General features: G+C 42.3%; 4 protein-coding genes across 5 annotated transcripts; 3 read left to right on the top strand and 1 right to left on the bottom strand.

Annotated features, from left to right (window-relative positions):
- Positions 1-29,361: 29,361 nt before the first annotated feature.
- On the top strand, positions 29,362-59,475 carry LOC142042160 (protein mono-ADP-ribosyltransferase PARP12-like). Of its 2 annotated transcripts, XM_075051783.1 has the most exons (14): positions 29,362-29,662; positions 33,929-34,061; positions 40,220-40,472; positions 40,582-40,698; positions 41,079-41,147; positions 42,951-43,049; positions 45,372-45,495; positions 46,734-46,899; positions 49,334-49,454; positions 50,015-50,111; positions 50,550-50,628; positions 55,250-55,380; positions 57,205-57,356; positions 57,985-59,475. In XM_075051783.1, the coding sequence occupies exons 1-14, from the start codon at positions 29,376-29,378 to the stop codon at positions 58,266-58,268; spliced, it is 2,112 nt and encodes a 703-aa protein (XP_074907884.1). In that variant the 5' UTR covers positions 29,362-29,375; the 3' UTR covers positions 58,269-59,475. The 2 variants fall into 2 exon arrangements, with proteins under 2 accessions (XP_074907884.1, XP_074907885.1); XM_075051784.1 differs by lacking the exons at positions 29,362-29,662; positions 33,929-34,061 and adding an exon at positions 37,970-39,623.
- A 3,857-nt stretch (positions 59,476-63,332) lies between these two features.
- Positions 63,333-84,618, bottom strand: TTC38 (tetratricopeptide repeat domain 38). Its single transcript, XM_075051785.1, has 14 exons — positions 84,543-84,618; positions 81,256-81,333; positions 80,709-80,790; positions 80,186-80,357; positions 79,010-79,183; positions 76,979-77,054; positions 75,701-75,820; positions 72,663-72,722; positions 71,514-71,552; positions 70,576-70,657; positions 69,471-69,636; positions 66,486-66,645; positions 66,120-66,193; positions 63,333-65,304 (listed from the first exon to the last, which is right to left on the bottom strand). The coding sequence occupies exons 1-14, from the start codon at positions 84,564-84,566 to the stop codon at positions 65,211-65,213; spliced, it is 1,401 nt and encodes a 466-aa protein (XP_074907886.1). The 5' UTR covers positions 84,567-84,618; the 3' UTR covers positions 63,333-65,210.
- A 394-nt stretch (positions 84,619-85,012) lies between these two features.
- On the top strand, positions 85,013-92,968 carry PKDREJ (polycystin family receptor for egg jelly). Its single transcript, XM_075051431.1, has one exon. It carries the CDS (start codon positions 85,013-85,015, stop codon positions 92,966-92,968), a length of 7,956 nt encoding a protein of 2,651 aa, XP_074907532.1.
- Positions 92,969-93,946: 978 nt separating this feature from the next.
- On the top strand, positions 93,947-117,497 carry CDPF1 (cysteine rich DPF motif domain containing 1). The gene is made up of 5 exons (XM_075051793.1): positions 93,947-94,083; positions 94,371-94,607; positions 104,843-104,966; positions 107,116-107,227; positions 113,211-117,497. The coding sequence occupies exons 3-5, from the start codon at positions 104,854-104,856 to the stop codon at positions 113,358-113,360; spliced, it is 375 nt and encodes a 124-aa protein (XP_074907894.1). The 5' UTR covers positions 93,947-94,083; positions 94,371-94,607; positions 104,843-104,853; the 3' UTR covers positions 113,361-117,497.
- Positions 117,498-120,072: the final 2,575 nt, after the last annotated feature.

Raw genomic sequence — 120,072 nt, forward strand, 5'->3', positions numbered from 1 at the left:
TGCTAGTACTAAAAGTTCTCACTGATCAAGAATCTCTTTGTTTAGAGAGCATCTGTGTAGTCCTGTGGGCCTGGCATTAGAAAGCAATGGAAATGGGGACTGGTTTGTTACATTCCCCTTCTAGGCCTGGGAAAGTCTCAGAAAGCAAAAGTTCCTAAGCAGCCAATTTCCATGTGTGGTCACATTCAGACACCCCACTTGCAGGTGGTGTGGCACTCCAGGTCTTCCTCAAGAGGAATCTAAAAACACAGGAAGCACTATACTAGCTCAGACCAAGGATCCATCTAGTACAGCATCTTATTTCCAACAGGGTGCATGAGTGCACACCTAAGGAAGAGTAATAACAGGTGAAGCACATGTGATATTTCCCCCAAGTTACTTCCCAGGCTTTGACTATTTTTAGCTCAGAGCATCTTCCAAACCTCATGTCATTTGTCAGTAACCCTCAATAGATTTTTCTTCTAAGTATTTGGCTAATTGCTTCTTGAGCTCCTGTAAGTCTTTTGCATGCACCACATGCTTTTGCAAGGAGTGCCACAGGTTTACCAACACCTGCATGACTGCCATTGATTTGTTCCCAGCCTGGCTTCTAAAAGCATCATCTGATGGCCCCTGGCTCTTGTAATGGAAAAGGTAATGAAGAGTAGCTTTATTCACTCTGTCAACAGCATTCATGGTTAATACAGATCTCTGTTATATCCCCCCACCCTTTCCAGGGACACCAGAGATACTCCAGCATCCCAGTTTGCCAGGAGCGGGTCTCATGACCAAAGCTTGCTGAGCTAAAGAGACACAAACACAAACACCAGCTCATCAGGTATCGTCGCTTCCACACTGGGCAGCCACTTGCACTGTGGGAAGGAAACCTATCCAAATGCAATGCTAGTTTTATGCACAGTTGCTATTCACTGTACCAAGGCCACTGTACCATATATATGTTATCTCATATATAACAGTGTATATCCGAGTCAGTCCATAGTTTCCAACAGGTGGATGTGGATATACTGGGGATCGACACCAGGCTCGCTTTTTACAAATGTGGATCACTCCACAAGTTGCACAGAGATTCTGGCCACCTGTGGCACAAATAGACATAAATTATTTCTTTAAAAATCCATTTCTCTTTCCTTCTCTTCTAGAGGAGTGCCCCTGTATAGATGTGTAAATTTTGTATGCTATGCTGACATTAAAAAAATGCTGGACACAAATGTCTGTAAATGAATCTCTATTTGTATCTGAATGGTAAACAGCTCACAAATTTTTCCCCCTTGACGAAAAGGGAAAAGTCCAGTAGCACCTCTAACACTTCTCAAAAATAAACTACCCCTTCTTTTCCTCTCATCTACCCTCCTATCCATAACCAAGTGCTCATTTATTTAAAGGACAAAAACAAACAGAAAAAAGCACATATCTACTATGCTTTTGCTATGGAAATGTGCTTCACAAAATTAAAACCAAACAACTTTCAAAGCAGCAGCTCTTGACACATCAGAACTCGTCTTTCCCTTTTTCACCTCCACCCACAAGAGAGATCCTGGCTACCTGCCCAGATGAAGAGGGAGCCATGGCAAACTGAGGCATCTTGCATCATGCTTTTCAATGGCCAAAACTGGCATGTCACAGGCTGTGAAAATGAATGAATTTCAGAGTTGAAGGAACTTTCTACTAAGACTTTACTTTACCCTTGGTTCTTCCCTGGGGACCAACAGCATATGCCTGTCTTCAGCTGACAATATTTATGGCAAGTAAATCTATTGGCTCTCTATGCCATGGTTTGACTTTGGGGGCACTGCTGCTTAAGCCATTCTCTAACATTGATGACATGATGCCTTAAATTACAAAATAACCCCCAAAATTCCACAACTTAATTGTGCAGTAAAGATTAAGTTCATCAGTAAAAGATTTCCCATGCTTCAGCTTATTTTCTCAGATGATGTGTGTTCCTTTTGGGACACAAATGCCCTACTTCATTTGTTATATTTGATGGAAATTACAACACCTATTTGTAACCAAGGTAAGGGATTGAATTCTCTTGCTCTATGACTCTAAATCTCTCACTAGCTGAGTGGATAAAAACATGCGTGAGGCTGAATGACACATCCTCATCCTTCACAGGTTGATATGTCTTCCATCAAAACCTGCCCAGACAGCAGAGGTGAGGAGGGCATGTCCTAGATGCCCCTCCTTGATACACCTTCCTACAGATTAATCTCCCAAGACATAGAGAGTCCTTTCTCAAACTTCCTTACAAGCTGGAAAACTTCAGAATATCTTTGCAACAGAAATAACATGGTTGGGTTTCTTTTTTTTTTTTCTTCTTCCCCCAGCAGCTTGTGTAATTTCTATAATACCTTTGTCTCCGAAGATCCCAAATCAACAGGCTGGCTCCTGTTGTTTATTGAGCCCCAAATCCTTCTAGCTGCCCACCAGCCAGCAAGTCTGACCAACACAGCATAGAGGAGAGGATGGGGAAAATCAGTAAGTGTTACAGTTTAAAGATACCAAACCTGCAATGGGAAAAGTGAGGAAAATCACAAGTCCAGGCTTACTCCCTGAAAACACTTGTTACCAGCTGGCTCTGTTTAAAATGCCTTGGTTGATGCCAAGTGGCACATTATTATACAAAAAAGAAGCCGATTGAAAGGTTGCTTCCTAGTTTGTGTGAGACAGAACTCAAATCATCTAAAACTCTAGAGCTCAGTGCCATGAGGGCTTGATGAGTGACAAGACTTTCTGCAGTTTACTTAAGAAAGTTTATTTTTATGGATATGCATGTGTGCTCAAGCAAGAAAAAAAAAGTTTCACTCCAAATGAAAATAAAAATCAGAAGCTTACTTTTATGAGATTTTTTGCCTCTTTTCCCAATCAAAAAAGATGAAAGGAAAAAAAGCGGGTGGGAAAAGCCCAAACTTAAGAATATTTATTGATTTAATTTAAGTAAAAACATCAAGTGATCTAAATCAGTGGTGAAAAATTTGCCGATATTTTCAAAAAAGTAAGAATACCAGAATAAAGTTTAGCTGCTCTTTTATGAAATAACACTTCAACTTCTTCCAGAGGTTAAATGGCTGGCACCAAGACTAGCAGAGTCCTATTGGACTCCCAGGGAGAAATAACATTTAACTGTACATACAGGCTGCTGCAACGCGTGGATCTCTATGGCAATATAGAGCCAGCTTGTTTCATAATTTGGCATTTTAAAATACAGATTGTCTATAAATCCTCAGTTTATAGATGGTTCAGTGACAGCAAATGGAAAAGAAGTTACGTCAAGCTGTTTATAAAAAAAGTTACATTGATCCATGAAGACTCTCTTAAGGTGTACAAGAAGCGATTTCTCTGCACACCAAGACTACTACAAATTAAATTTGTCTTTGGGAATCAGAGATAGCTTATGAAGGAAAATGCTGTAATCTTATGTCATTTTCTAGAGAAGGAAAATTGAAACAGCTGAACTTGTCAAAGTATTTTAATCTATTTTGCATATGAGTGAGTCTAATTCAATGGACCTCCTTTAATAAATTTAGTATTATTATTCACTCATTTAAATCACGCTCCTTGCCTGCCTACACTCTGCTCTCCCTCCCCCTCCCCCATGGATGCGATATTAGCTTTCCTGAGGCAAAGGCACAGGGACAAACGGGAATAAACGCGCAGGCAAGAGCCACAGGCATAAAGGCCCCGGAGGTGATGCCCTTCCACAACCATTTCTTCTGATCCCTTGAGCCCACAGCCACCAAAGTCACGTTCCTCTCCGGTGACGGGAGAGGAGCCGAGCCCCTCCGCGGCGGGTCGCTTCGGACCCGAGGGAGGTTTCTCATCATCCCGTCCCCCCCGCGTGGGTCTGCGACTGCCCCGCGCAGCTTCAGAGCCCACGGGCCACGCGTGGTGGGTCGGCGGCCACCGGCAGCCCGCAAAAAGCAGAGAAGCAGCAGCAAAAGCTGCAAGAGGGGCTGGCAAAACAAGGGCGTGAATTCCACGCTTGCCTTGCGGGACTTGGCGAGCCTCTGTCCTTGAACCAGGACAGAGCCTTGAATTAATCGCTATGGCTCTCCCGACACCAACTTCGGTATTTGCCGAGGCCCTAACTGGATTGCAACATGAGGGATGTTCACATACCCTGATTCTATAGATAAGATAATTAGGATATAGATCAGGCATATGCATGTTTCATGTTCCAGCAGTGTTTATGCCGAAACATGCCTATCTGTGGGAGGACCTCCTTGGCCTCTTTGCACAAGGCAGAAAGCACAAATCTTTGATCTGAGCTCCAGGAGACGATGCAGTTTGAGATGCCTGTGCAGAACGCGTGCTGATGCGGCGTGATGAGGATAGACAGATCCACGCGTCTGACAATTCTATAAAAAAAATATCACTATTACCTGGATGCAGTGAGCCACAGTGGGCAAAGTGCCTGGCCGGGCAATCATCCTCCAAATGGCGATAGACAGCTGATAAAAAAAGATGGGAACAGGTCCCCAGTCCTTTCAAACAGGCACATGAGTTCAAATCAAAGCTGCCGCTTTGCCTGCTGCTGATCATAAATTTGTCCAATGAGGCACTGGTCAGCCCCAGAGTGCCAGACCGCACAACTGTCACGGTGTCATCAGCAGATCCGTCCTCACCTCCAGGGTCCCAGAGAACACAAAAGCTTGGGGTTTAGTACCTCGCTGGGGGAATCTGTGCCCGTGAGTTCACCTTTCTGTTACAGCTTTCTCACAAAACATAGATGAGAATAGTGGTAAAGCAGCTAAGCACGTACAGAGGAAAAAGACAACACGGGAGCTAGATACTATCATTGCGTAGGAGAAAAGGTTTATTTTGTCGCTTAATTTACCACCCTCAGAGACACAAATTCAGAACGCACATAAGCTATAATACAACCAGGTCACATGATTTGAAAGGTGAACGTGTTTATATGGATCTGACAGGTGTTAATGATGGCTTTCAATTGAAAAAGGAATCCTGGAAGAGAAATTGCTCGTTAAACAAGTCTAACAGCATTAATGTTTTCTAACAGCATTACTTTCTGGAGCCAGGTGTTGTAAAATATAAACTGTCTTGCTACCTTTATTTAGAAGATCCTTATGAATGTGATAATCTTTTAAGGTCCAATTTTATTGTATAATGTGCTTCAACCCATGTTTCCTATGCATGGTTCATAATGAGATTAGTGAAGTGTAAATCTTCATGCAATTTAAATAAACAGTCTCTCGAGTGTCTGGCATTAGAAATATATTGTTCTGTATTTCCCTATGGGCACTGATGTTGCATCCTGTAATTGTAAAGTATTTATCTGTGTCGTATTACAAGGCATTTGATTTAATTTTAAATGGGAGAGTTTCATCTTTTCTTTGTTTTGACCATCATGTAATTTGGTTAGTTACAAGTTGTTGGATATTTTTTCAATTTGCCGTAAGAAGGCCAAAGTCTTTCAAAAGTAGCCCATATGGAGTGGCCATTGGCACTGTGCACGGAGCAGCGACAGGCCCAGTACGGACGTCACTGTTGTAATGTCAAATTTACCCCATTCATCTTGTCTTTCTGGATTTCAATTTATATAATTTCCCATTCACACAATCTGAATGGTTAATTCCACTGTTAATAGTCTTACCTGTTTGTTCTGATACCTGGATATTTCCTAAGTTTTCTAACTCCATTGACTTATTCAGTACTGGTCAGTTCTTAATACGGCCAAGCAGAATTCAAAGTAGAAAAAACCCATACCAAATTCAGATGCCCTTTCCTTCCTCAAATGGGGTTTAATTCTGCTGTCATCTTTACAGATGGACACGAAGAAAACAACACATTCATTGCGATCAACAGAGCTGGGGGTCCAAATCAGTTGTTCCCCTATCACTCTGGGGCATTGAGAGGGAAAGATCTTGCTTTAGTGACTGGAAGTTCATCTCCTCCTACCACAGGTGTCTGAAATGGGTCAGAGGAACAGGGCAATTATCTCTTTGTCTCCACTGACTATAGCAGGAGTTTAGGCAATTAGCCAATGTCATGCAAACATACATTCGGGGCTGTCCCATTTGTGCTTGCAGTGTATTTGCCTTTGCTACACATTACTCTCGCATGTCCATCACAGCTTCAAGGCTAAAAATATATCCGGCAGAGGAAGCAGCGCTGTCTGGCTCCCTCTGAGGTGCAGTTACAGGATCACGGCATCTCTTGTAATAGGCCAGTGGCTTAGCATAGGACAATTTATACCAGCATAAAACTGGAGTAAACTCCGATAACTTCATCAGCCCCCATCTTTGTTGTGATTATCTTGTCCACCCCAATGCATTTCACAGGACGTATAGATTTCCCTTGATAACTCCTGCACCAAGCTCCAACAGCTTGAGGCTCAGTAGGACCAACTTCTTCAGAAAATTAATATCCCTTCTTGTTTCAAAGCTCGCCCAATGCGAGTTAACTCTTCCGCATCCTAGGTAAGAGTCTCCTATAGCTTGTTGCCCCACTATTAGACACTGTAATAGTATCATCTTGATTCCCAGTAACATTCTGCTGGTGAAAGAAACAGGCGTAAAGTTTTTTCTAGACTTCATTGTTAATATTGAAGTTACTACAAGTAAACAAGAACTGCAAAGGCATTGTCTCACATTACAGAACGTTTTTTTTGCTAAGGCACCGCCACGATGGATTTAACAATCTTAACAGTCCCCATGATTATCAATCATGATAATGGTTGATCAATGATGAAGGGTTTGGTCCCCGTGTAGACACTTACTTAAAACCAGCAAGCTCTAAAACATCACCAGCAAAATTTACTTCATGACGTTGCTTTGCCAAATGAGGGATCTGTGACTAAGCTGCCCTCCCCTGCCTCCTGCTGCCTGCTCTAAGTGCTCATAACTCTCAGGTTCAAAGCCCAACGTGACAGCCTGGCTCTGCCGGCGCTGGAGCCCGACGAGGGGATGCACCGGGGGAGAGGAGGAGGAACAGACCTTCCTCTTTGCGTAACTGGATGGCCTGGCAGAAGGGACAGTGTTTCCCTTCCTTGTCATACGACTGGGTCTGGCGTGGGCCCTTGTCGCATGAATTGACACCGAGGTTGCTCCTCATCAGATGATCTGGCGTGGGGACATGCCACCCAGGATGTGGCCCAGTCGGCCATCATCCTCCCCCCTTCACATCCGTGTATCTGCCCCTGCTGTTTTGTTGTTGTTGTTTTGGTTTTTATCTTTCCTGTTTTGCCTGTTAGAATGAGTATTTCCATGCCTTTATCCACAGCTGTTATTATAATTTCTTTTAAAGCAAGAACCAAGTTTCTCAGGTAATTACTGGGCTGTAGGACCTGAGGCTTTAAGAAAAATAAATAACCATGGCAACCGATTGACAACAGATCCATGGCTTCTTTTACCACCTTTAAAGAAATATAACTAAAGCCTTAGAGGGTTTTTTCAGTTTTCTGACTCCTGATCTAAACCAATTGCAAATTCTCTGGAGCAACGCCACGAAGGCGCTGACCTCTTGAAGCACAGCAAGTTCATTTCCCCTGTGAAAGAAAAGGTACGCGCAGCCGGGAGGACCAGCTGGGGCTGGCACAAGCGGCAAAGGAGGGGGACGGTTCGGGCGGCGAACTTACAGGGATCTGTGCCCAAATAAGATCAGATAGCCGGGGCTGAGGAGCTTGTCTGCCTGTGACTGCTCCTCGGCTGGAAAAGGCAGATGCTAAGGAGACTTTGCTAATTTCCCCTGCCTGGAAACCTGTAATGAGCTCAGAGCAGAACAGCAAAAGGGCACATCTGTTAGTTTCTCCTAAGCTAGAAAGGGCTGAAAGCCAAGAGAGATGTCTAGGGACCAATTTGCTGGCCTGTCTACAGCACAGGAGAAAGTCTGAGCCCTGAAGAAGGCTTGGTGCGCTCTGTCTGAGAGCGGAGAAAGCTGGCGAGGGTCACAGGGAGCTTAAGGGTGATACAGCTTATGGGACAGGAGAAAGGTTTGTTTCCTTCAATCATGCAAACGTCCACAAAGCACTCCAGTCGATCGTATCATACACATTCAGTGCTGCAAAAGTCTACGTTTGCCCACAGATGGGATGCTAAAAAATATGCTACCTTGGCACATAGCGCCAGCCGGGAGGGAAACTGCTGGATGCAAAACCTTCCTGCCCACTGACAGGCAGAAACCATCTGCATCTGGACAGTGCCTGTCACGATGGGACAGCGAGAGATGCCCAGGGCACTGCAGGCGATGGAGGTACTGCGACCTTTTTAGTGTAGTGATTTAACTGGGATAATATCTTCCCTTGCCTGGCAAGGTTAATTAGCCAGCGCACCCAGACTGTATCTGGTACTCTCAGGTAACATGTATGCTAGTAAATGTAGCGTCCCCAAGACAGCTCTTTGGCCCTGCTGGCCAACAACCTCACTGTTAAACTCACCCCTCCAAATCAGCCTGATTGCACCCAAACCTCCTTTGAGGAATGGTCCCTGGCCCACATCAACTCCTGAACCATGGCCGGGCTTTGCTCAGGAGTTGGTACAAACCAAAAGGTGCCACCGAGGACCTGAACGGGGTGGGTGACTGTGTTCCATAGCTGGGGATGTTCTCTGACACCATTTAAATTGCTGGTATACGTGCAGCCGTGGTGGCTGGTGGTCTTTGTAGTGCTAATAGGTGCTGACCCGACTTAACCGCTGAGCCTCTGATCCTGAACAACCCTGCTGCTTAGGCGCTACAAACAACAAGCAAGGACACCTTTCTGCTTAGCCATGGGTGCTCACAGCTGCGCAGAAGTGCTCTTTAAGATTGGCAAAAAATCTAAAAGCCCTTGAAAACAACTCTAAGTATGTCTTTAGGTATTTAGGTATATAAGTATATGTAAAAACCTGTCCAAGTGATGATCAGATCTAAAGAAAAGCTGCAGAAAAACTGAAAACTTCAAATGCTGACTCCAATTTTGTGCCGCAACCTTAATCTGTCCTACACTACGCTGGCTTGGTGATTTCCTATATGCCTGAAAAACACCACTGTCTTTTAATCCAGAGCGCATGCTGCCATCATCTTGATGTTGTCCTCTTCTCTTTCAGCTTTTTGTCCATTCTAACATATGTTCCTACATTAATTTTCCACATCTATATTTCCTATCATTTCAGCCTCCCAAGAAGAGACTGTCAGTAATATTTTTCAGGTAAAATGGTGATTACTGCTACATCATCCTCAGATCAAGTTTCTGTATCTCATAACAGTCAAGAAGTTTCCAGCACTGGTTTGCAAACAATTACTACGCGCTTGTTTCTCAGTCACCACAGCATAGTAAAACTTATGTGCCACCTTTTATTTTTTGATGATCTGTGATTTAGACCAAAGCTTCCAGCTTTGCCTTTGTTGGTCAAGTGTACTTGAAATTTTATGAGAGAAAGATTTGGAGCTTTAAGGGTGTTTTGGTCTTGAGTCAGTGATCTAAGGTAGTTCTTTCTATTCGTCTTTCTGTTCACTCAATCTTTAAGGAAGCACTGAGCTTTTCTGTGGCCTTGCTGCACACCAACTGTGCAATGCTTTTGACCTGAAGTGTCACTGCTCTACACGCAAAGATTGGAATTTCAAGATGTTGTTGGCCTCAACATGAACACAAAAGAGGGTGGAAATTTGCCTCCGGAAAAGAATACCCGCTTCTGAGCGTCTGTCAGTCTGTATGTGTGACTGTATGTATGTCAGTCTGTATGTATGGATACTGAAGACATCTGCCCAGGACTGGTGGATATAGTGCAAGGTCTATAGGAGGCTCAGCGACCTTCTGTAGCGTTGGCTGGAAAGCTGGCAGATACGGCATGACATCTCATATGGCCCTGGGTGCCTGGGACTGAGAAACTGGACTGCACTCCTAGACAATACGGTCAAGGGAGCCTAGAGAGCAGTTCAGCTCACCCTAACGCAGACGCTTCGTGGCTGATGAGCTGGGCCACCCTCTGGGATCCTTCGGTTGTATCACCTAGAACTATATTGGCTACGGAGACCAAGGGAGCACAAGCATCATGCACGATTCCTTGAACTAGTTCCCACCTACCGAGCCTTGTCACTGGTCCTGCTCTAGTCAGATGGAGCTGCAGGATGTGTAAAAGGTCTGTGTCAACTAGTGGTGTGAATTCTGGCTTATAATCACCACTGATAGTTAAATAGAAAAAAGCTTGACAAAATCCACACCTTTTTGTTGTTGTTGTTGTTGGAATCACCAAAACTAACTCATGTCCCTCCCCTTTTGTTCCTGATCCCAGCACTCACCATCTTTGCACTTTGGTTCTGCAGGCATTCAGAGCTGGAACTGAAAGCATCCTGGAGCTGGTTAAGTATGTAACCCCCATGCAATTTCCAGTTTCTTCCCAAGCGTGAAAGTCCAGTCTGCTTGGAGAAACACGTGATCCTATATTTAATTTTTAAACCTGTTGTTGTTTGTTAAACTACTATTTGGAAAACCAAAGCCAGTTAGGTCCCCTTTCCTGGAGGCAGAAGTATTCCAGAATAGATGGAACAGGATTAAACTAAATATAAAGCCTTAATCATTTGTGAATGTTGCACATCAGTAACAGGCTTTCTTAATACAGACTTATGCCCTCCAATAAACAGATGCCTGCATATCACAGAAGATAATCAAGCCCAAAGTCTAGGAAAACTGTCTCCAGCCAAGACCACAAGGATTGCATAATTAAGCACAAGTTGTGGATGCATGTCAGTAGTCTCAACCTGGAAGACAATATTTCTGTGGTCAATGTAAAACAGTTTTATGAAAGCAAAGAAAGAGCTGAATGCGTATTTATTATTGACTCTCTTAGGAGGATCAGCAATGAGTCGTTAAAATGTTAGTTACTGTTTTAAAGTTTTGCCACTTTACATAAGATTAATAAAATATATCATTACAAGCACAGTCTCTTATATGCTGAGACTGCTACAACCACCCTACTACTCCCTTTTCACAAGTCATTTGCTTTCTTCATTTCATTTATGTCCTTATTTCCAAGAATACTGCAGAAAGTCTCTGAGGCAAACTGCTTTTTTCCAGGAGCTGGAGGATGAAGTTGTTCAGTTGTTAGCATTTGTGAAACAGAAGGAGAAGAGCACTGACTAAAGCCAGGAAATTCAGAATTCACGTGCAGAGCAAGCCTTCAATAAAAAAAAAAAAAAAAAAAGCAAACTTGTTCAACCTATTCTCAATCCCAGTACCTCGTTTGACTGATCTTCCTCTAGTTGCTAGCATTGCAAAGCGAACGTTTTGCATCTTGCTTTAATAACCCCACACACACAGGAAAAAATGCCAAAAGTAGAAAATGCAATGTTCTTGGCTTGGTCTGTGAATAAGGAGGACTGGCTTCCCACGTGTATGGCACTCATCCTCTTTCTTTTTCTAGATCTTTTCTGTGTGAGTGGTACTAACTCTGCTCCATAATCTTTTCTCCGGAGTTTTACCCTGCCAGTTGAACCCCTCCAAAGGAAACTTCAGTGGCTTCAAATTAGGTTCTGTAAACTGTTTCTGTTAAACGCACAAGCTGAATTTGGAAGTCTAAAAGCCTAAACACTCTACAAAATTTTAAGTTGCAGTTTTGGACTGTTCCGCTATCAATTCATATAATTCATATAAGCTATCAATTAATTGACGAGTTAGATTAGGAACCAACTTCCCTACCACTTTCCCTGCATGCTTTTGGCAGTCGGCAAAATGTACCTGTGGGACATCTGGCTTTTCTTTCTTTAAAGAACAGTACACCTGAGGGGCCATTAGCCTCCCACTAACCGAGCAGGCTTTCCTGCTCAATTTTCAATATTCTGGTGACTTTCGTTGGTTTCTTGGTGTGCCTTTTATTTATATATACAAGTTGACAAAAATGTTTTGTTTGGTTGGTTTTTTTTAATCTTCAGCTGGATACCTTGTAAACATTTCTCAGAATAGTTACCAGTTATCCCTGGGTCAGGGCGGGAGTGGGGTGGGGTGTATTTGAAAGGTAAAGTAACTGTTGAGCAATATTTTTGGAGTCATCTGCCTCCCATGTGTCTTGAGAAATCAAGTATCTCCATGTTGCTCTGTACTGTATGGCTGCTATTAATATAGTCACAATATCACCCCAATGCAGGTAAGGAAAAATAATCTTTAATGGCTTTTGCAGGCTGCTAATTCATCTGGAGCAATATATTCTATTACTACACAACTCAATTATCTGATAAAAGGTTAGACAGCAATATATCACACTGTGTTCAATGAGAAAAGACAACATTTAATCATCAAGCATAGCTTAGAATATGAATTATTTTTTAAATTTGCTTGGTAATAGCAAGAATTCTACTTTCCTTCCACCTGACCCTCCTTTAAAACAATGAATTAGAATTTTTCAGTCTTTTTCAGATCTGAAGCAGTCTTTTACCACAATACTGTGTGCCCAACTAAAACACCAGCTAGGTTCCTACAAGCTGTGTGCAATGATGTTTCAGCTGAGTCCTTGAGGACCCCAATCTGAGACAAGGAAGCCACTCTTCCAGGAGCTGGCCGGTGGGAAAGCAAGCGCATGAAAAAGAAAGCCTTGAGATTAGGGTTCTGAAGATCTGGTTCAACTCCAGGCTAGGCTTTGAATATGACATTAAGAAAGACACTTCGCCTACCTTAGGCATATCCTCAGCTGGTACAAATTGCTGTAAACTCACAGCATCGGTGGTGCTATGTCAGCTTTACACCAGCTGCTGAGCTACTCTTTTCCCTCTGAATTCCCTTATGTAAAGTGATGGCTTGTTTGCATTTAGTAGGGCACTGCTTGCTTTCTTTGTCCCCAGGTACATTTTTTTCTATGAAGACTGTAACCTGCTTAAGGGAAGGAATTCCTCTTACTCTGTGTTAGTACAAGACACAGTACAACAGAGACCTGATCTTGCCCAGGGCCTCTAGGCTTTGTAATACTGGTTATTCTTTATAACAGTTAAACATTATAAGCTTTTTAGAAATCAGTAGCAACTCTCCTTTAGTTTGTTTTATTTAGTGGGCTGTAAGAAAGTAAGTCTGGATTCTCCTCTTCCTGCTGCCCAGAAACCTGGAAGACAGCAGAGTGCAGGGTTTGTGGCAGAGCAGCAGTTTCTAGACAACCACATTTTTGCCTGCCACTGTCTATTGGCACGATGTACCCCACCCAAGAGCATTGAATCATTTCAGAAATAACATACTGGACGCTCAGCACACTTCAGTGCAGATAGCTTCAAAACTCACTTTAGTGATGGGAGAACGAAGCTGCAGTCAGGTTAAATGACTTACCTAAAATCACATGCTGGTGTTCTGTCTAATGCAGGATGTATCCCAGCGCTCTTCATCAAATCATCAGAGGGTTTTGTGCCATGCAGCAGGAACCAGTAACATTTCCAGGGCTTGAATGTAAAATATTCAGTGTCCCTGCTCACTGGAGTAAAAGAATTACTCACCCACATCTGGGGAGCACTCACTGTATTTCCATACAAGCCTTGTGCTACTGAGCACAGGTGTTGACACTCAGCTACCAGACCCACAGCCTTACCTAAAATCAGGATTAACTCCCTCCAGCTGATGAGTGAATTAATGCAAAGTCATTGGGTTCCATCTAGTGGTTACAAACTCACCAGCAGCTGTGTCTCCCGAAAGGGCTGCTTTTATCCCTGCCTCTCTCCCAGGACACAGAAGCAGCAGGGCAGCTGTGACGTAACACATTTTTTACTACGTCATCACCACATATTTGGTTCCTTACTTAAGTTCTGACCAGTCTTTTTACTCTTTGCCTTTCTGAGTCATTGACACCCACTGGTCTTCTGCCTACCAGCTACTCTTTGAGTTTTGTTCCTGCTCTCTGCACTCCTGGGTCGGGAAGCACCACACGAGGAGAAAAGCTCCAGGCTGGCACCGCAGCTGTGTGAGGTGTTGGCCCTGCACGTGGGAAAGGAGATGAGGAAGACCCAAATGACAATTTCTTATGCTTTGCACAGGCAGCATGAGATTTGGTGGGTCTGATATTACGTGGAGAACAATCCAGCCTGCAAATTGTCCTATTGTTCCTGATGGGTTTTTTTCTGCATTCAGTTTCCATCCTTCATGACTGGAAATTTTGTGTTGGGTTTTTTTTGGTGTTTGTTTTTTTTTTTTTTAACAATCTAAACATTTGGTTTGGGTTGGAGCTTAGCTTCATTTGTCCTTCTTTTTAAATTCTTACCATTTTCCTCTACTATTAGCTTACTCCACAGGCTCTAAATCACAGTAATCTTTCATCTAGCCCAAAGATGTGCAACCAACTCCTGCAGATTTTCAGCATTCCACTATCTCACAGCAAGGGGGATTACTGAAGAGAGATTGAGGTGCTCAAGAGACTCACCATGCTGTCTTCACTGTACGATTAGCTCTTGTGGATTCAGGCTTATGCTAACAACTGGTAAATATTAGCTAATGCTGGTAAAGACTGCTAATAGAGCAAATGCGTGACTGGTTAAAATGACTGTAGCAGAGCATGCTGGGCGCTGTAACAAGTACCTTTAGCTGATGGCTGGAAGGTTTTGGCCAGTGCAGGACTAGAGTGCTAGGAGGAAATTGTAATCTTGGCCAGTGCAGACAAAAAGGACCAGGCTAATGCGAATACTGGAATACAAAGGACAGTCTGTCTGTCCTTCAGAAGTTCAACGATAGATAGATAGTTAGATAGAAAGAAAGAAGGAAAGAAAGAAAAAAGAAAGAAGGAAAGAAAGAAAAAAGAAAGAAGGAAAGAAAGAAAAAAGAAAGAAGGAAAGAAAGAAAGAAAAAGTAGGAGACAAGGTCAGCTAGCCTCAAAAAAGGGCCTTTTTCAAACAAGCAAGAGAACCTGAAATCCCAGAAAATGGGGTATCTGCAACTAGGCAGGTCATAAAAAGCTACAAGGAGGCCTGAGGCAACGCAGCACAGCAGGGCTCAGCCGTGGATGTGGTGTTGGAGGAGGCAATAGGCAGTGCTAGCAGGATTAGCCCCTGTAACAAAATGCAGAACATGCTGGACCAGATGAGGCTGATAAGAATAACACGTCCTTTCCACACTGTCCTGTTCTCTATGCACCTGTGTTCATATGACTGCAGGATTGCAGTCCTTATCTGAGGTTTCAAGCTGAAATCTTTAATGGAGGGGGGAAGCTGGTATCACTCCTCCTCCCTTTCTTATAGAATCACAGAATAATTCAGGTTGGAGGGGACCTCCTGAGGTCTGCTCATCGACCCTCCTGTTCACAGCAGAGCCATCTTCAAGGTTAGATGGATTTTGCTCAGGATATTGCTTAGTCAAGCTTTGAATAACTCCAAGGATGGAGATCCAACAGCCTCTTTGGGCACCTGTCCCAGTGTTTGACCATCCTCACTGGGAAGAGTTTTTTCCTCACATCTAAGCGGAAGGTCTCTTGTTGCTATCTGTTGCCTCTCACCCTTTCCCTGTGCACCTTGAGAGTCTGGATCCTTCTTCTGTGTAACCATCTTCCACCATGCTGTTCATAGTAGAATACACAATAAGGTCTCATCTTCACCTCCTCTGTTCCAGGCTGGACAGACTGAGTTCTTTCAGCCTTTCCTCACGTGTCACATACTAGAACCTCGAACAACTTGGTGGTCTCCCATTACTCTTGTGCCAGTATGTCATTATCCTTCTTGTACTGGGGAACACAAAACTGGGCACAGAACTCCAAACGTGGTCCCACGTGTGCCAAGCAGAGGGGAAAGATCACTTCCCTGGGTTTGCTAGCTACACTTTTACTAACGCAGCCCAGGATGCTGATGGGCTTCTTTGCTGCAAGGTCACATTGCTGGCTCATGGTCAACTGGTTGTCTGCTAGGACGCCCAGGTTCTTTTCTGCAGATCTCCTTCCTAGACAGTCACCCCCAGCTTGTACGGTTGCATGGGGTTACTCCCTTCCAGGTGCAGGACTTGGCATTTGGTCTTGTTGAACTTCACGAGGTTCCTGTCAGCCCATTTCTCCAGCCTGTCAAGATCCCTCTAAGTGACAGGCCTACTTCACAGTGTAGAAACTGCTTCTCCCAGTTTCACATGATCTGTGAGCTTGATAAGGGTGTGCTCATCATTTAACCAAATGTTAAACATGATGTTAAACAAGTTTCCAGGAGGGTTTGTTCCATCATCTTCTAGGAGACTGCAGTCATAACTGAGGTTATTTCCACATGCGGGGTCTTTCAACATTGCTTCATTTAAAGGTTTGCATTATTAAGTTTTCCCTAGTACCTCTTTGCTTGGAAGGGTTGAGAAAAATGTGATCCAGAGCTGAAAATTTTCCCCCTCTTTTCCTACTACCATCAACCATGAGAATGCCACTTGTATTGGAAAAATTGCTTTTTGGTTTAACTCTACTGGCACAAAGTCTCCTTTGGCTGACATAAACTTACCTAGAGGATTTGCAGTCATAACTATGACTGCAAGAACCTTTTTGGGTGATCATGTCCCAGCCTTGGCAAATACCCTGAAGAAGCTCACCAGTTAGAACAAAAATATGAGTGTACTCAGGGAGCGAATGGATCAAATATATAAATTATCTAGAAGACAAAAAAACCAATTATTATTTTGGTGCCCAAAACTGATTGTGTTAAAGGGGAATGTGACCATCACCCTAATCAAACAGAAATCAGGGAATTTCAAGGAGGTTTCTGAAACAAAGCAGCAGGATGCAAAGAAGTAAAAGAGAAGCATGAAAATTTCTAACAAGAAGGGAGAGACCTTGGACTGGAAACAGCAGGAGCCAAAACCTGGTTTGGCACTGCCAGAAGTCACCCTGCCAGCACCCCAACCCCTGCTTAGGCCGGACAGAGCAGCCTCCCCGTCGGATGCCGTCAGGAGCCTGCACCCAGGTAGCAGACCCACAGCACGGTGCACCAGCACGGACCGGCACCTGGGGCTGTGTACGTGAGCCTGTGGGTGATTTCTCACTGGTGTGTGGACCAGAGGGTGGTAGGGGTTGACACGGGTACCCATAAGGCTGGAGAAACATAAGTGCAAGTAGGGGAACCCTTACTTCCAGAAGGATGGCGGGGGGGGTGTTGCTTGTCCTGTGAAAGGAGAGGTTTGTGCACGTACCCCTGTGACTGTGTGTATGTGCGTGCGTGTGTTCAATTAGAATTTCTTGAAATTAGTAATAGAGGGCTCTTTAGAAATGCGTAGGTAGTTACTGAGATTTCATAAGTGCCTAGCATTGTGATTTATCTGTTGTATCAGCAATATTGATCCTGAATGTATAGATCACTGATTGCCAGTTAAATATGTGTGGTTAATTACTTTATAAACCCCTTTGATGCTGTTTTTTATTTAAATTATTTGAACTGAGCACTTCTTCCCCGAGACAATTTTCACAGCAAGGATTAGCCCAGTTGCATCAACCTTCTAAAATGACCTCTGCCTTCGGTGGTAGAAGGCATCCCGAGCAGCAGTCAGGCCATGACTATTAGTATGCGGTTAGTAAATGTGGCAATGTACATTGCTGCTGGGCCTCTGCAGCTCTATCTTTGGCTGAAAGAGGGAAGTGAACACCCCAAAGCAATAACACTAGAATCCAAATATAGCGAAACAGTGATGGCAGAGACTGCAGAAATGAGGAGGGAACTTCATCCAACAACTCATTTCAGGGCAATACTAATCAAACTATTTTGTCTGCCTAACTACACAGAACAGGGTGCTTCAGTCAGCTCTCCCAGGCTCCTTGTGTAGTCCGCTGAGTGTCCTGCTGAAACACTGTCTAAGAAAGATGCTTTACCTTAGATGGTGTGAATATCTTCTTAAATGTCTGCTTGTTTGATGTATCGATGGTTGATAGCTCTGCCCATAACTGGCTCACCTATAACAAAGATTGGATAGCACACAGCTGACAAGAAGAAAACGACTCATGTTCATAAACTGTGGCATTGTCTGTAATCCCTTGTCAAACCTATGGGCAGAACATCAGTTGAAGCTGTATAAAATCCATTGTCTGTGTAATTAATACATCCCCAGGACAACATGAGTTCCTCCAGAAAAGCTCCTCCAATGCAAGTACTCCCTGTAGCAGGCAGCAACAGAAAAAAAAGCTTTCATCATTAACGATTGCAAAGGAATTCAGGTTTTCCAAATGGCAAAAACCAGAAGAAAATAACTTTCTGAACTAGGAAAACTTGTAGAGTTTTCTCTGGAACTTTCTCTCTGCTAGTTCAGAGAGAAGTGAACAGATGAATGAAAAGACCAGTTGGTATGCAATGCACAAAATAAAAGTCTCTAAAGACAGCTATTAAAATTCTCTTTCACCACGAAGCTAACAAAAACAGTGACTGGAAATAGTTCAAAAGCAAGCCAGAGACTTCTGAACACACTCACTTCCCCACGAATCGTAGGCTTAAATTTGCGCAGTCTTTGCTGATGAAGCAGAGTTTTAGCTACAGTGACTAGATTCTGCAGAGGTTGTAGGAATGATTCCCATGGCAAAGGGATGGGATTTTATAAGCAACTCTGGGTAAGGGTAATCCCTCACCTACTAGAGAAGGCTGAATCAATTTAGTGCCAGACTTGGCTGGTCTGCAAAAGAAGTTTCTAATCTGGGACTTCCTGCTACTACAACCAGGGGGGTGGCTGAAAACTATGTCAAAATTGGTTTTGGTGGTTGCTGACTCTGCTAACTTTTTAAAAAAGTGTATGCTTTGTGTGACAGTAGGCTTACTTTTATGGAAAGCTGAGATTGCTGAAAAGAAGACTGTCTTCCATTAAAAAAAATAAATACTGAAAACTAAAGAACAGGTATGACTGCCACAGCATCTGATCAGCCTGATACTTTGGGGCCAGATGGTTAAATCTTCCTCTTTCGGTGGATTTTTCATTCGGACTTTATTTTGCAATGCAGTGCAGCAGCTGGAGATGGAAAGAAGCCGTAGCCCCGTGAGTAGCCACCACTGTGTGCCAGTTGCCAGTGGACAGGTACAGGCAGAGTTGCAGCCCAGCGGCGGTAGGGCTGAGGGACGAGGCTCTCGGCTTAAACACGGTTCCCAAGAGAAGCCGGGGCAGCCCCCATGGAAAGGCCTGCAGCTTTGTCTCTGGGAGCTCTGTTCAAGGCCAGGCAGCTGCCTAGCAGCATTGGCCAAGAGTCCAGGCAGCCCAGTTCCCCAGGATGGGGAGTGAATGCTGCTGGGACACTGATGGTCACTTTAAACTCTGCGGTCATGGCTGCAGGGAGCGTACTGCATAATGCAGGGCACGGTTACATCACCTAGTCCAGGGAACACATTAAGATACTCTTGCTTATACCACTGACTAATGGCTATGCAAACAGAAACCAGTTTTGTTTGAGAGAGGTTGAGCTGAAGGATCTGCAGAGGTCAACCGTTTTTAAGTTGTTCAGCTGGGTGTTGAACTGAGAGCAAAGTAAGCATATAATGATTTAAGGTAAGAAAGGTTATACGGTCCCTTTTAATGGAGCAGTGAGAGCAGTCAGCCTCATAGAGATTGTACAATAGGTTCTGAAGATGTTTTAACATTAATTGATCTTCAAAGGCAATAGCACAATAGGGTGCGTTTTCTAAAGGTTTGGACTTTGACAACACCATGCCTCATAGTGATATAATAACCAAAGTGCAACGCTCCTATGGTACTATATTCCCACAGAAAAAGATTTACAAGTCTACTGTGAAGGAACTGGCTGCTGGATTTGATTTACAAATGCAAATGCATAAAGCATGCTTAAAGAGAGAATCTCCTTTCCTTAGGAGAAAGCTCCAACATACATCCTGTCACTTAGATTTGCCAACTCTGACAGAGCGGTTAGAAGATATGCTAAGGGTTTGGTTTTTCATGAAAGCTTTCACGATGATTAGAAACTGTGTTAAGCTTGTGTCTCATTATTTTATTCTGCAAGTATAAATACAATGGTCCTTACAAAAATGACTACTGTGCGTGTGGATATTAGTTACTAAAACAAACAACTAACTACCCTCTCTTTACCTTCATCTCCCACTGTGTAAGTCTCACCTTTTGTTGTGCTGAGATTGTTAACTTTCACCCAAATATTCAAGGCTGAAAGGTCTCCCCTTTGCCTTTTCTTCTCCAGACTGGACGGACCCAGCTCTCTCAGCCTCTCCTCATACGTCATGTGCCAGAGCCTCAGCCAGCTTGGTGGTCTCACGTTACTCTCATGCCAGGACACTGATGGGCTTCTTTGCCACAAGAGCACATTGTAAGCTCATGGTCAACTGGTTGTCCACTAGGACCCCCAGATTTTTTCTGCAGAGCTCCCTTCTAGACAGTCTGTCACAGCCTGTATTGTTGCATGGGATTATTCCATTCCAGGTGCAGGGCTTTGCATTTGCTTTTATTGAACTTCATGAGGTTCCTGTCAGCCCACTTCTCCAGCTTGTCTGAGTCCCTCTGAATAGCAGCCATGCCCTTCAACATGCTGACCACTACTTCCAATTCAGTGCCATCTTCAGTCTTGCTGAGAGTGCACTCTGTTCTATCATCAAGGTTTTTAATGAAGAGTTTAAACACTATGATCCCAGTACTGATCCCTGTCAGAGTCTAATTCTCTCTGATCAGGTTCTTTTAGACATTCCATGTGTGGAGGGTGTAATGTTTAATAACAAATTTGCTTCTGAAGATAGTTGATGTTACATGGGATTTCTGATTTAGCAGGGAGAAACAAAATATACTGAAAACACAATACATTACAAATGAAAGTTACATTTAGCAAAATATAGCAATTGCAATACACAGTTCAATCACAATACCAATGTGATTCCCATTACAGGTCTGTATAATATGCTCACCATAACGATGCTGGGTGTCCCCAGTTCCCGGAAAAGAATACATGGGTTGAAGCCAGCTCAAGCCCATTGCTCTCTTCGAAATTCTTTTGTTAGTTGTTTAGTTTTTATGTTGGGCTGAGCTCCATATTCACTCCCCCCATGCCAGTCTGGCTAACTCAGGGAGACACTTGTGCTCTTTTAATGAACTCAGAAAGAAACATTTACACCAGCAGCTGATCCATTCAACTGACATAGCCAGTTATCAACAACAAAAGCCATCCTCTGGTCCCCTTTGTGTTGAGACCGAGTCAGCTTCTTTGCAACAGCCATGGTCGGTCACATCCCGCGTTACTCTCTGAGCTTCATGGGCACATTGCCCGTGGCCATCTCCACTGAGCCTCCTTCCATTGTAGGGGTTTACTGGTCAATCAGAGTCCCCGAGGGACCCCACTAATATGCTGGTTGCCAGCTGGATTTTGCACCACTGATCACACCTCTGACATGAGTAGGCCGGCCACCAAGTTTCCACCCATCTTTGTCATCCACTTATCCAGCCCATATTTGCTTACGCAGAAACTATGGGAGACTGTGTCAAAGGCCTTGCTGAAGCCAAGGTATACAATATCCTTTGGCTTCCCCTTGTCCATGGGGTCAATCAACTTGTCAGAGAAAGCAATGGGGTTGGTCACCGTCCTTTGCCCTTGGTAAATCTGTGCTGACTGCTCCCAGTCACCTTCTTGCCCTTCTTACGCGTGGAAATGGCTTCTGTGAGGATTTGCTCCACAACATTCGCAGGGACCGAGGTGAGGCTGATTGACCTGGACCATCCTCCTTGCTACCTTCTTGCAGAGGGGTGAGGTGTTTGCCTTTTCCCACTGATCAGGAATCTCCCCCAACTACCAAGACCTTTTGAAGAAGACGGAGAGCAGCCTCGCAGTGATGTTGGGCTGGTCCTTCAGCACCCTCGGACCCATCCACTCCGGTCCATGGAGTCCTGCATGTCCAAGTGGGTTAAGTGATCCCTAACTTCTTCTTCCTCTGCTGTGGGTACTGCTTAATGCCCGTGGACTCTGATGAGAGTCTCAGGAACCTGGGACACCTGAGGGCAAACCCTACCAGTGCAAACTTGAGGCAAAAAAAAAGGCATTGCGAACCTCCGCCTTTTCCCTATTACTTTTCACTAGGTCTCCTTCCCCATTGACCAGTGTGTGCATACTCTTCTTGGCCTTCCTTTTGCTACCAGTGTCTTTATAGAAACCCCTTCCTGCTGCCCTTCACCTCCCTCGCTAGTTCCAGCTCCAGCTGACCTTTGGCATTCATAACCCCATTTCTACATGCTTGTATTACTCCCAGATAACCTGTCCCTGCTTCCAACTTCCGTGTGCTTCCTCTTTGTCTTTTGGCTCAGTCTGGAGCTCCACATTCACCCACACTTGCCTTCTGCCATGCCTGCTCGACTGTCCACACACTGTCATGGACCATTCTTGGGCTTTGAGGAAATTGTCCTTGATGATCAACCAGTTCTCCTGGGCTCCTTTGCCCTCCAGGGCAGTTTCACATGGGATTCTGCCAAGCAGATCCCTGAAAAGGCCAAAATCTGCTCTTGGGAAGTTCAGGGTTGTAATTCTGCTGTTTGTATCACTCACTCCTCCGAGGGTCTTAAACTCCACAGTCTCATGTTTGGTGCAGAAAAGGCTGCTCTCAACCTTCACATCTCCAACTAGTTCTTCTGTGTTGGTGTACAGCAGGTGTATAGCCTCCTCTTTGGCTTCATACCTTGTCTTTTCCAAAAAGCTTCAATCCACCAGTTGCAGTGCTCCAGTCAGGCAGCTATCCCACCGTGTCTCTGTAATCCTAAAGAGGTCAACTCTACAACTACACATGGACTTCTGACTCCTCCTGTTTGTTCCCCACGCTGCGTGCACTTGTGTACAGGCACTACAGCTGAGCCTCAAACCCCGCTGCTTCTACCAGGGAAGCGTGCTGTCCCCCAACTATGCTCACTCTGACCCTCGTCCCCTCACTTCTCTTTGGGTTGTGGTAACCTTGAGGTACAGTTGCTGCCATACGCTGATGCTTCCAAAGAAGACGGAAAATGCCACATAACAGAATGCATTTAGCTAGCTGAGCTGAGGAAAACAATAAACTTCCCTGACACCTGCAGGTGACTGCATGAAGCTCACAAGTGACACATTTATTTATTGATATCCTTATAGATATGTAACTGCAGGAAAACCAGCAATTGCCTACAAATTCACAACCACCATTACCACTTTAAGCATATTTGGAAGAGAGCTTCCATGTCAGCCAGGATGAGCGGGATTAAGGTTTGCCTTCTATTTTCTTTCCAGCTACTGTCCTAAATCACTTCCTAATCTGTCTTGGTAGCCATTGATCCCTTTCCTATGGTTAAGGGAAGACAGCTGGGGAGCTACAGAACAGCTACAGGGCGAAAGAGCATTTGGGCTTCAGGCAAGACCCTTTCGCTAACAAAGAAAATCAATAGCAGAGGCTTGCTATAGGAGCCTATGCTCTTTGGAGTTAAACTGGACAGGATTGTCTGTGCCAGGACAGTCACGGGAGCTGTGTCCTGCAAACACTGGTCTTCGCTGCCAATACAGCTGTTTCTTCTGGTGCTTTCACCTACACATATTTCCATTCATGCTGCACTCATATAAATCTGTGTATTTCTGTTTAAAATCCTTATGCTGGTACAGGTTTAACACAGAGTCACAGCCAGCCTTCTGAAAAGAGCTTATTTTTCCTCTGTAGAGAAGTAACTTCTCAGAAAAAAAAATCTGCCAGGAGTACTTTCACATTATGAAGTAAAACGTCAGAGTGCCATTCTGGTTTTAAGGAAAGTAATTTCCCCAGCACAGATTTAAAACCCACATAAACAAAAGCCTCTGCAGTAATCTCTGGAAGCTAAAACCAGTGCAATTGTTTCTGGTAGAGGAAAACATCTCATGCCGGAGGCAACAGCCCGAGAGAGGCGAGGCTGCTGCAGCTCCCTGTCCCCAGGTCCAACCAGCAGCGAGGCTGAAAATGTATTCCCAGCGGGGACACCCAAACAGAGGGGACACCCACACAGAGGGGACACGCACACACCACATATGTACACATATATGTGGCTGGCCACACAAATCACAGACACTCAGAGCGCTCACATGAACATAATCGGCACCAACAGCCTCATCCTGCTCCCTTCTCTGGCTGAGCAGGATGGACGTCTGCTAGTGGGAAGATACATATATATATATATATGTACACACACACATATGTACAAGGTGCCCAGTAGCTGCCCCTGGATCCCAGTCTCCCCAGTTGCTGGCACCTGGACATACAAGCCCCAAGGCACAGCCCTACTCCAGTAGTTGCCAGTACAGACCATCACGCACACAGGGAACTGGCCAGGACTTCCCAGGTCCCATCGCTGACGCCCCTGTGCTCTCGCCCCTAGAGACAAACAGACCCTCTCGCGCCCAGAGCTGGTCCCCAGAGATCCACTCGCCCCCAGCTCCCAGGCCACTTCACATGTGCACCGGCTGGTCCGTCACATACTCACTCGCACCACCGCGCTCACTCCAGTCACTGGCTACCCCTTTATTTTGCCACACTTGTTCCTCCCCTAAATTTCTCACGATAATTTCATAATCTCTTGTGTGATCCCAAACTGTTTTTCCCCTGCATCCCTTCCCTTTTCCACTCTGCTCCTTTTCCTCCCCTCTGGACAGGTCCCTGCCCACCCAGCCCTACACCCCAACCCACTCCAGCGAGGGACCTGCGCAGAGTCACGGTCATGATTTATGGTGCAGGCAGTGTCAGCCCCAGACCGGTCCCTGTGCTGGGGACGAGACCAGTCGGAACTGATTGCAGTTACTGGGGGTGTGTGGGGCAGGAATGTCAGGTGAGAAGAGACCTCTCACCTCCCACCAGATGAGTTTTTATCACATAACCTAACAGTTTCCAGAGAACAAAAAAATCAAAATTATTTTGAAATCCTCAGGCAAACGTATATGCAGCTGTTAGCTAATTCAGCAGACAGTACAGAACTGGGGGAGGGTGGGGTAAGAAATGGAGGAGGGACAAGAAAACAAAGGTCCCAGCATGTTCTGCAAAATGGTGTTTGAAACAGTCTGGGGAAACCAGAACAAGAATAGTAGTTGGTTGCATGGGACAGAGAATAACTGTAAAGTGAGCCAAAGCTGAGACCTGAAAGAGGGGTCTCAAGAAGTAGAACGGGGCTGACAATGACAGGAACTGAACTGGCCGCATGCCTGAAAAGAGAGGAATTCAGTTTGGCAGCATCTTTCCCAGGGTGTTTCCGCATACTTTAGCCGTCTCCAGAGGGACAGAACTGCTGATATGGTCAGAGCTAACAGGCAAGCCGGGCTGCGCAGGCTATTTAGAGCAGGAATAGCCTCTTCTTCACGTACAGCAGAGCAGTTCCACAGGATTGGGCATAACAACGTACTGCGCGTTCGGACGGCAGATACATCAGGCAAGGCAAAATTTTTTTTCAAAATCCATCTGCCTCCAGTTAAGCTGCAGAAGCCACATTTTGGTATGCATCCATTTCACTCAATTCCCCCACTTCCATTCACGTGCGTTCAATTTTTTCAACTTCGTTCACACTGTCAAACCCTACGCTCACAAGCACCGAGGTGCGTGTGCTCAGCGGGTCTGGCTGGGACCCATGCCTGCGTGCAATGTAAGGGAAGATGGGCACCAACTATCACACCCTTATGGCATCTCTTGGGTTATTCTTCACTGGCAGTGGCAAACTGCCTTGGATGGGTTGTCATGACCTGGGCTGGACAGACCAGGGAGTGGTGTTGAGTTCGGAATTCCCTCAGGCTAAATTAACGTGAAACTACACCGAATGATCAGTTTAAACATTTTATTCATGGCAGAAGCAGCCTGAACTTGGGAGGCATTAACAGAAGGTGGCAGGGTTTCTTACAACAGGAATTGCCCTGAAACTACCTCAGTAAACCATGTAACCCGTGGTAACCATATAGATTAACTCAGGGAAGGAGAGCCCTCCCGTTGGGTCACCAGCTTCAGAGCAGACCCCTTGCTTTCTAGACTCCTTCTCAGAGAAGAGCCCAGGGGTGACTGGAGCCGCTCCTAGTGCCAGACTTGGTCAACAGTTTTGTGTCTTAAAGGGATGAGGTGTAGGGATTATGAAAAAGGGAAGAGGAAGAGAGCAAGACAGAGAGAGAAAAAGGAAGAGAAAAGAGAAGGATTTCACTGGTCCTGGGTCCAGCATTGGTCCAGTCAGCCAAGGGGTCCAGTCAGCCGAGGTGTCCAGTTCTGGAGGGCGAAGGCACATGGAGCTTCAGTTTGTGTCCTTTTGTTGCCTCAAGCCTTCAAAGGACTGATTAACAAATAAGAAGGCAATGATAGTTTAAAGAAAAAAAAAACCTAAAACATAAGAAGTGTGGTATGTTTGCTAATCAAGGACTGTTTAGATTATATTTACTCAAGGTAAAGCTTATCTAGTTTAAGATTCTACTTACAATAGAGGATGCTTAAAGAGTCACAGACTTGCTAATTAAGGACATACATCCTCCTCTGAGGGGTTGGCAAGAGAAACAAAGACCCTGGTGTCCTGAGATGACCCATGACCATAAAAGGACAAAAGGAGTAGGGGTATTCTTCCCCAAACAACCACCGAAGACCACTGACAACCACCAGAGACGCCGTGCAGATGTAGAAGACTCTGGGATGATTGCTCAAGAGAACAACACGTCATTCCTGCTCAACATAATGAATATGCAATAGTTAGGCGGAACATATGTATTTGATAGGCGTGGTGTTTTAACTGTGGCGTATAAGTATGGACTGAAAATCTCAGTACGTGTGCTCGCTTTGTGGAAATCTTCCACTTTGCACCCTGCACTGAATAAAGCAATGTCTCCTCTCTAAACACTTTGTGTGTTTCGGGAATTACTTTCTGATCAGGTAACACTTTTATCATCTCCTTGCCCCTCCTTCAGGTGGGCACTCGAACTCACTAGGCTAATTAGGTGTCCTGCACCATTTGTGCTTTCAGAACCTTCGGGAAATGGGTCCGTGGTGATGCTGTGAAAAGCCGAAATCAGGACTGGATGCTTGCGGGTCATTTGGAGAGTAACTTCTTGCCCGCAGACATGACCATGGTTTGATCTTTGGCCATGCACGGTGAGCTGCCCTGCTCAGCATATCAGAACATGGAACTGTGCACCCTTGGGCACACCTATCCTGTTGCTGATGTCCTGTGCTGAGCTGTGCTGATCAGCTTCTTTTCACCTGTGGTTCCTCGCTATGTAGAGTTGGTCATTATGCAGAACTTGCCCCACCACAATGTTTGAGACATTAACTCCTTCAGTCTTTCCCACAGGTCTTTTATGCCCAATAGTGGGTATGAAAGCTAGTGAGACCCAGCAGTTACTCTGGTGGCATCCTTGTGCTTTGGTCTGGCTACTTCTGCCTTCACTCACTTCAGGCAACCTATTTGCTCATTTTCTGTGTTTCTTCATTTTGAGTTTCTGAGGCTATGGTCTCCTTCCATTTGAACTAAAAGGAAAAGAAACGGCATCTGTGATGTGTCGTACCTTCCCGCTATGTCCAGCTGTCAGACAGTAGGGTCTTCTGCAGACAAGTTGTCTATGCTACAGAGTGCAGGTCTTCCTGGTTTGAGAGAAACCATGTTATTTCTCAATTTTACTGCCTTAAACTGTGTCTTTGGTTATCAAGATAGGCCATTTTTTTAACCTTTGTTCTGCTGTTTCTTCTGGTGCTTACACACACCCATTTCCATTCATACTTCGCTTATACCAATCGTTATTTCAGTTTCAATTCTCTGAAAGCTGATTCGGCTTGCTAAGGAGTCAGGTGAATACCAGAACCAGGGTAAACAAGGAGATATTACAGCTGGAAGTAGAGGACAGCAGAGAGAAAGATGTACAGGGATTAAATTTTTAGCAGCAGCAGGAAGTTACATCAACCCAGCCACTTTTTCAGTGGTTTCTAACTTTAAGCAAATGGCTTAATATTTAAGGCTGGAATCACTCACCGCCCTGTGAAAATAATACCAATTTGGAACTGTTCGATACAGTGATCCCTTCTGCCTCACCCAGTTGTGCTGTTTCACATAAACCCCTCCCGTTTGTAGTTGATAAGGAAGTCAAGTATTTGGGGCATTCATATTTGCAAAACATTATACCAACAAACAGAATAAATCCAGTAACACTTCTTTCTTTGCTCTCACTCAGGACTGATCCAAAACCCTTCTGAAGTGTATTTAAGTGTAGAATAGAACACGCTTGCCAAGACTGTATTTGCAGCTTCTTTCCATCTTCAGTCCTTCGCTTCACTTTCCTGCTCCCTGCTGTTAACACTGTTCCAACAAAGTATCCAGTAAAGCTCCTCTGCCCGCATAGCTCCGATTTCTGAGTGGGTTAATGCATAAATGCATGTTTTCACTTGAACTGGCTGAAAAACAGGAGACAAATAAATGTAAGAAAATGACTGAAAGGTTTGCCTGATTCATGATTATTATCTACCATTTGGAGTTGGCAATACATTGTTGAGTCACTGTTTGAATCATTTTCTATCTTAGCAGTCAGTCTTGAAACTACAAGGTATGAATCTGAGTTTTACCAACCTCGGCAACCTGTTGACCACCTGAGAATGCATGTGCGCGTGCCTAGAATATAAACCAGCCCAGAACTATCAATTTTCTTTTCTAAAGCTGGAAGTGATGCAGGAAACTCCTCCTTCTACCTCTCCTTTTCTATTGCATTTTTAAAATTACTTCATTTGTTATGTATCATAGCAAGAGGGCAAATATGGGGCAATATACCCAATGAAAAGATCCTTCCATAACCTTCCCTTCCACAACGAAAGAGCAAAACCACAGACTGCACCACCTCGGTCCCAGTCCTTGAGGCAGTTCTCTTTGTATGACCTGATCAGCGATCGCGACTGTGACCGCGCAGTTTCAGGTGCCTTTCAAACCAGGCATTAGCGCCAGGCGACGCGGGCTGGCATTCACTTTATTTTCGAGATTAACTTCCTGATCCAGAGGGAGCAGCTGATACTTAACTGCCCCTTAAGCTTGCATCGCCGAAGAGTTTGAGCGCGAAAGCTCGTCTCGAATGGATTTAGCGCTCAGCCCTCTCTCCCTGTCTTCCCGCTCCAGTATTTGCCGCGCTTCTCCCCAGTCCCGCAGACCCTCCCAAGCCCCGCTTCACCATCAGCGTGAACAGGCCATTTCCCCGCTTCGCACCCCCTGACATGGCGCCCGCTGCCTCAGCCGGCGTTGACCGGCGGCCGGCTGCCAACCTGGAAGAAAGACAAGCCGCCGCATTTCGACGCGGGTGGTAGAATCACTCGGTTGCGCCGAGTTTTTCTCCTCCTTAACGCTCCGTACTACTACTTTTGTGCTCCCTCCAGGCAGAAGTCGACGGCGAGGTGAGGAAACCCTTCGGCGGGCGCCGGCGCCGCCGTTTTCCCGCCTCACCCCTCACAGCGCTCCCTCAGCCGCAGCCCCGCCCACCGCCTTCGGTTTCGATTCCTCCCGAGCCCGCCCGGGCGGCGGCCGCCCAGTCCCGCCCCGCCCCGCCCCGTCCCGTCGCTTCGCGTCCGGCTGAGGCGAAGGGAGGACGATGAGCGACCCGGCGGTGTGCTGCTTCCTCACCAAGACCCTCTGCGCCCACGGCGGGCGGCTGGGGCTGCCGGAGCTGCGGGAGCGCGTCGGTCTCTCGGCGCAGCAGCTGGAGGAGACGCTGTCGGCGGTGGGGCCTCAGCGGTTCCTGGTGCTGCGGGGCGGCGGGGGCGCGGAGGTCCTGGCCGTGTCGGCCGTGAGGACCTGCGTCCGCAAGGAGTGCGGGGGCTGCGAGCGGCTGCACCTCTGCAAGCTCCACCTCATGGGAAGGTGCAACCTGGGCCCCAGGTGAGAGCGCCGGGGGGGGCGGCCGGGGTACCCCCACACCCGAACCCCGCCGGGTCTCTCCCCGCAACCGGGCGCCGTCGGTTCTCCCGCTCACCGGGAAGCCCCTTCTGCCCCGGCTCCCCTCGGGAGGGGAGAGGCCCGGTGTCCACCCCCCCTCCGCCCCCGGGCACAGCCCCGTACCGGCGAAGGACTCGTTCGCTCTCCTCGGTGCGTTTGGTGGGAGCCCCGAACGAGCGCGGTCGGTTTCCGTTTTCGGCAGCCCGGTTTTCTTTGTGCCCTGGGTTCGGCTGGGATAAAGTTTGTTTTCGTGAGAGGGGACGCAAGCAGGATGGCGATATTCGATACCGTGTGACGTCATGCTCGGTATAAACTGCGGGGGGGGGAGGAAGTGTGGGGGATCGCAGCTGGGGAGCGGGCTGAGCATCGGGTGCCGAGCGGTGAGCAACAGCGCTGTGCATCACTCGCTTCGTATATTCTTTTATAGGTAGTATCGGTATCGTTTCTTCCCTCCGCGTTGCCTTATCGTACAGTCCTTATCTCAACCCAGTAGGTTTTTACCTTTTTCTTCCTGTCCTCCTCCCTGTCCCACTGTGGCCGGGGGGGGAAGGAGCGAGTGAGCAGCCACATGGTGCTTAGTTGCTGGCTGGGCCTAAACCATGATGCTTTGTCAATATGTTTTGGGGGTGGTTTTTTTTTTGGTGTTAAAGCCTCTTGCCTATCAATATTTCTCTACTAAGAAAAAAGCAAAGTGCTAGTGTTGTCCCAAAATGGGGTTCCTCACCCGGTGCGCAAAGAGCCTATTACACACAGAGCTGAGATATTTATGTCATGTCTGTGCAGAGACAGGTGCCAGGTGGTGACTCCACAGATCTAGCACACCTTGCTGAACAGGCAGCAGACGTTTAAACGTTCGAGCAACAGTTACCAGTACTTTTACAGTTTCACTTTGTCACCCTTGCTCCTGGTTGTGGAGAGCTTGATCTCCACTTAAAAGCCACGGCATCCTCCTTTTTTACTGCTCGTGTTCCGTGAGTGTCCTGGTTTCAGCTGGGATAGAGTTAATGGTCTTCCTAGTAGCTGGTACAGTGCTATGTTTTGAGTTTGGTATGAGAAGAGTGTTGATAACACTGATGTTTTCAGTTGTTGCTAAGTAATGTTTTGTCCGAAGTCAAGGATTTTTCAGCTTCTGATGCCCAGCCAGCAAGAAGGCTGGAGGGGCACAAGAAGTTGGGAGGGGACACAGCCAGGGGAGCTGACCCCAACTGGCCAACTGTGTATTCCAGACCATGGGATGTCATGCCCAGTATATAAACTGGGGGAAGTGGGGGTGGGGGGATTGCTGCTCAGGGACTAACTGGGTATCAGTTGGAGGGTGGTGAGCAATTGCATTGTGCATCACTTGTATATTCCAATCCTTTTATTATTACTATTGTCATTTTATTAGTGTTACCATTATCATTATTAGTTTCCTTTTTTTTCTGTTCTGTTAAACTGTTCCTATCTCAACCCACGAGTTTTACTCTTTTTTTTTTTTTCCCAGATTCCCTCCCCCATCCTGCTGGGTGGGGGGGAAGTGAGCGAGCTGCTCTGTGGTGCTTAGTTGCTGGCTGGAGTTAAACCACAACAGTGAGGAAGGGGCTTCTGTTGGTAGGGGGCTTTCCCTACCCAAGGACGGGGGTTTTACTGTTAATTAGGGTAGTTCACTCAATGTTCAAGTAGCTGAACTTGATTTTATCAGTCAGTAGTAGAGTACCCCTTGTGCTTATCTGGATGCTCCTGTATCTCAGGGCTCCTTTACTCCTTACAGAGGTGAAGTAGCATTCTTTTTTTATTTCTTGCATATCTCCAACACTATCATGCTGTCTGGTTTCGTTCTAGAAAGTTATGAGCATTTAATTTTGCTGCAAGTCACTGCTCCACGTACAGCCGTTTCTCTGAGAAGCAGTGTTTAATTTCCCACGTACATCAGTCCCGTTCTCTGGACATACAGAGAACTTGTAGGAAGGGTAGGCCCGGCAGCTTCTCTAGGCACGGACTGGCCAAAGGTGGTACCTAGTTTAAAAAAATAACGATAAAGGAGGCAAAAAAAACAAACGCAGAAGTGAAAACCAGAAGCTTTTCAGTGACAATCAACGGCAGCAGTGAGCTCTGTTGTAAGAATTCACAGTTTAAGCCCCGAGGCCCCAGGTCTTGTGCAGTTGCAGTGTTAGTAAAATGCTGATACCCCACCAGATTCTTCCTCTTCTGTCCCAGCAAAATAGCTCGCTCTGCGCTTGGGTCTGAAAAACATGGAGGGGAAAGGCCACATCTATCTCAGAATGGTCCTAGCAAAGTATTAGGATGCTAAGATTTTCTCACTGTTTCTCTCTTTACTGATGGTATGATAAGCTTCCATGTTATTCACTGTTAGAAATACCTTAAAATGCATGTAGGCACTTGTGCTGGATGACTCCATGTGAACTAAAATGTGCAATGAGGTGATTCCCTTTGTAACGATAAACACTTAGTGCTATTGAGAGGATAGAATTGTTTAAAATCACCTTTGTATAGGCTAATAATTATTTAATAATAATTTTATAATGATATAATTGCTGTATATTATATTATTGTTGTATTATAATATATTATATAATTATTATATAATTATTATGTACTCAATGAGTATGCCTTTTCTGGGAGGGAGGTTGATTAAAATGAGGGGGCAGAAATACTGCTAGGTGGACCACATGGATCAAGACAATATTTTTTTAACTGATAAGATAAAATCTAGCCTTGCTTCCAGATCTTGCATCCTTTTTGTTTTAGAATCTGTGGAAAGATAAAGTGTCTGTGCAAGTTACTGGGGTCTTCCTATTTAGTGGAATCAGGATTTTAGTCCAGTTAAACCTGTTTTTAACTTGTGTCTGGCAAGTAACTTTTCACTGCTTTTTTTCTAAATGTGTTATTAAACTCAGCTGATTAGTTATCATTGTATTTGTGGACTGTTTCAACCTTTGACTTAGAAATACATGCTCAAGTGATGTAGATCACTGTGTGCCTGTTGGTGGAATCTGAAGTTAACTCTGGAGGAATGCTGGTGGTGGCTCCTACCTCAAATACTCTGTAGCTCACCTACCTTCACAGCCATTAATCAAGTGCATACAGAATCTAATATCCTTAGGATACTGTTTCTCAGGAGCAAAGATGGCACACTTCTGCCCTTTAGACTTTGCATTCTTGTTTATTTGCTTACAAAGCACTGTGTCCAACAGGTAGCAGGGGGTTGGGGCGAAATGACTACACAAGGGCCTGTAGAGAAGGATTGGATCAGACACAGCATGAGGTAAAAAAGCTTTCACAAGGGGAGTTTCAGGAGTTAACTAGAGGTGAAAGGGATAAGGGAAGCAGAGACCTGAGTCTGATAGATTAACAGGTACTTTTATTGGTTGAGTACGTCTAGTCTTAAGGCTGTATCAAATCATGCTTTTGAAGAGCAAGACGTAAGGAAACTGTATTTTACTGCGTTGATTAATGCACAGGTTGACTATGTTTCTCCTCATATTATTTATTTGCAGTATCTTTTAAAATAGATGCAAAAAAAATTGCAATCTCTCTAGTTCATACTCGCTTCGGACATTTTTCTTGGGTTAGTGGCACCAGTGTCTTCGCTATTGTCGTTTAATTGCTTCTTTATCCAAAACTCAGAAGTTAATGAACTTGGGTTTTTAGGTCTGGTTTGTTTTGTTTTGTTTAAACTTCCCTGCCAGTAAAGATAACAAATTGTGTTGTTTTCAGCTTCATTATCTCTTTGTTTAGTGCTCTCAGATTCTTGCATCTTTCTTTACATTCCATCTCCGGGACAAAAACCTTTCACTTTCACAAAATCAAGGGTGTTGCAACTTTCACCATTATTGATGTATTCCTCTAAAATTAGCTTTCCCTCTAGCTGTTCTGGTCATGTGACTTGACTTGCCTCTTACTGGAGGGGAAGGAAGTGTGAGGTAGTCAGACGTGGCTTCAAATCTGTGCTGCTAGCTTTCTTAAAAGTGGTCTGGCCACATCAATGTTTAAAATGGGGATAATAATGCTACTGTATTTCACAGAGTTATTATGCTGTTTGGTCCATTTTCTAGCTAATTACAGAGACCATCTAAGTGTTCACCGCGACTTTTGCCGAACTACCTTTCTCCTCATGGCTTTTCTCAAGTTGCGTGTTATCTGAGGTACTTCTTTAAATCAACTTGAGAGAAGAAGTAAACATTGATATTTCTGTGTATTTTCTTGCAGATCTTGTAAGTACTTGCATGACATCATCAATGCCGAGAACAAAAAAGTTCTAAAGACCCATGAGTTGTCTGGCCTTAATGAGGATGAGCTGCGAGTCCTGCTTCTCCAGAATGACCCTTTCCTCCTCCCTGATGTGAGTTGTACTGATTTCTTAAGAGAAGCTTTTGTTAATTAGGAATGGGAGAGGGCAAGTGAGAATATGGAGTTCTGATCCCAACTTCAAGCTGTTAAGATATGTAACAGTAGTCTGAAGTTTAGTCTGAATGAAGTATGAATGGGAATGGCTGTGTGTGAAAGCACCAGAAGAAACAATATAGAGCCAGAGTTGTGCAAGTGCTGTGTACTTATAACAAAAAAAATAACAGCAATAAAACTGTTAAACACTGAGGATTGAGTTGCTTACATAAATACCAGAAGGCTTGCACCTGGATAAGGCCATGTCATCTCTGACTTGTCAGCAGAAGACCTACAGCCTGTTTTGCGTGCCACTCCTGTTATCCCAACAGGATAGCCATAAAGTTAGTCAAAACAAGCAAATAAAAAAAAGTCAGCAACTTCACCAGAGATTTACAGACGTTGAGGTAAGCAAGGCAGAGGTGAAAGATCACAATAGTTGTACATGCTTACAGGATAAAAGGCCTGACCAAAAACCAGTTTGTTGGCTCTTCTCCAAGACATGATGGAGACTTGGAAGCAGGGCCCCTTTCCTTTTCCAGCCTATGTAGGTGTCGTGGTTTAACCCCAGCCAGCAAGTAAGCACCACGCAGCTGCTTGCTCACTCCTCCCTCCCCCTGGTTGTGTGGGGAAGAGAATCAGAAAAAAAAAAAAGTAAAACTCATAGATTGAGATAAGAACAGTTTAATAATTGAAATAAAATAAAATATAATAATAATAGTAATGAAAAGGAAGATAACAATAGGAGGGAGAAATAGAACCCAAGAAAGACAAGTGATACACAATGCAATTGTTCGCCACCCTCTGACCGATGCCCAGCTAGCCCTCGAGCAGCGATGGGATCCCCCCAGCCAACTCTCTCCAGTTTATATGCTGAGCATGATATTCTCTGGTATGGAATATCCCTTTGGCTAGTTCGAGTCAGCTGTCCAGGCTATGCTCCCTCCCAGCTTCTTGTCCGCCTCCTCCTTGGTTTGTGTCCTTGGCTTAGGATAAGCACTACATAGCAACAACTAAAACATCAGTGTGTTATCAACATTATTCTGGTGCTAATGCCAAAACACAGCACTGTACCAGCTACTAGGAAGAAAATTAACTCTATCCCTCTGAAATCAGGACAGTAGGCCTGCACATTTTGGTTCTTGAGGGTAAGAAAAATCTGTAAGAAAATGACCAAGTGACTGCAGTTAGTTTTGTGTAAAATCTGCCCCTTCCAAAGTGCACTGAGTTTTTGCACACTAATTTTCTATGAGGCAGCCTTTGTCCTGTTTGAATGCAAGTCACTGATTTTGTTAAATTAGGCTGAACAATCCATTCTGGTTCTGCATGTGTGTATAAGGGCAATACTATCTTCAAGATTCGGCTGTTTCAAAGCCAAGAATATCCTGTTCTGGCTACAGCTGGTTAAGGAATTATCGGAGTACTGCCTGTTACCCTTGTCTTTTGGAGTTTATAATCGCCACAGATCTGTTAGCATAACAACTCTATTGTTTTCTTATTCCCTGCTGCGATAGTGCTGGTCTTCGACAAAATAGATATTTTTTTTTTTAAGTGTTTTAACATATGTTATGCTAGCAGATTCAAGTAGTATGGTGGTGATGAGTGATGAGGGTTAATAATATCTTTGTCCTGCTCAGCTGTATCTAAAACTTATGTGTTTCTTGTTTAATTACTCCCAATAATGAGCAGATAGCAACCGCCATTGACTGGTATTACTCTTAAGCTCTTATCTATAGATCTGTTCAGCCCTCACTGCTGGCAGGCATCATTAATTAGCTCTAATCAAGTACCTTAACTCCTATTATGGAGTAACATAGCAGAAACAACAGAAAACAGTGATTTATGCAGACCATTTATAAACCTGATTGCTGGGGAGAGGGGTGTGAAAGCCGACTTTGCTGTTTCTTGCTTAGAAATGCCGACTGGCTGCGTACTGACAAATAGCATGTATGAAGTTCTCAAGCAAGAGGAAACTTTGGTCTTTTGTGACCTGAACTGGGGTGCAGGGTAAGAAAAACACAACAGCATTCCCAAATCAGGAGTTTTTACGCTTTCCCTCACCTTCTTTCTGGCTCTCCTTTTTTTTGTTTCTTGGCAAATGCAAGGGGCAGTGTGCTTTCCTGATGTAGCTAAACAGTGGATTCCCTGTTTAGCTGAGGCAGCACTTTGTTCTGGTTTGGTAGTTTATTCTGATGCTCCTGTGTAAAAATTTCATCATGCATACTAATAATATCTTTTAATGCGTCTTCCTCTAGATGCCCTACAAAATTGCTCTCAACCAGATTCAGTGTCTAAATCTCTGGGAGTTTCACTTTGTAAATTAAGTGGCTGGTATCTCCACTACCCTAAAGTGACATTTTGTGTAATGGGTGTCCCAGACAAAATGTTTGTATTTTTAGTACCCTCTCAGCTTTTACCCGGTTCTGTATTTTAGTTGCTTTTTTTTTTTTTTTTTTGGTACTCTCTTGAGCAGGAAAATGGAAGCACAAAAGCAATTCCTGTGCTCTGGCCCCCCAAACCAGTGTCTGACATAAGACTTATGCTTTTTTTTGGTATTTCTTAAACCAGCTTCAGGCTGTGTGACAAACTATGCTCTCTGCTTCTGGTTTTGATTAGCTGTGTTCCTGGAGGAGAAAGTTTCTAGAAAGGAGAGGATATTGAAGTTAAGGGGGAACGTCTGGGTTGGGGAAAGACCTATTAAGGAAGCAGTGATTTTAAGTTTTTCTAGAAACACCCAGAGAACTATATTATTCCTTCGAACCAAGGGACTACTGTACAAGTTTGTATCACAGCCCTTAGTTTGTGCTTGATTGTCTGTCTCTGATGGATGTTGGACTGTTTGTTTCCAGCTCAGTAACTTGAACAGTTATCTCCGCTTGGAGGGGTGGAAAAACAAATTGCATGTTTAAAGCCTTAACTCACTTTTCTTGTTAGGTAGGCACTTAGATGAGCCATGTACATTTTAGATGAAGGTAGCACTTTGAGTGGTATCAGGCCCCCAAGACAGAGCAACATTCTTCAACTGAGGAAGACCCTCCATTGGCAGTGGTGTAAGATTTGAGTTCTTTAGTGACTGAAGTTGCAAAACATCTCCCACAAGACTGTTTGTTATTACCTAGCACTTGCATATGGTCTTGATACATAGATCTTAGAGGGCTCTGTAGACGATAAGCCTTTCTGCATTCTCCTTGGGCAAAGTTGGGACAATGAGGGAGCGAAAAATGAAGTGACTTACCCAAAATTCTGGAGTAGGTGAATAATTGCTTTGTGTTGGCAGGTACTTTTGAATCTCACTAAGAAAGGCACATGATGCTTAAGATAAATAGCTTGTTATTACTAAAGGTTATAATGAGAATAAATCTTAGGTGTCCCTTCTGATGTCATGGGAACTCACGACAATACAGCATCAGACAGACCTCTCCGGTAGGACCGTGGCTTGCTCTGCAGAATTCCCATCCATGTTGAGGTTCGGCACCCTTGCTGGTCTTCACATCTTTATAATATTTTGGGGGGTGGGGGAAGAGGGGAGGAACAACCCCCCCCCCCCCCCCCGAAACTCCCCCAAAGAACCCCAAAGCTATTGGTCGTCTATCCGTATAAAACTGAGTGTTCTAGATGGTACACTGAGGTTCACTGAGAGCATTATGCTCTTATGAATCTCTATAGGAACAAGCTCTTACAAACAGTATGTGCGGGTTGTATTGTTAAAGGCAGTTCATGCTAATGGCATGGTATGTGCTCTCATTATGTGGCTGTCACTAATGATAATGTATGGGCCCCTGCAACCAAGGCCTACAGGTAAACTGGAAGTTGCTGTCTTCTCATTATGTTTCCCACAGCGGCCTGCTACATGAGCTGAAAATAGGTCCAAAATTAATTTTCCAAAATTTATTTTCCTAATACAAGAGAGTGATGAAGCTACTGGAAGAGGAGTTCAGCAAAGTGCCACTCAGATGATGAAGGGACTGGAGCATCTGTCACATGAGAACAGGCTGAGAGAGCTGGCTCTGTTTAGCCTGGAGTAGTGAAGGCTCGGGCATCTCATCAATGTTGACAAACACCTGAACGGGAACGTGTAAAGAGGACAGAGCCAGGCTCTTCTCAATGATGCCCGGGACTAGAGGTGATGGGCACAAACTGAAACACAGGACGTTCCCTCTGAACATCAGGAAATGCTTTTTTACTGTGAGGATGACTGAGCAGTGGCACAGGTTGCCCAGAGAGGTTGTGGAGTCTCCGTCACTTGGGAATATTCAGAAGCCGCCTGGACACGGTCCTGGGCAACCAGCTGTAGGTGGGCCTGCAGGGGAATCTGCTCGGGCACCTGGAGCACCTCTTCCCCTTCCTTCTGGTCACCTTGGTGTCTGCAGGGCTCTTTCTCACACTTTCCCCAGCCCTCCCCTCACTACTGTGTAGCGTTTTTCCCTTTCCTAAATGTGTTTTCCCAGAGGTGCCACCAGCTTGGCCGATGGGCTCAGCCGTGTCCTGCAGTGGGTCTGTTGGAGCCGGCCGTGTCCGGCATGAGGCAGCACCTGACTTCTTAACACAGAGGCCACCCCTGTCTGCCAGCACCTTCCATGGGTACCCAACAGATTGTAACACCACTGATAGCGTTTTGTGATGCAGTTAAGCTTAAATATATAAATAATAGTCATAATTGCAAGGGGAAAATAGAAAGTTGTGATACAGTTGCACAAACAGGGTGCAGGAAAACATGTAGAAGTAAAACCTGCAAGATACCCAATAGAACTAAAATCCTGCAGAGCACACAGGAAGGCTATGTGACGGAAGCAGAATAATCCAGTAGAATAAGCAAAACTAGAACAAGTCCAGATCCCAAAAATAAGACGTCAAAAGCAAATGAGAGCATGCTTTGGGGTCTTAAGGGCAGAAAAGCAAGAAGCATCCACAATGAGAGAGGGAAGATGGGGAAGAAAGAAGACAACGCCCTTTGGTTTCTGCTTCCCTCAGAGGCTAAGAACCATCAAGGATAGTAGCCATCAGTGCTCACTGAAATTACATCAGTTCCATGTCTTTGTATGCTCCCACCTAATTTAGAGTAAGTTTGTGAAGGCTGATTGTTCTGTACATGATACTGACAGATAGCGATGATGAACTCACCTTTGGCAATGGGTATTGTTAGTGAATATGAATCCAGTAAAGAGTTGTTTTGCAATTGAAACTGGCCTTATGTTTCAGTCTTTTTAACACTGACATCCCAGCAATCTTTAATTCCCTAGTTGACACATAAATCTCTATATGTTCAATAGCAACACAGCATAAAACCTGTTCCTGTTGCTTGGAACAGGATTTGGGAGAGGATCTGTGACAGTTCTGGTGCGATGTTGAGGCTGTCTGCCAGGCAGCTGTGTGTCCTCCTCAAAGCAGGTTCCTTGTTATGGGCTGCTGCTCTGTGCTGCAGGAGCAGAAGTGTTGCTGTGGTGCTTGGTGGGCAATATGAAGGAGTTTTTGGTGTGTGATTTGTTCCCTGGGTCCAATGCACTACGTATCTCTTTTTTTGGTGAGTAGAGGAATAAAGAAGTGTGTTGCTTTTTCCATATGTACTCTAATCGCAAAGTGTTGTTCTTACCATTTTTAGATGCCCAAATCTTCAATGCAGAATAAGCTTTACAAATAGGAAGTGCAAATGCAGTTTCAGCTCCATGAAATAATACCTTATTTGACACAATATACATGTTTTTATGGAGACGCTTGTTCTTTGCTCTTTGTTATAGTTTTGGTTTGGGTTGTTGTTGGGTTTGTTTCTGTTTTTCTCTTTTTTTAATAGAATAACTGTAAAACATTCGGTTGTTATGCAACTGTCTTGCTTAGGAATGCCAAAAATGAATGCTTGTTAGACTGGCTTTTCTTTTTCTTGGAAAAAAAACTCTGCACAACTTCAAAATTGAAAATGCGCAAGTCAGCTGAAAATGCTGGCTCTTTTGTGCAAAAAATTGGAATTAAAGAAGTCCAGATTAAAGAAGTCCCAATGAGCACATGCCTTTTAGTCATGGTTTTGCTGCTGTTAAAGCTGCATGCCTATAGAACAAAGAAAAAAATTACTGATTTTAATGTGCTTTTCCATTTCGTGTTGTATCTGTCCCTCCCCACTTCTAGGTCTGCCAGTTTTACAACAGAAAGGATAGCACTTGCAGCCAGCAAAACAACTGCAACAGGCTTCATATTTGTCGACACTTTCTCCAAGGAGAATGTAGATTTGTTCCATGCAAGAGGTCCCATAACCTCTTGGATACTCATGCATTGAGAGTGTTGGAAACTGGAGGTGTCGATAGGAGTATAGCTTCAAACATCCAAGCTATATGTGATCACAAGCATGTGGAATTCAACAAGGAACTCAAGAAGGGGAAGAGTAAGTTGGAAGAAACACTGTTTAAATAGGATTCTGAGTTTGATAAGAGGTAGAAGCTGTTCTTGGCTTACCTCACAGCTAAACCCCATCATCCTTTCTGTGCTTTCAGTACGCAACTACAAACCAAGAGAAAATGCATTGAAAAAAACGGCAGTTAGAAATGTTAAAGATTCGATGATGCATTTGCAGACAGCGGACTCCACACTGCATGTGCCACCTTCAGAAGGTAAATATCTAGATAAGTACCAACTGCTTCCATGTGGAATCAGCTTTCCTATTTCCTCTCTTACAACATGTACATATTTTTTTCCCTTCTGCCATTGATCTGCTTTCAGGGATGGAGTAACTCATGGCTGAGTCATGTGGGAGGGAGAGCTGCATTACTGTTGTCTAAAATGCTGCATGCAGAATTGCTATTGAGTGTCTGCCGGTAACTGTGACTAGCTGGGATTTGTAACTGTTACTGCTGATCTTTTGTATCAGCAGTGGAGTACCAGTGGAAAATTAGATGTGTGATGGACATAATCCTTAACACGCAAATTGGGATGTTGCCAACTAGCTGAAGTTTTGGTCTAGCAGTGCTGTTCATTCAGTCTTCTCATACAGGTCGCAGTAGCAATGTACTTGGTCAGAGCCAACACCAGTTGCCAACAGGAGCTGGAAGTAAAGACAAAGGTATGGATTGTTTCTAACCCTCCAGTCTTGAGATCAGTGGTTGTCACTGGGATTTGGTTTCACACAGCCCTACAGCTCCCTGTGGTAGTTGGAGTGCAGCTTATGTGCTTACCCTACCATATGCTGAAAGCCATAGTACCAGACGGTCTGCAGAGGAATGTTGAGATTTCTGCCCAAGCATTGTGCAGCACAATGGGGAGTAGTCTGGGATTGATCTCTGTACTGTTCTGGACACATTGCTTCCTTCCTGGGAAGGAGACAGAGTTGTATCCATGCATGTAATACCTCTCCTTGCCTTCTGTCCCCGGGGAATGGATATAGCTTTGTCAGTAGAGCAGTTGTCTTTATATACCTTCCAGTGAGTGAATAGCAACTTGTAAATCTCCTGTCCTCCTGGGCAGAAGGGCCTTAGCTTTAAAGCCTGTCAGAGTCCAATACTCTCTGAACAGGTTCTTTTAGATATTCCACACATGGAGGGTATAATGTTTAATATCAAATTTACTTATTTGAAGATAGTTGATGTTACATGAGTATTGTGGGTTAACCATGGTGGGCAGCTAGGCACAACACAGCCACTTGGTCACTTCCCCTGACCCCCAGTGGGACAGGGGAAGAGGAGAGAAAGAATAAAAGCAAGAAAACTTGAGGCCCAAGATGGATTGGGGACAGGGGTGGGAAGCAAAGGGTAAGTGGAAGAAGAAAGAAGAAAACAAAGCAAAACAAGTGATGCAAAGGGAGTCATTCACCATCTCTCACAAACAGGCTGCCCAGCCAGTTCCCGAGCAAAAGGTAGCTAACCCTCCTAAACTTTTATTGCTGAGCATAATGTTATGTGGTATGGACTGTATCTTTGGTTAGTTTGGGTCCTCTGCCCAATTGTGTCCCCTCCCAACCTATTGTGCACCCCCAGTATATTCACTGGAGGGGCAGAGAGAGAAACAGAGAAGGCCTTGAAGCTGTGCAAACACTGTTCAGCCAAAGCTAGGGCATCACTGTGTTATCAGCATTGTTTTGGTCAAAAATGTAAAACACAGCATCATATGAGCAGCTATGAAGAAAATTAACTCTATCGTAGCCAGGCCCAGTACAATGAGATTTCTGATGTAGCAGAGTGATGCAAAATACACTGGAAACAAAATAAAAATATTAAGTTACACTTACCAAAATATAGCAATTGCAATACACCGTTCAATCAGAATACCAATGTGATTCCCATTATAGGTCTGTGTAATATGCTCACCGCCACCATGCCGCATGTCCCCAGTCCCCAGGAAGGAATATGTGTGTTGAAGCCAGCTCAAACCCGTTGCTCTCTTTGAAATTCTTTTGTTAGCTGTTTAGTTCTTATACCTCTGTGTTGAGCTGAGCCCTGTATTTGCTGCCCCCATACTGGTCTGGCTAACTGTGGAGAAATGTTTATACCACCGGTTGATCCACTCAGCTGACATAGCCAGTTGTCTACAGCAAAGGCCACCCTCTGGTCCCCTTTGTGTTGAGACCAAGTCAGCTTCTTTACAACAGCCATGGCTGGTCACACCCCACGTTACTCTCTGAGCTTCATGGGCACATTGCCCATGGCCATCTCCACTGAGCCTTCTTCCATTGTAGGGGTTTATTGGTCAGTCACAAAGCCCTAACTCATGCAGTGTGCTGTACAGGGGATAGTCAGATCCTGAAAGTGCTTGACTTGGCTACTGCAGTCAACTGCTTGTTACTTCTGGGATGAAATACCAAATGCCATGTCTTTCTTTTAAAGTTGTATTTTGGTAGGGCCAATAAGGACTCATGTGTTCCTTCCCATAGATAAGAAAGACTATTCCTCTGCTAAAGCTTCAAATAACAAACAAGATAAGTGTGATGAGATATGTGTCTTCTACGTCTGGAAGTACTGCAAACATAAAGGTAAGCTTTACAAAAAGTAATGTGATCTTCAAAGAGCAGTGCCTGCAGAGGCTCAGGCTAGTGGTGGCATATGGAGTGGCAGTGGCGATTGTGCCTTTTCGCTCATTTGCTTTGTTTCCAAGTTACTAATAAACACTGTCAGAATTACAAACATAATCAAAGGAAAGTCAAATGGATACACTTTAACCCTTTCTCCTCTAGATGATCCATCTATGGCCTATTTCAACCCTGTTGATGGGACCAAGCTTTGGGTATATTTCTGTGGCAAAAACCCTTCAAGTGTTAAATGTTACACTTTCTGTAACTATTAGATCAATTTAGGAGCTGGCCTTCTGCTGTCGTCATTGACAACTGGTAACAATATGTCACCCTTTGTTCTTGCTGTATGCCATGTACATCAGACAATTGCCATATTCTTGCCCATTAAGTCCGTCAAAAAGTGATCTGAGGTGTTAAAATGTCTTAAGAAAACAAGCAGTTGTACCAGCTAAGCTAAAGATAAATCTAGTCCATCGTCTGTCTGGCAGTGGCCAATAACAGAGGTCTGGGGAAAAAATCTAAGTATAAACAATTGTATTTGGGGGCTGTCCCTGAAAGGTTGCTTAACCCCCAGGTTAGGCTTTTCCTTGGTTATGAGGAGGTACCATGAAATTTTTCGTTCAGTGAACTTGTCCAGTCACTTTCTAAAGGACTACTCCTTTTCTGACCACCTGGTCTTTGTAAAAGAACCACTTAAATTAGACCAGACTGTGTTTGCTTTTGCTTAGGATGTAGATAGTAAGTTGCCTGATAACTGTTTGGTCTGATATGTTTGTGTATATTTAGCATTTCTATAGTGGGTTTGTGTTCTGGTAGAGATGCAGTTCTCCAGTCAGAAGCTCCTTTTCTGAGAGGCAGATGAGTAAGCTACTTTAGGGCTTGATAATACCTCTCCTTAACCATTACTTTGAAGGGAGACAGTACTTTAAAAAAATAAATTGTTTCTTTTATGGCTATTTTATGGATCACAGAAATGAAATCTGGCCAAGAGAGACCAAGTGTGGTTTTGTCTACAGCTTTTCAAGTTAATTTAAGCACAGCCCTTTCAAGACAGGGTGCACTCCAGCCCTGTTAACAAAAAGAATGAAGAAAGGAGTGAATAATACTGTCTTCATAACTGGGGTTAGTTTGCATATGTTCTGTGGTCAGATACATTGGGGGCAGGAATGGTGAAACTCCTTTTGGCTCTGTCTGTGCAGCAGCTATTCCAGCTTCGTGTCGTATTTCTCAGACTCTGCTTCTTTAGGGCCAGGCTTGAGGCTTAAATTTACGAACTCTTGGACCTGCATAACATGAATGTTGTACCTGGGTGCTAATTGTGGAGGTCAGGCTCAAAGCAGCTCTCCTATGACCACCAAATAGCGAAACTCAAATAATGGTTGGAGAGTTAGTGTGCTTTGCCATACCACGTTTGGCTCAAAAGTTGTAAATAAGAGGTTTGGTCCATACTCGGGTGTGGAGTGTACATCAGCTTCCCCCAGCAGGGAGGCCTGGAGGTCAGCTTCTGTATCCAGCAGGATGCACACATGCAGGGGTGTTAAGCAGGTCTGGGCTCAAACATACAGACCTACATGCATTGAAAACATAGATGATGTAAAAAAAAAAACCCCACGAGTCTTCCTCTTCCTGTGTGAAGCGTATATAGCACTGCTGCAGGTCTTGAACGCAAGGCAGTTAAAAGTTGCTCCTTCCCGTTTTCTGAGAAGTGAAGCAACAATTCCAACAGTGCCTAGCAGTCTTGTTAGTAGGGCACTGTGCTACCTGTTCAGGGGTCAGTGTAGGGTCCCTCTTGGGGCATGTTCTGTGGAGTCTTGCAGTTCGTGCCTCATTCGTTGGGCTGGACCTGAAAAAAAATGTTCAGGCCTTGGTAACCACCCCATAAAGACTAAAGGAGAGAACCAAATCTATCGGAGTGCTTATGTGATGTGTAGACTAGAGTTTTTACAGCTGAGAAACATGGTGGTGTGACACATAGGCACACACTTTTCTGTGGCACGGCTCTCACAGCTGCCAATGTTGTGTATCAGCAAAGGGAAGGTTGTGGTTTCTTTGAAATGTGTTTGGCAGTATAAGAGCTTATGCTGCTTTTCTAGGTAAGGCTAGAGAAACGCACATCCCTATTGTTCAAACATAGTTCTACTTTCAGCACTCTGTCTTTATTGCTTGTACCAAAGCCCAAGAGATAAAGCCAGAGTGTAAAAAATGCTTGTTCCTTTTTTTTTCCTTGTCTTGCTCTCTGTGTTATGATTGCAGAGCTCTTGATTATGTCCGATCTCATTACAGATAAATGCAGATTTGTTCATTACCATTTGCCATATCGATGGCAGGTATATAATGGGATCACCTGGAATGACCTTTCCATGACGGAGGAAATTGAAAAGGCCTATTGTGACCCAGAAAACAGCAGGTATGATGCTGCTGAACTGCTTGCTTAGAGTACTGTGGTTGAGCCCCTGAAGAAAAACTCTTGTTTTCTTCCTAAAGATGTCTGGCTTTCATAACTTCTGATTACTGAGCTGCTCAGAATCTGGGAGGATGTACAAATGAGAATTTTTCTTTTAAAAAAAAAAAAAGTAAAAGTGATTGCATGGAAATATCACCCCATTCTTGTCTTCTAAGAATAACACAGTATCTTGCATCTAAAACTCTATACAGTGTAAAAAGAAATGGGTGGAATTTAGTGCTTAGAATATTAGTATTTCAGATAATGAATCATAACTTATAAATAATAATTAAGTTGGGCCTTTTAACAACAGTCCAGAGCTGGTCCTTCTCTAGGCTATTCCTCTCCTAATACAGCTAGCATCTATAATAATACTATAATATAATATAATATAATCTATAATGTGCCTAGGTAAGTTTTATGAAATGCCCTTTGTGTAAGCATCCCATCTTTTTTTTTTTTTTTTTTAAAGAGAGTGCATTTTCCCTTTAACTCCTTTTTGAAAGCCCCACTGTAAGTCATTGGATTTGTAAGGGACCCCAAGTATGGCCTCAATAAAATGGTATAGCTGTTTTGGCCCATGCCTCTTCAGTCTGCAGGTGATTTTGATTTGCAGCTTGACTAGGCTGCCGGATGGTGCAAATCACAAGCAAGATTCCCAAGAGGAGGCTACTTTCAAAGTCTTTCTGCCTGAGAGTTAATTTTCTCAAGCCTCCCAGGAGTAAGAGCCCAGGTGGCTCCAGTGATGAATTCTATTTACAGAAGTCACAGCTGTGATTGCATCCTCTGTAACCACAGAAAAAGAACAAAGTTTATAAGCTGCAGGTGCTTGCTGGCAAATTCAGTCAGGTACTTACCAACTTCTATTTTTGTACTGAGAAAAACTGTAACCATGCTTACTTATTGCAGAAATACCTTTTGCCACATTGTACATGTAGCCCCAGACTGTCTGTAAAGCTGGCAGTGCAATATCTGGCTAGTGACTGAGATGGCATTCAGTGTCTCACAGGCCATAGTTCACTTCTGAAGACTGGAAACAGTTTTCAGAGCTGCCATGCATGCTGTGGGAAATACTCTTATTTTGGGCCTAAGTAAGTTCAGGCAGTCACACTATATTAAAGAAAATTGCACCATCTTAAACTGGGGATTAGAGGATAAAATATATACTGTTAAATATAATAAACCTGAATTTGTCCTTACAGCATAGCAGATAAGAACATTAATTTCCAGACAATGACATGCGGTTCTTCTTTGCTTCGACGCCTCTCTACAGTGTCGTCAGTCACAAAACCCACATTGTTATTGACTACACAGTGGATTTGGTATTGGAAGAATGACCAAGGCCAGTGGATTGAATATGGGCAACAGGTGAGTCCACATCCTGTGCTTTGAATCACTTCTGAAGAAATGCTTGGAGCCTCTTCCCCCCCGCCCCCCACTCCCCTTTACTCAGCAAGGTTAATTAAGTAAGTGCTTGTGCCTGAGTTTTACAGTGTCAAGTAAGGCAGTGAAGCTACAGATGTTTGTAACAGATGTGATAAAATGTTGACAGGCTGGAGGGGAGGGAACATGCTTTATCTCCTTGCAGTGAGGTTCAGTACGTGCGATTGTCTGTCTTTGTGTCTGGGTGATTTGTTGTAACTACTTTCCTGACAAAGATCTTGTTGGCAAATGCAGGAAAGCAAAATACCTTTTTTTCAGCTTGTGTTGATCAGGCTGTTTTTGATGATGCATGCTGGCTTCTCTAGTCAGATTCCCTTCTGGAGTTGTCCATGGCTTCTACACAGATTTAACATGTATACACTCTCCTTGAGATATACTGCCTTTTAAATTATTCAGGAAGTAGCCTTGCCTCTCTTCTAAGCATTGTCCTGCTTCCTTGAACATGCAAGGGTTGCTCTGCTCTCTCAGATCAAATGTTACCTTTCTCCCTGGGTGGCCAAATCCTCTTTGAGAGAGTGATCTATCTGAAAAATACAGCAAAAGAAATAAATAAGGAATCTCTCCTTCCCCCAAGGCAGATGAGTCTTCCCCATGTGGTTTACAGTGTAGTGGCACAACTGGCAGAACACAAAGGTGATCCAGGGATGTGGAAAAGTACGCAGGGAAAGATGATGGATATAGTGGCTCTAACAATGGTGGGCTTTGATTTCAGTGGGCAGCTTAAATGGAAAGCATCTCCATCAACATACCCTCATATTTTACATTATTTTGTATATTAGAGAATTATACTTGCATCATAGTTTAACCGTGGTGTCTCAGAGCAAATTTAGAATCTGCTGAGTACGACAGTTTGTCACAGGGGGGGCTTTAGACCATTTAAAGAACCACCATGAAAGGTAGCAGCAAAAGTAGTTTTATTGAAGTAGAATGTTGTAAAAGTGAGACTTAACAAAGTCCGATGGCAAGGTTCACTCTATTACTTATTGCACAGAGGATATAATAATAATTCAAAGTTACCAATACAAAATCTCAGTACGCTATAATACAAGGTTATGCGTGATATCGATCACTTACCAAAGATCTGCGGTCGGCAAGGAGTGTCTCAGCCTCAAGGAGTAACGTTGAGAGGTGTCCCAGCTCAAGGGGAGGTCACCGCTGTGCAGCCCACTCCTTAGCAGGGATTGCTAAAAAAAAAGCTCACTCAGGCTGTCAGATTTATGGAATGAAGTGGTTGGCTCATAATCAAATTGCACGCGATGAGAAAGGTAAGCGTGAGACTCCTTGTACCCACAATGTTCTTTGTTCCTTGACAAATTAATCTTGGAAGAACCACTGGCTATTCATGTGTTAATCATATGTTCAGTGTTCTGGTTTCCAAGCTTATGCATCAATGCTCACCATGTCACCCTGTTCTTGTGGGGGTTTTCAGAGAACAGGTTGGAACTAGAGAAGTTCATGGCCTGGTCGTGGCCTAGGCCTTTACTTCCTTGGGAGCCTGATTCAAACTAACACTAGTTTGGTCAAGGAGTTGAATGCATCCGTCACACCAGGCTGGCAGCTAAGCCCCATGCAGCCACTCGCTCACTCCTCCACAGGGGGATGGGGGAGAGAATTGGAAGAGTAAAAGTAAGAAAACTCATGGGCTGAGATAAAGACAGTTTAATAGGTAAAGCAAAAGCCGTGCACGTAAGCAAAGCAAAACAGGGAATCCATTCACCACTTCCCATGGGCAGGCAGGTGTTCAGCCATCTCCAGGACAGCAGGGCTCCTCATATGTAATGGTGACTTGGAAAGACAAACGCCATCACTCCGAACATCCCCCCCCTTCCTTCTTCTTCCCCCAGGTTCACATTCTGAGCACGATGTCCTATGGTCTGGAATATCCCTTGGGTCAGTTGGGGTCAGCTGTCCCAGCTGTGTCCCCTCCCAACTTCTTGTGCCCCCCCCAGTCTCCTCGCTGGTGGGGTAAGAAGCAGAAAAGCCCTTGACTCTGTGTGAGCCCTGCTCAGCAGGAACGAAAACATCCCTGTGTTATCAACACTGTTTTCAGCACAAATCCAAAACATAACCCCATACTAGCTACTATGAAGAAATTTAACTCTATACCAGCCAAAACCAGTACAACTTGTTACAGAAACAAATGGGATACGTGTGTCCATCATTACTAATTATGTATTTGTGTGTATGTTGTGTGTGTCTGGTAATCGCATTTTAGGCTATGATAGTTCTGGGTAGATTTCCTCTTCATCCTACTCTTTGCCTCTTCTTTCCCTCTACCCAAGCTAGTTATCCAGGGTTTAGTCCTGTTGTGTTTACTCATTACTCTTCTTTCTCTTTTTTTCCTCTTACTCCCCCAAAGGGAGAAGGGAGTAGTGTGAACTCGCCATCTTCTGCTATTATTGAGAATTTGTATCTAGCAGATCCAGATTCCACCATATCTTTCCAGGCTGGCTCACATCATTACCAGCTCAATTTTAAAGGTACTCATTTTGAAGATTCTCATTTACAACTATGCAGTGCTTTACAAAGACTAACCTGCCAGCTATCCCAGCTTTTAGAAGCTATGACTTCTTTTACTAATACTACCAGATTTACTGACTGGAAGGGGAAGTGAGGTAGTGATGGCCCAGAGGAAATTCCTTACAAAAGTAACCTTCCCCCTTATTCCTTGACACTATCCAGACTCACATTGGACCAGAAGTAAAAAGACTTGTAGTCTTCACATAAAGTCATAGTAAACCTTAAGTAAAGTGAGTTACCCTATGGATACTAAAAATGAAAAATCAGGCATCTTCCTGTGCTGCTGGAGCAACATTTAAAGAGCATGAATGACTTAAGGGAGCAAGCAAGATAGGCACAGGATAAATACCAGAGTTACAGGAAGGACAAGAAGCTTACGTAGGCTTTGCACAACTATTCTTCAGCAGATAGAATTGACAATGAATATGTACTTCTCATTAATGAATGACTCATTAATTAATGACCCCATCTTGTAGACTTATTCATGACTTTTTCTTTTGCCTTCTCTTTTCTCCTCAAGAAATGACCCAGACAAACATCTCTTATAAAACTCGAAGAAAGGTCTGCAGGCGACCGAAGTTTGTGTCTTCTGAAGATGTGCAGAAGATAAAGAAAGGGTAAATGATTCTAAGTGGTTGTGTTTTCGTATTTCAGAAGTAATTATAAGGCAAAATGGCTGCCAGTGCTGGCAGTAATTGTACAAAGAATGCAGCTGTTGCTAGAAGAAAAGATATCCATTTGACTGAACAGAAGTATATCACAAGCTGCCAGCTTGGTGCATCACCTGGTTTCTGTGGTACATGTTACTCCAGGTACCACATCTACAGGACTGGTGATGGACAGTTGTTTCTTAAAAAAGCAAGTGAAAGAGGACCGTGGCAATTGAATGGCAGCATGCAAGGCCCAGTTCACAGGCTGAGGCTGTTTCCCAGTTTTTGTGGTTTATTTTCTTTATTTTTAAATGTAGCAATTAGCCAAAGGCGATGCTGCCAATTTGAATGTTCAGAGCAGTACTAGAATTGCTAAAAGTTTGGTTTCTATCTGTTTGCAAACAGCCAGAGGGATTCTTCTATTCCAAAGCAAGTCTGTCCTGTCCACTGGGATCAATCTGCACTGCCTGACTTGGGATACAAGGTATCTCCCCCCCCCCCCCCCCCGCCCCGCCTTGTAATTCTGATGCAAAAGTATGATTCGAAGGAGGAGGATGCTTAACTGAAGCAATTGTAACTGGCTAGATGCTAAAAAGGGACAGGAGTGTTTTCTTGAGTGTCTGTGCTAAAGATCTAGGTGGTCTCCCAAGAGCTCCTGAAAAAGGTGCTAAATTCCCATGAACTTCATCTGTATTTTAAGCATCTATTTACATACAAACCCCAAACTCAACAAATTCAAGACAATTTTCTTTAGTTTTTAGTTGGTTTTTCTTTCTGTTAAAAATGAAAAAATGGCTTATTTTGGTGACTTAGTGGACCAGTTAAGCAAGGGTCTTCTATGAAGCGTGTATTTCTTCTGGGCTGAGACCAAACCCTTTCTGTGTAGGCTGTTAAAAAGCCATCCAGTAATAACACCATCATGGCTGTTGGTGGGTAAAGTTTGGACTGGAGATCTAGGAAAGGGAATCTCTATATGCTCTTTCAAGTCACCCAGTACTGTCACATACATCACAGATCTGAGCACAGACCATGGCCTCAAGGAATGACACTAATAAAGAGTTACAGCTAATAATATAAAAAAATATTTGCAGTGATCTCTTCAACAAAACAAACCCTTGTCAGCCCAAAGTCTATGTTCCTGTTTGGTCTACCAAGACCAAAAATGTGCAGGTGTTTTTTAAATTACTAGGTCTAATGGTATTAACCAGCAGTCCTTCTGGAAGAGCAAACCAGGCTGTGGAAGTACTACAGTATGCTATAAAAAAGGCTTTTGAGTGTTATACTTGTCTTTTTTTATAGTGGCTTTGACCCTGATTAAGGAACAGCACATAACGTGGAGCATAAGAGGTTTTCCTTGTTGACTGTGTCACAGAATCTTGTATGCTGCTGACCAACTTGTATTGGCACAGATATGGCTAGGGGCAGGACAGAAGTAATATCATATTTTCAGACTGGGAATTCTTTCTGGCTAGTTTCAGTTGACAGAGAGCTCCATTGCTATTCTCACTCCTTGTATTTTATTTTCCCTGGTGTAATTACATTGGCAGTGGCATGAGAACCAGAAGTATCATGTCTCTTAGCTTCCATAGGCTGGTTTCTGTTATTCTGCTTTGTGCTGAATGTTTCATTTTACCCTGACTACCCTCTTGTGTTGGATTATGCCTTACTCAGTGTAATGCCAGTACCTGGCCATGCATGTATATAGCAAATTCATCTACAGTTCTGAAGAAAAATCAATGGATAAAATTTAAGTCAACTGCTCTGTACATTAGCTCACTTCAAATAGCTGGTTTTCACAATTAGCAAAAAACCCTAGTTTTTCAAGTCTGTAAAAGTGTCAGGTGTCCAGCACCTGCTGAATGAACTAATAATGAGTTTGTGTGGGAATCTGGCAGCCAGACCTTTTGAAGATTTGGGCCTGTGATATTTTGAGCTCTGTCAAAATAATAAAGGATATAGCTAATCAGCTCTTCCCTTGCCTTATCAGCAGCTTAACTGATTAACATAAGATTAAATTTTTCAAAAGAATGCCACGAAGACAGATAGCTCATTTCTCTTCAGGCCTCGGAGTTGCATATACCTTAACTGCTTCCCTTATTTACTCTGAAGACTTCAGGCTGCATTTTAGTTGAGTCTGTTATTTCGGGTGTTTCTGGAGTCACTGAGGTGATTGTGAGAGGCTTTGGAATGCGATGTGCAGATCCATGGTATCGCTGGTGGTACTTGTGGGGATGTGTGAAATAGAAGGATCGTCTTGTTCCCCAGAGCTCAGTTTGCTTGCTGAGTTGGCACTTAAGAAAGCCATCTCTTAATTTGTAAACTGAGTGCCTTTCATAGGAAAGGAAAAGTTAATTCTGTACCTAAACAGTGACAAAGCCCATAGTACCTGTTAGTGCTAAAAGTGAAAGCCTGGTCTAGATTAAATATTTCTATGGGGTCCTAAGCCCATTTTTTTGCAGTAGGTAGTATTGGGACTGGCTGGCATTCTGTATGCATGTGGTGACCATTGTAAAAATCTGACAATTATGACTTGATGAGTTCCCTTCTCTTTAGACATTGACAAATAATCATGGCAAAATTTGCTGTGCTGGAAGTGATCCATTTTAAAAAGGAACACCTATAGGAGATAGGGAGAAAGTAATCTTTGCTTAAAAAGAGCAGCTCTGGTTTGGTAACATTGCTTATTTTTTGAGCGTTGCAGTGTCTTAATCTGTAAGTCATTTAGAATAATAATTCTATAGAAAGTAGAGTGTATGAAATGCACAATGGAAATTGGTAACGCCAATTGGAAAGTTGGTGTGAATGTCTTCTGTCTCTGTTTAACAGAAAAAGTGGAATTAGTAGTTGGTTAGCTTTTCAAAGGCAAAAAAAAAAGAAAGAATCGATACTGTCTTGGAACTTCATGCTGTGTTTTAAATTGTATCTTTAATGTACAACAGAGAAATGTGTGCAACGAATGTGTGGTTTTATGTCAGAGGATTAGTCTTTGTGTGGCTGCTATGTTGCTGAATCCTGACACGCACGCCAAAGATTGCTGTTCTGTAACAGGAATGGGCACTGATGCAACGTGAAGAGTCTGTGTACTTCATTAATTCTGGCTGGGTCACTGTCACTAATACAAATTATGCTGCTTCCAAAGCCTAAGTTAACCAGAGATCATGGTTTGATATCACAGAGCACTGTTCTTGTACAGTAATGTGCTAATAGAAATTATTGTCAGGGCAGCGATTCTTTCTCTGCCTCAGAAACTCGACTCCTTGCTAGTGGGTTAGCAAATGCTTATGCTCTCTAGGAATTTTCCTTTTTAGGTCTGAAATGAAGAGCTAAAGAAATTACGTTGTTACAAAGTATCAACATGCAATAGCAATGTGGTGTTATTCTTTACTAGCAGGGGAAGCCTCTTTGGGGAAATAAGGACAATCCCACAAAGTTTTCATGCAAAAGAGAACTGGCTTTGTTGCTTGGGAGGCCATCATATGATAAAATAATTGAAGTACCTTTCTTACAGGATTAGGCCTTGTACTATGTGGCTGACCCTCTGTTTTACCCAGAAAAGTTACGATTCCTCAGTAAATAGATGCAGCATAGCAAAAGCATAGTTGTAGTCCAAATAAGAATTGTTTATGTATAAATAAAAGATGTAGTACTGAAATACAGTGACATAATTTTAATCTTGTAGGTGATGGTAAGCAACTTGAGCTGTGGTGTCACAGAGTAAGCAGATAATAAATACTTGCCCATCCAAATTGTTTTATGTGTTGTAAAAAAGCTTTGGAAAATAGTCTTGTATTAAGACATGAGAAACTTCATTCAACCTTGTAAAAGCTTTTAATAAATTCAAAGAAATAATTCTTCCTTGTGCAGCTGACTTTATACTTAATCCCTAGAAGACTTTCCTATGATAGGCCTCTTCGTCAGTAAGTACTTAATGCACAAGCTGGACATGGTATCCAGAAAAACACTTCTTTATTTATATGCAGCTGTGAAATATAAGTCCTATTTTATCTCCTCGCTAAACTCAGCCTTCTAAAATGTGGAGCTTTTGCCTGACAGGTTAAGATGTTGGCATCATATTACCTCCTAGGATGACCGCAGCTTTCCTGCTTAAAACACATCTTTGATATGTGGAATGTTGAGTATTTCAATTCAAGTCATTTTGAGTCCCCACTAGACTTAGGCAGCAGTAGAGTGGAAAGTATTACCAAGTGACCTCAGTCTGCCAGCATTATGCATTTTCAGTCGAGTTTATGGGAGATAAGTGTCTATTCTAGAAGATTAAAGACAGATATTACTTTGGAGAAAAAAATGGAAAATTTATGCATGACATTAAGCAAGTAGAAGAGCTCGAATCATGTTTTAATTATGTTTTGCCTTACCTTTTCTTTGGGGAAAAATGTGCATTTCTTGATGGATTTTTAAACACAATAAGCATGGATAAATAGACGTTGTTTCCTTTAGGAAAGGAGGAGATGTATTTGCTTAAGCAGGTATTTAGTGTAACATTCCTATTAGAATCTTAATCGTTCTCTTATGTGTAGAAATGTAGCTGGTTTTTTTTTTTCCTTAAGTCTGTATTTAAGTGCAACTTTCCAAGTTTTAATTTGGAAAGTTAAGGAGCTATGATGCTAGGTGGTTGTATGCATTTTTTTTGTTTCATCTTTAATATCTGAGGCTCCCTTAAATGTCTGGTTACAAATGATACTGTTATCGTAACATCTTTTGTTCTTGATCAGCTTATATATAACGCTGATATTATCTGCAGTAATCAGTCAAGTTTTCTTTTTGAAATTGCCATTTCATTGAGATTTAAAGTTACAAGTGTCAACTCTTACTTGGAGATGTAAAACATTTAATTGATCCTTTCGCTTTAAGCATCCTTCCTGAAGAGAGGTGAGGTGTCCTTGCAAAGCAGGAGTGACATACTGATTTACATATTAAGTGTCTGTCCTAATTATTCACATAGTCATGATCCAAAGCATTAAATTAACCTTCGTAAGTATAGTTTGGGGACCCTTCTGAAAGTGTATCTGCTGTAATTAGGCTTCTGCATGTTACGAGCTAACTGAAGGCTCATGTCTTCTTTTCCTTTTGTTTCTATTTTATAGGCAGTGGAGGTCAGTAATACAACCGCCGAATACAACAGAATAAAGCAACTGTTTCATCAGACTATGAAAAACTACAAGGTCCTTAAAATACAGAGGATTCAGAATCCATCCCTCTGGAAAGTGTTTCAGTGGTTAGTGTTTGTTTCCACATCCTTATGGGGAGGGAGTCTCCAAGAGCTGGTGTCCTGTAGCTACTTCCTAGGAAAGAAAAGACTTTATCACCTCTGCTTTAACACAACTGGTATTTCTTTCTTAGGAGCAGTTTCAGGAGTGAAATTAAGTGTTTAAGGCCTTGCAGAGAATGCGATGCTCCTGGGGGGAGGTTCCCTTTGCATGGCTCCTTGGAAGATGGGGGGAGGACATGAATGACGCAACATTGGGATGAGGATACCCACAGTAATGTGGAATAGTGTATTGATTGTCTCGGGGATTGAACAGTTAACTGCCTGCTGTGCATGTGTTCTGTCTGTTAACAAAAGTTTATCCATCAGAACATATGAAATACTTGCTAAAAAAGAAGTGGGCAAGGGTAAAGGGTGCTTGAGTCTGTCTCTCTCTCTCTCTCTCTTTTTTTTTTTTTTTTTTTTTCCTCCTCAGTCAGACTTATTTAAGGCTTTCTCAAGAGTCTGAGTACCCTTGCTTTAAGTCAGTACTTACTGAGAAAGAGTCCTTGTGCTTTAACTTAATGGTCCCTGAGTTCCAGAGCTCCTTTCTGGTTTTGAACATCTGCATCAGTGATACTGAACTCCACGTACTTATGCCAAGCTAGACACCAACAGTTTTGAGCTGGTGCTAGTGACAGTAAATGACCATGTTCAAGTTAATTTGGTAACAGATTAAGGTGTTGCATAGAACAGTTGTCTAGTTTAAAACAAAAGCAGATACCTAATAGAAGTATTCAAGGAATGTATGGAATGGTAATGGAAAAAAATACTGCTCAAATAAGTACTTTCACCTGTGAAGTGACTGAACCCAGGAAGTTATCGCTAATAATTTCATAAAACCTCTTCATCTAGCAAAACTTAAGACACTTAAAAACATGTGGTAGAGCATACTCTTTATCCTCCTCCAAAGAGATAATTAAGCTTAATTATCTGGTTAGCTAACCAGGCAGAGTTTAACACTGCCAGGTTCGCAATCAACAAGTTTCAGTCCATTGCTCTTAACTTTTCATTTATGCAGTTTACAAGTTGGAAGGATTCTCCCCTCTCCCTGGCTCTGTTTACTTGGTAGGCGATAACTTCCTGAAGAATATCACTGTCCTGTCCACTCTGACAGCTTCTGAAAACCTGCGGGATGTCTGGATGCTGTGAAATAGTGATGGGAGATACTAGTTGAGCCTTCTGTTACGATTCCTCTTTTGACACCAGTCATAGCTCAGTCTGACTCCGGCCTAAATCAGTAAGGTCTTCAGTGGTGAAGGAAGGCTCAGTTTCTCTCCTGGCTCTGTCTCCTCGGCTGCACCGATCTCACCGAGGGGCAGGAGCTCAGGGAGTGTGGCAGTCTGGGTTCACCAGGGGAATGAAGAACAAGCTGCCTCTAGTGCTTACCCACTGCTGGAGCGTGGAGGCTCTGCGGTTAGTACAACCTCCGCTCCCCAGAGAGTTTGGGGCTGGGAAGGGACAAGAGACGTTAAAGCAGAACTAGTATGACCCTACAGAAGAGCAAAAAGTTGGTACAGTGGGGGCTGTAATAGTGTCAATGCTTACTTAGATTCACTGAAGAAAGCCAGAATTACCTAGAATTGCTGGGCAGTGGTATCAATATATTGCTCATCTTGTAATTGTTCATCATAGTGCTAGTCTGTCTCATCTTCCAAGCTGAGAGAGGAGAAAGCAGACTGGAAATCATATCCAGCTGATATTTACATGTACATTATATACTTTTTTTTTTTAAACCCCTTTCTCCCTTTTCTTCCACGGCTCACACTCTCCTCCCCTGCGTTTTCCTTTTAGGCAAAAGGAGCAGATGAAAAGGGAAAATGGAGGGAAGGAAGTAAGTGAAAGGCTCCTGTTCCACGGAACCAAGATGTCCTTTGTGGAAGCCATCTGTGTTCACAACTTTGACTGGAGAATTTGTGGAAGCAATGGAACTAGCTATGGAAAGGGTATGTAGGAAGTGACTCTGTGTGTTAGACGTCTACTTAGACTCCCCTGATACTAGAACAATCAAAGTTTTGAAGCCTTTAACTATAGGGGGGGCAGGGGGAGAAAGGTAGGAATTGGTATTATGATCTTCCTTCCCTCTGGAGAGGACAAGGATTTGCTTTGTGCAAGGGTGAGTCTTTTTGCAAGGTTTTAAGAGAATTGATGCAGGGACTTGAAAAGCCTCTGTTGCTGTAGGTGGGATCTTCTGAAGGCACAAGGTCATAATTTGAACTTGCCAGAGAAATGGCTGCTAGTCTTCATGGCAGGGAGCAAGAAGGGTGTGCATTCCCTCAGTATGGTCATGCAGGGTCCTCATGTTTTCTTGTCTATACCTCTCATCATAACACACATACCTGTAGTGTTTTTATGTTTGGGGTTTTTAAAAATTATTCCTAAAATAGCAAATTCTGAATGGAAATTATGAGGCAAAATCCATTCTCTTGTAAAAATTCCTATGGTATTATGTAAACTGAGTAAGAGGAGACCTGAAAGTTGGGTCAAATATCTCCTGAAAAACAAGGGGATGGTCAGTTTTTGCTGTCACTTTATGCATATTCCTTGTAACCATGTTTTTGTATCATTTTCTAGGAAGTTACTTTGCTAGAGATGCTTCCTATTCCCATGCATACTGTCAGCCTGTGGTGAAGACAAAGATCATGTTCGTGGCTCGTGTATTGGTTGGAGATTATGTTAAAGGCAATGCAGCCTATGTTCGCCCCCCGACAAAGTCTGTTGATGGGCTTCGGTTTTATGACAGCTGTGTGGACAATGAGTTAAATCCATCCATTTTTGTTGTGTTTGAAAAATACCAGATTTACCCAGAGTATATGATAGAGTATAAGGAGGAAGCAGAAAAATGTATTGTATCTTAGAGGGATCAGAGCTGTTCGTATCCCTCATCTTATTTTCTGTATTGCAGGTGTTGTCATACTTGGCGACTTCTTTCTTTTTAATGCAATCCTTTGGAATGTTAATCCAAAGAATTTCTGTATTGAGGAGGATTGGTAAAACAGATGTTACATCTGTTTAGACTAATTGCCTTGTCTTCTCCTCTTCCTCTCTTAAATGAAGCATAGACATTTGGGTAACCATAGCAGAAAAATCAGAATCGTGGGATGGGAAATTGAAAGTTATGACTTCTGTGGGTAAATAATTGTAAATGCATTTTCTTACAAATAGAGAGAATTTCTCTTTGCAAACAGTTCAGTTAAGAGAAAAATTAGCAGTACAGTAGTTTTTAAGCAAACTCTCAAGTTTTTAGTAGTCAAAGATTCTTTTCAGTGCAGAATACAGCTGTTCTTGATCCTATCACAATTCTAAACAAGTCAGTGTATGTAAGAATGACTTGACTTAGTTTTCAAAGTTAACGCTTTGCTTGTTAATGCTGATACTAGTTTCAAGTTTAAAATGGTAAAACAAAAAAATAAAAAGCTTATTTTAAATCCATTCGTAAGTGCTCAAGTGGAGAAGTTTCATCTGTACAATGGCAGCTACTGTTTGGATCAGAAAATTGTTGGATCAGAAACTTTTTGCAGATCTACAGTAACTTGCTGTGTGACCTACGCAAAAATAGAGCTCAAGTGAAACTGTAAAAGTCACAACATATGAATAAGCAGGTACTAATAGTTGGTAGTTTGGCTGCAACTAATGGCCATAAGTATATAAAAACTGTGTCACAACAAGCCAGACTTTCAAGTGAATGTGACCACGTATTTTCTCAATGTGAGCATTTGCTTAGCAAATGCTATAGGACAGGAGAAACATCTTAATCATTGATAATTTCTGTCCTATTTGTATATGTTAATCTTCATTTTTCCAGAAATATGGCATGACTGGAAGAGACCAGTTATGCTCTCTCGAGGCCAGTGGTAGAACTGCTGTCCTAAGACACTTCGTGTATGTGTTTTGTTGCCCACATTGCATTGGGCAACTCTCTGAGAACTCACAAGTGCAGTTCCTTTTCGTGTTTTGATGTCGCTGGGGGTGATCCTGGATACTGCTTTCCTGGGTCTGTTTTTTTGATACACTTGCTTTGTCTTTGTCAGAGTGATGTACAAACCTACTAACAGTGGTTAAGTTCTTTTTTATTAACTTACATGCTTTTTGTTGTCCCCAAAAGAAAATATAGAAACTCTGTGAGAGTTTCTACTGGATTTTAATACGGAGTTTGTAAGTTAATCAAACTGAAGACCCTCTGTACAAAGATGTCTCATTCAGGCAGCCTAGCTGTTAAGAGGGAAACTGTTGCTGAGGACAGAGGAGCAGTTAACTTCTGCTTTCAGAAAAGCTTTACAGTAACACAAATAGCCTCCCAGTTATTTGCGTCTTCGATACAAATCTGTCAAACACTTATACTACTCAAAGTTTGCAAGTTACCAAGAAGATGGGGAAATGTATAAAACTAGGAAATCTTATTAAAATTACTGAGGTAGAACTAAATGAAAACATGAGTCAGTAATGCATTAAAAGGGGAAGATTTTACCACTTTTTAAGATCTCTCTCACTTTTGCTTGCATGTAGAGTTCCTGAATCATAGAGTTTTGCCATATTTGCAAATAAAATGTGTTTTCACTCACTTTTTGTTTCTTAGTGTGCAGTTTGTCTCCATACACAAACTTATAGCACAACTAAACAGACCTAGTGAACTAACCACTTAATACATGTGCTGAGTGTCTTCCTTTCACACAGTGCTGCACTTCCTCCCACCCCCGTAAGCTACAAGACAGGTAAGTGTATGGAGAATGCCAGTGAGATGCTGACAACTTAAGATCAGTCCAAATCACAAAATCTAGAGGAAGAACAAGGGAAGAAATGGCAACTCCAGTGACGTGCTTTGCACTGTCAAAACTGCACTTCCATAGGTCTGGCTAGGGGTACAACTCTCTCGTGCACAGGATATTGGCTATTTAATTGGTGGCCAGGCTGGACTGTAGATGAGAGCTGCTCTGGGGAAGGAAGACAACAACTTCAGTCTGGGTAACTAAGCTGAAGAGGGAAGAAAGCTAGAAAAAACATACTGTGAATGCAGGAGGACGGAGCACAAAGGAAAAATGGTTCTCCCACCTACTGGCACCTCAGCCTCTTCCTAACTGATGCCAAGAAAAACACCTTGCAAGAGAAATGCCGAGCTTGCCACAGGCTGACAGTAATCCTTTGCCCTTTGAGCATGGTAAAAGGCATAGTGTGTGAGAGGAAGGGAATAAATCCTTGTGTGGCAGCTGTGTAGCCACTGGGCTGAATTATGGTTCCAGTTGTTGCTGCAACAAGCCAGCTTCAAGGTAAGACCAAATCAAAGTGTGTTTTCATGATAACCAACAGAATTTTTGAAGTAATTTTTTTTTTCATTCCTAGTGACTGAGCAGAAACCATATTGGCTTTTTTCTGACAATCCTAGTACTGCATATTGAGAGTGCCACTTGTGGCCCATGTTTTTGTCTGAAATAATATAGCCTATGTGTGATAATAGCACTTTGATTTGGCACTGCTGATGCTTTTCTTGGATTTCTGGGTCGGCTAAAAGCAGGCTATTGACTGCCCTGCTGTATCTGCCTCATTCACTAGCCTTATATTATAATCTGATTAATGGCTTTCAGGGAATTCAATAGATGCAGAACAAGCTTGTTCAGAAAAGGCTAAAAATGCATTTGCTAAGGGTACATTCTGTGTTTAACCCAGTAACTTCACCTTCTTCTAGGCATGGCATTATAGGGGCTATTCATGAGCACTGATACTGCTGCTCTTGACTTCTGGATGCCTTCTTTTTGTTCCTGTCTTTAAACTGAGGGAATAACTACTTTTCATGTTTCAAGATGCAGAAAGAGTTTAGAGAACAGCACCACAGAAACAGAATGCATTATGAGCAGCACTACTGTAAACTTTTTATTAAAAAAAAAAATCTTAGCAAGTTTGTTGCATTTTTATCTCCAAATATAATTTTTTTTCCAGTCTTCCCCTGTGAGCTGGTGTGCCAACCAGCTAGTTTCCTAACAATGAAGCATAGGCCAGATGCAATCCTAGCAGTCAGCTGGTCAGCAGCTCTTTTAGTTGTCTCCTCCCTCCACCCTGCCCAAAACCCTTCAAGTATTAAAAAGGAGAGTGGTTTGAGGTATCTGTGAAATGGAATGGTGTGAGCAGAGGTTCCTAGCCCCTGCAAGGCTCTGAGGCTTTGTTTTGCTTCCTGGCACATTCAAGCCTCTGCAAAAAGAGATGCCACGTTGGCAATGGGGCTGAAGAAGTGAAAGCTGTGAATGCGCAGCCCTCTGGCACAGCTGCTCTTTGGGTTCTTGCATCTCAAAGACGAGGCAGCTGCAAGTGGGAGTCTGCAAGAAAAATGCAACGCCATTTTTCAGGAAAAAAGACTTGAGGCCTCAGAACAAGCCCGTTCACTGCTGCCAAGTGTTGTCATGGCCTGTGAGACTACATGGTGGCTGTACGCAGGTAAGCACAATATCATCTTGAAAGGTCTTGGTCAGTAGCTGTGCACACAAAGAAGGTAAAAAAGCTATCACTTGCAGAGGTTCCTGCAGCTGACTGAAGCCTTTATTTTGTATTTGAAAAGATCTGTACATACGCCTTTATCGGGAAAACATGGGTTGAAAACTTGTTGAAAAAAACATGCTTCGCCTCGGGTTAATAAATCTGGTTTTGATTTGCGAACAAAAAAAATAACTTGAAACCACCATACCTGCTATGGTAGCTGGTCATGATACTACTGATGCTGTGGTGCGCTTTCTTCACCAACAAAACTAAGAAGCTGTAGTAGTGGAGGGCTTTGGGGTTGAGTGGCAGGAGCCTAGGCAAGGCTTTAGATGATGGGTGACAGCTGTGCTTTCACAGCAGCCTCCTATACCTCCCACTAATCACCATGGTTGGTTTTAGTACAGCTTAAGAGCACTAACAGTCTAAACCAGACAGGTCTTTAAAAGAATTGTTAATGGGTCCTAAAGCTAGACCCACTATAGCAAAGACTTTCTAAAGAACTTTTTAGTTCAGCTTGCTTGATGTTAACAGAATTGTTACAAATACTGCAGTACTAGGTCTGACAGTAGTGAAGTCCAACAGAACATCACCTGTTTTACTCCACTGAGCTACAAGAAACAGCTAATGCTGAAGAAGCTGTAGAAGTAACTGAGCTGATGGTGTACGTGGTCTCAGCACAGATGACTTAAGAAAGCAGCTCAGAAAAGACTTGTAAAGTGGCGGTATTGCCCTTGCAGCCACACTGGGGATCATGCTAAAATACCATTGAAGTTAAAAGTAGATGTTTCCTGATGTAACGCTGGCAGGGAGTTACTGCCCAGGCTCAAATTCTGACGCACAGCACAAAGGACTATTACCTACCTCTGCCTCTCTTAATCCAGAAAAAGAAGTGCCATGGAGGCTGGGAGGGATGGCCTGCTAACTTTAATGGGCGTGGCAAAGATAGAATAAAAGCAAGGATGGGGCTGTGTTTGTATTTGCACAACCTGTGCAAAACCAGTATCTCTCTTGTAAGCAGCAGATGTTCGTACAAAGTTTGTATCAACTGCTTTTCAACTGCTCTGCTTAGATATAAAAAGGTGAGCTTTTAGGAGTCAGCATGATCCTTGGTCAAGTCGTCCTCCGCTTGTTCTTCTTCTATGGTTCTTCCCACTGAGCCACCTGCTTGTTAACTAGTTTCCATAATAGTAATTGAAAACAAGTCAGGATAGCATGGTGAAGCAAGACAGAATGGTTTGAGTATTCTGGATAAAAATAAGGGGAAGATACAGCAGAAAACTAGAAGTTCTCATTTATGGGCAAAATGTGTAGTACTAGTTGAATGAAAAAGTTTCTAGTCACATTCATGGAAGCAAAGAGAACGTATACTGTTAACGGGTTTATGAAATTAAGCTATTATAAATAATCCATTTAAAAGCTTCATCCATACATGCAAAGAAGTCATACTTGCTCTCAACTGAGTACAGCTTTGAATTTATTGATGTAAAGCAGGCAAAATTCTAAATCACGTTATATCAAAAGTACTACAAATGTCATTCTTAAATTTGTGTAGCAATGGATCACAAACTACGTGCTTCATAAACAGCCAGCAGATTTCTCAGGCTTTTCTCAGGCCCTAATAAGACTTGTTTATATATTCCTTGAGTAAAAAGGTATCCCTCTAAAGTCATTACTTGAAATGCACTGATTAAAAATAATAGTAAAAATCTAGTATAGATTTAGCACAAAGTAAGCCAATCAATCACGGTCATGGCTGGACAGATAAAGCAGTGATGAAGCTGAAGAACAGGGAACTCTGTCCGCAGGATTCAAAAGGCAAGGATGCAATACCCTTATCTGGTTTCACAAGTTAACTTGAAGTAAACTATTTTTTCCTCAAATGAGGGCTAGGGGAAGAAGGGTGGCAGCAAGGCATGTCCATGTCTTATTCCTCTATGCAGGAACTCCAGGGGCAGTGCAGAGCCAGCTATGAAAGTGCTTTTTTAGGTCAAAAGGAAACTGTATGTGGGATGGGGCTGCTGTGGGACATGGGGAAGGGCCTGAGCTGGATGGGAAGGAGAGGCAGGCATATGTGTGTCTAGGAGAGCTTGCAGATATGATACCATAGCCAGAGCTTGGGCAGTTGAAGAGTGTGGTGTTTCTCTTTGAGAAGAAGAGGAGGCATTAGTTCAGTTTTGGTTTGAATACCATCTTTCCCTTCACTAGGGATTTCTGGATTACTGTTGCAAGACAATCCATTAGCTCAGCTATGCTGCAGGAATCCAGAGGCACCAGAACTTGACAGAAGTACATGGCTCATTGTGCCTCATTTGCAGCACCAAAGCTCGTCACATCACTTGTGCTAGCACAAAGCTTTGTGTCAGTTCCCTTTAGCTCTCTTTGTATGGTGGAAGCTCCCTTCCAGCCTTCACCTCTTCTGAGATACCTCTATAAAGTGTGTGCTTTAACATTGGTTTCACTCTACTTTGCTAACATGCAGGGACTTGTGCTATTGAGATGGTAGTAAGGCCTGACTTCCCAAAAGCTCAGGTAACCACAAAGACACCAGTCCAAACTACCATTCAGAGATGGTACTGTTTTAGTTGAAATCCAGGCTGCTGCTTTTTTTTCTGAAAGATTTATAGGTGCTAAGCAAGTACCTGTATTAGAATAGTTGCTGTCAGCTATTATCCCTCTCGTCTGGTTTCATTCCCATAGTAATTTCAGAAAGCTCTGAGTCGCTATACTGAAAAGAAAAAGTTTAACAATTTATGAGAGGGAGTTTGAAAACAAGTACCTGGAAAGAGATCCTGAATACAGACAGATCTGTAATGCCAGAGTCTGTGACCCATGCTTGAATGGATTGGAAGCTTGATATGGAATTCAATTTATGCCTGTATTGGCTCTGGCCCCATACTTTCCTGTTAGCTATGCTTAAAAGGCCCATTTGAATTACCAGAGCAGCTTACTGATTATTTAACATATTAACAAAGTAACAAATTGGGCCAATGAATGATTGAAACCTAGGCACTGTTACTGTACTGTATATAATCAGGGTCAGAGGGAACTTTCAGAAAAATATACCAGAAAAGCAGTGTCCCAGGATGCTTCAGAAAGCTGTGTGTTATCAGCTGGTTATCTTCTTCCCTTGTGAAATCATCTAAGATACAACCTCCTGAAACACAACAGCTGTATATTTTTTTTAAGGAAATTGTCATCAGATCTCTGACTCACAGGGTACTCTTACCTACTCTGAATCTCTAGCACAGTTTACAGCACAGCACCCCTCCATTCCCTGCACCCAGACTTTGATTGGTAAGCTTATTGCGATTTCAGGTGAAGCACTGAGGAAAGACTTAGGCCACTGAATGAATGGCTGCTGCCTTCCTAATAAGTCGCTCCGTCATTGGTGAATTTGGTCTCATCACATCACGTTCTCTCAGGAGGCACCTGAGAAAGGAGAAGAGGTAGGAGAGAAATGGGAACGTCATGAGTACAACATAATTTTTCCTGTGAGATCACCACCAGTATCCTTGTAAGAGGAGGAAAATAGTACGTAAAGACCTGCTCTTGAGGTGCAGATTTCCCTTATTGGAAACATTTGGCCTTGGCAGTAAGTTTAGGCAGAACAGTGTTGTTTTCAGTCCTGACAGGGACTGAAAATGAGCACCCAGAAATCAGAGTGCATAGAAGAATCATTTTGATGTTGTATCTAATTTTTATCTTTCAAAGAGGCCTCAGGAGGGGAACAGGCAAGGCTTCATGCTGTCCTGAGGATCCATTCTTTTAAGTGCAGAGGCAATACATTTCAATAGAACTCAATATGGGTGAATAAGCAACATTTATGATTTCTACCAAACAAGGCTCTTGTGATTTGTACTAAGGCAAGCTCACATATCAGACTCTGCAAATCTTATTTCCCAACACAGAAGATGTCATCATTAGGACAGATTTGATTTTTCAGAAGTTCACAGAAGTTTAGCAGTCCAAGTACACTGATCAACAGGCAGGAGGCCACAGTTTAAGACAGAACCATTTGAAAATCAACTACCCTTGAACAAATACAGATCATTCATCCAGACCACAAGAGTGTACTTTTGGAATTGGAAGCTATTGTACTTTTTATCCTAGTTAAATGTTGCTACATTTAACACAACTGCTTGCATGTAATTTTAGCCATAACTTACTGGTTTTAGTATACTTGCTACTTCTTACTCTTAGTAACAGTACTACTTCCACAAATATGTATCAGGAAAAATACTCACCTTGCAAGATTTTGTTTGGCTTGTGATTTAGAATTTAAAGCAGCATGAATCAATAACTGGCTGAAAACATCTCTCTGAAAAAAGAAGTCAGCAAAAATACAAAGTAATAAGTAACTTATTAAGTATTGCTGGTTACAATGTCTTGTTTACCAAATTATTAAAACCATTGAGGAAGGAAACATACTGACAAGAAAAATTAAATAGCCAACACTGCTAATAAGTGTTTGCAAACAGGATTCAATCAAAAGCACGGTTTAACTTTTCACTTTCTAAGAATGAAGGGTTGTTAACACTGTAAGTGCCTAATGGAGGCTACTGAGAGAGGATTTAAGTTGCATCAAAAAGTCTTTTATTGATCTCCTTTACCTGAGCATTACTGCCTCCTAGTTGGATTAGTTGATAACGGATCGGGTACAGGAGGTCTACAGCTTTGTCACAATTTCCATTTTCAAACTCTACAAAAGCCTGGCACAGTGGCAACCCCAAACTAGGAGCCAGGGAAAGCTCATGGTCCTCACAAGGTGCTCTGTAGAATGAGAAAGTGGTTAACTCCCATAAGAAGTCAAATTATAAATACGCATATTTCAGTGCCAGTCTGTCACTGCCTGCAGACAGAATTTTGATTTTTTACCGTACAAAGCCTGATGTTTCAGGTACTTTATTTAGATAATATCTTTTGGTGTGGGTATGTTACTTTCACCTTTTTGTTACGCATCAGTCAATCAGTTTTCATTCTTCTGAACATATCCACAAAAGGCACAAGCCCAACCCCTCCTACCTTTGCAATAAACAGTTTGGGCTAGAAAAGTGAGAAAACTGCACAGTTTCTCTTCTGATGATCTCACCAGAACATCCTACTGCTAGTTCTTTGACTGTCCTTATCTCTGCCAAAAGTGGCAATCAGTCTCTTGCAAACAGCTTCAAACAATAAACTTGCAAAACAGCTCGCCACACAGCACAGTGCCTCAACCATCTTTGTAATATAAACCGCATTCCCATGACAGCTCTGAAAGTCTGCTCTTTTATTCTAACTGTGACAGACTGCTTTTAGGCCCACAAACAGCAATGGATTTTAGCCAGCTCTTAAGTTATTTTTCTTTTCTTTTTTAGTGCTTGTATCCTAACCCATCTAAGAGTGGAAGAGGCTTATAGCATGACAATACGCCTGCAGAAGAACATATACGTTCTAGCAGGCATCCTTGCCAATATTAAAAAACAAAAAAAAAGAAAAAAGTAAAAGTGCAAGTAACCAAACTGTAGCTCTTTGGTCAACAGGAAATAAATACCTGCACGGGACAATGTGGAATTGTGTTTTTCCACTGCTACAGAAGAAGCTGACAGTGATGGGGCCTTTGGGGTAGTGCCATTTCAGTGCCAAAAGGGTGGTTGGCAATAGCAGGAGAGGAAGGCTTTCTATCCCAAGTAATAAAAATTATTCCTGAGAATACAAAGCACAGTTCGATGCTATAAATTCCATCTGTATTTTTCTGTAAATTTTCCAATTAAATCTTTAACACTGAGCAACCTTAGTCACTGACTTCTGTTTTGAGTGCTTGCAACAACAGCCAAGAGTCACACTCCCTCACTAGTACCTTAAATTTACCAAAGACAGACCATATTCTGTGTTCTCCTTCTTGAGTCAGTATTACAAATTTTCCATTTCTTCTACTAGCTCAATGTTGGTTTTTCAGTATGCAGCGTTGCCCTATGTGTTTGTTTAAGGAATGATAAAATACGGCATCCTGGAGAATTAGAAGCGCACAACAGATGTGCATTTTAAGTAAATAGCTTGAGATAGTTAATGATAAAAATGATGAAACAATTCTTCATTTAAACGTTTGTTCCAGCTCTCTGAGATATCGCAGAGATGGAAGACTGATTTTTTTTTCCCTTTCTCTTGCAACTGCTCTGAAGTACTCATTCATGAAGAACAACGTATCTTGTATCTCTTGCATTAACTAACGTTTCTGTCCATGAAAATAAGCATGTGATACCAACCACCAGAGAGCGCCATGGAATACTTCACAAAAAAAATTCTTGTCAACTTCACATTGCAAAGGCTAGGGAAAAATATCAATGAAAAGCCAAGAATGACTACTGTTTGTGCCAAAGGTTTATGACTGCTTTTTTAACACATACAAAATGCATCTTGGGTATCATTTAGCTATTACATATTTGTGATACACATAAATTAAGCCATTAATCCAATCATTAATATAATCTCTTCATCTCACACTGTTTTCTCAAATAATAAAATTAAACTTTGTAATACTTCAAACTACAGCTAAAAATGTACAGCTGTATTACTGCAAAAGGCTGAACACATAGGCAAAAGGAAGCACTGGGTGAAAGGATAAGTACCATATGTTCATTAAAGCTTCCCTGAAGTGGTGTGCATGTGCAGTTTTATATACTTTATATATACATACATATATTTACATACTTATATAAAAGATATTTGTCTTTTCCTACTTTAGTCAAATCTGACATGCTTAGGCTTGACTTGACAGTTTTTAATTTTCTTAAGTATTATTAAAAATTATATTTATTTTTCATTATTTTTGATTGATGGGTATTATAGTCAGGAACAGTGACAATTTCAGGTTCTCCTTCCTTCTCTTTCAAGGCAAAGGAAGCAATAGATGCTGGAACAGAGTTAAAATATGGTGTGAGAGGGGAAGAAATTGCATTTAAAACATCTATATATCAACCCTTTCAAAAATCAAGGCAATTTACAGTCATTTAATACATAAGGGAACACCAAAAAACATTGTTTTGATAAAATACTTAAATATTTCATATTTGTCAAATAATTTAACTTGAAAGAAAAATATTCTCTATTATTACTGTAGCAGTACTTGAAATTCAATTTTCTGCAGCGGTACTTCACAACACATCAAAGAGTTGCTGTTAGAATATTACTACCAACTAATGCTCTATTATTAAAGAGCCTTTTAAACCAGAGCAAAAAAGAACTACCATAGATAGCTGACATATATTGTAGAATGCCCTCACTAATATACGGTGAAGTACTTTATTCATTGTACGTAACATAGCTTAGCATGAACCCATTAAAAGGAAATATACAGCAACTATTCAGTTAGTGTCCATGACGTCAAACATAAGAGATTTCTGCTTAACAAGATCAGAAACCACTCTAGACATTAAGTCAAAAAAAAAAATAGAGATCTCCTAACTGGAGACTGGCCTACTTAAACCAGACATGTCCCAGTGACATGCTAAAGCAGACAGGAGCGTGTTGTAGTGCTTTGGCAAGCCAGAGACATTATCACCTTGAAGTTCAGAGGACAAAATATTTATTGAATGCAGTACTTTAATTCACTTGCTTACTTGGCAACTTCCTGAAGAGTTGTTAAAAGCTCATCAGTAGTTTTGTGGTCTTTGGCTCCAAGTGAGGACATCAAGATGTGTACATCATTGAACAGAAGAATGTGATCTTTGGTGTGCTTCTTTGTAAGCTTGAGAACATTGCTCCACCTGTCTCCAAGCTTTACACCTAAGAGTAAAAAATATTTTTCTCAATAAAAATAGCACATGCAAAAGCATGACTTTGCAATATACTTTCAGTCACCCAGCATAAACAGCATTCCTACTAAACTCAAGAAAACATTCCCTGATATGGCAAAATTTATACAGTAATGCACAGCTGCAGCCTGCCGTATTTGGGCATAGAGTTTATTGACTGTCAGTAATTCATCACCAACATTCTAGATTGCATTATGTGAGGTTCTGGCTTTATTATGAGATTGCTCATGTCTTCTTGGAGATGATGCTCACAATGAGTCATCTGTAGCAATCAAAAAACAGAGTGATAAGATTGATTTCATAAACAAACACAATGCATCACTAGTGTTTTAGCAGAATACTGTGAAAATAATGTCCATCCATCTTCCCCCCACTTCATGAACTCTAAACACTAGCTTAAAAAAGTTACAGGAAAATGTCACTGAGTTAGCAGAGTACACAAACACCAGAGGCTAATAGACATGTACTAGCTATTTCAATCAGTATCAAAATAGAAAGTTAAGTATCTAACTTGAAATTTACTTCAAGGAAGCTCTACAGCTTTTTAGAGGCTTATGTACTTGATTGTTCAGCCTCAAATCACCAGGGACAATAGAAGTGAATTTGTCAAAAAAGAAATATGTGACCCATGCAAGCTTGAGCTGAATGAAATACCATACTGGCATGGAAAAAAACAAAAGCCCTCGGTGAGAAGAAAGGTTATGGACTTTATTATGAATTTCACATTGAGGCTTTTCTCAAGAGCAGAATTTTCTTCTGTAACAGAAGATTTCTTCTGTAACACTGACCAAGCTTGTTCTTTAAGTATATTTAAATACTTCTCCAACATGCAAGGCAGGGGAAGGAGGAGGCAAAAAGAAAACTGTTCCCTTTACAGTTTTAAAAAAAGAATGGCAGGTGGATATCCTACCTTCCAGATGAAGTCTGTACAGCATCGAACAGTTGTCTACTACATCCAGCATGCTTCCACTTGACAGACACCGGGGAGCAATCTGTAATCACACATATTCATAAGCTGCCCAACTGATGTGCTAGTGGGAACTTATTCAGATAATCAAGCTTATTTTCACAGTACAGAATTAATTTTATCTCTTTTTTTCATTCAAAATACCTGTTTTGCAATAGCCCTAATTGCATCTTTCCTCAATACAGCAATTTCCAATGACAAACACTTATATTGCTTCATTTGTGGTGTTTTTCCTGTTTTAAAGTTAAACTCAGTAAGTTATGGAGAGTCACCAAGGTTGGTGGGGTTTTTTCCAAAACAGTGCCGTAAATATTACTTAATTTTGCCAAGTTTAGTAGATAGGAGTCTGCCCAGTAGCTTTCTTAATGCTTGCATTATTTTTATAATCCTTACAAAGATATGTTATCCTATTTAATTTGATATTGCTTATTTAGAGAGATTGTTTTGAAATCCAGACAGTAAAGAACTATAATAAATTAACTAGGAATGAAAAGACATGCTTCTATTGATTTAGTACCCAACATGCAAAATCAGTTCTTTGTAAAGGTAACTTGACTTTATCAGAAAATTATTTTACATCCTTTTAAAAAGCATGAATGAGAAACACGGACAAAATGGAAAACAGGACCAACAGTGCCATTGTAGCTCTTTCAAGCACATGTGTAAGAAACACTTGAACTATATAACATGCAAGTCTTTTGGGCATCTTACCCAAAACTGTTGAGAAACAGTTTCCCTAAAAAACTATAACAACAGATGTAAACAACATATATACACATATATGGCACACTGTGATAGGTTTCGACCTCATACAGAACAAAGAAAGCATGTATCATGGTCTTAAGCACGTTCTCAGTAAAGAAAAAAAGGCCCCTACTCACATGATTGTCATAAATTGTCAAAGCAGCCTCATATTCACCCTGTAAAAGCAAACGAGGACTACATGATTAACATTCAGATACAGTAACCAAAAGTGAATGGTAGAAACTGAAGATATACGTATAATTAATAGACGTCATAATGCTACTTCGCAATTGCTTCATGACTTAATCAAAACAAACCAAGTCAAAGAAACCTTGAGATATTAAAAGAAAGAATGGAGTCCAAGATAAACCAGGATTTTCTAGGCAAAATAATCAGTATGTTTAGGTTTCATTTAATAATAGGTACCAATACTGGTATAAGTTATGCATGAAGGAGAAAGACAAGGTATTACCCCTCATTCTAATGTTCCTTTCAGGGATTTTTGCAAAACTAGTGCATCCCACGGTGTATGCAAAGAGGTAGGAAGAAAAATAATTTTAAGCAGGCTACAAAAGAGTTGTATAGATAGAAGGTGGCAAAATAAACAAGCTGTTAAGATGACTATCAAGAATTACACTCATTCTATGTTAATAATACTGAAGACAAGCAAGTTACTCTGTTTTCTGACCAAAGTACACTGCCTTCTCAATGATGTCACATTTATCTCCCTATTGGACTGAACCCCACAAGGGCTAAGCATTATTAAATCCAAGGAGATTCTGCATTGCAACCTGACAGGTTGGGTAAAATTGCGAACATTTTTAAAGGGTTTCAATAATAAGAATTAGTAACATTAATAATTAATAACATTGGCGACCAAATTTAGAGCCTTTTTCTTTTAGTCAGCAAATTTTTGGGCCAGCAAATTAGTATTGAATTTGAAGATAATTTTGTCTAATTTTCATCTGAAAATCAGAGATCCAAGTTTATCTTTCTATCAAATAACTGTGCCAAGTGTAATTAGTGAGACTATTTGATCTTCAGATGTGCAATAATCTCACAGCAATTTTTCAACATTCTAACAAAGATAGTAGAACTTTGACCAATGTAATCACATCTTCTCAAAATAACTGTAATACAGGACTAGCTTGTAAAAATGGCATTGTGCTATTTTATAAAAACAACTAACTGAAAAAAACCCTATAATTGTTAGGTCTGCCTTTTAAATAGCATTAGGTGAATGATCTATCTGCACCATAAAACACCTATATGAAAATATCTCATACCTTTTCAATGAAGTATAAAGCCCAGTGCCAGTAATTATGGCAAGCAAGCATATCGCTGTTCTGGGGGGAAAAAAAAAAGAAATAGAAAATATTATTTACAAAATAACTTCCCATTTAAACTTACACAGTTAGATTTCTGTTTCCTTTTCCAGCAAAACTGATTATTTCATGAGACAGAAGAGACAAGAACTTTAAATCAGGTGGCCAGGATACCTTCTCATTTGATACATTTGTCCTTGCAGCTATTTAGGGAGACACCTCAAAAACAAGGTTTCCCCCACATCATTTTCCAGAGAAGAATTTAACTTGGATGTTTCAGAATTCACCCTTCTGCAGCACTTCTTTTTTCTTAGGAAACTAACCCCACATCTATAAGAAGAGTAAGATTTGTCTCATCTGAAATTTAGGCACCTTGCCTAAAGTAACCTGGATAGATCGTGCAGAGAGATCCCACCTTATGAGGGCCATTCATCCCACCCATCTAGACACCTATCTCAGAGAGAGAGGAATCACTTCTTAAACGTATGTTTTACTATGGACTACAGAAGCTGCACTAGATACCAAACGCACTGGCAGTTCATCAGATGAGATGAGTATTTGCTGGACTGTACCAACTTTGCACTGTCATTTTCAGCAGGCACCAGAACTTCAAATACTCTTCCTTAGCCTGCACTTCAAGACAATGTCATAGTGGTTCATTTCTGCGAGTGCATTGAGAATAGACAAACAGGAATACAATCCCATAATCCTTTGGTGAAAATTAAAATACCAGAAAGGTTCTCCCCTCTCCTCCCGTTCTCTCCCAGTGCTGTAGTTAAACTTAATGTTCTTACAAGTGGAAAAAGCGTCTTCATTTTCATGGTGACAACAGTAACACACACTTTCAGGAAGCACAAAGGTTCCCAGTGAATGTCAAAGCTTTATGGTGCTAAGATAAACATTCTGGTAATCTTTACTTTTTAATATTAAATCACAAACCAAACCTGAGCAACCGAAGTAATTAAGTGCTTGGCATAAACCTGATAATACCAAGTTTAATATCATACTACCATTCCAAATGTCATACAAACAAGAACATGGGATTACCTCACTAAATAAACCAAAATTTTTTTACTGCTGCCGATTTTGAGATTAAATTGCTAAAGCAGAAGTGGGCTTCCAGGTAACTAAAATAAATAAAAGCAGGCTATGGGAGCTCACCACAACAGCTCAGGAGAAAAAACATTGCCATTTAATAACAAACAGCACTGCCAGAGAGGTCCCCTCTGGTAAGATAAATTTGCCTCTTTTGATTTTGTGCTGAAATATACATAAAAAACAAAGGGCATCTGATATTTTGGGGGGGTGGAGGAACAAACAAAATAAAGTACTCGGTAAAGAAAACCTGTACAAAATCTTTGCCCCTTTTATTGGGAGGGAGGAAGATGAACTAAAAGCAACAGAAGGAGCCTGAATACTGTGGCAGTACAAATAGAGATCCTAGTCATTAAAGGAAAATAAATAAAAATTTCAAATCACCAGGCCAAATACAAGTAATTTTATTAAAGCCCTTAGAGAGACCTGCTTTTTTGCATGTGGTTACAGTTTAATGCTCTGTGCTCATGATGTTTAAGATGAAAAATATTGCACAAAAGAAGTGATTATACACATTATCATTATGACAATGTCAGCTGTTACAAATCTTAACTACACTGGGTCAGGCTTGAAGGTACATTAGACAATTCTACTTACTGATCTAGCATTTTATTTGGATAAAGGGTACAAATCACAGAGGCATGCAACTATTTTAAGAAACAGTTAAAAAATCGATCCAGAAGTCACTGATGGGGGGGGCTTAAAGTGTCACCCAAACTGCATCCCTGCATCACTGTTTCATTAAAACTAATATATTAAAGGACAAAACGCTTTCCGGGAAATGACAGATATGAACCTCAAGCAAGGGTTTTCTGCCTGCAGTTCCAAGCTTGATATCTGAATGCTTAACTTAGAAAGTGTAAAATAACAGTCCTTCTAGTCTCATTATCTAGCCCTGCTCTTTGGGTGAGGTGGAATGGTCAGTCTAAAATAGACTCTTGTGGGTTCTAACAAATTCAAACCTCACAGCCTTCTGCTCTGAATATAACATACTTATTCATTGGGAAAACCCATGCTGTCCAACACAAATAAAAATTAAGTTCCACTTACAGCAAAGGACCGTATAACAGACCAATTAACCTGTTCAATACTCTGAGACATACTCACAATATGTTGGATATATAAAGTAACTTCAGTACAATAGAAAAGAGACAAAAGCATTTCTCTTTTCCTTACAGTTGACCTTTAAAAATCCTTCCCCAGCCAGAAGCAAAGAAATATTTTATAAGTCTTCTAAAACATTTGATTTGACTGTGTCATTTCACATCTCGTCTTAGGTTCCCATGAAGAGAATTAGCCAGGTTCATCAACTCTCAGTGCTCATCTCAGTCTAAGCAAAAAGCTTGTGAAACTATCAGCAGTCACTTTACTTTTACAACCACACAATAAATCACATATATATAAATCACATATCAATAAATCACAATTTTCACATCTGACATCTCGCCTGTCTGGAACGGCCATGTCTTTATGAGATAAAAACCTAATCAGCTCCACCAGGAAAAAGAAACTGCATGCACACGTACAAATCACACCCTTGTTGAAAAGCAGTATTTATTACAATATTCCTAGCTAAAATAAGGCAGTGTGAGAGGACAGATTTTGTGTGAATCCTGGCCTACTGACACCTTTGTAATCTCAGCAGCTGTAGTGACGATGACTTATGAGGGACACATACTGTGGACCACTTTTAATATCCAATATTTTCCTGCCTCATCCTTCAAAAGTAGCATGGATACTAACAGCACCTCAGGTGATGGTTTCTTCTAGTATGTAAACTCTGCATTACTTGTAACATATCTGCAGATAGGAAGGAACTGCATGCAGAGGAATCAAGAACTTGGCTGAAGGAGATAAAGAGGACCTAGAAAGAGCTTTTTCAGAGATGCTACGAGAATGTTTACCTTCCAGTTGGTTTCCGTTTCCTTCATAAATTCTAACCCTTTCTTCACCTCTGCTTTCATTTCATTTATGTGAGCTATAGTATGAACAGACCATGCATCTGTATGATTTATAGCCAAAGCCTATGAGTGAAAAAAGGGAAAACGTGATGAAGCTTACAAACTTGCAAATAACAATATTTATCACTGCTGATATAGAAACAAGACTACTTTTTACTTGCTGCATGTTAAGTACATCCCTCTACCACTCCAACTAACCACAGCCAGGAAGTTTGATTTGGACAGAAAAGGAAGAAAATGTTTATTGGCTGACATCACTTCCCACCTTCTACTGCATAAAGATGAACACCTGCAAAACACTTTAAAATGCAGGCTTTGATGAAGATTATCAATGACATTTTCTTTCACAGACATGCATCAATATCAGCAATGAAAGAACTGTATGCACAGGCACAATATATTCCAGGACATAGTGCCTTGCAGGTAATCATTTCTTCTTCAAGAACGTGGCCAGCTCTTGAGTATTCAGCGAATTCCTCTTTCTTGCTCCAACAACTCCCACTAGCTTTTAGGCGTTTTGTGAGGTTAGTCATTAACCTAGTAAATGTTAAATGTTAATGTTTAGTCTTTGTTGTCACTTTCAGCACTTTGATGTAACAGAAGTTTGGCAAAAACACCCATTAGAGATTAATTGTATCCAAGACTCCTGGAGGACAGGGATAATCCTAACGACTGGAGAAAGTCAAGTATAATTACTATCTTCATAAGAAAGAAACAGGCCAGCTAATATTGATCCCCAGGAACATTGTACAGTTAATTGTTCAATAATCCAGGAACAGGCTTCTGGGAACAAAGGGAGGAGAAAACTAAACAGGATGGATTGTCAAGAGCAGATTACATCACACCAATCCAACATTCTTTCGTAGCAGTAAACAGCCAATTATACATGGGGGAAACAGCAGATGGGATAATATATGGATTTTATAGGGGTGTTCTGAGACCATCTGACAAGGCATGCTCATAAGCAATTGAAGGAGACACAGTCAAGATGAAACTGCCATGGTATGGCATAGATGTGGAAATCCTTCAAAGAAATAGTTATCAATAGTTTCTTATGAAACTCTGTGAACATTTCCATGCTGAGCTTTATCTCTTTGCTACTACTAACAACTGGGATGATGGGAAGAGTCAGTTCATGGCATTCGTGCAAACCACCCCCTACAGATAGGGACCAGGTTTAAGAATTCTAAAACTTTTTAGCACCAATAGCAGGCAGTTTACCTCACGGGCAAGCTCCTCAGCACGATCAAAAAAGTTTGTTTCCATGAGTCCAAAAGAGTAGTAGCTCTTCACGTAGCTAAGCAAAAGGGGAAAAAACAACACATCATCCATTTAGAACTAGATTTAATCTAGGACTGAAAAACATATTAGAAATAGCATTTAACTCAAAACAGTCCTTACAGTGCAAGTTACAATGAGGGTTCAAGCTTGCAGAATACAAGTTCTCAGAGGAAATGAGAGGCCCAGAGACACCAGCATGGGAAACAGAAACAAGATGCACATCACCAGGGTTTTGAGGACTGACATTTACATCTTTGGGTAAGCTAGAACTGAGAGCTGCACAGAACAATCTGCTTATCTCCATTACCGTTGCAAGATGCAGAATCTGAAGGTTGGAAGCAAGACAGTGCTGTCACCAAAGTTATCTGAGCGTCTTGAAGGCAACACAAGTGTAGCCTTCTGCACTTTCTCCAGTGCTCACAAAACCACAGGAGAGTACTTTTATATGAAGTGGCCCTTTAAAACTGGTTGTAAAGCATCCCCACTAAGACATAAAGGCCCAAAGTAAAGGGAAATTAGGGATGTTATATGCTCTTACGCACATACTTGATGCAAGCATTTTAAGTAGTATTTAACTGCTATTGTACTTGCAGATTCATAAATTGCAAAACACCACAGGATATGTTTCTGCTTCTCAAAATATCTGCTGGGGTTTTGGTTTTAAACTCCTAAGGCAAAGGAACTACTATAACATGTGGGGTATGTTGCAACTGATTTATTTCATGGATTGAGATGAATAAAAGTTGATTATTTTTTTTTGCCAACATATCAATTCAAGTGTAACTCTACACGCCTGTAAGTTTGAGGACAAGGGGTACTTGCCAGGTTTTTATACTTCAAGAAATGCTTGGCATAAGGGTGTTTACTGTTGCTTTAGAATTAAGTGGACAACAACCTGCACTTTTGTAGCATTGTGACTAGAAAAATTTATAAAAATGCAGTCAGAACTGCCAAGTTGTCTTACTTACCCAACAAATGAAACCAGCATATTGTAGTTAAAAAGAACTAAGGGGTCTAGATTTTTCTGAGTTGAGGCAACACAGCTGGAAAAATGAGACTCCCAACACTACCCTCTGTGCCGTGAGATTGTGGCATACCTAAGTTAGCTTCACTATTATGTTAGCATTCAGTCTGTATTCTCTGCACTGTTTGTGGAAGAAAAAAAGGAGACAAGGTTGTGCTGGATATGGAGGTACAGTGCATTGGTGTACAGCACCATTCATAAAATATTCAGAAAGTTATGGTTGCCTGTGGATTGTCTATTCACCTATCTCTAAATGTTAAGTGTATGTCTTGACTTATAATTTAATGTTAATTTTTGCATAAAGTTAAAAGATTTCAAATAATTTAACAGGTCTTAAAAATAATTTTTTAAATTATCCCAAGTTAGTTTTTATTAATAATTCACTTGTCAACAGATTCAGACTATCCTGAATTAACTTTGGGAAACTGAAACTTTCAGGACTGAACTAAAGAAATTTTTAAAAATTCTACCTTCCTGTCAGTCTTTGCTGCACCAGCTGTTATTGTATATCCCAAAGTTTTATTTCAGAACTACACTTTGGTATTCCAAGTTACAACTCCTTTCTTCCTTCCACTGATGTGCTCTATCACCCACAACGTGAGCCCCAAGTAAAAAACTGGACACATAAAAGTCTGAAGGGGTTTTGCCACCGCCCTCAGTGAGGGCATGATTTTATCTTGTGTGTTACATGCCATGTGCTATATTTGACAGCAAAATTTACTAACCGAGCCACAGCTCACTTAAGAAAAAACCCTCAACAACAGGGTCAACAGGGATACAGGAAAGATGTTCTAGCTGTGGGCAGGTTTGATTCACTGCTAAGCCCTTGATTTTGTCTACATGTCTGTTTCCAACAGATCCTGTTATTCAGATGTGTCTGAACTTAAAAATCACAGAGTATGTGCACACCAGATAAAAAGCAATTTTCAAAATGAAGCATGACCCACCTGCTTAGTGGTATATCAGGTGTCCAGAAAGGATAAACCCGGGCAACAGAATCCCGCATCTGTATATGATATCCGAGGTAGAAATAAGTGTCCTGGGAAAATTTGAGGGCTAGCAAGTCGGTTGGGTAGCTCTGCAGAATCTGTTCCCATAGATCACAAGCTTTTGGAAGCTGGCTAGAAGTAGAAAATTATTTTGATTGCTGACAGAAGGCACATATACCTGCCTCTACTGTTACTTCTAAACTCATGCTATTCTGAAAAATAGAAAATTCAACATCAAATGATGTTTTTCTTTTTCCTTGAAGGAATTTCTTAGTCTTTTTAAAAGTAATAATGGCATTATCTTCACTGAGCACCTTTTGGGAAATCTTTTGAAAGAAATGCCCTTGGGTTACAACAAGTCACTGTAACACACAAGGAAAATGAAACAAGCTTAAACCATAAATCTAAAGATTTTCCTACAGGATTGAACAGTTTCTACAGAGACCTACCATAATGAATCTAACTTAACATGCGCAAAGACACCTTCCCTCTCCTCTAGTGGGAATCAAACCCATACTAACAGGGCTTCAGTAGCTTCCTCTTTACTTTTGCTAAGAAGTATGTGAGGTAAATCCACGCTCACCTGTTTGTTTGACAAACAAATAACAGAAGTGAATCACTAGCCCATACTTTCTGCAGTGCACAAAAATTCATCATATTGAATGGAACAGTGAGCCTCTACAGCACTTCTGACAGTCTGCTATCTCCCTGTTTTACAAAGGAAATAAATAGGTTTTGACACAGGGAGACAACAGAGAAAAGAAAAGCCTGTTTGTAGCTTTGCTTCTGTGGATCCACGTCTGCATTATACTGGACCTCACTGTAGTCAAATACTTAGTTTCCTAGTTCTAAACCGTATATTCCACTGATGGATCTATGACAGGTTTAAAACATAGAGTGCTTAATGATACAAAGCGGTGGCAATAGGGCACTTCCCCATCTATGGTGCTGCTCACTACCTAGTCATGGCGCTTCCAGTTTGGAGAGATAAATTCAAGAACAACCACTGAGAGCTCACCCTAATCCTTTGCTAAATGTCAGCTAATGTCAGGCAACACTACTACCAACTATCGCTTCCACCTGTAGTAGCTAAAACTCTTCAAAGTCCTTTAAATGGGATGACAGTGGACTCACCCACTGGCAAACATGTCCAACGCTGATACATGAAGCCTCTCCCGCTCAGTTAGTGGCTGTGATTTTGAAAGCATCATCATTGTTCTCATCGCACTGTCCAGCTCTTTGTTGAGCCGCACTGAATTTCCAGTGCCAATCAGCTCCAAACCATTAGCAATGACATGTCCCATTGCTATAGAAAACAGCACATTACAGGTTGAGCTGTACAGCATTACATTCATTACTATATAAACACAAGGGGGAGTTGTTTATTTTAAACAAGACTGACTTGTAGTCACAGGGGTCCAGAAAGTCTTACAAGCCTAAAGTTCTTAGAGGCTTTTCATGACAGCCAGTTAAAAAGACTTGAAAAGCGAAGAAAAAAAATCCCACAAAACCATCCCAGACTGCTCTAGATTCTGAAGAAGTTTCACAGAATTCTATAAGCCACCACCTTCCCCTTGCATAAACAAAGTAAGTTAAACACCAAGACACCAAGTATTATCCAGTACTTTCCGAGCTGAGAATTAAAGGTCATACTCACTAAAATTTGGATCTGCTGCTTTTAACTTGGAGAGACATCCCTCAATACCTCCAAGGCTCTCATCATTGGTCCAGGTTGCATACTGTAAGAGAGACAGAGGGTCAGAGGAATCCCCGATAATCTTGGGCTTCTTTTTGTTCTCCCAGGCATTTAAAATTCAAAAGTAAGCAAGGCAAATGACTAAAAGACAAACATTGCATTCAGATAGGATTAGCATAGTAGGAAAACAGAAAAACTGTTTCCTTTAAGATAGTTTAGCCTCCAGCAGAACTAATAATCCTGGCTTTCTATGTGGTTTATGTCAACTGGTTGATTCTCCAGTGTCAAGTAGGATGAGCATGCTGGCTGAGGTCTTCCCCACAGCTGCAGCATCCGGCATAGCCCTCTGCTGCAAAGGTTTTCTGCTGCCTGCTAACAGCTGAACTCCTGTGGCAGTCTGATTTTGAGGCTCTCCCAGCTGATAACAAATTTAAGTATCAACTACACCAAAGACTGTTTCCTGCACCAGTCCCTTCAAATCACATTTTCTTACACTTTTCAGTCATACCTGCGTCAGTGCAGCATCAAATAGCTTACAGGCTTCATTGCTAGTCGTAGAGAGGACAAGTCCAGCATCCTGCCAGGCCTGCACAACAAACAAATACAAACCTGCTCATTTTACACACTCATTTTCCAGGTTATGCCAACAGATTTTCAAATTGATAGTGTTCTGATATTTTTCATCAGCTATGCTTTTTTTTTAAAAAAAAATAGAAAAGCTGGAAGGACAATGTGAGCAGACACACAAACCTTTTGTTCAGTTGTAGTTACATCTGAAGACTCAATTAGTTGGGGCTAGCAGTGGGAATAAAGCAAGAAATTATAAAGTGTAATAGAAGATCTTGATGGCTCGCTCACCTCATAATGAGAGACCCATTCTTAATTCATTACAACTCAACTTTTGGCTAGTCCCTCTGCTGCAGACACACCTCATGTGAAGTAGAGACATGGTAAAATAAAACCCTGTTCATTTATAACTGAAATCAATACCTTAAGTAACTTGCAGGCTAAACAGCCTGGCAGAGCAAATCCATCAAGTTGCTGGAGTTAAACCAACAAAGAATTTGGACCACAGATTTGTACACAAGCCTTACAAAAAGGAAGAACATGGGCATTTGATAAAGCTAAAATGCAAAACTTGATCAGGCTGCCATAGTTTCTTAACAAGCTATGTAACACTGACTGAGGTGCTACATCTCCTGCCTAGCTGCTGGAGAATGAAAAGAGTTCATCTGGCAGATATGCAGTTTACTCAATGGTAGAATTAAGCTGCAGCAGCTACAGCACCCTGGTTCATGGCTGTCTCCACGACTGCTCTCTTAAGTAACTCAGGCAATAAAATGAAAAAACCAATGCCTCTTTCAAAATGCTTAACTTATTCATGTGGGTGTCTACAGCAAACAGGCATGTAATCTCTAGTTGCTTGCACGGGATAGCCACACAACGACAAAGCCTGCCAGCTCACAAGCTGAGGTGCTTCCCTTGGCAACCTATTCAGATATTTTTAGTAACATTTGGGTTTATTTCTACTAATCACTCTCCATTCAGTGTTCCTATACTGCACCCACCATTGCCTCCAATATTGTAAGCTTCTCAAGCACAGACTTATATTCAGCACACCATATTCATTCCTGTTTAAGCATAAACTCATTTGAGGAGCTGCCCCCATCACTTCAGCATCACTTTTATTTCAGTACACAGAACGTACAGGATAGACATAAAAAAAGACCTGGGGCAAAGCCAATTCAGACTCCTCCTAATGGGGGATTAGTCCTTGTGGATGCTGCAAGAATTCAGTTCGTCTCGTTTTACACTTCCAACGTATTTCCTGATTCTAATGACCCAACTGTCAAAAATTTTAAGTAACCAGGCAAAGACATCTTTGTTAATATATCCTAAAGCTTTCCTACTGCGATTGGATTAAAGGCTCACATTCCAACAGCTCAAGCACTTGAGTGTTCAAATTACAAGCCTGAAAGACTAGACCTGAATATAAAATTACAAATTTTCTTTACAATTCATACTGTACCCAGAAACAGCGTAAAGAGAAAAGTTTAGAGGGTAGCAAGGTTAGGCCTGCTACTTACAGGCTACCTTTCAAGATGCCCTGCAAAATAGGCCAGAAACCACTTTCATCACCAGTCATCAAAAACAAGCTCTGTTTGAAGCAGCTCTCTTTGCCACTGCCCATTTTGCACAAAAGCTTGAGGTACTTGCCAAGTAGAAAATGTCATCCCATTTTGAGGACTTTTGTTAATACTATGATTCACAGGAATGAAAACATCTGTGTGTAAGCAGTAGAAAAAACAGCAGAACAAGGGTTAGTAAAAAAGGCCTGCATCCATCACTAAGGACACTGCTGATCTAGTTGAGGTACATGCTATTTCTATCCATTCTAGAAAGCCTCTGCTCTGCTAAGGCTACAGCCCGCATAACTCACTCCTCACTGGAAGATTCCCACTCTGGCAACAGGAGGATGGCAGCAAGGCTGCATCACATCATGTATGCCACCACTCTTCCTGTTAGCACAGCAGGACAATGGGCTGCAGGGAAGAACCACCCTGTAACAGCTGCTGACTCCTAAAAGACATAAAAGATCTGCTCCAAACCTAATCTGTTGCTGTCAAAGGAACCAAAGAGCAACTGGGAGCACAGAAGAGCCAGCACCCTTTGTCCTCTGGGTCGTACACAAGTGGCCCTGCCCAGACTACCTGGGACGCTCATGTCTTGGGGCTTATCTGTACTTAGGTATCAGACTGTGACTGAGGAAATCCACAAGAGAGGGAGTATGATCAAGTAAAACTCAGCCTAGAGAGTTTGTAAAACAATTATCACCTCCCCTTCCCACAGAGGCTGCCTTTGAGTTCTGCTACACTAATTTCCCACAACCTTCCTCTATAACTCCAGAAGAGACTCTTCTCTGCGATGCCTCTCAGAGGAGAGCACCGTGGCCTTGGCTCTTTTTACTGGTTCTTGGCGAGACCAAAGCCTTGCCCTTTCTCCTGCTTTAAGATGAGAGTTTAGTCACGGGATCTGGTGACTGTTCATTTGTAATTTTTTTTCCCTGGCAGAATCCCAGCTGGCTCTGAGAAACCTGCTCTTTGCGTGTCACTGTTAGCACATCCTCTGTTACTCCCATGGCAGCTCTCCAGAGCTCCGGCACTCATGAACCTATGACGCTCTCAGAAAATCTTCAAGAATTCGTTTTTACCTCCCCCTGCCTAATTAACCAAAAGATAACAACAGGAGCGACAGAGAGAATGAACTTCATTGGGAAGACTAACGCAAATGACTAATCAGTAACTAGCTCCTGCAGACAGATTTTGAACCCTTGGACTTGAAGCTGTTTTAGAGTTAAGCGGAGGCCTGACCCCCTTTTGAGGCCCACAGAAAGGGCAGGTGAGCGCCCGCGGGCCCAGCCTGCACTATGAACAAGACCCGCAGATATTCAGACACCTCCCTCGTGGGAGGGAAGGGTGCAGAGACTCGTCCCCATTTTCAGCCCCCGCCGAGAGTAAGGTTACGGGGGCGTTAAGGGACGTGAGCTCCCCAAACCGGGGCTGGCTCTTCGCGCCCTCCCGGCCGCCTCAGCCCCCCTCCCAGCCCGGCTCTCGGCCTCCCCAAAGCCCGCACGGGAGGACACCGCCCGCCCGAAGGACGCACACCCGCCGGCCCCGGCCGCCCGTCGGGAGCAGGGGCGGCGGGCAGAGCAGCCGCAGCACCCCGCGCTCGGGTCGCTGCGGCGGGGCCGGGCCGGGCGCCCCACGCCCCGCTCCGCCTCAGACCAGCCCTCACCTTGCAGTCCCTCAGCGGCGCCATGACCCCCCCGGAGCGGCTCCGCTGCCGCCGTCCTCCGGGTCCGCACCTCCCGCCCCCGCCGGAGGAGGAGCCGGGGCCGGGGCCGGGGCCGGGGCCGGGCCAGCGGCGGGCGGGGCGGCATGCAGGGCTGGGCGCGTGTCGGTCCGTTGGCAGCGGCTCCCTCCCGAACCTCCGGGCTACCGAGGGTTCCGCGGTGCTGCCGGCGGTTTCGTGTAGATTATTGGCCCCGAAACACTCGTTTCTTGTGGCGGCGGGCGCATCCACGCTCGACCCGCTGTTTCTGAAGTTCAATATCTTTCTTACCAGCTGTGCCGGGGAGGAGGACGGCGAGCAGGCTCTGGTCTCCTCGGAGCCCTTCTCCAGCAGTTGGGAGTCCCCAGCTGTCAACCTCCGTCAGGTTGCCCTACAACGGCTGCGCTCCCTCCGCTCCTTCAGCTCCTACGGCCATGACAGCGCTTCACCTCCTCCTCCAGCTGCTCTGCTGCCGCCCCAGAGGCTCGGGGGTCTCCTCACCCCGTCTCCAGCCACCACCCCTGCTGGTCACCTGCTGGGGCCCTCACGGACAAGTCTCTCAACGGCAGGACAACGAGAGTTGGGTCTCATGCCTGTGGAACAGCACCGTGAACCTGCGTTACCAGCCCGCCCCAGGAGTAAGACCAGAGGCAGAGGGGAAAGAGGGGTGCCCACCACCCCCACCTCACTGCTTTTGGTACCTGAACTCGGCCTGGGTGAAGAACACCTCGCGCTGGTCAGGCCAGGTCACGCTGCAGACAGGTCTCCCACCAGGAAGCGCTCCTCCACCCAGGGCCTCCAGCCTCCTTACAGTGCAATGCTCGTCTGCTTCATGCGCTGCACCCGAGTGCTTTCACCACAACGTGAGCATCAAGGTGTCTGGGCAGGATATGCGCCTGTTCGTGCTTTGGCCGCAGACGCACCTGATCCACGCACGGCAGCCAGTAGAGCTGGGCTGGTGCGCGCGCCTCAAGAGTGCCAGCTGGCAGTACCGCTTCAGCAGCCAGGGAGGCAGCCCCTCTACCCTTCTCCTCCCCAGCAGTCAGCATCAAGACACGCCGCCGCTTGCTATCTACCCAACAGCCGAGCTGCAACAGACCTGTGCTACCTACTACAGCTACCGCGTGACTGTGCGCTACAGGCAACACGGCCTCCATGTTGCTTCGGTCAGCATCGAGCAGATGCCTCAGATAAGCCTCAGCCTCTCTCTCAAGGTAGAGCCTGACTTGCTGCATGTCCTCAGCGTCAGCTCCAAGCTCCTTAGTTTTCCTCAACAGCCCCTCAGCCTCTCCTGGAGGCTTCAGCCCCTTACCCCGAGGACACTGGCTTACAGACTGGTAGACATGCAGGCTATAGGAGGTTGGCTCCGTTCCTACAGTTCCTTTACTCTGCAGAGCAACTTCTGTGCCATTTCCACACCTCAGAGCCTGGGTGAGATGGTGGTGGCCAGCATTTACTTTCATGTTGATGGAAAGAGGTTCGAGGAATTGACGGGAGAACTACATCTACTCAATGGTACCCTCAGCCTAATTGCAGGCAGAGAAACTCCCACCCATGTCAACCTTCACCCAGGGAAGACCAACAGTAGCACTTACATTTTCGGGTACAACCACAGAATGTTTTATGCAAACAAAGAAAACAACAGCCCTATTTTCAGAGATGGCCCTAACACACGCACTGTGTTCTACCAACACAAGGAGCTCTCCTACTTACTCTCCATAGAATTTGTGGCCTTCCAGTGGTACAGGTTCAATATGTACCTTTATATGAATCAGAAGAGAGCTTTGTTTAGGTCTCTGGCAGAAAGAGACCTTGAAGTCCACGTTTTCAGCAGTGGCCATCCTTCTTTTCTGCAGAGCTTTGCTTATATACTGTGGTTTATCCCTGCTCAACATCCAATGCTACAATGCGAGTGGACCTTCCATCTGCAGCTTTTTGGAACGCAAAAAGACCACCTTCTCCAGAACAGCACGTACACATACAACGATCATGTAAGAAATGCCACACGTTTTGTCCGTCGCTCTGCTTTACCGTTTGATCCAGAGAAATACACAGGGTTTGTGGCAAAAGTGAACTGTACCAGAAGTACACTAACACCGGCTCTTTTAAGAGTCAGAGTCAACAACTATGCTGCAAAAACCATAGAAGCACCAGTGTTTTGCCAGAAAGAAGCCTGTTACATAGACACTGTGCAGATTCAGAAACCTGTTCTTCATACCTCTGTCCTGCGCCAGAAAAGGGGGACATCTTTTTACCTCTTTGTCAGATTACTAGTAGACTGCAAAGTTGGTATATCTATCTACCCCTTGTGGCGAATCTACCCTGTTCAGGACACAACAAGTATTCCAGACTGGACAAGACCGATAAACTCTTCTTTGATGTATGGCATAGAAATGATACACTTAACTGTTCCCAGTTTTACTTTAGATTATGGGTTGTATCTGTTTTATTTCACTGTTGAGATAATCCCAATTAGGACCACAACAGTCCTCAGGGGCTCAGACAAAGTTTATGTTCAGATTGAAAGCACTGACCTAGTGGCAAATATTGCAGGAGGCACATTCCGCACAGTGGGTTTTTCTGATAATTGGACCCTTGATGGCTCTGCTTCCTATGATCCTGATTCACAGGAAGGACTAAAGGGAATCACATTTACTTGGTACTGCACTAAAGAGGTATCAGACTATAAAAACATGAAAGTCAGCCCAGGAAAGAGATGCCATCCGGCCCAGAGGGATTTGAAATGGTTAACGTTCTCAGGTCCAGTTCAAGCAATGCCACCAGAATCCCTCCCAGGAAACGCCGTATACTACTTTCGTCTAGCAATTCAAAAGGATAGAAGGAGGAGTTATGCCGACCAAACTGTAGACGTGCAGCCCGGCTCCCCACTCCTTCTGGATGTAGCATGCCTTGAAAACTGTGGTAGCACTCTAATTCCAACAGAGAGATTTACCTTGTCTGGAAAATGCCTAAACTGTAGAACAAACAGCCAGCCAGTCTACTACTGGTCCCTTTTTTCAGAAAACTCCACAGAAATTAACTTTGACTGGTCTTCCAGAACCTCAACGGGGAGGTCTGGTTCGTACCTGTCTATACATGCTTTGACTTTTACAAAGACCGCACATCGATCCTACATACTTCTGTTAAAAGTAACTACCTGGGATGGTAGGTCTTCAATCTACAGACACACATTTAAGGTAAATTCTCCTCCTAGGGCTGGTAAGTGTACCATCAACCCACACCAGGGCACAGCCTTTCTGACAAAATTTGTTGTTCAATGCAGTGGATTTTCTGACAGCAATTTACCTCTGACATATAAAGTGATAGTAGCTTCCAATGTACCCAAAACTACCAAAATAACTTCTGTGGAGGAAAATACATTTGGCACAATTCTGTACTTTGGCTATCAGCCTAAAACTCCTCCATCTTTTCTCCCAGTTGGAGTGCCCTCTCAAAAGTACACCTTGACACTTTACGTTCAAGTCTGTGATTCCCTTGGGGCGTTTACCCAAGTGAGTTTATATGTCCGTGTGTGGAACCCAGTTAACAGTCGACCACTAGCTGTTGTGTTTCATGAACTGCTGGCCTCAGTGAGCGGTTTGAGTGCACCGATGACGTCTTATCTCCAGACTGGAGATTATTTTAGCGCAGGTTATTTGGCTTATCTGGCAGCCTCTGTCTTAAACTATATTAAAGCCCCACCAACTCTCCAGCTCCCTAAGGCTCAGTTTCGGGAAAGCCTGATTAAAACAGCCCTGAATATTTCAGTTGAGGGCACAATGGAAATCAACCAGGTAGTTGCTTCTCTTTCTCAAGTCACAGAGGAAGCCAATGAAGTGAATGTTAGGTCACAAGACCTTGCCATTAAGAAACTGACAGAAGTAACTGGAGTGCTGAAGATACAGAGGAATGAGAGCCATTGGTCTGAGCAAGCAGAAATTCAGACCAGTGGAATACTAAGATGCTTGTCCAACATTCTGAGAGCTGCTCTTCTGCATCGCAGGAATGTCAATGTAAGTGGAGTTAAAAAAGTCTTCTCCATTATGGAAAATTTAACAGAGATAGTTTTCCAGGGCAAAGTCCCTGGAGAAACAGAAACTCTAATGGAAACAAAACACTGGAATATCACTCTGAAGAAAGATGAAACCTGGAACATTGCAAATGCTTTCTCTACCAGAAACGCCTGCAGCAATTGCTTTTATCCATCACTGAAAAAGGGAAATTATTCAGGATTGCCCCATGATGCTGTGATTTCCACTGCCCTTTTTGAGTTTGATGAGAACCCCTTCCCTTGGTTAGGTTACACATCAGAAATCGCAACAATGGTCTTGGGGTTTAAAATGGCAGAGACCAAGGCTAATGGGGATCTACTAGGGATCGTGCCTGAAGGAGCAGAAATTACCATTGCTAGGAAAGATAAGGAATCTTCAAATTTTCAGTTAGCAATGGGACCCGACAAAACACAAGCTTACACAACTGGAGGATTTAGTTTTGAAGTCAGCAGAAATACCAAGAGCATATACATCCAGATCCTGACAAAACTAAAAGTTACTTTCAAGTTGCTAGTGTTTACAGGTGCCAATGTCACTCATGCTCATCCCATAGCCTCATTTGATGCTTTTCACAATATGCCAACAGTTGCAAGCAAAAATGAGACAGCTAGCGCTGACTGTAACGTTAAGGCTCCCTATATTATCTGTCTCCCAGAGTCATTGCTGACAGCCACAGCTCAAGGAAGCATTACAGACACTCATAACATCTCCATTGTCTTGCTGACACCCTATGTTGTAAGGTATCAAACCCAGAGACTAGTAAGCATACACATTTTTAGTGATCAGTGCTTATTTCTGGATGGAGTTCAAAGTCTGTGGAGAGAAGACACATGCAGGCTTGGCTCCATGACCAACTGGCAGAGGGTACATTGTGTCTGCAATATGAAGCGGAGTCGTAGAAGCCTGTCAGTCCACACTGCATCAAATGCATCCACGTTCAACATCAGGTTCCTGGCAGCCAAAGTAATAGTTACCCCCAACACAGTAGATCTAGGAAAAAACCTGATAGCAGACATACCTAAAAACCCAGTGACCTTCTTAACAGTGCTCTTTATTTTTGCCATCTACTTTCTTTTGTCCCTCTGGGCCATAAGAAAAGACAGGGCTGAGAGGTACAGCAAAGACAAGATTATAGTTCTGCCAGACAACGACCCGTTTGATAAAGTGAGCTTTTTGGTCACTTTATACACAGGCAGTCGCTGGGGAGCTGGAACCAAAGCAGATGTCTTTCTTCAGCTCATTGGCCAGAATGGCACGAGTGATGTCCACTGTTTACGGCACCCACATTTTCCATCTTTCCAACAAGGAAGCACTGATTGCTTTCTGTTAACTACTAAGAAAGACTTGGGAGACATTTGTTCCTTCAGGGTCTGGCACAATAACAAGGGCTCATCTCCAAGCTGGTTCTTAAGCAGAGCCAAAGTTGAGAACATGTCCACCAGGAAGACCTGGTTCTTTATGTGCAGGAAATGGCTTTCTCTTGACAAGGGCGATCACTTACTAGAAAGGACATTTGCTGTCACAAACCTGAAGACACCTCTGCCCAGAATTGACTATTTTTTGATTAAACTTGCCAACAGCCTGACAGAAGGCCATCTGTGGTTCTCAATTTTTGCTCACGTTCTAACTGGCACTTTCAGCAGGCTCCAAAGATTGTCTTCATGTTTAGCAATATTATTATTAAACTTGCTTGTTAACATTATGTTCTTTAATGCTGGCAAGAAAGAAGAATCTCCAATACACTTGAGGTATTTGAGATCAATAACAGTAGGAATTGAATGTGCTTTGATTACCATACCTGTGGAAATGATTATAATTGCCTTATTTAAGTACTCCCTGAAGGAACCTTCTCCTCGTGGTGTGGCTCAGATGGACCCAAAGCTAAGTTCACCCCTCCCGTCTGGAAATCTTAAGAACTGGAAGGAACCTTTGCAAAAATTGTACCTTTCAGAAACTTCATCACAATCAAGGAATTTTAGTCCCTCAGAGAACCTTCGCAGTCCCAGCAAATCACAGAGCCCGCCATGTTCCAGAAAGACAAGAAGCAAGGGAGCTCCCCAAAACTGGAGTAATTGCACAGTTTCTGAAAGAGATGCAAATGTAATTGGAACAGAGGAGCAGATGATAACTGCGAATTCCCCTCCAATGGCCAAGGCTTGCCCGAGAAGACAACCATCAAATTTCAATTTTGGTAATAATCACACAGAAGGGGGCAACTTTCAGAAAGAAATGAAACCAAGCATTGCCTCCATGTCCTTTCACAAGAGACCACATGTAGTTTTTTGGTGGTGGTGTGTCTATCTCTCATGGGCACTAGTTATAGCTGTCACTGGGCTATCATCATTTTTCGTTGTGTTATACGGTTTGTCTTATGGCTATCAGACTTCACTAGAGTGGCTTTTAGCATCTGCAACCTCCTTTATTGAGAATGTGTTTCTCCTTTCAATTCTAAAAATCATTTTTTTCTCAGCTATGAGTACAATTCGTCCAAAGTACTGTGAAAACATCACATGGTTAACTCAGAAAAAGTATTCTGAGATTAAGCTGGCTAAAGAAACGATGAGTGCTGATGAGATGAGAGAGTTGCACTTGAAACTCGCTAAAGTCAGAGGCACCAAGCAGTATAAGCCTTTAGAAGCTGATGAAATTGCAAACATGCTGAAAAGGGCAAAAATTAAAGTCAAGGCATTTATTTTCACAAAAGGTTTCATCAGTCACCTTGTCTTTTTAACGCTGCTATTAAATTTTGCCTATTCCACTGAGAATGTCAACAGTTTCCACTACAACCGATTCATCCATAACCAATTCTCTCCACGACTCTCCACTGTAGATAAGCTAGAACATATCTACGTGTGGGTGAAAGACTTATTCTTGCCTTTGATCCACAATGACATTCAGCCAACCTTTTTTCCCGAGAGCTGGTCCAAAATCATTGGTTTGCCTAGAATGAGGCAAGTGCGGGCTAAAGGTACTGAGAAAAAATGCTTCCATCCTCACAGCTATGTAAATAACTTTGTGATCAGTAAAAGCCACTGTCTTCACAAATATGGCAGTGACATCCCAGAGAAAGGTGACTACGCTGGTGCTTGGACAAAGGTTGCCAACCAGTCCATTTCCAAGGATGCCAGCAGTTATGGTGGGTTCACTTATGAGCAAAACAAGACTCTGTGGACGTATTATTCATATGGAGATTTGCACACATATGGACCAGCAGGATACACGTTTTACTTTTTCCCTGAAGAAGGAAGACCTAATTCAACGACAAGGCTGGATGCTCTACAACAGAGCAACTGGCTTGATGAAAAGACATGGGCTGTGATCATTGAACTAACTACATTCAACTCAGATGCAGCTCTCTTTTGCACCATCTCGGTCATATTTGAAATGTCTGATTTTGGGATCATAAAACCAAGTTTGTCAGTACACTCTTTTGCACTCCCCATTTTTCATCAGCAAACTAAAGCTCAAATGTTTGTGTTTGTAGTTACTCTTGCGTTTCTGTTCATTTACATTGCAGATGAGCTTTACATCATAAGCCAAGAAAAAAAAGATTATATTAAAAACATTTCCAATATAATCAACTTTGGCTTAAAATCAGCATTCCTCCTTTTTGTTTTTTTAAAGGTCATAAAGTTTAAGGTGGGAGCAGATATAGTGAAGTTTTACTTACTTCATCCAAATGATTTCATTCATTTTCATGCAGTTTCTCATTTAGATAAGACTTTAAGGATTACTATGGGCTTTTTAGCATTTCTTGTAGTTTTGAAAACTCTAAAATATTCTCAATTCTTTTATGATGTACGCCTGGCACAAAGATCGATCTTGGCAGCCCTTCCTGGAATCTCCTCAATGGCCCTTTTAGTGGTGGTGTACTTCTTTGTATTTACGGCTTTTGGCTATCTTGTGTTTGGGCAACATGAATGGAATTACAATAACATGATCCACTCAGCTCAGACCATATTCTCTTACTGTGTCTCAGCTTTCAGAGATACTGCATTTTCATCCAACAGGTTGCTGGGTGGTCTTTTCCTAGCCTCTTTCATGCTGGTGATGATCTGTGTCTTGATCAATCTCTTCCAAGCTGTTATTATGTCTGCCTATGGAGATATGAAACAACCTGTATATGAAGAACCATCTGATGAAGCACAAGCGGTTACTTTTGTATTGCAAAGGCTCAAAAGTATATTTTATCTTCTGATCTGTAAAACATCCAAAACCAGCGAGCCTGATCTTTTTCACAGTGTACTCTACGGGCAGCCTGACAGAAGACATCAGCGACATTTAGGGCTCAAGAACAGAAAAATAAATGGAAAAAAAATGGTTTATCTTGTCATATAAGCATGGAAAGATTTTGTATTCAAGATCACCTTTACTCTATAATACCTGTATTTCAAAGAAGTGCTCATAAATAAATTATTCATTTTAAGACTTTTTAAACGTTCGACCACCTACTAGTGATTGTGTTCAGATTTCCTCCATACTATTTTGCCTCAGTTTCAGTGGTACTTGGCTGGCATGGTATGGTGGGTTGACCCCAGCTGGCAGGTAAGCCCCTACCTAGCTGCTGGCTCACTCCCCTCCCAGCACCATGAGGGGAGACTCCAAGGGCAAAAGTGAGAAAAAAACACCCCCAGGGTTGAGATAAGGGCAGTTTAAGAAGTGAAGGGGGAAAAAAACCCCAAACCCACAAGTGATGCAAAAGCGGTCACTCACCACCTGCAGACAGATGGCTGCCCAGCCAGTCTCCGAGTAAAAGTTACTTTCAAAAAACTTTCCTCGCTCCAGTTTTCTTGCTAAGCACAACTTAGCTGATGCCATTACTAACTCCATGCCAGCCAGAGCCAGTACACACAGGGACGGATGCCCGCTTCAGGGAGGCGATGCATAAGGAGTTACCTCAGGATTCCCTCCTTCAGGGAGGCGATGCATAAGGAGTTACCTCAGGATTCCCTCCTTCAGGGAGGCGATGCATAAGGAGTTACCTCAGGATTCTGAGCAGGACTCTCGCCTCTAGCTGACCGCGTGCTAATATAAGAGCAAAACCAGTCTGAGGTCTGAAAACGCTGGAAAATCCTTCCTACTTGGAGCACAAGGGATAAAAAAAGGGTGTCGCCAATGGGGCCCTCAGTCCCTTGCTCCTCGCGGACACTGGGGCGCGGCGGCCAGGTACGACCTGACGTTTCCAAAGCCAAAACTCCATCCCTCCCTCAGAGCACCTAGACCTCCAGAGACCTTCGGGATCGGAGGAGGAGGAGGAGGAGGAGGGCGGGAAGCCGCCGCGCAGGCGCACAGCGCCACCTGCCGCCGGCGCGGGGCCCGGCGCGTCGCGTCCCTCGGCCGGCGGCGTCCCGTGGCGCTGGCCCTTTAAGGAGGGAGGAAGGGCGCCGGGCCCTGACGCCGCAGCGGCGGGAAGCGGCCTGGCGGGTGGGCCGGTGATGGCCGCCGCGGCCCCGGTGGGTGCCGCGCAGTTCGGGCGGGTGGAAAGCCGGGGTGCCGCGCCGTGGCGGCCTGTGGGTGGCTGTACAGGGGTGAAGCGGGCGGCGGCCTTTCCCGCCCTCCCCCCCGGGAGAGGAGCAGGCGGGCCCTCGGTGTAGAGGCTGCGCGGGAAACCCGAGCTCCCCGGGAACGGTGGCTGCGAGTAGTTCATATTATTCAAAATAAAAGGAGTGACTCTTTAAGCTCTCCTCGGCAGACCGCCTGCCCTAGCATGTGAAAAAGGTTTTTCTTTTCTCCTGACCAGCCGGGATCCCTCTGTGGAAGCCGGTGGCCCTCCCGAGGACAGGACCCGCGCTGGCTCAGCTGAAGGCGACGAGTCGACGAGGCCCGGCTGCTGAGGCGGGAGAGCAGAGTTCAGACCTCCGCTTTGGTGGGAGCGGGGAAGGTTTAACACCTGCAAAACCTGCGCTTCCCGCCTCCGGAGTGCCTTTTAAGTTAAACTGAGTGGAGGGACCTTCCCCTTCAAACCGCAGAAGCAAAGGTGAGAAGAGTCCGGGTCACGACAGAGCGTGAGGGGGGCCTGCTTTCCACAGGGGCTGCTTAACGGGAGACACTCATCATTCTGGATCTAGAGCCAAAGCTTGGTTCTGATTTTTTTTTTTTTTTTCCTGTGCAAGGGTTTTAATGGAAAGTATATTCTTTGTGTAATTGAATGTAGTGGCCACAGATTGCTTTTTCTGAGGAACTTTGTGAGTTGAGGTTGGAGCTACAGGATGCAGCCTCGAAGGGGACTGGGGAGAGGATTCCAGGGAAGCTCAGTGCTGTTTGAGGGGACTGCTCTTGGACGTACACAAAGAAGGAGCTTTAAGGAGTCTAGGGAACTTAAGGGGAAACCCTTGTTTCCTGTCATATGTAGGCATTTCCAGTCTGAGGTTGCACTTGAACAAGGTGGTGTTGGGATCACAGCTTTGGACTCAGAGGACCATAGAGCCATGGAAACAATCAAGAACTCAACTCCTCTTGAAAAACAAGGGGGAGGTGGGAAGTTTGCAAGATGTATGAGAGATGGGATACCACAGTTTCTCTCTGAATCTGCTTGGAGAACCCAAATAAATATCTCTATCTCAGTGATGCTAGAAATGGCCTCTCTGCTTAAGGAGAGAGGTTGGTCATGTGGCTTTTCTTGACACTTAATCCAGGCTTGCTCACTGACCTATTAGTTGTCCCTAAGGCACTTGGGTGGTAGGAGCATCTATAAACGCTGCAAAATGCCATCAAAATAAAGCCAGTTGTGCCTTGTGCATGATAGACTAAATAATCTCTTGAGCTGTCTTCCATGTCTAGGCATCTGTGAGTCAAAGAATTGGATTTATGTACTAGTAGTTAGTTATACCAGTACTCATGTGTTTGTGCATTGGTTATGGTTTTTTCCAGTTAGGGTTGTTCCCCTACTGTAATGTTATCTATATACCACCTTGAAGGGACCACTAGAAGTATGTCAGTGCAAAGATACCATATGCTGATTAATTTCCCTTAATTGGTATAGTTTACAAGTTGTATTGGTATGAACCCCTTTTTGTCAGCATAACTAATTATAACATGAAAATGGTACACTAATTGTATCCTTACAATTGAAATGTTATGTTTTATATAAACAAAATTTAAGAACTCGTGCTTCTGGATCCCCTGCCAAAAAATGTTTTTCTCATGCCTTAATTTCCCATGTAAAGGGAGAAGCTTGCCAGGCAAAGTAGCAGTTATAATGAGAACATTACTTTACACCTTGTCTCACTTTTTGTCTTGCCTCAAATAGAGTCAAGATGTACATCTGTCATCTCTACAAATATGACAAGGTTATATCAAGAACAGGGGAGGATCCCTTGAAAGGTTTATTCTGCACAGATGCAGCATTCTGGGATTCCCTGGAGGTCTACTGACCAAAGAAGGTTTTTATTTGATGATAATGGTAGGAAAAGATTTGGATCCCGCTGCTAACCTGACTTGGCATGGAGATTTATTCCCCAGGCTTGTTGAGATTATAAACTTTCTAGCCTGTACATTACCTTTGCACTGGCCTGTTCGCTAAAGCAGTGCTTTTACTAGCACAAAAATCAATAAACCAAAAAAGTTGTAAAGAGTCCCAAAACTCCCAATAGATAAGAACAAACCTGAGAGTTGGAGTAAGAAATACATTAGTTATCTGTGTGACTGCAACAGTTTGGGGTTCTTTGTTTTGTTTTTTTTTCTCTAGGCCAGGATAAAGCAAGAGAGGGTCAGTGAGTGTTTTGTTATGTTCCTTTTCTCAATGCTGGTGAAGGCATTTTCCACCTGCTCTTTCTGTTTTCTTTTTTACTGGCCAGCAAACACATGAGCAATGCTGCCTCCTATGAAGTCTCTTTCTGCCTACATGCATTTAAATCTGTAACAAACATCACAGCGTTCTTAAGCCTTATCTATCTCTCTATAGCTATAGACAGTACTTTTAAAAAGTCTTAACATAAACATACAGCATATAAAATTTGTATCAAGACCCCATCAACTCTGCTGCTTAATTAGCTCCACTCTGCAGTCCACAATTTCCTCTTGGACGTCAGTGAAATCTTAGTCAGACCCATCTATGCTTGCTGAACAGACAGAGATCTGAAGTCAAATGAAAGTTATTTAAATATCTGTGATGCATTGAGGATACTGCTAATTCTCACTGGATTTTGAGCTTCTTGCGCAAAAAGGCAGAACTGCAAAGATTTTGCATGTCTGCCCTCCTAGCATATGACCCAGTAGGAGCAGTCCACGCTAGTTATAGTGAATTCTAGGATCCACACATCTCCAGTCATGATTAAATTTGTCACATGTGAAAAACCCACCTTCCTCCTGCTTTACCCATGATAAATAGAGCAGTAAATTTGTCCAGAAGAACTTCTGGAATGAAACAGTATAAGCACACACACTCTGGAGAACAGGCTGTGCAGAGCATGAACAAAAGAAATGGCCTGTCTGTCTATGGTAAAACATGTCTCCAGCTGTCTAAGAACAAGTATCATTTCTCTGTGTCCTACAGAAAATTATGGAAGTGGTTCTTGTATATATGCCTTGATACCTATTTGATGAGAGTATAAGGCGTTGAAAGAAGTAAGTGCAGCCTTAGTACCTGCATATTTTTTAGGCAAAGTAATCCAAGTACTGGTTGGGAAGCAAAGTCTTTCTGAGAGGAGCAAACAGACTAACCTGAAAATGTGCTAAAAATTCACACTGTGCCTGGCTGAATTCACATTATTTCATATTGCTACATGGCTAGAAAACAGGAACTTACCATATGGGTAAGTTAGGAAGTCTTGAAGCTGCTAGCACCTGACTGAAGGACTAATTTGCACTGTAAACTGTAATCAAAAGGGCAAAACCGAAATGACCTCTGTGTGAAAGTGTGAAACAAGGCACCTATTTGTAATTCTTGTGACGGAACTCCCAGCAAGTGCCCTGGAAAGGAAAACTTTCTAAGGGTTGAGTGACAGTGGACTTCTTTGCTTTATCAGCTATGCTGGAAATAACCTCTTTTTGGTGTTTGCTTGTGCTCACTGTTCACAATAGCTGGGATAACTTGAGGAACATGTCTTTCAGAGGAAATGGGCATGCCTGTAAGAAGGTGTGTGGGGCTATGTGCATGAGAAAGTTATATCTATAGTTGGTACAGGTCTTTATTTATTTCAGGCTTTCTTGAAGCTGGTGCTCTTTACCCCATACCCTCTACTCCTCCAGTAGTTTTGTGTTTTCTTTTCTTTTTTTGAAGGTTTTGCTTTACTTATTATGCAGTCTTCAACTTGAGCTCAGTCCTAACAAACTGAGAGCCTCAGTCATGCTTTACTGGAAAGAATTCTCTTCCCCAAGTATATTAATACTGAAGATCTTGCTGGTCACAGGGGAAAGTAGGCACTGGCTGTCACAGCAAGGACATCGTAACATGCAACCCCACGTAGTCGGGGCTGAGTATTTCCTTACAGTACCAACTTTATTTTCTGTAAGGAGATGAATCACTGGAGCTGTATTTATTTCTTTAAGGATTATGTCAAGTTGCAGTGTCTTATTTCCCAAAACACTGTTAGCCTCTCCTCGTATATTTCCACAAAATCTTGGTGTTCCTATTTTTAGACTCTGTTGGAAAGTGTTGTGCTAAGTTTAGATTGTGCTTAACCAAGCTGATACTTTCAATGGTAGATGTGTGGCTCCCCATAACTTTTCTTAAAGGACAACTTAAAAGGAATCATCATCACTTATATATTAATAGAGCCTTACTGACTTATTCTTCCCCCCTATGGATATTAGTCTAACAAAGCTATTAATAGGGAGCTACAAATTGGAAGGAAGACAAAATCAGTTCAGAGCAGGGGGTAACCTATGGCCATAGCATGCTTATTTATTGCGGCTATACCAGAACAGAGATTTAGTGAAATCAGACTTCAGGTGTGATTTTCCCCATTTTGGCAAGGATTAACTGTAATCCAGAACTTATGTTCACTTCAGCAAACACTTCAGCATTACCTCCTCTCCAGTAAGTCCCTGTAACTGTGCTGTGAGAAGAGCAACAAGCTTGCATTGCCTTCCTTTAATTTCTAGGCCATTTTACATATAGAATGTTAGAATGGCATTGTGGATGATGATGTGATAAGCTTTGTACTCTGCTTAGGAAGGCCTGTTGGAAGAGAAGGAGAAGAAAGAGCAATGAGGGGGATCGAGCAGAAAACCAGATATGAACATAGATACGTTTTGGGGGGAAGGAAAGGAAGAACTAATGACACTGTAGTTCTCCTTCCTGTCAGGTTATTTGTTCTGTTACACAGCAAAGACATCCACCATTGGCTGTGCCTCTGCAACCAGACATGGAGATGGCCTCTACTATGCATGCTTGGGCAGCTTGCTTTTACTTTCTTCTGTCATTCAGTCTTACTGTGTGATCCACTTAGCTGGGCTTTTACAACTGAGTCACTCTAAACAGCTGAGGTGCTGAAACAAGAATTCCCTGCAGCTAGTACGTGATACTGCCAGTCACTGGGGCTGTACAGGTCCGATGTGACCACTAGAGGACAGTGGTATACACCGGTTAATGCCTTCTTGCAGCATTCCTGTGTGAAGCTGTTAAATTTTCAACTAATTTGAGATTCTTCGTTATGAAATGCTGTCATATCCAGAGCTGGCTGCCTGCCATATTCAAGTAAGGATTACTTGGGTTAGATTTTATTTTTAAGTGTTTGTTTCTCAGCTTTGTTAAATCATGCATCTTATCAATCGATGCCTTTTTGAGGTTCATCTTGTGTTCATAAAGCCTTTTACCTAAGGAAGGATTTTGATTTGCTTGTCTGTATTACTCTTCTCTTTCTTCTGACACACCCTGTTCAAACATTCCCTACAACTGTTCAGAAAACACGCTCGCTCACATCTATGACCACCTAGGCTGTTTATCCTACTCTGACAGGGAATCCACATAAGCTGTCGTTAAAAAGCAGGGCTTGGAGCCTGGTATATGACCCATAGCTAGAGGGAAGCCTGTGTGCTGCAGTGGTCTCAGTTTCTTCAGAGCAGAGAGAGCATAGCAATACCAGCACACAATCCCCCCAGCCTGAAGGGAGGAGTTGCTGCAACAAGTCAAGGTTTAATTCAATCAAGTGATCTTTGGGAGAGGTAATGCACGTAAAAGCTCCAAATGACCACGCTTGGTGAAATTGCATTCCTGGGCTAATTTGTTATGCTGAACCCAAAGTAACCCACCTCAAAGGAAGAGCAGGGAGGCAGCCAACAGGTGACCTAAACATGCCTTCAGGGCAATAACATGAAGGAACTGGAGGGAGAGAGTTGTTCAGCTGGGGATTAACTAGCAAGTAAGAAGGTTCTCCTGTTTCATTTATTACCTGACCAACTAGGCAACAGATAATTTTTCTGAAGGAGCTGAGTATATTCCTGGTGCTGTAATGTATTTAAATTTATATCACACTAAACAGTGCAAAATAACTTGGCATTTACCAGGCTATGAACTCAGTGGCTCCCATCCTTCTATTAGAGAGCGCTCCTTCCCGTAGAGAATCAAGCTGTGAATATTTTAATAGGTCATCGTCATCAACAGTGGATACTGCAGGAAAATCTTGGCAGGTAAAAGAAACAAGGGTTTAATTGGAGAGGATTAAAGGCGTGTCAATGTTGGTTTTATCTGACACCCTTTCAAATCAAAGTCTATGTCTGTTCTAGGCAGTTTGTTTCTTACATAGTTTCTCTAGTTTATCAGTGACTCAGAAATACATGAGTCTCCTGTGGAGTATTAAGAGGGGCTTAACCTATGCATTGCAAAGACTTGTGCTAATGAGGTTTGAAGCAAAGAAAATCAGATTACTTATCTGTGCCACTACTTTGCCACTGACCCTGACAATTTAATGCTGATTTATTATTTCTGGCATGCCTTCCAGGGCTGTTAGCAGAATGCTCCGAGCAGAACTGCCCTGAAGTTTTTAGGAGTCCCCAGAGAACTGCACTGAGAGCCATTTCCCCACATCCATATCATGTATCAGTCACAGGCAGCATGGAGAAACACTCTTATAGCACTATCTAACCCGCACCTTTCTTTTACTGCAATTATTTCCTTAGTATGGCATTCAAATCTGTGTGCTATACCTTTTGCTGTGACATGTGGGCCAACCTCACACACGTCCTGCAGCATTCTGGGCTTGACTTGGCAGGTTTCTGCTGAGTGTGCTAGTTCAGCGTTTGCTTCGTAATCAAGCATGTGTGGGTAGCCGTGTTCTTTTCAGAAGAGCTATGCATGTGCTTAAAGTAAGTATGTGTTTTAAGTACCTTGCGGCTTCCAGCCAAAATGGCAAACGCTTGGGCAGAATTCAGTTCTAAACAAGCTGTTCTAAAAGACTTCTTCAGTACATACCAGCCAGCCAGATATTTGACATGTTACTGGGACATGGTGCTGCTTCAAAGCTTTTCAAGGAAAAGAAAAAAAGCCAGTGGTAGCACTGGGGATGATTTGAGTCACTTGAGGTCACAAATTTGCCTGTCATTATTATGAAGGGATTAGTGCCCTGGACTTTTATATCTTCAAGAGATTCTTCATCCTGTTGTTGGTATGCTAGAAAGAAATGAGTTCTCACTTCATGCTTCATATGTCTGCTTGGAGGGGAGGCAGACACCTTGTCATAGTTGTCATATCAGGCATCTTGCTAAGATGGTGTACAGGGCCAAACCAATGAGCTTACTTTGTGATAAAACCACAGTTGAGACAGACATTGGTTTATCCCAGAATTGCTTCTGTGCATTTGCTATCTGACATAAAGATACAGTTCCTTTAATTGCATACGAGCTTTCTGGAAGTACAAGAAGCTTTGTGAGAGAGTGCATCTTAGGACTTGTCTGCTTGGTGGTTTAGACTAGCGGTGTGAAGCACATGCATAAACTAAAAGCTTATAACATTTACCATTAACTTTCTTTCTTCAGAAGGAAAATGTCTTTACTTTGTTATATAGCAAACTTTAGTTCTCAGTGGGAGCATTCACTCTGAAATCTGTACGTTCATTAACTTCACACCTTGAGTTAGTGACCTTAACTTTCCCAAGTGCTGCTATGTAGACAAGCTCTCAGGACAAATGATGTTCCCAGTGAAATAAAACTTGGTACAGCTGATATCAGTGACTTGTAAGCTGGGAGTAAAATGGAAGGCATCAGAAATTCATCTGTGCCTTGCAGGCAGTATCATATGCTTTTCAACTGGCATAGCCAAAAACCTGTTTGTACATAGATATCATTCCTTCCCAGTGGTAGTCACTGAACAGATTCTGCTCTACATGCCAATGGTCTATAAGACAGCAGGTGTTTCTATATCTAACGTACTTCAGCTCTGAACCCAGGGCTGTTATTTTGACTTGGAATCAGGACACATTCATTCCAAAGTGTATGATCCTCACTGCCATAAATACTCTTTTTTTGTTGTTGTTGTTCTTAGTGTTTTGCATTATTTTAAAGAAAAGATCACCATGATGGTCTTCTCTATTTGATTCAAGTGACTTTCCATACTCTACCTCTATGGGGTTAATTATTTCTCCTTTTTAAAAAGGATTGATAACAAAAAATTGCATATAAGGTTCTGGACTGAATCTCATTCAGACAGGTGGTGTCTTGGTATTGCTACTACCTACAGAAAAGATAAATTTAGGTATGTTTGGGGGACTTATCTGGTAATCCTAAAATGCAGGGTTCAAAAAGCAGACTTCTTAGTTGAGTTTGTATATAGTTTGAAGAATCCCAGTTGTAATAAACAGGGAGAAATAGGTAGCTTGTATATGCCTTATATCTAACTGAAAAATCTGAAAGCACTTTAGTTAATTAAGTTCTCTCAAGCATCCCTGTGAGGTAGGGAAAATACATGATATCTAAGGGTTACATCACTTTTGAAAAAATGTAGTTGCCTAAGGTATTCACGAGTTGGATTTATTTATTAAACCAGTATCCAGCCCCATTTGTGTTATATCTGAAGAACTCCCTGTACTACTGAAATGCCAGGAATGGCAGTGGAAAGGCTGATGGTGAAGGAATGATGGGGTAAGGGAGGTTATTCCCAAAATTAAGCTTCAGGATTTAACAGGTTAGGTCTTTCTGAACTGGGTGTCTGTTACGAAGCCTCTGTAACCTCTGAGGATCTTGGGGCTCCCTGTTCTTCTGGAACATTAGATGACAAGTCATCACAACTCTGCTTCACCTTGCCCCTAATTCACCTTAGCAGCATATGTCTCTAAGGATTCAGTTTCACCACATAGGGTGAGCAGAAATAGCAGCTTACTGTCATTGAAAGAGGGAAATACAGGTCCCTTATCTCAGCCCTCCCTTTCTCCTGGCTGTGCAGTTTTGCTTCTTACCTTGTACTACTGTTAGCAGTTGTTGGATTCCTCTGCAAGCCAATTTAGTTCCCTAAAACAAGAGGAAAAGAAGACATCGGAAGGAAAAAAAAAGGGTAGTTATTTTATTTGTTACTACATTAGTAACTAGTGTGATGCAGTAAGAGTGAAACCACAGACCAAGGTGTTTGATGTTGGATACCAGCTGCCTACTCTCTGTTTCGGGATGTTTCAGCTTACCTCTGGTCCTAACATGTAGACTGCATGGCCATTAGTTGGGCATTCAGGTTGGAGTGTATTAGGTGTGCTTCTGGAGCACACCTTTCAGTTTAGTTTCATCTGAAACTGTTGGGTTTGTGTGCTTTAAGACTGCTCCATGATGCAAACCAAGTGTGGTAAGCGGGGCCAGTCAGGCAATTTGTTCCCAAAGAAAACACCTGAGCTGAGCTAAAACATAAATAGAGACATGGCCTTAGTGAACTGAATCAGCTCTGCCAGGGAAGGGTATGGCTGCAAAGCTAGAAGAGTGGGAATGACCTGCTGTCCTTTGGCAGGCTGGATATCTGCTCAGCTGTGAGCACACACAACCTAACAGCTGAGATATTGCCCAAATCCAAGTTCTTAGTGCTCACCTCCCTAACAGCTTGATGCCAGCTCTACTTCACTTAAAAAAGCTGACAGGTTTGCAGCAGAAAACTGCATGTCATGAAAAGTGTGAGGGCTTTTAGCTAAAAGCTTGAGTTTTCTTGCTAACTGCACAAGAAAACGGTGCAAGTGAGCAAAGATATTGAACTTGCAAACAAGCCATCACATTTCATTCATGGATGGGTGCAATTTTGAGACATGTATACGGTTAGCTGTGTTTGATCTGATCGTGCATACATACCAAAATCAGTCCTAAAAGCATACTTGCCACACCATGCTTTTTGAAAAACTCAGGGTGTGACTCTCAACTAAAGTGGTATTATGAAGGGTAAGCTCCCAAATGTAAATCAATAGCCAAGATTTTAAACAAGTCATCCTGTAAGCACCAAAGCTGATGAAGCATGGCTTCCTATGTTTTGTATCTCGTGACTGATAGTTACACCTTTGTAATGGGTGTCTGAAGTCTTTCAGACAGATGGACAGTAGCTTTCGTATGTGCAGATTCTCTGATTTATAGAAATATATGGGTATCTTCCATGAGGGTAAAGCAGAGTCTCCCTGTTCAGCCTATTTTCATAAAAGTTATAGGACCTAAACTTTAAGTCTGTCCCGTGTGGCTCAAATGGACCAACACTATCTAGGCACAGGGCGATTATGTCAGCCTCATTTCCATAGGAAGCCAGATAAGAACAGGGAGCCAGGGTTAAGCTTCCAAAACTCTATTCGAAGGTGAACCAGAAGCAAAGAAAAGGATGTAGTAAATCAGTGCAACACATACCTTTCTAGTACCTGCCTCCTGAGCGGGGTCCCAGACCCTTTCACGGCTCCGTTTGTAGTTTGTGGGAGGAGATAGGCATTGCAGAGCTGGATTGGGATTCTGCACAGCAGATAGGGAGTTGTTTCCTGGGAAGCACTTGGGGACCGTAGGCCTCAATTGAGGACAGGGTTTGCCATATCACAGCCATGTGCTTCATTACCTAAATTATTTTACTGATCAAGTTCCAAATTAATAGGTGAACTTTATGGTTAGGCTACCAGGCTGCAATTTCTAAACATATCTAAGGAATTTGGAAATGTAACTGGGACATGGGAAACCAACTTGATTTGGGAGAAAAGATTTACTAATCAAGGTCTGCAATAGTCAATTTTCCATTGGATTTTAGTTTGCATAGCCAGATATCCCACATCAGTTTAATCTTCTTGTGGGCATGTTCCCAGTATTGCATTTTGGAGCTGAAAGATTTTGTGTTTCTTGTAGGTAGCTTAAAGATGGATGCTGCCAAAGAAGTTCAGCCCACAGGAGAGTTCACATGTCAGCTATGTGGCTTAACAGCTCCATACACGTACTATGGGCAGAAGCCACCAAACACACGCTCTATTGTGTAAGTACAGTCTTTCATATTACAGACTTCATTTATGCTATGAGCATTAGAAGCCTTGTATTGTGGAACGACATGCACTGCATGAACCCAGTAACATGCCATATTGCCTCTGAATATGAGGCTTGGTACTTAAAGTGACCTTCTTTTTCCAAAGGGGAGAAATGTTAAAAATTGCCAGCATTGATAGGAAAGACAAAAAATCAACTTTCCCATCCTGCTTCCTAACCCACTATTTACCTATACCATTATTTTCTTACTAGAATACTGTTGACTGTCAGCCTAGCATTTCTGGGAATAGCCCTTTCCTCACAGCTGTGTCAGCTGGGCAACATGTAAACACCGCATGAATTAAATACGTATGGTAAAAACAGTTTTTAAGAGCTGTTTGACATGACATGGAGTTTTGAACAGCAATGCTTTTTTGCATGAATTAGACAATTCTTTGGCAGATTGTATGCCATTGAAGTAATGTGGAAATTTAGTACGTATTTACATTTTGGTAGATCGAAGCCTTTTTCATCTCTGTTAAGTAGGGATGGTTTGACCAGAAACCATGCAGTTACAACTTTGTCTGCAGACATTAAGCTCCCCATAAAAGAAAGCACTTTTAGCTTTAAATCTGTAGCTCTGTTGAGGCCATCCTGGTCAATGAACCCATCAGGCAAACATGGTCAGGAACTTACTGAAACTGGAAGTCAGGCATGTACTCAACATTTCACCCCCCTAGGACTGCTCGGTTTCTTATAAAATGGAAACAGCTGTTGACCACCACACCTGCCTGGGCTGTTTTCCTTGGGCAGCTGTATTTTTATCATTCCAAATCCCATGGTGCTACTGGTTTTCCCTCTTCTACTCAGCAGAACAATGGCCCACTTTTGATCAGATCCATTCCTAAAGAGCCTGAATCAAAGCTGATTTAGGTTATCAAGCTCAGTGTTAACATCTTGGCTTTATTTGGATTGCTGACACTCAAAAAGCAAAACAATAATGCTGAAGCACAACGCTTCTGTACATGCATATAAGAAATAGCTTTACACACTATCTTTATTGGCTTGCTTTCTGGCCTACTCACATGTCCTAAATGCAATGCTGCAGGAAACATATGCCAGACATGAAGGCTTGTACGGTGGCCAGGTCTCTACTCTGATGATGACTACATTACGACTGTGAATCTTGCAAGGGAAACTTTGCAAAGGTAATCCAGTCTTTGTACACTAGCAGACTTGTTGACAAGGTGATCTGCCATGTTAAGATGCCTGATCTTTCCTAACAGTGGAAGCCTTGAGCCATATAATTTTTTGGTTTGAGTGGAGAGGAAAAGGAAAAAGGAATACACTCACAGACGCACACATGCTTGTGTGTGTGTACGTAGACAAGGAGAAGGCAGTATGAGTTAAGAGAATACCTTTTAAATATATATTGTACTCCATATTACTACAGAATCCAAGTTTAAGTCCAAGAATAAGCCAGCCTTGCAGGGTGCCCTGTGCAGACACCCAACTGACTTCTGTAATACTTTGCCTGGAGCTCCTTAGTCTTTCCCAAGCAGGTTGCCAAATTATTAATAAATGCACTCCCTTAATACCCTGGAGCAAACAGTACAGTCTGTGACATAAAGTAAGCATATTTCAGGTCATGGCAATGCTGTGCCAGTAGCTCCTGCTTTCAAGAGGTGGGAACTTTAGCTTTACAGCAGTGACATAACTAAGAGCAATAAAAACTTTTAATTTTATACTCACATGCACACAGCTTTAGAAAAGAACTTCTAATTAAAAGCTGTGCAACTGAAATGATAACTTGACAAGGTACTGAAGCTGGCCATGCTAAGGAGTGCCTGTCATAAAAATGGAAGATAAAAAAATACTTTAAGGTAGAGCACTCAGAAAAACCTAGTAAGATAATGTTGAGAGGATCACCCATTGCCGTAATTTTGGAAGATAGAAAGTGCAGTATAGGACTGAAGGCAGCCACAGTGTTGGTTTTGAAGAGGAAGGGAGATGCATAGCTGCTACATTGCTTCATGTACAACACCAGGCCAAGCAAATCAAGTAGAAAGGGCTGATACCTTTTCAGCCTCTACAATTTCCCCACTTCGACTCCCCCCTACTGTGAAATCTACCCTTAAAAGCCTGAAATTATTCTCTTATAGGCTTTTGGAAGAAAGCTATGTCATGAAGGATCCTTTCACCCCTGACAAGGACAAATTCCTCATCCTTGGGTCTCACTGCAGTTTGTGTAGAAGATCAGTGTGCGTTGGTACAGTAAGTAACGAGCAAAACAAGCTTCTTGAATCGTTTCTTTTTGTTCCAGGCCTGGTGACGTGTTAGAGAAAGACCAAACAGCAAAAACCCAAACAGCCTATTTTTAGGGCAAGCTAATTGTATGTTCTTGTGGATTCCCCCAGATAAAGCTTTTTTTGTATTAAATGAAAATGATCAGCAACTTTAAGTGTTCTGTTTACAGATAAGCACAGCCCAGCCTCACAAACACGAGTGCTCTTTTCCACTTCCCTACCACAAGGAAATGCAAGGGAGATCACATACCACGTCAAGACCTTTAAGGTTCAATAGATCATACTATACCAGCAGTAGGGTGGTTTTTTTTTTTCTGTAAAGAAAATATAAATGTCCATGGATTGTTAGGTTTGCATCCACAGCACAGGGCTGCCATCCTATTTGCAAAAGCTAATGTAGAAAGTGAGCAGGGAGGAGAGTTGTGCAATGCCATGATAGCTCTCTGAAAAAGAATGAATTTGAGTAGCAGCTGGTAGGCAACCTTAAAACTATGAAATCTGAGTGAGGTCTAGAAAGGTGGCTTAAAATTACAGTTGTCTTAATTCCTTCTACTCAGTGCAGAACCGGCCCCTTTGTTTGCTGTGAGTTCAAAGCAAAAATGAAGACAAGTTATTACACAATTATCAGTGTCCGGAGGCTGTACTGTGCTGCTTTGAGGCAGTACAATGAATTGAGGAAACTTAGGTTTCCCTCCTTTCCCTCAGCAAGCCAGTTCTGTGGTTGAAAGAGAGTCAAGACTCATGCAGCAGTCAGGACTCATGCATGACTCAACCCATGGGGAGATATCACCTGATTGATTGTTTACATGGACAACAGCATGTATTTGTTACACCAGACACCATTGCCCTAATATCAGCCAGATCCTGGCCTTCTCTTTCAAAGTGGTTGTTTGCTATCCTAGAGTAACATGCTTAAATCTAGAGTGCAGCTAATAGCATGAGCTATTAGCAAGAGCACACCTTGGTCTTAAGTGTCAGCTTTAGCAGTTTTCAAATTCAACCTTTTCAGCCCATTCTGTAATCGCAGTGGTTCGGCCCCAGCTCCAGTGACATGATCCTTACTGCAAGTAGCTAGTAGAGGGAGTTTTAAAACAAACAGACCTGCTAAAGACTTGGTGAAGATGCAGAATTTTTTTCATGTTTGGTGACCAGCTATAGTTCTGGTGGGACAAAGTAACACCTCTGACCTCCTCAGAGCATGAGGTGTGATAATCTGAGCAACTGAGACAGCTTATATGCCAATGCCAGACAGTTTCTGTGTGGGGACTAGAGGAAATTCTCTTGAGCAAAACAAAGGGTCAAATTACACTGACAAAATTTAGAGGGTTGGAGAGACACAGCCAAAAGGAAAGTGGCACACTTGGACAAGTTTAGCTGCTATTCTGACTTGCAGGGAGTTAGGACCAAGGATGGATTTGGTCCAATGTCCTAAGAGGAGTGTGCAATAGCACCTTTCTCCTGATTAGGTTTGTTTCCTATTTCTGAAGTCTCTTCTGTCATTTAAATGAATGAAAATCACAAAAAGGTCAGACTAGGGATTGCAACTGAGATTATTTTTTTTTCCTTTCTGGAACTACCTGAGGACTATGTGGGAGTCAGATGAAGTGCCAGTGCTCTCTGGTTACATCTTTGATAGCTGGGCTCAAGTTTCCAGAGCAAAGTAGCTCAAGGCAGTTTTGTGGCGACAAAGCTCATATGTGAGCAAGATCTTCCTAGTGACAATGGCCCTGTCTTGGCTGGTAGTTGACTAACTCCCACGCATAGCCAGAGGAAGAGGCAAGTGCAGCTAGTCAGATAGTTTGGACTTATGAGCTTGATTCCTGCCCTGACATGTCAGGTTTATCCCTCCTTTTTAACAGCAGAGGATTAGCAACTAAGACACATTTTGGGCAAACTTGAGCACATTTAGCTATTTTCATTCCCAAATGAAGTGTCTTGAATTTATGAAGGATTCAACAGATATTTCCAAGTCTGGCAGTTACATCTGTCAGAAATACAGCATTTCAGCCTCTCAGTATCTTTCCACACAGTGTGCATTTCTGAATGAAGGTGGGACTTTTTCTTTTAAAAGATTTTTTAATTGTTTCAGTTTATCTAGGGCATGGCAATGTAAAGAAAGAGGATATTAGCAGTGAGCTAATAGAAGTCTCTTCTAATCTTTTTTGACATTCCTGCCTATTGTGGAAATATGTCAATCATTTACTTCTTGTTATCTGAGTCTTCAAGATTCCCCTGATGGTATCACTCAAAGCAAAACCTTGATTGTAAATAATTAGAATAAATTTCTTACCAAACTGGCCAGGCCAGATAGTGAATCACACATATGACTATGGTTTCAAAATGTATTTGGCAATACTGCTTAGGTAACATTGAAAGAGATCTGCAGAAATGATAATTAGTACTTTAAACACCCACACCACAAAGTAGGTAAACACATACTATTCCTCTTTCATGTAGGGAAAATTAAAAATCCAGAGGAGTAAAAACTTATCCAAGGCAGCAGAGAGCTGAAGTTAGGATAATATCTCTGTGGATTGGTTTTGGTCCGGGCTTGTGCTTGACCGAAGTAGATCAACTCAGCCCTGCACTGACTGTTTCCATAATTTTACAACATAAGAATTGAAGCTGAAGAAAATCATGCTTTCTTGGGCCTCTTTAGCAGTGAAGCTGGACCAATTCGCTGTGAAGTTTTCAGTGACTTCAGTGCTTTCATTTTTATGTTAATTGAAAATAGTACTAGACTAACCTGTGGCAAAATTAAGACTTTTCTGACCTTTGATTTGGCAAAGGGATTGGATTTAATTTGCTAGCTTTTGTATCTAAGGAGACTTAGATACAGATCAGATTTTAAGCTTTCATGAGACAACCCATGCTAGCTGAAGTGTTGTTCTTTTCAGTTGCTGTGCCAATAAGAGGCAGGACTTAGCAACTGTTTTGTATAATGCTCGTAAACTCACTTCTTCAAATATGCTCTTAAATCGCACTCAGTTAATTTACTCCAGTCAGCTTGCAGCGTACATCACCCTACTGAACCAACCTTTAGTACAGTGTATTGGTAAGTGCCATTATTTCTGTTCCAACTGGAAATAATTCTAATTATTATCTGTAATATCTTAAAACATATCAAAACCTCACAAAAAGGAGGATAATAAAAATACTTTTTAGGAAGGTCAAGTGCCCTTCTTCCTGTTTCCCTTTCAGAAAAGGCGAAAGGAAATTATATAATCTGACCTTATTAGTAATTTAAAACTGTTATTTCTTTTTTATTGCAACACTTACTAAACATAGGAAAAGAAAAGAGGTGGGTTTTGGAGAAGAAAGGAAGCAAGTTTTATCCCTTACTGCGCACCTCAGTAGAAGGTGACTAAAGACTGACCTTGGACGTGATAGTGGGTATTAAGTGATAAACGTAGTACTACAGCTACTTTCCACTCAACTTCCAGTCATGCGCGGCCAATCCTGGATATGCTTAGGCAGAACCTTTCCTTTACATAGTTTCCTTTACAAGTGTGATAAAGATACTATCCCTGTATATATTACTTTCAGACATGATCCATGTCAAAACAAAAATAAACTCTGACAGCATACTTTGGCCGCTCAGTTTTGCCTGAATTGGACTATTAAGTTTGAAATTGGAATGGCCCCCTCCTGCCTTGGTCACAGAAGGGGTGAAACATATTAAAGAATTATCCGATTAAACACAGAACCCTATCAGGATAATGGTCAAAGAAGGGCTTGACTATATGTAATAAGTGTAATTTGTAGAGCTTTAAAACAACAACTAGGCTGAATAATCCCATGACAGGGTGGAGGACTAAGGGTACATGGAAACAGTGCCCAGATGTGCAATGGTTCATATCCATGATTTGCCTAAGTCTCACTGGCCAAAATCAGCAAAAGTTGGCAACTCATTTCAGCTAAAATAATGCAAGTTGAGCACCTGTATATATCTGTGAGGAGCTGTGTCTCAACGTCGCAGTTCCCCATCTGCAGAACAGGGGGAAAAGCCTCTCCCCTCCTTTGCCATTACCCAGTGGTGCAGTGTCCATCACCGTGGAGGCGTGAACTTAACCTGGAGGCGGGGGGAGCTGTGTGCCGTTTTGCAATACAAACAAGAATAGCAGGGCCAACTTAAACTCTAATCTTCCCTTTTTAATTGGCAGCTTAAAGTATTAAGGATACCAAGAGACAAAAAACAATAGGCTCTGGAGGTTGTGCAACTGAAATCCAGTTTCAGGGCTTTTCAGATACCAAGGCCTCACACTAGCTCTGACTATGAAGGTGCCTGGCAGTTAGTGCAGAAAAGGACAATAGATGAAGAGAAGCTGTTCCTCAGGCTTGAAAGTCGCACAGAAGTAGGCTGATTGTGATTTTGATATAATCATCTGCTGAATCTACTGCTGAAGTCCAGACAGGGACGTGGGAAACAAAAGCAAGAACAGAAACATGTAAATATCCAAGCCAACCCCCAGAGAAAGGCCAGCCACAAATGACCATGGCAAGAGGAAAACTTTGCTATTTTTAGTTAAAATGCATGGAATCCATTACTCCCCAAAAGATGTCCTGATCCATCTAAACTAATGTCTTTATTCATGCTTAAATCCCCAAGAATAATCCATCAGCAATACCAGCTCCAGCTTACCCATTAAATCCTATTTGGAATTTAGTGATCAGCACGCCAGGATAACCATGGACTTCAGTCTCACTGCAGGGCAAAGGAATAATGCATTAATAAGCTTCTCTTCCAGTTGTCCAAACTCTACTGCAAATAGATTAAAACATTCCATCAGTTTTGCTTCTTCCTATTCAATAACTAGTATCTGGTTAGAGCTAACTGGTTGAAAAATAAATATTGGGTCTGTAACACTTGCTAACCAAACCAACTGTGAAAGAAACATGTCAGATCATAGTGTCATTCCATTTCAAGGGCAGGGAAAATACCTTCTTTGTGCACACAGCTTTTGTACTTTGCCATCATGAATTCAGAGAAGAGACATCAGCTCAAGCTTTAGTACCATGTGTGTTTTTAGGTTTTAATCAGTGAGTACATTTATTCAAGGTAAAGGTGGTTAATGGATGAAGTCTCAGTTGAATTGTCTCAGCTGAATTAAATTCATTTAGCTATTCTGGTTATTGGACACCTCTCTGATATTGATAGACTATTTATACTTTTCAGTATTCTCCTAGGGCAATAGAAGCACACAGATTAATAGAAAGAAGAGTAGGTTTGGGGGGAGTTACAGAAGAAAATGCGGCTAAAGTCTGTGACAGCCTACAGCCCCTTGCCTGCGTTATTTGTACTTGTGTTGGCCTTTAGGCCATTTTTGTGGAGATTGGCGAGGAAGAGCGTTCTGAGACTTCAAGTCTCACATACCAGTGCAGGAACTTGGAAGATCCTCCCAGGAGGGAGAAATCTTTGTAAGCTAAGACTTAGCTTTAGAGGAAAACTTCACTATTTAGGTAAAACCCATGGAATCCATTAGTCCCAGAAAGATGTCCTGATCCATCCGTACTGATGCCTTTATTCATGTTTAACTCTCCAAGAATAATCCATCAGCAACACCAGCTCCAGCTTACCCATTAAATCCTGTTTGGAGTTTAGTGATCACACCAGAAGAACCATGAATGGTGCTCGAAGGAGAAGCCAGTTGTAAGGAAATGTGCTACTGTGTTCTGTAGCAGTGAGCTGATGAAGGTCACTTCTTTAAAAGGAGCAACATGATTGTTGATTCGGTTAGTGATTGTTACAGACCCAGTTTTTATTTTTCACCCAGTTAGTTCTAACCAGATGTTAGAATTTCTGAACAGGAAGAAGCAAAATTCCTGGAATATTTCAACCTAGAAGAAGAATTTAATTTGGAATTATTCTAAATATAAATGTGGTTTAATGAGACTAGAACTTAAACAGTTCCATTTTGTGTATCCCGCTAATAATGTTATTTTCTTTACAGGAATGTAGTCTGTTCTACTCCAAAAGGTTCTGCCTCCCCTGTGTGAATGAAAACCTAAAGGCCTTTCCTTTGGAAATACAAGAAGATATGGATAAAAGGAAGCCCCAACAAAAATCTTTCCCCTGTAAAAAAAAGGATTCAAGAACATAAATACTTAAAGGACCAAGAGAGACAGTTCTTTGGCTGGGGTTTCTCCTCTCTCCTTTTGGAGAGTATCATGTTGCTCCTTTTAAAGAAGTGACCTTCATCAGCTCACTACTACAGAACACAGTAGCACATTTCCTTACAATTGGCTTGGCTTCAAACATCATCATGCAGTGATTGCAGTGCCAGCAGTATGGCCTTAAGGTGTTGAAGAGCCAGAAAGGCAGGCAGACAAGCCTGTTGTCACCATGTAAAACGCATGTAGTAAAAATCTAAACAGCGTATAGCATAGGAACCATGTCCAAATTTTCACATTTGTTATTTTAATGTTTTGTGTTGTTCTTGACACTCCTACAGTGTTATGAAAATCCAAGACAGATTTATCTGGCTTAATTTAGTATACATCCAAGAAAGTCAGTATACACCAATTGTTAACCTGACAGTGCTGTCCTGATAACATTACAGTAGGCAAGGAATTCAAAGCTTTATTTTTAAGTCTAAAATAAGAATGTTATGAGAAAATGTCACAGATAGCCACAGAAATATCTAGATTCTTCAAGATTATAATCTCAGTACTATCACAGCGTTAAGACTTCTGAAGGTAGGTGTTCTTATAGTAAAATACCAATATAATAAAAAAAAACCAAAACAAAAAGAAGATGCTTACAGGTCACTTGCACTTGCAGTCACTTTCCACTCAATCTTCCAGCCCATGTCAATACAGCAACAGGAGAGGACCCTTAATATGTATAGTTTATGCTTTAAGAGTAAAGATGACTTCCTTTTCACTGTCATGTCAGTTAGTTAATCTGCAAATAGAAAAGTTCAGTTAATAAGCTCAATTCTTTGCAGAACTGGACAGTTAAACTGTAGCTAGAATAGGGATTTCAGAAACATAGTTTCAGTCAAAAAAGGGTAAAAAATTGTTAGAGAAACAGCAGTTTGTTTAGCTCAAAAATTTGGCTTCACAATTATCTGTGTTGACTTTGTCTCAATTACAAGGAAGATTTAGGTGGCATTTGTGTAAAACCACTTAGTCACACACCTTAAGGATATGTCTAGAATGATCCCTAATCACCAAATCATGTTATTTACTCAAGCTTTTGTTGGTCATTGGTTCAGAACCTGTTAATGCCTTGATTAACATCTCCTCTTTTCTCAACTCTTCCATCCATATCATTTGTCATATGTCAACATCTAAACTTGATCATTTTAATAGAATGAACCATGTGTCTGTTAAAAGAAATCAGCATTATTTCAATGAGTTGTTATATTTATTTCTTTAAGACATTTGAGTGTCCTAAAATCAATCTTTTTTTATTTTTTTTCCTGAACATAGTATACTGGTGTCCTCTGTTGAGGACTAGAATTTCTTGCAGTTACTAGAGGAGCAATAATGGACCCATTAGTATCCTTTTCAAGCTCTAGGTGCTTTATGACATAAAATACATATACATCTTTGTGGGGAAAAAAGATATGTGTTAGAAGTCAACATTTCAGATTCCTTTTTGCAGTAAGGAGACTATGCTTTGAAAGAAAGTGATATTAAACTTATTTAAAATGGGTGGTATTAAATTTCAGTTCCATGTTAGACACACCAACTTTAAAAGCTCTAGTGTATCTATCTGCTCTGTACAAAGAACAGAGGCATATCCTGTGCTAAAACACAACTGTAAAAAAAATGAGAGATGCTAGAAAGAGAATCACAGCACTTTTCCATCTTAAAATTTTAGTCTTATAATCAAGCTGACAAAAAGCAACATAGTTATGTGAGATCATGTATTATGTTTATACCAGTAAATGTCTTTCTAAAAACATTTTATTTCCTGTATTTCACAACATTTGCAACAGATTTTAAAAGCCTGGCTAGTGCAGTGCCCATCTAAATGAGAATGTGCTTTTCAGTTTTACGACAGGCAAGTCTGTCTTGGGACTGGGAGATGCACCCACTAACAGGCTGGGAAGGATGTAGTGTCTCCGAGCTGTTTTCTTTCCTGTTCAACCTCCTCTGTGCCCTTTAAGAAAAATGCAGTTAACTAACTAACAACTCATTTATTCATAATCATTATCTTTGCCAACATGCCATGATAGAAGAATCATTTAAAGCCCTCAGAAATGACCCTACCTTTAAGTACTTCTTAAGTTGAGCCAGAGGGGGAGTAGACTCAGTATTAAAAGGGAGCAGAATTTGTAACTACAGAATTTTTAATCTGGCCCAGTACAGCTTATTTATTTATCTTGAGTACAACAGCAAAAGCCAAGTTAAGAATACTCTGCTTCACAGCTACCTGGTTTCGCATACCTTGTGGGTGAAGAAAAGCATACTTCCAGCAAGTACCACAAAGTGGTTTAGTAGCCCAGGGCCATTGGATGTGTTCCGTCATCTCTGGTCCACGCTTAAGGGAAAGGAGGCTGACCTCTGTGCGATTTGGTATTTCCTGGAATGATGAAGGATTATTACTTGTGCTCAGCTGTTAAAACTTATGTATTCCATATTCTCATATTCCCACTGAACATAAGCATTATGGTCTCTGTACCACAATGTTTTGGTATATATGTGTTTCACAGACCAAGTGCCATCAGGCCCAAACCTACCAGCCATCAGGCCTACTCGCTCTGAGTGCTTTCTGCTGCTCAAAATCAGGCCTTCGGTGCTCCTGAGCACAGCTGATGCAGAAATGCGATTCGTTATCCTCTGCTGTAATTTTCACTTCAGCCCTCTTTTACCAGCTTAATAAATCCCTGGATTCTTGAAACAAAACAATTATCGGTAACACACCCTCCCAACCAATTTAATTGCAGCCACGCTCATCGAATGAGTTAGTATGCTACATTTCACGTAGAAGTGCATTCAATGTTTGTTGAATTCAGCACGTCTCAAGCTGGTCGTACAGTCAACGAGAATGGAAGGACACAGCAGACAAACTGATGAAATATATATATATAAAAATAGATATTATATATGCAATGTATATATGTATGTTACACATTCCTAATTTAGACAGTGCGTCTAACAGTAGTAAATCTATAAGCATCATCACTTTAAAGATGCTTCAAATATCTTTCCACCTTTAAAATGTCCTGGCAAGACACGCATCCTATTATGCAGTAAATGTAATACAATTTGTTAACAGATATTTGATGCTAACCCCCAGAAAATCTGGGCTCCAATCCCACCAAAGGTTGCTTGTCCATTCTTGTTCACTACTAAAAATCAGCATGATTACTCCCTGGTATAAAGTTAAGCAGCTAAGTGTTTTCTGGAGCAGGGCTTTGTATACTAAATTAAGGCAAATCAGGTTAAGGCAAAATCATTCAAGTCCTTAATTACAGTAGAGCAGCACAAACGACACGTTCATGGCACTGGTACTACTGCTGAAGGAGCAATGGGTGTCCCTGTTCCCAGGTGCGCCACCACCCTGCACCCCCCAGGTCCTGATTCTGCAAACATTTATACAAGCTATCAGTTGAGATCGTTAAGTGGTTGTACAAGGGCGCAGAACAGAACTACTTTCATGTACATAAAAGTTACTCGTGCGTGCGTGGTCATTGAATGAGGGACTCGGTTAAGACTTGGCAGTTGCTTTGGATAACGTACAAGAGGCAGCCAGCAGAGGGTAACAAGTATGTTTGTCTCAAACTCGTGACATTACAGTGAATTACCTTCCTGGAAATAAAAGATCAGCAGAAGTCATTAAATTAGCTTTTAAAAATACTTTATTTTTTTAAAACCATTAAGGCAAACCCATATTTCAAATTAACTGTGTATACATTCAATCTTAAAGGATTATTATTTTTTTTTTAAAGCACATAGGTTTCTACCAGTCTCTATACAAACACTATGAATTCAACCTCTGATTTTTAAAGGAGATGGAAAAAAATCAGAATGTAAAAAAGAAGAAAAATGTTTAGTTCAAGTTTTTTCATCCTAGATCAGTAGGCTGGTAATGTGAGAACGCATCATCATGTTTAGCTATATGTAATTTTTACATTCACAAGTGCAAGAGACTTTGTCTTTCCTATAAATCCCTGTGAGACCAGGGCTTCCATTCTTCCTTGAAAATGTCATTTGCATTGTTCTGACAGAAACAAACTTGGGAACTTGGCTTGAATTAGTGGTATTTTGCTGGGAAACAAGCATTCCATGAGAATTAGGTTTGACTACTCTGTGCAAGAAATGTTTGCTCTTTGTAAGTTCTGTATTTACTGTAATAAAATATACCCAAAACCTCCTAAAAACATAGGTGACTGGAAATAATGATCTGGGGGTTTTTTTTCTCCTTAATATTGATATCTTGATTTAATTAAACACTTGTTAGCTCTAGTGATTAGGGTTTGGCAATGTTAACAAAAATGTGCTTTTTTGTGTCATATCAGATAACAGACAATTTAAGATGTGACAAAGGGTTTTAACATCATGATGTAATTAAACTGTTGTGTTACATTCCTAAAGAAAATTCAGCACAATTGTTTGTAAAAGCTGTGAAATAGCAGGAACAATATGAAATGCAGCTCATTCGACAAGCTGATAAAACAGACTTTGTCAAACAGTTAAGATGGGTGTTCTTGTTAAAAATCCGTAATATTAAAACGTTGATTAGATTTGTTATCACTAAAGAAATAACTAAAACTATAAATGTTCTTCCACTTCTGAAACCAGAGGAAAGTATTTGTGGCTACTGAGATGGAGCCATGCCCTATCCCACAGGATTCATTTCCCGGGGGAGAGGGATGAAGGATTCGATTAGAAGCAGCTCCCTCCCACTACCTGCACAAAGGCCACCGGCAGAAGAGCCACAGCAGTCTGCTCAGGAACCATCTGCCGCACGGCGCTGCTGGCGATGAGTACGCAGGCGGCACGGCGAACAGCGCTCTTCCTAACAGGAGGGCAAAGGCACCGTGTCTCCACGAAGGCTACCCGACCCTACCGTGTGGCAAAGTAGACCTAGAGTATCTGAATGGGCCAGAGGTAACGAAGTGTGGATTTGAGCGGCACTCTACGTGGTTATTTGCCTACGAGTCATCCACCAGTTTTCCTAACCTTCCTACAGTTCCTGTTGCACATCACAAACAGATTTTGAATGATTTTATACTGCGCTCCTACACAGTAGGAGTAGAATGCAGTACTTGCATGTTGCCAATACTTCAGTTGGTTAGTATTTTCCCATACCACCAATTTTTTTTTTTTCTTTCAAGTGTAAAGAATGCCTTGAAACTTCCTGCATTGATCATAAGGCTGGTGTCTTTTCCACAATAGGGATTACTGAACCTGCATATCCAACCTGAGAAAATGCACCAAAATACTTAAAAACAACTTTAAGTACCTTATGCTTGATCTTGCAGTCCTTATTTAAGGCCCAGCCTGTAATCAGATTAATCTCTTTTGTGCATGCAGCCTATTCCCTGGGCAGAGACAACTCATCTGAAATTGAGGTCCTTGCAATAGGAATTCTGTTTTGAAACATCCTTGCAATGGAATCTGACAAGATCGACTAATACAATAAAGGAGTTCAAGAACAAAAAACCCCAAACCAGCTTCAGAAGCCAAAAAAGATTTAAAAAAACCTGTCAGCACATTAGAGAAAACAAAAGAGGAAACACCCTTGCCCTAGGATGGGTTTAGTTAACAATTAATTTGTATCACGTATTTACAGTGTAAAGCAACATACCTGTTAGTACCTTTTACAGGGTTTTTTCATTGCCGCTTATGAAACTGAGAAAAGAAGTAGCTGTAGGTTATCACAAGAAAGTCCAGTAGAGCTTTTACAAATAGGACACAAACGTCTTAGCAGACAATAACACCTGTGTGGTGATACTGATCAAGTGAAAATTTCAAGTTGCAGCGATTTGGGGAAATAAAATTTTAGCTATTACAAATAAAATGCAGTAAGTATAAATCATTGCTGGAACATTTGTAATATACTGTGCTTGTACTAGATGCTATGTTTTGACTACAGCAAAATAAAAGATACACCTTTAAGGTAACTTTGTTCCTATATCAGGATTAGTTATAGCAGGAATGCTGTAAGCACAGATTTTCACACCTGAATTGCAGGACACAGAATCCCTATGAACAGATTCTGAATTCATCTCTACTGAAAATCATAAAGGGAACACTCCTATAGAAAAGCCAGTAATAGCATTTCAACATTTTGTATTTTAAAATACATAATTTGGCAGCACAAAACATCTATAAAAACTGCAGATCGACCTCAGTGCAGGTAGCAGGGAATACACATTGTTATTTCTAGTAAGCCACAAGTCAGTTCCTCAGCAAATATGAGTAATGGAGTACTAACAGAATGTAGCTCTTTTTAGCTCTCTTTTCAGACTTTTAAGGAAAATGAACTACCGTGCTGTAAAGCATGGAAGAACTTGGTTCTATAAACTATCTTTCATGTTGATGAACTTGAGTTAAAACGTTACAAATACTAACTCAATTTTGGGATTACAGCTCTTCCTCACCTAGACTTACTTTTATTAAAATTAAATAAAAGGAAGTCTATGTTCTGTGTGAAAATATATTTTAAAATTTTGTTACAGTTCTCAATACAAAACAGTGAGAAGTTGCAGAATTTGGGATACTTCTTCACAAATGATACAGTAATAAAGACCAGACTGGAATAAATAGCAGTTTGTCTTTGACTTCAGGCCCATCATCCTTACCCCATAAAAGTAAATCTTTCCTCACTGTACAAAAGGGTTCACAAGATAAAGT

This window comes from Buteo buteo, chromosome 19 (assembly GCF_964188355.1).
Source record: "Buteo buteo chromosome 19, bButBut1.hap1.1, whole genome shotgun sequence".
Taxonomy (NCBI): domain Eukaryota; kingdom Metazoa; phylum Chordata; class Aves; order Accipitriformes; family Accipitridae; genus Buteo; species Buteo buteo.

Coding starts and splice junctions, on each gene's coding strand:
- PKDREJ (XM_075051431.1), top strand. CDS start 85,013: ATGACAGCGCTTCACCTCCTCCTCCAGCTGCTCTGCTGCCGCCCCAGA.
- CDPF1 (XM_075051793.1), top strand. CDS start 104,854: ATGGATGCTGCCAAAGAAGTTCAGCCCACAGGAGAGTTCACATGTCAG. Junction 104,967..107,115: donor CCAAACACACGCTCTATTGT/GTAAGTACAGTC, acceptor ATTCTCTTATAG/GCTTTTGGAAGAAAGCTATG. Junction 107,228..113,210: donor GATCAGTGTGCGTTGGTACA/GTAAGTAACGAG, acceptor TTTTCTTTACAG/GAATGTAGTCTGTTCTACTC.
- TTC38 (XM_075051785.1), bottom strand. CDS start 84,566: ATGGCGCCGCTGAGGGACTGCAAG. Junction 80,791..81,255: donor TTGATGCTGCACTGACGCAG/GTATGACTGAAA, acceptor TCTCTCTTACAG/TATGCAACCTGGACCAATGA. Junction 80,358..80,708: donor AGCAGCAGATCCAAATTTTA/GTGAGTATGACC, acceptor TGTTTTCTATAG/CAATGGGACATGTCATTGCT.
- LOC142042160 (XM_075051783.1), top strand. CDS start 29,376: ATGAGCGACCCGGCGGTGTGCTGCTTCCTCACCAAGACCCTCTGCGCC. Junction 29,663..33,928: donor AGGTGCAACCTGGGCCCCAG/GTGAGAGCGCCG, acceptor ATTTTCTTGCAG/ATCTTGTAAGTACTTGCATG. Junction 43,050..45,371: donor GAAGTACTGCAAACATAAAG/GTAAGCTTTACA, acceptor ATCTCATTACAG/ATAAATGCAGATTTGTTCAT.